This window comes from Meleagris gallopavo, chromosome 5 (assembly GCF_905368555.1).
Source record: "Meleagris gallopavo chromosome 5, MGAL_WU_HG_1.1, whole genome shotgun sequence".
NCBI classification, from domain to species: Eukaryota; Metazoa; Chordata; class Aves; order Galliformes; family Phasianidae; genus Meleagris; species Meleagris gallopavo.
Genome location: NC_139408.1, coordinates 12,080,633 through 12,205,561, shown reverse-complemented (window position 1 = coordinate 12,205,561; position 124,929 = coordinate 12,080,633). Strand labels below are relative to the sequence as shown.

The window sequence follows — 124,929 nt, the reverse complement described above, 5'->3', positions numbered from 1 at the left end:
GTTGATTTTTAAGGACAAGCTTGAAAACTGGGCCCACGTGAACCTAAAGAGGTTCAACAAGGCCAAATGCAAGGTGTTGCACTTGGGTCGAGGCAATCCTGGATGTGTATAGACAAGGAGAACTCACTGAGAGCAGCCCTGTGGAGAAGAAATTAGGGTTCCTGATGGGCAAAACATGAGCCAGAGATGTATCTTGCAGCCCAGGATATAGATGGCCTTTTGGGCTACACCAAGAGAGGAGTGGACAGGAGGGAGAGGGAGAGAGATGATTGTCCTCTCTACTCTCCTTTTATGAGGCCCCACGTGCAGTACTGCATTCAGGCCTGGTACAAGAAAGATGTGGAGCTATTGGAGCAGGTCCAGATTAGGCCATGAAGAAGAGGCCTAGAACAACTCTTCTGTGAAGACAGTCTAGGGGAGCTGAACCTGTTCAGCCTGGAACAGAGGAGGCTCCAGGGAAACCTCATCATGACTTTCCAGTACTTTAAAGGAGCTTATGATCAGGAGGAAGACTGACTTTTTACACAGTCAGATAGTGATAGTGCAAGAGAGAATGTCTTTTAGCTTAAAGAGGGAAGATCTTAGGTTAGATATTATGTGGAAATTCTTTACTCAAAGGACGGTGAGGCCAGAGAATTTGTGGGTGCCCCATCTCCGGAGATGCTTAAGACCATGCTGGATGGGGCACTGGGCAGCCTAATTTAATGGCCAGCAATTCTACCCACAGCAGGGGTTGAAACTGGATGGGCTAAAGGTCCCTTCCGACCGAAGCCATTCTGTGATTCTATGACTCTTGAATTTTGGTAGAGTTCTGATAGTGGATTCAAACCTGTGCGTGCACTTCTGTGGATCTGGTATTCTTAATGCTCCTATAAGAGTCTTAGGCAGAAAATGTAGTAATTTTGGTGCTTTCTGATTTTCATTAAATCCACTGAAAGAAATTATCCTTATTGCCCAAAGATGGGTTGCTGGGGAGAATATTACAACCACTTGTAGCTGCTTGTTCTGCTACGTGGGAGGCTGAGGTTTCATCAGAGCAGAGAATTTAATTCTCCATTTCACTGAGGTTAGATTTTTACAGAAATATAACTCTGTGCACCTTGTAGAATCTGCAGGAGAGCCGAGCTGATTTGTGTTGAGACAGATCTCCCACACGGCTGTGAAAACAAGTGCACAAATTCAGAGGAGCTAGATGTAAATCTGAAGTAACTGTCATGGAGATTGATATTCTCTCTAGGAGTTAATCTAGATTTACATCAGTGTAACTGTGACCAGAATCTCTCAGGGTTCATTTTTGCTAGCTTACTAAATTAATTGCTAATTAACTTCAGACAGTTGATTATAGTGGATGCTTCCCACATATTTCTTGTTTTACCATCATAGAACTTAAAGGCAAAGTTCCACTAGATCAGAGTAGATCCTGTATATTCTGAACTCCTGCTTGTCAAAAGCTGTTTCCTTTGGCTAAGTACTAACCTACAGATTGCAATAAAGAGATGTTTTGCCAAAGTACTGCAGCTCTCAGAATTTGCCTTGCATGTCTCTGGAGAATAAACATGAGAGACATCTTGTCTACGGTACTTAAAAGTGCAAGGAAGGGTTTAGAAGAGCTCCTGCAAGGCAATCCCAAACTGCCCTTGAAGGCTGGCCTGGCCAGCTTCCGCAGCAAAGAGGTGCAACGTGAGACTTCTTGCTGTAAATATAGTAGTTTTGAGTGGATTCACCACTGTGTTCTCTAAGAAACAGCCTGAACTACCTCCCCTGAAAGCACTGCTCCCCTTGTGTGTCAGAAAGGAGTTGGATATGTGTGATGATAATTTTATACGAAGTATCTCATAGTAAAATATTTTGCAGCATCCATAGCCATTGGGAGGGGAAGATAGAAGTGCTGCTCCTTTAAGGCCTAGCAGTATTGAGATGCTTGGAGATTCTGCTTCCCTCCTTTCCTCTTCAGATTTCATCCTTGTTATTAAAAGGGCACACCTTGTTGTATTTGTTACATATGGTGTAAGTAAAATTGGGATGCTGGAAGAATGAGATCTTTGTGAACCTACCACGTATCTTGTTGTAGTTTGGTCAAGGAGATCTTATGATAGCCTTACTTGAAAACTACATTCAGATCCTGCTTCAGCTTTGTACAGAATGGAAGCAGAAGAGGACAGTGAAAGCAAGCTAAGAACTTGTATTCCCCCTTAAGATGGTAAAAAGGCCTATGTTGATGTTGAAAGTAAAACTAAATTATTCTACTGTCCAAAGAAGGTCCTTATTCTGAAAATAAACACTTTGTTAGGTCCCACAAAAAATAAATGTCTAAGCAATGTAAATTTAAAATGCTGTTCTTGTCTTCACACTTACCAGCTTTCCAGACTTTGGGCTGTGCCTTGAAGTGGTATGTCTCCTGAAGTTTGTAACTTGAACTGTGAAGACCTGGTCATACCGAAGGATGAACATGCAATGAAGGTGTAAAAATACAGTGAACTGATGATCATCTTTCTTACCTGCATAAGAAGGAAAAGGCATTGTGCCAAGCAAATATGCGCATTAGATGACTAACAGAGCTCCCACACTGTCAGTGTAGGCAGGGAATATGCAATGCAGCCACATATGTGTCTCAGAACCATACTGAGTGCTTTTTATTCCTTATGTTTGGTTTTGTTTTTAAATATGATCTCCTATTCTTGAGCAGGATGTTTATCTCTGTGCACAGAAAACAATATTGCTCGTAGTTTTTAATGTGTAAGGAAGTTTTCTAAATCACCAGCTGATGCATCTATTACAAGTGATGTTAGAATTTCAAGAAATTGTTACAAATGCTCATTAGGATAGCCCTCTGTATCTTATGTAACTATCTGAGTTGATTGTTTTTTTAACTGCTGGAAGAACGCTTCTGCTTTTTCAGTGGGAAAACTTCGGAAAACTTAGTATTTAACTGTTCTTTTTGAGGTTTGATCTCTTTCTTTGATAAAATGTGAGATTTTGACAAAAATAGCATGCCGTAACAAAGGAATTGAATTTCATTTAATACTTGCTCACCCATGGTTTTAAAATACGCATGCTGATATGACTGAGCCAATTACACAGCCAATTCTATAAATCCTGATAAAGAAGATACATTTCCACATTGCATTTAAACTAAGGGCGAGCTTCCATTGAAAATGGTCCCGTTTGTTCCTCCAATGATGACTAATCCACACTCCAAATTAACTAGTTTTCCATCAATTTTGAAAGATGAAGCAATAGCCCTATTCCTGCACAGAAGATGAATGGAGGGATGCGATGCAGTGAAGGAGAGTGAGTGGGATGAAACATTTCTTTCTGCAGCAGTGTTAGGTTAGATCACTTAAGGTTTGTTTCATGTTGCATTTAAGTGCTGGTTGTTTGCGTGATAGTGGCATTTAAATTCCCCAGGGAATACTGAGGACACGATGAGCTAAGAACTCCACAAACGTACAACAAGAGACATCTCTGTAGTTAAATCTTTAAAATAAATAAAAATGTAGACATTCAAAGCCAGAGACAGAATTGAAAACCAAGTTCCAGTTCTGTGACCCGACAACCAAATGATCAAGTATTTGATGGAGAGATCTCGATTTGTTCCAAAAGTGAATGTTCTGCCTAGTTTTTATTATACTTTTCATTTATCCCATATGAATACACTGCTTGAGAAAGCAGGATTCTACTATTGTGGAAGCAGAGAAAAGCAGAAGTCTTTGCAGTTGATCCAAGACTTTCATTGACAGTGGCAAAATCTGTTACTATTCTTTTAGCTGTAAATAACTTTCCATCTGATGACAAACTAATTTCTATGAGTTAAAGACAGGTAATCAAGGAAGCCAGGTTTTACTTAAAGCTATTTAGTAGCCTGTGTAATAGTTTGGTCTTGGTTTTCTTGTCCACATTTTAAAAACCTTTTTCTTTTTTCTTAATCTCTATGAAAACTGGCATCTAGATCTCATACCAGCTCCTTCACTTCTACTCACAAAAATTGCTATTATTTGGTCTAGCAGTTACAAGTTGTTAGGAATGGCTGGAATGAGAGTCTGCAAGTAGTCTGCATCCTATAAACTGTGCAGTACACTTAGCTAGTTAATTAAACTTAGTTTTCTGGTCCCAAATCAACAAGTACTTATATGCATGCTTCATTTTAATATTACATGCCTGTTCATCTGTCCCAGGAGACTTGGCTCTTTGAGTTTGGTCTTTGAGTTTCTCCATTCTTGAGGTGGAGAAAGTGAATATAAGGACTAAAGATCAGAGAGTGTGTGACTTCATGTAGCTTTTTGGGAAACATCTTACACCTTTTAAAAAAACACTTGACTTTGTTGAGATATCTGTATGAAATAATAGTAATAAAAATGTTCTCTTATCTGATATGAGGTTGTAGATAAAGTAGTAAACTTACAACACAACATCACTAAAGATCTCCTGAATGATGAGTTTGTTGGAATAGATTCTGTCCTTTTCAGAACAAGGGAAAAAGTGAACAGTAGCAATAAACCATTACATCATTTTTTCCCATTCTCTGGATTTGTGTTTTGTGATGATGCTCCTGCACATCAGCCTTCTTTGCTGCTTTGTCAGTGCCCATGCAGTTATATACATGATATTTGCTTGTGTTTAGGCAGACTGTGGCAGTTTTCAGCAAAATTTAACGTGGTAGCTTAAAAACAGGGTATCTTGATGGTACAGAGTACAAAGACAGTCACTCCAGCTTCCTTGAAATAGTCTGAATGTGCTGCTGAGTGCTTGCTACCAGTAGTTCAGCAATTGCTTATCGGTTTTCCGTGACACATCCTCTAGAGATTTCACACAGAGCAAAATGATGCACTGAATTCTTCGTTTAACTCAAAGCCTGATTTTGCTGGCACTTATGCACATAAGTATGTGTTCCTGTGACTGCTTTTATCTGCTTGTGTCAGTGTAACAAAGGGCATGTAAGAGTTTTAAAAGCAAGGGTTTGGTTGTGCAGCTTACTGTTTCAGGTGACTAGCTGTCTGTAAAACTACTCAACCTTCAAGGTTTTCTCACAGCCATGGGCACATAGCAGAACATTTCACCTATATAACTGCAAAGTAGGTATTAAATGCTATCGGATCTAAGTATTGTTTTCACATCAGTTATGATGGTAACTACAAAATTTGCAAGGCATTTGAAAATAAGATGGTGTATGTTTTCAGAGATGAAACCAATTCCAAACCATCCTTGCTTTAGTAGTACTTTCTTCTGAGTGCTCACAGAATGATGGGGCGAGTTAGGCAATAGACGGGCTTATTTCTTTCAACAGTTTAAAAAGACACATGTTCCTAAGTTATGTGATAGGAGGAGAGGAAGCAGAAGATGAATGCTTCAATTCAGAGTCAGTGAAGAGAGAGGAATTAAGTGTGGATTCTGGCAAGGCGTCTTCACTGAAAGCTGACTATAACAGTTGCAGGTTGTTTAAGAACAGTGAACTCTTTCTAGAAGCTGCTTGGATCTAGAGGTATAGGCCTTGTGTCTGCATTTTCGATGTTAATTCTTCATTTGATCTCTCTGGAAATACAAAGGAAACATTTTTATACCAGCATTTGAAAACTGTGGTTAACTGCCAGCATTAGGGAAGGTCAAAGAACGGCATTTGGGACTGCTGCCATTGCAAACAGCCTTATGTTAAAAACTCAGATGTGTGTGTAAGTTGGCTCATGTCAGCTGAACCACAATGACTACACGTACATATTCTTAGTCTGCCTTTATAAAAGTGCTAAGCAATTTTTCTTGAATTTTAGCAAAATTATTCTGTTTGCAATGAACTGAGGGCATGCTGAATGCCCCTGCACTTAAATGAAGTAGTAACTTTCTATACTGGTTATAATAACTGTTCAGACAACAGGGCCCTTTGTGTCAAGACAGGATAACATAAAGAGAGCTGTGCAGAAAGGATTAGTGTTTTTCATTATATTTCTTTATAGAGTTTGAGGGTAAAATTTGGCCATCAGCAGTGAGTCATGAAATCCAGTTACTTGTTGGTAACTCACACGCAGGCTGTTGGATTGGAATGAGTGCATTTTACAGAAGGCAGACTGACTTTTTACCCTGTCTGATAGTGATATTCCAAGGCCTTAAACTAAAAGAGGGGAAAGCTAGGTTAGATGTTAGGAGGAAGTTCTTTACTCAGAGAGTGGTGAGATACTGAAACGTGTTGCCCAGAGAAGCTGTAGATGCCTCATCCTTGCAGGCTTCCAGGGCCAGTTTGCATGGGGCCGTGGATAGACTGATCTTGTGATTGGTAACCCTGTCTACAGCTGAGAGTTGGGCTTCCTACCCAAGCCATTCTAAGTGTGTTTTCAAGTGGACTGTGATTTACTAGTGTAGTCAGAACTAATCTTTTCAGTTTTGAGTAAGATAAACTGTGATTTCAGCAGGACTTCTGTATGACAGTTTAATTAGAGGATTTAGGCCCTTTTTATACTCTTGTACTTCAGGAGATATCCTGATTGGGCTTGTGATGCTGTGTGTTGGTATCAATAGAAAGAGTTGTATTGGTTTCTATGGGCTTTGTATGAAACTGGAGGAACTGTCCAATGTGCGTATTGCATGGATGTCCAACATTTTGCCTTGCCTGGGCCAAAGTCAGTGAAGAAGAGTTGCCTTGGGCTGCATACAAAGCATATAATATAGTTAATGTGTATAAATAAAAAAAAAAACCTTAATTTTTTTTTATTAAAATGTAAGAAAGAACAGAAACATAAAACTAGTGGGATATTTGATGTTTTTGTGAAACTAGTGCATCTGTCTGATTTGATGGAAGTGGATGCAAGTCTTAGTGAGTTCTCAAGGTGTTCATCAGAGATATTTGAAATATTACTCTTTCTGTGATTCATCCTTGAAAACAGCATAAGATGTTATTCTCTGTTAAGATAAGTCTTATAAAAGGATACTAAAGAGACATGATCAATTTTTTCTTTGAGTTGAATGTCTGGCTGATTTTTTTTTGAAATCTTGAAACCTACTCTTAAATTCCTTTATCAAAACTGAATGCAAAGCTGTATATTTTTTTAACATTTAATATTTGTTCACAAAATTGTGTGTAGTCAAAACATCAAAGTGCATGAAATTATTTGCCATAATGTGAGCTTGTCATAATTTAAGTTCCATTTTGAATGCTGTTATGGTTTGAAACATAGCACAATAAATTGATTTTTGCCTTCACGGCGCATGTTTAACTTATTTAAATATGAGTGCCCAAATCCACCAAAAATGCTAAATCAGTGAGCCATTTTTCATCTTCAGGTTCTGGAATAATTTTTCCTTTTGATTTTTATAAATGACTTGGTTTCATTTTACAAATCATAAAAACTTTTTAGCATTTTACCCTGACTTAGCCACCTTCCTTCAGAAGAGTAAATGATGTCCCCATAATCAGTTTTAAAGAACTTCTGGAACTGCCAATGATTCAGTCTGTTGGACTTCATGAAATTCACATCTTTGATGACACTTTGCATGGCATTATCCCCCTCTACTCTGCTCTCGTGAGGCCCATCTGGAGTACTGTGTCCAGGCCTGTGGCCTCCAGCACAAAAAAAGATGCAGAGCTCTTGGAAAAGGTCCAGAGAAGGGCCACTAAGATGATCAGAGGGCTAGAGCACCTCACTTATGGAGAAAGGTTGAGGGAACTTGGTCTTGTTTAGCTTGGAGAAGAGAAGGCTTTGGGGAGACCTCACTGTGGCCTTCGAGTACTTGAAGGCAGCATATAAACAGGAGAATGGGTGTTTTATGTGGATTGATAGTGATAGGACTAGGGGGAATGGTTTTAAACTAAGATGGGGAGATTTAGGTTGTATGTTAGGAGGAAGTTTTTCACACACACAGGGTGGTGACACACTGGAGCAGGTTGCCCAAGGAGGCTGTGGATGCCCCATCCCTGGAGGCACTCAAGGCCAGACTGGATGTGGCTCTGGGCAGCCTGGTCTGGTGGTTGGCGACCCTACACGTAGCAGGGGGTTGAAACTAGATGGTCATTGTGGTCCTTTTCAACCCAGGCCATTCTGTGATTCTGTGATTGTTGAAGCTTTCGCACATAAATGTTCTTGATGTACAATGCAGGGATATTTCATCAAATGTGAGATGCTAGTGGCAACTGCATCATGTTCTGTTAGTTTTATAAGTCCCTCTTTTTTTTTTTTTACCAGCATTGCTGGGGTGCCATTAGTAGCTATACAGGTATGTTGACAATGGTTTAAGAAAATTACTTCAATGTAATTTTTACTGCTTCATACAAATCAAGAGATGTAGTTATGTCTTTTAATGGCACCAAAGATGCTGTTTCTTCAGTGACAATATTTCATAATCAATGTCTCTAATCACAATAGCAAGCTGACCTATGTCTGTGGCAACAGTGCTTGCATCTATTACCAAAGCATAACATTTGAAATTACCAGCTTTGCTCTCCAAATTTATTTCAATAGATTTTCTTGTTTCTTCAGTTCACTTGGCTACAGTCAGGTGAGACAAACTGATTTTAGAAAAATCCATTTTTTTAAATCAGAACACATTATAGCTGCCACACTTTTCAAGCATCTCTTAATAAACTTGCCATCAGTAAATGGTTTTTGATTGTTTTGTAATCAGATTTGCTACCACATAACTAGCTTTTGTAACAGAGTCTGCTTGATTTTTAAGGTTTTCAAAAAGATTTTGTTGAGATGACAGATCTTTTTTCAGTTTCACTATTTTATCTTTACAAAGCACTCCTTGATATGAACCAAATTTGGCAGCATGTTTTTGCAGATAATGTCTTTTCAAATCGTAATCTTTGAAACTGACAGAGTTTCCTTACAAATTAACCATGGTTCCATATATTTGTTTTGACAAAAAAGTACTCATCTGTCCATTTTTCACTGAATGCTCTTCCTTCATCCAGGATCTTTTTGGATTCTCTTCTCTACTGAGATGCCATGAAGTAGGTTGAAATATTACTATTGGCAATCACTGCATTTTTCTCAACAAGCTGCACAAGCAGATGTCATGCATAATACACACGGAATTCAATGTGAGTGAACATGTGATGAGCACGAGAGGCAGAGTCTGCACTGCACAGCACCCTCCTCATGCCCTGATTCTAGCATGCACAGTGCTTATCACACATCAGTGGCTTGATTGTTGCTGAGCAATGGGTGTGTACCCAGGCAAAGCCATTGCCTCGATGACAGAGGGTAAGAGAGGGCCACATTGTGCACTGTGCTGGACTGCTTGCAGGCCATGGGTTGAACATGCATGGCATAGTGCTTTAGAAGTAAATGGCAAACTATATAAGCCTTAGAAGCGAAGCACTGTATCTTCCGAACAAAAAAAATATAACTCTGGCCATTCTCTTATTAGATCTTGTAAAGAAGGAAGAAGTCCTTGTAGTTTATTAGTGGTGAGTTTCTTACAACACACATATGTGATCCTGTTCACCCCTGTTTTTTGTTGTGCTTTGAGTGACAAATTGTGATATGAAGTCTCAGAGGCTATGATGGACTAAATTTTTTGTACAGTTAAGCCCAATTTGTGGCAAGAATGATACATGCAACAGTCCTTAACAGTTAAATAGTGAAGGTCTCAGTCTTTTACTCAGACCTTTAAGTACCCTGAGATTTTAGTGAAATCTGTCATTATTGTGGATGCCCCTCCCTGGAGGTGTTCAAGACCAAGCTGAACAGGGCTTTGAGCAGCGTGGTCCAGTGGGAGGTGTCCTTGCCTATACAGGGAGTTTGGAATCAGATGATCTTATGGGTCCTTTTCAACTCGAACCATTCTACGATTATGATTTCAAGAGAAGGTTTTAGGTGAATCTCAATTCCTATAAGCAAGTAATAAGTGAACAAAGATGGATCAACAATAACATGGGAGTATGCTTTATTTCGTTCTTGTGCTTCCCTTGATATCATCACTTGCAAAAAGCTAAGCTAGTCAGTAAAACTACAGTCAAAAGCCTGTTGAACATGCTTCCAGGCAGAGCTGCTTTTAGGCAGTACTTCTCACCTTAGGAGAGGTCAAAGTGCAGATGGATGAGCTTCCATCTCCAGCTGTTCAAGGGATTTGCAGTCTAGTGCCAGGCTGCTCTCCAGTAAGCTGTTCTATGCAGGGGCCTGGGCCTAAGAAATGATGATAAAAATGAACCATAAACACTGAAACAAACTAACAATGCTATCATAATATTAAACGTTTTTTCTTTTCATTGATGTAATTTCTTCTCCTGCTAGTTTCATATCAGTAGCTTGGTAGTGTATGGGTGAAAATTACATCATGGTACTTTAGAACTTCTTTTTGATTAACAGGCTGTGTTTAAAAACAAACAAACAAACAAACAAAAATAACCAAAAACTCTGATGATTCTTGAACATTTGGTAGTGTTAAAGCTCAGACTTTTCACTTATTTTTTTTAGGATTCTAAGAGCATAAAGGACATAAACAGTAATCTTAGAGGACTGTCTGTCCAGGAGCAGACACTGGAACTGAGATACTGTGTGACTAAAAGGACTGAGTGCATATCATATGGTAAATAAGGCAAGGAAGATCAGATTATATCATACTGTGACTTTAAAACAGAAAAAAAATGTTATACTCTTTCAGAACTTGTCCTAATCTTGGAGAACAAAGGGAACAAGAAACTCAAACCTTACTGCAAGTTGTAAATGACAAGACCCAGTTAGCATGAAAGATATGATTTTGCTACATCTTTTCATTATGGTAAATATTTATTTTAGTTTAGCTATGGATCTCATGTTATGCAAAGGTTCAATTTGTGATCTGTTCAAAGGCTACTTGATGGCTATGAACCTCATTTTAACAAGAATTTCTCAGGAAGACTAAAGGATTGAGCTTTTATTGGTGGTAAGCGTAAAGAAGTAGCTGCTGGATTGTTTTTTTGAAAGTGGTGTTAGAGCAGTGGTTGTCCAGTTATCATGGACTTAGTTCTAAGCATATTCTGTCCCTTAGCTAGAGTTTCCTTTCTACATAATAAAGGCTCTTTTACAAAGGCTGGACTTTCAGTCGGGAATTTGGTGCAGCTAAAACTTTATTTTTATTGGTTAGAAAGCTGTTCTATTTACCTTCTGGTTATAGCATAAGGACGCCTTAATGCTGTGTTGGTCCAACCTTCCATACCATCTTGTAAGTATGGATGTTTTGCAGATTATTGCCATCCACTGCTGTTTTTTATGGTACAGAAAGTAGTTCAGTTGGTGTGGGTGAGCCTTTCAAATCAACTCCATGCTGTGAAGGAGGGCCCAGCTTGTGGAAAGAAGATACTAGAAGCCCTTACTGGGAAGCATTTGGAGGGCAAAAACATGTTCTAGATGTGAATGGGTTAATTTTACTTACTACATGCTTTATTTCAAAAATGCTTCTTTATGAGCTGTGATCTATTCTTATTTTACGTAAGAATCACAAGAAGGTTTGGATAACCTGCAAACATTTCTGCTTTGTGTTCCCATTCTCTTTACAGATTAGATACTAGTAGTCAGCTTTGACTAGCTGATAATCAATGCTTGTTGTTTATTCGATAGCAGAAAGGATATGCTTTCCTTTCTGTAAGCTCAGAATCATGCTAGTGTCCTTTGCAGAATTTACGTTATGCAAATCTTGTTCAGGTCCTGTGAGGCCAAGTAAGTGGAAATCTCATTTTCTTAGGACTTGTTCACACATACAATAAATTGCAAACATGTACTTCTTGCCTAAAAGCACTTACTCTTGGCATCTGAGCATAATTAAAACATAATACTGCATGCTATCTCATCTTTAGAGACACTTTACATAAGCTTCAAAGCAAGATGTTAAAGCCATTCCGCTGGTTGTATGAAAAGTAGATTCAAAAATTACTTTATAGAGCTGATCAAATTTATTCTGAGCTAAGATTTGGAAAGTACATAGTTAAAACATGAGTGAATTTGATCCATCTGCCAACATAGACACCACAAAGTCTATTTTTTACTCCTATTACTAGCTAGCTTTCTTACTGGGTAGTAAAGGAGTGTATTTATGGTATAACGTTGGTATAAGTTACTTGAAGATCATAGAATCACAAAATGGCTTGGGTTGGAAGGAACATAAAAGATGATCTATTTCCAATCCCCCTGCCTTGTGTGGGGTTGCCACCCACCGTGTGAGGAATACAATTAAGATACTGACTATGTTCAGAGCACTTTAATAGTTCACTTCCTATTTGCTTTCCGTTGATATGTCTGCTCTGGGGAGAACATATGCAATGTTATGATATGGTAATGCTTTTCTTTACAAAGTTAATATGGAGCTTCACTTCTACCCCTTCTGCTTTTACTTAGGCTTTTGCATTGCCCTAAAAGAAGTTTTCCCCTCTTATTTTCTCTGAATGCTGTTTAGCATAAATAACATGTGTTTTTGCACGTAGCCTGCAAGTTTTTCATCAAAAGGATTATTAATTCAGTGGTTACCCTGGCTTCCTCTTTATATGTGGGCAATACAAAGGAAAGATTTTTTTCAACCTGAATTTTGTTTTCCTTACAGATTAAGGTGTGGGTAGTTCTGCCTTGCAGAAAAGCTTAGCCTGGAAAAACCTTATGTAGGATGGGAGAAAAAAGATTGACAGCTGCTTATTATATGACATGAAGGTGAACTTGTTCCAACAAGAAAAAGTCTAAACTCTGCAGCTTAATGTGAGCTGTAGGTCATGTATGTGCCTACGTGTTAATGTAATATTCTCAACCTTGAAGCATTGGTAAAGAACTGTGGGGGGGAAAAAAAAAAATTGGTTTGTGTAGGCTGCCTCTGGTACACATGTTTGCTGGAAGGGTTCCCTGAAGCTGTTTCAGAGGTGGCTGAGCACATGAGCTTTGGCACAAGAGGTAAAGACAGTGAGAAAGTATCAATGATAGCAATTTGAGTGACAGCTCAGAAAATGATGTATGAAATGCAAAGTGTCTTCAAAGTTGTCAGAAGAAGCTTTGAAATAAATGTTTTGAAGTTATTTTCTATGAATTGTCATAGGGCTATAGACTGACCTATGCTTCTGGTTTGGCAAAGAAATTGACATAATTTTGCTTGCTCACAAACATGCTAATAAACTTTCACACAATGCTGTCTAGAATGCAGCTGCAAGTTCTCAGTATGGAGTGGTTTAAGGAATAGTCATTTTGAGTGACTAGAAGGCTATTTATTTCACAGAACTGTCTCAATGCTTTATTTTGCAGCTCATATCTAACACTGCATGTTTTTTGCTTGATGCACTGAGTAAAATTGGATGGTGCTCCTGGAGACTTAAAAAGTTTTGCTGTATTGCCATGCTGTGGTACAGAGGGAAAAGAAAATGCAGATAAAAGGGATCTCATCAACCTATGGAAACAGGCAAAATTAAGCATCCTAACTTGGAAGGAGCATGCACTTAGGGTGGCAATTTGAAGCTGAGGTCATGGAGTTCAATCTTTTTTAAAGCAAGTTTCTTCTGCAGAACGTGTGCGAAACTCAATGTGGTAGAAAATGAAAGTGATGAAAATCTCTTTCCATCTCTGAGCAGCATCTCAGATTCAAAGAGATGATGAAAGCAAGACAGTTTGCAGTGCCAAGGTGCACTGTATCTAAAGGTTCACATATATAAGGGCACTAATTTCAACAGAGTTAAATTTAAAATTAGTCTATTCTTGACAAGTACCAATTTGGTAAATTACTATGTGCTAGTTTTAGTTATGTGGTCCTTATCAGTTCAGTACAGTTTATCTCAGTGTTATGTAAGGAGGTTTGCCTTCAAGGAGCTTCTCTTTGAGAAAGCTATAGACTTTCTGTGGTTTGTGAGAGCATAATTGTTGTTTCATGTGGGCTAGGTTGTAATCCATATTTCTTTTGTTGATGTGTTGCACTAATAATCCTGATGACTACAGAGAGATTTCTCACAAGAATAATGAAGAAGTGAATAAGGAAGCCTTAGTTTGACACTGTGTGGTTTATACTGCTTCTGTTTGAAAAGTAAAATATCATAATAGACTCTTAGGAGAAAGAATGCTCTCTTGGGAGCATAGTTGTTTTCCTTACTACATGATTGGACAAATACAAAGTTTAGAGACACTGTACAATTAAAATCGTGCTTTCATTAAATGAACATTCTGTGATCTTGTTGCATTTCTAAACAGTAGTCAGTATTTCTAATGAATACTTGATTCAGCAAGAGATTTATGGTTATTGTTTGCATAGTAATATGAACAGAGTTTTACTAACCATATGCAAATAGAAAGATGAAAAAAACACCCTATCTTTTTTTTTGTGCTAGGTTGTATTTCTTCCTGTTCTACTACAAATCACGAAGAAGCGCACAGAAGGTAAAAGGGTTGAAAATGCCACTTGTAACAAGGAGCACCAAAATAAGTTTAGCTATGGTTGGCAAGTTCAATGTTTACCAATTGTTTATTTGCATAAATTTCCACATCAAAATCATGCTTTTGTGAAGGTCTTGAAGCAAAGGTAGTATTTGAAAAACATCTATTGTGTCTTATCTTTATGAAGGGTTAGGCCGATTCTTAAGCTTTTGCTGGATAGGCGACAAGTGAACTGTCTTTAAGTTCTTCTTTCTTGTTCTGTTCCGTGTATCAAATTGTTTTCTGCTATATACCATGCAGGGTAACTAATATTCTGACACTTGTAATTTACTGAGACTTATGCCTGCTAAGACTCACTAGCCCAACAAAGCAGTCAGAATATCAGAGATATATTTTTGTTCAATACAAAGATAAAACTGTATTATTCAGGCTGGAATTTCCAGAGACATTGAAGGAAACTGATTATAGGAAATTGATTTGTTTTCTACTGGAGTTCTAATGGAAGTTGGCAGCCTTTGGCTATCTTTCAGGCATCCTGCATAAAACCATAAGCATCACCTTTCTGGTATGGTCTTGGATGACAAATTACTTTCTAAACCATTGTGGAAAGACACCAGTTTTCCTTGCATCACTAGAACCATGAGATGAAAACTAGAAATAGGATAGGTGGGCAAGAGTGATAAGTAAACAACTTTAGCAGGCTATCTTGAATAACAGTCTGAGAGGAGCTGTGAAGTTGGCTCTGGCAATTCCGAAAGCTTGGTATTGTTGCAGTATGCATTTTCAGTTTTGAATTTCTATTAAGGCTTATAATGAACTTCAAAAAAGCATAGTAGGCCGCATGAACTGGATGAGAAGATACAGATTTCTGTATAGGCAGTGGCTTATAGTAGTGTATGTGTTGTCATCTTCAGTGTAACATGCCAGGTAACAAGATAAAATGCACGCGCAGATTGATCCAACAAAGTGCTTTGGTGTAAAGCTCCAGCTTGTGATTTGGGTTTCCACAGCAAGATATCTTAACCACTCTGCTACTGCTACTTCTCCAGTAGCTGTGAGTTTTTCCTAGATTTCCACAAGGATATACATCTCTTTTCCTCCATGTGCTTTCCACCCTGCATTTTCCTTTCTCAGATAGCCTCCTATCCCAGAGGCAGAATGGTTTGGGTACTACTTCCAAATTGATGAGAAGATGGAAATGCCTCATTTGCTTGATGTTACTGTATTGTGCCTGCGATGAAAAATGATCAAGTAAAATGAAATACGTCAGAGTTAGTGTTGGTATATTCATATTCATTTGACCATACCAGTTACTTGTTTTATTTTCAGTCTTTAACATGAGAATGTTAATTGAAAGGTTAAATGTCTATCAAAAATCATGAACATATCTAAATAGGTATTGAAGCTTACTTAAGGGAGATCTTACTTGAGGAGATCATGTGGCATATACAGGACAACCAGGGGATCAGGCCTAGTCAACATCGATTCACAAAGGGCAGGTCCTGCTTGACCAATCTGATTTCCTTCTATGATGTAGTGACCCGTCTGGTGGATGAGGGAAAGGCCATTGATGTAGTCTACCTACACTTCAGCAAAGCCTTTGACACTGTCTCCCACAGTATTCTCCTGCAGAAGCTGGCAGCTTGTGGCTTGGACAAGTACACTCTTGGCTGGGTAAGGAGCTGGCTGGAGCAACAGGCCCAGAGAGTGGTGGTGAATGGAGCTAAATCCAGCTGGCAACCGGTCAGGAATGGTGTTCCCCAGGGATTGGTGCTGGGGCCTGTCCTCTTCAATATGTTTGTCAATGACCTGGATGAGGGCATTGAGTGCGCCCTCAATAAGTTTGCAGATGACACCAAGTTGACTGGAAGTGTCGATCTGCCTGGGGGTAGTGAGGCCCTATAGAGGGATCTGGACAGGTTGGATAGCTGGGCTGAAGCCAATGGGATGAGGTTCAACAAGGCCAAATGCTGGGTCCTGCACTTTGGCTACAACAACCCCAGGCAACGCTACAGGCTTGGGCAGAGTGTCTGGAAAACTATTTAGAGGAAATGGACCTGGGGATATTGATTGATGCTTGGCTGAACGTGAGCCAGCAGTGTGCCCAGGTGGCCAAGAAGACCAATAGCATCCTGGCTTGTGAGAACAGTGTTTTGCGAGCAGGAACAGGGAAGTGACTGTCCCCTGTACTCAGCTCTGGTGAGGCCGTACCTCGAGTACTGTGTCCAGTTTTGGGCCTCTCACTACAAGAAAGACATTGAGGCCCTGGAGCAGGTTCAAAGAAAGGTGACAAAGCTGGTGAGGGATCTGGAGCACAGGCCTTATGAGGAGCAGCTGAAGGAGCTGGGATTGTTCAGTCTGGAGAAGAGGAGGCTCAGGGGAGACCTTATTGCTCTCTATAACTACCTGAAGGGAGGTTGTAGTGAGCTGTAGTGAGCTCTTCTCTTGTGTAACTGATGACAGGACTAGAGGGAATGGTTTCAAGCTGTGCCAGGGGAGAGTTAGGCTGGACATTAGGAAATACTACTTCTCTGAAAGAGTGGTCAGGCACTGGAATGGGTTGTCCGGGGAGGTGGTGGAGTCACTGACCCTGAAGGTGTTCAAGGAACGTTTGGACATTAAAAATAATGATGAGGGACATGGTTTACTGAGAACTACTGGTGATAGGTGCATGGTTGGACTGGATGATCTTGTAGGTCTTTTCCAACCTTGGTGATTCTGTGATTAATAGGGCTTGAGCAGGAATGCTAGCAGAAATATTTCAAAGTCTGATCACAATTTGGGTGCTTTTAAAACAGACCCTGGCAGTCCTGAGAAAGATTGAGATCCTGAGTCCAAGGTAAAAGTAGATTCTATTGTGTTCTGTACAGTACTGCACAGGCAGGAAAATAGTATAATGACTGTAAACAACAGACTGTCACTCTCCTCCAGAGATTATTCAGGATATCCTGTCAATTCTTTCCTTTGCTGTTCATATTAGGATGATCTTCCATTCATGTGCTCTTGCCTCTCTGCATGTAGTGCTTATGTTTTAACCTTTGTCTTTCAGAACTGCAAAAGATATATTAGGCCATGTGCTTTATCTGTGTCAGAGTGAGGTTTGAGAGGCATCATCTTGAAGGAGGTAGGGTATATGGTCTTGAGAGAGATGTAGTAGCCTATATTTTCCAATGACAAAAACAACAGCAGACAGGACATAATGGGATATTCTCCGGAATGGTATTTCTTGGCCTGTCATGTATACCTGTGAAGTCATTTTCTACTTCAGTGGAAGCTTGTAGAACCAAGGTTCCCTATAGCCCTGGCTAGTACTATAAGACTTTCCCACTTAGAACTTTTCCTTATGAGGTCTGTGCCAAACCTAAACATTCCTGCAGTTTGCGGCCTGAATGCTGGGCTCCCAAACTGCCCAGTATGTAGACTCTGATGCTTTCATAGCTGTGCAAGATTACTTAATTGTCAGAGACACATGGACATGCATTTGTGTGCTGTATTTGCAGACAAACAATTCAAAAAAGCAAAAACATATGGTCATCAGTAGCTTGAAAAGCCTGCCAGCATTCATTGCAAGAGCAACTGTGCAGTCTTTTCTCATTGTCTTTCAGTGTGAATAGACTGAATGCTTTTAAGCTATTTTTGAAAAATGGAACTTAGGCCCTACTTTGAAAAGAGTTCAAATTGTGTGAGATCTTGTCTCAGCAGGACTAAGTACTATCTAGCTGAACCGAGGATTCTGGGAATTTTCTAGACCCATAGAAAATCTGGTTTATTGATGTTTTGAATAATTTGGGGGTGGTGTCAGTATCAGATTTCCCAGTCCAAAAAATAAATCAAGATCTACTGTTTCTACAGTTTTGCCTTTGAAAAATTCCATGAAGAGCTCACAGTAGCAATTGGGAAATGACAACCATAGAAAAAGCTGAACAAGATCATCTCATGCTTCAGAGTTTTGGTTCTAATCTGTAGATCAAGGGATTCCAGAAGAAAGGCAGGGAAGGCTCTCCTGTAACTCTGAGGTATTTAATCTCCAAAAGGAAAGAAGTTTTCAGTATACTGCTCCCCTTGCATATGCTGCCTTGTTTGATTTGAGCTACAGCCAGCTGCTGTTTTTAGTCTCCCCTCAGTCCTTCTGCCAGGCTTCAACACTTCTCCTCCTGTGGGCTTCTCTTCTATAGCCTTGTATTCATTTTCCCTTTCTCATCACATTCTCATTTCCATTATTCCCAAACACTGTCAGCCCTTCTTTGTCTGTACCTTCACCTTTATTTTATCTTTTTCTTTTTGCTGCTAGTCTGTTGTTTAGCTTGACTTTTGTCTTCTATGTCACCTGGTGGAGCATGTGTTTGCAGGACCTGGATTAACATCATAAACAGACGTTTTACAGGTCAAAAATACTAAAGTACCTGTTTCAGGAATCTGAGACCTAAAACAATGCAGCATTTATTGGATCTGGCATGTTATTACATATTAATTTTTTCACTACCTCACTGTTTGGGTTGTAGACTTGTCTGAAAGGCGGATTGGTCACTGATTGCATTAAGCCCACCTCATATGCAGATGAGATTCTGATTTATTGCAAAGTTGCACATTTGGATGCTATGTGGTCTTCCACAAAGATAGATCCTCCAGGATTTTTGCAAGCTAGCTAGATGTGCTAATTAACTACGTATTTTCAAGATGATCCTATATTCAAAGACAAGCTTACTTATTGCATTGTGAGTAAGAGTTCCTCTGCTTAATTACTTAATTATTTCAGCAGTTTCAAGGATGGTCATCCTGACTTAGATAAAATACGTACTTGCTATACATAAGGATAAATTTACAAAGGTTTGAACAAAGGTTAGTACTTAGTGACAGCAGATTCAGTGGTGAATGGGCAAATTAGTCGTATAACTATATCCCGAAATAAGCTGGAAGTCAACCTGGTAAAAAATTCTAGTCACTTTTGAGAACAGAATCCTGCTGATTTTTGAGGTGAAGCAAATCACTCTTTGCAAGTCTAATGTCTCATGTCATAGTATCTTAAACTTCTACTGCTGATTCATTTTAAGCAGTCAGAAGGCAGTTTGTAATCAAAGAAAGAGCATCCATTCTGCTTTTTGCCATCAGCTAACAAAGTCAGCTTTCTTTTGTCCCTTTAGAAACACTCAAATGTTGAAAAGCACAGTACTTTTGAAATCATGCTCTCTAGACTTCTGTCTTACCAGTTTGTAGATTGAGATTTCATGTCTTGCTTATGCTTGCTGGTAGCATTTCTATATTTAGCAGGGAGAAATGCAAGAAAATTCATTGAGAAGTTTTCTAATAGGGTTAACATATAAGAAGAGAGTGGGAAGGAAATACCATCTTCAAAAATCAGAGGTATTAATGATGGAATGATTTTTTTCATTGTGTCACAGCTCTCTCTCAAAAAAGAAACCTTGAGAGCCTGAGACTTGCTTTGTCTCTTTCGCATCTTCTTATCTCTTTCCTCCCACTTGTGATCTCTGATCTTTGTTAATCTTAACTTGCTTTATATGTTCACTGGGAGGGGAGGGACTGCAAGGACTAAAGTTAGTGTTGAGTGAGTGTTGAGTCATGCATCAACCCTCCAAAAGCAATGAGGAACAGTCTCCCAACCCTGCTGCCTGAGAAGTGTCGAAGTAGGGGTGATCATGGCATGATTTCACTTGGTTGGTAGGGATTTTCAGCCGCAGTAGATTTCCAGCTGTAGTACGACCTGTTTGAGACTTCAGTTGCGTTGGACCTGGAAGTTACCCATGGCTGTTTAACCACAGAATGTGCCTTCTGAGAGAGATCTGGTTGCTTTGTAAAAAGCATCTTATTCAAGCACATCACTGAGGGAATGAACAGGAAAGAGAGTCTGTCTTGGTGAGCTGTGGTTTAACTATGTGTATTTCCCATACTTTTTGCCTTGCATAAATCAACGGCACTTTAATTTCCCAAACAAAACTGCTAGCTTATGGAAATAGGAACCTAATAAACTAAGTTTCTTCTCATATGCCTTGCCATCTTAGCATTCTGATTGGCATCTAAGCTTTAAATGCACAATACTGTTCATGTTTTGTCTTGCGTTGTATTCTATATAATTTAATCTCTGAAATGGAACCCACAGCTACAAAATGTACTTGCATTGGGTTGTTAGACCATTTTCACTGTGGGATCTGAATGCCTCTGCACCCCACGCTGTGGTAGCAGGCTGCCTGGGTATAACTATGTTGTGATTCTTAGACTGCACCCACCAAAGAGTGTGAGCATTTATCAGGTGTCCTTAATAGCACAAATCTGACTTTGCTTTATTTTCAGCTGGTAAGCTAAAATAAACATGCTCTTTAAAAGATAAAGCAGTTTCACCTGAAAGCAAATGCCCACAAATAATTTTATTTAGTCCTTACAGCAGAGGCCATTTGCTGTTGATGATTGCCATCGTGGCACGCTTCAAGTGAGAACAAACATACTGCTTCCCTCCAGTACACACAGACCTTTTTCCTAACAGATTTATTCATTAAGCATATGCCTAAAGACTACAGCTATTGCCACATTTAAATAGAACAATTTTTTCATTGCTTTTCTTAGATACAGTGCCACAGTGCTATGAAAAATCCATTAACATTCTGGATTTAATTAACTAACAAATTCTATCAAAGCTCCTTTCTGTGCCAGAGTTTGTATTACAATAGACATATATATATATATAACACACACACACACACACACAAGACAGATAAATAGTGTGTGTTTGAGACTAATCTTCAAATAATGGTCCAAATTTGCTACTTTGCAAAGTCTTCAGGAGTTTGGGTGCCTTTTCTTCTCTATATGTATCTTTAAAAAAAAAAAAAAAAAAACCACCTCTGAGCCCAGAAACTGACTGAGGTGATAAGGCTGCAGGGCTTGATCCTGACTTCCTCGTGAAGGCAGTATTCTTGCTGAAATGGGTAAAAGGAACAGCAAAAGAAAAATCATCTAGCCAGTTTTGCTGCTGTCCTGAAGAAGGGTGATGCTCCTGAAAGACACTAAGTGACTTTCATTTTTCTTTGTTGTTATTGTGCAGGGGCTCTCAAAATTGCCTCCTTTAGCAATCTGTGCAGCCGTTTACTGCTGTGTTCTTTCTGACACTGTCATGCTCTGAATCTCCGTGGCCAGGACACAGGAGCCTGTGATATTTTCCATGGCTGCAAATGCTTGTGCAGCAGCTCTTAGATGAAGCTTCCTTTGTTCTTGAGATTTGTGCTACTATCTTGCTATTCCTAGTGGAGATGTGTGAATTTGGTGGTTTTATGGCTTTTCAATTGGCAAGATTATTTCAAGATCTGGAAAGATAAAAGGTGAGTACATGGACTGCAATTTTATAATTACATCAGCCCCCTCACTCCATTATCTTCCACCCCCCCTACCCCCCCCAAAAAAAAGGTAGAACTTGAGATCTTGACTAATCTTCTGTGTCCCCATTTATCGTATCTGCTGTAGGTCACAACACTTCTGCCTGAGCCAGTCTTAAAATCTTTCTTTAAGCTCTTTAAGGTTTCCTGTCCATTCTACATATGACGTTCCCAGCATAATTAATGCCATCTTCAGTAAAAGTGGTGGAAAAAAAGTGTGTTATGCATATTTGTTACCAGGAGTTGAGAGTTTCAAGGAGAAAAAAATAAAATAAAAAAATAAATCTTTGAGTAGAATCTAACCCTTGTGGAAAAAAAGAGATTGAGAAGGTGTGGAAAGTTCTGCATTTGTCCTCAAAGCTATGAATTCCAAGATTGTTTAGTACAGATTTTCTTCTACTTTTTGTAGAAGAAAAGTATGCATCTAAGTATGAGGAGAGACTTGGTATGAAGAGTCTGTCATCTGTTAATGCAAATGAAGTACTCTGGATAGAATAGCAGAAATATAGCGGTGTGGATGAGAGATATATTGACACATACCAGCAGCCACATTTCATTAAGTGTGCACTATGAAAGGTGACTGACTATATGTACTTCAAAATACATTAAATCTATGTTTTCAGGAACATCACAGAAAGCTGGCACAGCACTTTCAGCATTGGAACAAAACAGTGGGATGACTTCAACTCCATTAGGATATACTTGTTGCCTTTGTGATGACCTGTATCATAAATATTATGAAATCAGGAGCTCCTGAAAAAAACAAAAATGTTCTGATTAGGACATGATAAAGCAAAGTTTTTGAACAGCTCAAATTTGTGTTGCATAGATGAGGTGGTAAAATGACTTGTTCTTTCATCTTCAGAGTAGGGAATTGGTGTGAGACTTTTGATATCTGTAGCAATGTGAGATTTTAACAGCATACCTCCTTGATAGCTCTGCCTCTCACAAAAGCATCAGGTGTTTTGCCTGCTTTTGTGGAATATCAAATCACATTCAAATCGTCTTCAGAATAATCTTGGTCCAAGGTAACCAAGAGCATGTCCACACTGACTGCTGGTGTACGGAACAAAACTCTATAGGCTATCTGGTACCAGCTGGAAGCACACATGCAACATGATGCAAGACCAGATCCAAAATGGTGTCTTCACACAGCTTTGCTTACAACCTTGTGGACCTACTGGTTAATGTTAGGGGTTGCTAAGATAGGTTGGCATGAGGCAGTGACATGTAAGGGGCAGTCATCTTCTTGGATCAAACAAAACTTTGGCACCTGCAAGATTTTCACTGCTTTAATTTGTTTTGTAGAGGGAGTGAAGCTCTTGACTACAGACAAGTGCTGTAAAATTCTCCCAGAATAATTGCAAAACTTATCATAAGCATGTGCTTTTTTTCTCACCTACTCTGACATAGATCCATAACAACTTGTGCGTGTCTGTTTATATATCTAGACAAAACATTGCCCTGTGCACGTTTCTATCTCAGGGAAGAGGATGAAAAGGCAAACTGTTGGGGCTTTTTGTGGGTTTTTTTAGCTACTTAAAGCTGTGCATCTATGTTGATGAGCACTATATATATACATATACACACACACACGCTCTGGTAGATTGGACATAAATAAACACAGTGAACTACTACCTTCTTCTAGGAGTAGTCTTTGATTTTGTGCTGTTATGTGGTTCATTAGGAGAGGTTAATGGGACTGTTATGCATCTCACCGTGTCCCTAACTTGAAGATTCTGCAATTACAGGTGTAGGAGATTGTTATGGAACTGGAAGCAATAGCATTTGATTTTTGTAGGTTTTGCATTTGTGCCCATAATGAAGTAGCCTTGGGTGGTAATAGAGATAAAATTAAGTGTGGACATCCTGTTTCTAGCTGTTCACACTCTTAACTAACCAAGTGATTATTCTGGAGCATAAATGATAATATATAAATGATACAGTTATTTCTTGAGGAAGCTAACCAGTTCAAGCATAGCCTTTTAAAATTCATGAAAGAAAGTGAAATGCAGTAGTACCCTTGCAGTAGTACCCATGAGGCATATATAAGGTTTGTGACTGAAGATGATTGTTAAGACTCTTGATACAATTTACTTTGCCAGGGAAGAGTGTGTCATTGGAATAAATGTTGAATGTGATAGTGGCTTTCCTAAACGTTTTTGCTGAAGGCTCCAGGGCATAAGATTTTAGTCACTTAGTAAAGCAGGGCTATATCTAAATGAATGAAAAGTTAAAATCTTCATGTCTGAACTTGGCAGGAGGCCAGCATATTGCCCAACTGCTTCAAGGTGCAAGACCTGTCATACCCCAGAGCAGTAGATGGATATAAAACCTGTGGGACAGCAGGCTAGGAAGTAGCTCAAAAGAAATTAGAAATGCAAAGTGGTATTTGCATTACAGCTGTAGAAGTTCTTTGCATGCAAGAAGAAATATACTTTTTTGAGTAATAAAAGTCTGCTAATGCCAGTACAAATGACAGTATTAGCAAAATCAAATATTTTCAAAAGTGTGTGAAACCAGAATGCAAATGCACTTTTCTTTTAATTTTCTAATTGACTCTAGTACCACAGAGCTGTTTGACTGATATAAAATTATTGCAGCTGTTTTTGTTGGTATTTTGTTTGTTTTTGTATGCATTGAGCCCCTTTTAAGCATGTCCTGCAGTTCATGGGTGTTCTTATTAAAATTCTAAAAAAAAGAAAAAAAAAAAAAGAAAGAAAAAAAAAAAAAGAGCAACAGAAACATAAAACTGGTGGGATATTTGACCTTGTTTTTATGAATCTAATGCATAAATGTCTGATTGGATGGAAGTGGTAGCAATTCTTAGTGAGCTCATCAGAGATTTTTGATGAAATTTTACTCTTTTTGTACCTGACATGCAGAGATCAAACTCTATAGCCAGATTAAGGATATAGAGCAGGTATGTTTATTTCAGTGGTGCGCATACGCTGGGTGCAAGGGGGATAGATCCGCCTGACCTGCACACTGTGAGGAAAAAGTGTGTGAAAGATATAAGCTGAACTAATACATAATTGTTTCCAGGAATTTGGATACATATTCATTACATTTCTGAGAACATATTAGCATGCAGACTCTCCCCTTCCCACATGCGTAGTGAGTCGTGGGGGTCTCCTCCTGGTGGTCGTGGATGAAGAAACATAGTCTTCCTCGCGAAGGCTCGTAGTCTTCCTCACTGTAAACTTCTGACCCTGCAGGAGGGGCAGCCCCAGATCCAGTTCTAGCCTGCCTGAGGACATCTTATCACCTCCCTGCCAGGTGTCCTCGGGCTGTTCTCAAACTCTTAACTTTGTGTTCTCTACCCCCTCGTTGTCTCAGTGCCAGTGTCTGCAATCCCCATTCTTCTAACAACCTCTACATATTTGCTTTTGGAAGCTATCTCTAACTATCTCTATCCCCAGATCCTGTGAAGCACTTTTCTCATCTTTTACTATGGGGCCCTTCTCTCATCCTTCAATACTGCCGAAAAGCAATGACATGAATAAGAAGTGGTTGAGGCAGATGAGGGATGAGAAGATAAGGGGTATTTTTCTATTATAAAAGTCTGTTAAAGAGACATGATCAGATTTTTTTTTTTTAGTTGAACATCTGATTGCAACTATACATTCATTTCAAAAAAAGTATTGTCAACTTGAAACGGAGTTGCAAGTATACCAAAACTTTAACAATTTTTCTGACCATCTTGTAACCTGTTCTCAAATTCTTGAATCAAAACTGAAAACAAGGCTGCGTATTTTTTGCTGTTCACAGGACTGTGTTTAGCCAATGTATCAAAACATATAAAACTATTTGCCATAACCTGAGCTAGCACTTCACTGTGCCCTCCCCGTGTCCTGCTTTCAGCTCATCAGCAGTGCCAATTCCACATTTATGTTTGGTGTTGGTGAGCAATGGATGCATGCCCCAGGGCCGGGCCGAGCCACTCAATGGGGTAGAGCCGTCGCCATGATGGTCAGGTGAGTGCCCAGCCTCACTGTGGGCCGTGCTGGGCTGCATGTGGCCCATGGGCTGGACATGCCTGCTGTGGTAAAAGGCATGAAAGTGATCATTTGGATTTGAGCACAGAGAGTTGATTATCCTGCCTCGAAAGAAGATTAAACCCTGTGCAGCTAAATCTGCATTTTTTCTTGCACTGTTGACAGTTCTTCCCAGCTATGTTGCCCATGAGAGGCTGATCCATTAGCAGTCTAAGCGGTAGTTTTTCTTCAACTATAGAATTACAGAGCTGCTTTGTGCATTTCAATTTTTACTGTTAAATGGTGTTTTCTGACTAGGACACAAACTCTGCTGAAACTCAACTTGCAGTGTGCTTGTAAAAACTCAAGTACACGCCCCCCCCACTTTCCCCCTCAAAAAAAATTATTACCAGGCACTTGAAAAACTTTGAAGAAAGCACCATAACAAAGAAATGTTTTTTCATGCATGTTTCAAAAATGCAGTCAATTGTTAAGTAGTAATCAAAAAGAACTTCTGTAAAGGGGTTAATAGGAAAAAAGGAAAAAGCCTTGTACAGAAAATAAAAACCAACAAAAGAAGCTTTGAATAGAGTACTGATTGAAAAATAGCAAATGCTAATTACGTGTGGGTGTGATGGAAGTTAATATTCACCGCCCCTGCCCACCAAGGGTCTGCATTCACTTTTCAAGTGCAGTAATTTGACACTATTTAATATTTTAATTGTTTTGAACCAAACACTGCTCTAGGAGCCCTAACTGCCATGAGAAATAGTATATCTTTTAACTTGACAGGTTTCCCAGAAGAAAAGGACACTGCTTAACAACACATCCTTTCCTTAAGACCTGTGAGTATTAGTAGATCTTTCAGGAATAAACCTCTTGTGTATTTGATTTAATAGTGGGAGTAAGATTTATGTGAGGGCAAGGGCATAACTAACTTTCCATTAGAAATTCAGAGAAACTCCCCCACTATTAGTAGAAGCGTAGTGATTTATATACAGTATTGGAGGAAAAAGAGACCCGAGCAGATGGTACAGTAGCTATCATATACTTTCCATTTGGTTCCTCTATTTAACAATCTCTTATTTCTGATGGTTCCTAGTATTTCATCTTTGCTGAACTGAGAGGTCTATCCATCTAGAGCAAAGAGCTGATGATTTTACTTTCCTCTCAGTCCTGTGTAAGAAGGGCTTACACCTGAGCTAGACTCTTATCAGCAAAAGGTGTTGTGAGTTGATTTGCCCTTTCAACTTCAGTGTAAATAACTACAGACTAGAGATTGAGTGAGATGACCAAGAATTACCAGATGATAAATTTACCGTACTAGATGCTCTTGTTATATTAAGCAGCCAGTAGCATCATGCAGGGCTCTGTGTTTGGGAGGAGTGCTGTTTTGAGTATCTAGTTTTACCAAGGCAGGAAGAGTTTGGCAGCAGCCCAAACAAGGAGTCTCACCCTTCCAGCACAACAAAGTCTCTGATTAGAGGATGCATCCTTCCCTCTTCAGCAATGACTTCATAGACCAGAGAAACTCTTCAATTTATTTGGAACAACAGATTTACAGAGGCAAGGAACTTTGAGAACATTTTTGAGTTTTGCTTTTCACTTTTATGTAGTTCTTTTCCCCTCTGTCATATTTTTTCATGAACTATTTCTCAAACCAAACAATGAGCCCAAGAGATGAACTTAGGGAGGAGTTCATACAGAAAGGCATATTGAAACGATGTCACTAAGCTCTTCTCAGATTGGGAAGAAGAAGAACCAGAAGAATTACCACGAAAAGGGCACAAACATTTGCAAAGAAGAGACTTTCTCACAAGTGAAAAACAGTCTTGTTTTCTCAAGCGCTAGATCTGCCTTAGAAAATAAAATTATCTAGTTCTTAATTTTTCTACTGGGTAGGAGCAGTAACAGTAGTCTGAGAATCATAGAATTATATCTTAGAATGGCTTGGACTGGAAGGGACCTCAAAGGTTATCTAGTTCTAACACCTCTGCCATGGCCAGGGTTGCCTGCCACTAAATCAGGCGCTAGATCAGATTGCCCAGGGCGCCATCTAGCCTGGCCTTGGACACCTCCAGGAGTGGGACACCCACAGCCTCTCTGGGCAGTCTTTTTTCAGCACTTCACCTCTGTCTCCGTGAAAAATTTCCCCTGACATCTAATCTAAATCTCTTCTTCTGCAGTTTAAAACCATTTCGCCTTGTCATATCACTTTCTATCCTTGTAAAAAGTTGATTTCCTTCCTTTTTATAGCTCCCTTTAAATATTGAAAGGTTGAAATTGAGGTCTCCTTGAAACTTCTCTTCTCTAGAACAGAATAAACCAAGTTCCCTCAATCTGTCTTTATAGGAGAGGTGTTCCAGCTCTCTGATGATCACTGTGAGCTTCCTCTGGATCCTCTCCAAAACCTTGACATCTTTCCTGAGTTGTGGGTCTCCAAGCCTGGATGTAGTACTCCAGGTGGTGCTTCACAATTATCCTGGTTTAGTCTGAAAGTCAGTTTCAGAGGTGCTTTTTGGAACAACTTTTGAAACTGGGAATCTTCTGGGATATTTTTTTGTCTGTGTGACATCAAAAATTGCAGTGTTTAAAAATCCATTTAAATTAATATGGAAATAATATTTCTTTAAATGTATCTGTTCAGCTGTACTACCTAACTGTACTACCTAACATAGTACCCATACAGCTGTACCCACGATAGCAATGATAAACAGATATCTCGTCACTGGTAAGTCTCTTTTTCACACTGAAATTTATCAGATAGTAGAGTGGTGTTGACTTCTGTTGTAGCTTTCATAGAAATCAATCATAAAAAAGTGGCTAAGATTTTTTTTTTCATATTATTCAGTTTAAAGAAGAAATTGGAACTGATTGACATTTCCACTGCAGCAGCTCAGCTAAAGATAACCTTTGGGGATGGGATCTATCCAGAAGGTATTGGCACTTGTCATTGTGGCAGTTCACTGTGACAGCCAGGCAATTGCTTCACAGTGTCTGTTGAACCGTTGAGAAAAAAATCACAGCCATCTTGAAAAGTCAGAGAAAAGGAGGAAAGCCTTAAGTTTGATATGAAGCCCTAGATTAACAGAACAAGTCAGCAGGGGCATTTAATCAGTGTGTGATTGGGAATCAGATGAGATCTGCCATTTGTTCACTGACCAATCTCTTGTGGAAGAAGAAGAGAGGGAGACAGTTTATCTTGCAATCTGACGTTTCTTTTCTCCGTCCCTCTTTAGCAGCTAGCAGGCTTGCTCATGTACATGACCCTGCAGTATTGTAATAATGGTCCTGGGTGAACATTTTTTTCTTGCTTAACCTCTTTTTTTCTCCTCCCACCCATTCCAGATGAAGTGGCAGGTGGACTGAGTGGGAGCAGTGTGAAAATGAATGCAGAGAAAATGTGTGACTCAACAGTTCAGCAGGGAGCTGCTGAGTGGAAAGGCAGCTATTCTCCCTGCACACTCTGGTAGCAGATTCCTGTTCTTTCAGATATGAGAATAGACCATTTATGGATGGAGCTTTGCAGCTCACTAGCAGGGAAAAGGGATGCGTATTCTTTTAACAGAACTTATCTCAAGTAGAGAAGAAATTTGTCTAAAAGTCATTTAAAAAACTTTACCAGTGAAAGGGGAGAGGTAGTGGACTAGAAATACTCTGCTGCATTGCTTTTCTGTTTGACTTTTCTCCTTGTTTTCTTTTCTTTTGATGTGTCTCTGCGTTTTGGTAATCATTTTGCTTTAAGCAGCATTGTATTCTACCAACTGGCCTTGAAGTGTGCAAATCTCTTGTGCTTTACCTGAAAATAGCCATTTCCCTTTCTGCACTTCTGTCTCAAGAACTTCAGTGAGTATCTGCCTTTCTCAGAATGAAGGCTACTGGCTTTTAAATGCTCTAACTACCACTCACAGCAATCAAATGCAAAGGGAAAATTATGCTTTTTAGGGATTATCTGCTATTGTGTAATGGTAAACATTTTCCTCAGTGTTTGAGAGGGGCATTGCAGTGTATAAGGTTTGGGGTGTTTTTGGTTTTGTAATGATACAGAAAAGGGGGATATTTTATTATCAATTTCTGTGGTTTTCATTCAGAAGGAAGAACTGAAGCACAGTTCTTCACAGACTAAGCAATAAGAGATAGGCACTTTGTATCTGTGAACATACTCACTACAAGCTCGGTTTGAAATCTGTGGTTTGCATAGTCATCACAGCATTTTCCACAAACTTCTCTTCTAGTGTTTGATCTTTCAAAGAACGGATGAACTCTTTCATTTTCAGCTGATGCACATAATGTGTGCATGCACACACACGCACAGTCAGCCCAGCTTCATGGGGTGGTATTTTTTTGAATCTGTGGAGAACCTGAAACAGTGTCATTAAGAGCCCAGAGCAGCTTCCATCCTCTCGATGGGCATATCAACTTAGGAGCCAAACACACCAAATCAAATACCACTGCTCTTGGTAACTTCCAGTGTGATCATTCTAGCAAAAGTGTGCATCTTTCCCATGTAGAATCCCTTAATGTTACACGTTCTCAGTTGTTCCCCACTTATGTGTGAATGCCTACAGCTTGGCCCAGATAATTGTAATGGTACAGAGCAGATACGCTTAATGCAAACAAAAAGCATTGGAAATCAAAAGCTGAATTCTTGTGGCTACATAAGAGATTGAGTCCCAGTGAGCTTTCCATTCCTCTGTGTTCTGTCAGAGGTGGTAGCCACAGTTGTTTGGACCTTTTACTTGGATATGTCAGACTTACTTCCTCCATAGACTCTGTCACAGAAAAGAATGAAATATGAGATTGCAGTTTGCTCTCCTTGAAGTGTTAGATAAATCTAACCGCTTCCAGTTAGATGCAAAAGGATTTTTGGGGTTACCTGGGTGCCTTACAGAGTTAGACACATATGTGTATCTGTTAAAGTTAGTGTTTGAGTTAAGCTGCATAGTGTCTTCCAAAGTAGCACTCTATGTGGTTTTACACGACAAACATAAGATCTAGCAATAACGGTTTCATGGCAGCTAGAATTTGGCCTTTTTTCAGAGTGGAATTAGAAGTATTTATTTGAGTGACATTGTTGTAAATCCCTTCTAACTCCAGGAATGCAGTAGCAGGTAATTATAAGATGCTCTAGAGGTTGTTATTCTTTGCAGGTCTTAATTGGACTACTTTTAGGGACTACAAGCTGCTCTTCCAGTGATTTTTTAATTCTTTTATTATATTTTTATTTTTTATTATTTATTTGGAAAAGATAAGAGCATGAGGCAGTTGGAATCACAGCGGATCAGTGATCAAATAGAATTGAAGTATCATAGTGGACACGGTACAAAGAAAATCAATAATGGAGGAGGTAGAAAGAGATGCATTCTTAATATTACTACAGGAGTATGAAATAATATTCCCATTGATTTCAACACAGCTGATTGGATCTTGAGCGTAATTTTTATCATAACTTCTCAGATGAGTTAAGAATGCAGAGTAGGTGAAGAAAAAACAGCCTTTCCTGCATATGGTGAATTGTATCCATCTATAAAGAGTTATGACACCAGCCATTATGTTTATTTACTTAATGTGTGAGATTACCAGGTTGTAAAGAAGTTTAGTAAAAGTTTGAGTTGTAGGTTAGTGATCTCACAGCTGATTTCCTGTGGAGAGAGGAATGTGAGTACATAAGTTTTTTGCTATGTAAGTACAATACTTCTTCCTCGTATCTGCTTTCTCCCAGACCATTGTAGTGCAAAAGAAATGTTTGTTTCTTGATCCAGAAGCTTATTATTCTGTTTTCATCCTTCTCATACATCATTGTGTTGCAAGCAAAACAGAGAATGTCCTCTGAACTGGTATCTTTATCCTAGAGCTCTGTTTCCTGAGTGGATGAGTTGTTCTATTGTACTCCAGTGCAAGCTACATCATGTTCATGTGCACTCTGAAGCAGTTCATTTGTCTTAGAAGTGTCTTGACATTATCTGGATTTCCCTGCAATCAGTGTCTCATGACTTTCAGATTTAACAGGATCTATGAAGTGTATGCCAGGACTATGTCCTGCATATGCAATTTCAGTGCCTGTGAAAATGAGCTTCGCTGGCTCATCTCAGTAGAATGTGTTCATTTACTATTCTCTAATTGAAGGCAGGTCTCCCTAGCAGCTGGATGGAAATCTGAGACAATAATTTCAATAGATTATTGCATGTGGATACTTAAAGGTGGAGAAGCTATATGTAGACTTAGGTCTGTGATATAAAATGTTGATAATTTTGCTGACTATGAAGCATAGCCAGCACATTCATGATTATCAATGCTTCCTGATTCCAGAACCATTGTTCAATGTGAATTCTTGCCAAACTTAGCTGTCGTGAAGATGTAGGCAGGTTCGGAGGGATGTGGATCCTCCTCACACATAACACATGCATGGGACAGTGCACTTGAGCTGCTTACAGCTTGCTGACTGCTGGAGCTAGAGAGCTGGCAGTGTAGGTGAGGCCATTTCTTCTAGTTTGTGCATCTAGGACGTGACTCAACAGTTCATTGATTCCCTGCCTATTCCTATCCTGCCCAAAGATACTTGCCCTTAGAGTGGGACAGCACCCACACTAAGAAGTGAGCAGAGTGGATGGTCTTCCTTCTTTTTCTTGGTGGGATCTGCCCTGAAATAATGATTTTGTAATCATTATGAAGTATAGCCTAGAAACATGATCTTGGGATTTATTTTTGGCAACTTGTACTGATGGCTGTGTTTAGGAAAAGAATGCAAGATGGGTGCTTCGCTTTGGCTGAAAGATCAGGAGTGATGTTTAAGTTTATGGTGCTGTTCTCAAATTTTAAGTTGCTTTAATAAGCCATACGCTTGATATAGATGTCTGAGACATTTTAGTTCTTCCAATTGATATTTCTAGCAAATGTAGCCCTGTGTCAAAGGAGGAATATTGGTGGAACTTGAATCCGTATTTCCATAGTGTAGAAATTCATAAGGCTATCATGTGGATGTTGCAATTTGCTGTCAATCAAATCACTATCCAAGTAAGGCTTAATTGGTTCTGGATGGGGAATCATTCTTCTCAGCTGTCTCAAAACCTCCACGCTGACCGTTATTGATGTCTCACTCATATTACCTAATCTGTGCAGCGAAAGAAATTATAGCCTGCTAGGGAAAATAATGCAGCAATATAGGATTGTGATATAAAGTTTGATAATTGAAATATTATTTAAAGCTGATATAGTTAAATCAATACAAAATCTTAGGTAGGCATCATTACGTTTGTAAAAATCTTCTGTGATTTGGAATAGTAATGTTTTTTTTTAGTGAACTTCAATTAATCCAGCTTTAATTCTTTGTTTACTCAAGACAATAATCTTAATATGTATGTTTATCATAATATGTATGGATTCTGACATTTCTCCATTATTTGTGTTCTTGATGTGTCTGATTTTTATTTATTTATTTATTTATTTATTTATTTACTGTATTAGTGAAAGGAAACTGCTGGCAGCAGATAAACAATAACATTTCAGCAGAGCAGGAGTCCTTGGCTCTTAGGTTCATGGAGCAGATTTCTACCTCAGAGTAGAAATGATATGAAGGACAATAGATTACTTCTATTGGGCAGCCATAAGAACATGACTCCTACAATTGCGTATCTGTTGCTAGACAACACTGGAATTCTGGGAATTAAGCTTCTTGGCTCTGGAGAGGCATAAATCCCCATGGTTACAGATCCAGCACTCCCCTAACTTTGACGTCTTTGTTCCAAAAGGCGTGTGGTCAAGTGGCCTTATCATCGTCATTTAGCGTCAGGATTCTGTTTCCAACTTAGGCAGAAGTGGCCTTGTAAAATCTCAGGCTCTAACAGGTACGAAATGTAGAAATTTGATTTACCTGCATAACGAGGTGAATGAGCTTTTAGTCTGTTAAAAAAAAGTCTTTGAAATATTATGAGTTTATAGGAAAGAGTTGAAAGCTGAGCTTGGAATCTGTGTTCTCTGGTTGTCTTCCAAAAATATTTTATTTCTGCTTTGCAGATATTTTAGTGAAGCTTTTGGAAAGTGCATCCAACAAAAGCCATCACAAAGGTTTAGAAAAACAGTAAATTAATGGGTTTATCAGTCACTCTCAGGGACTGAGGTGCGTTATTTAATGTTGATGGAGGAAAAGTAGGAATTAAAACGTGTTTGGTAAAACAGAAGGTTAGAGACTTGAAGTCACAAGAAAGTATTTAGATAGACAATTCTGAATGTTTATCTCAGCCACATGTGAATGTCTTTCTACATGGATGGCAAAAATAATTTCTAACATCAATTTTCTGACCCCACTAAATTTCAACTTCTAGTTGCAAAACAGAACATGACCATTCCACAAACAAGCAAAACCAGAAAAAAACTGACAGACAGTAACAAGGATTTTCCCCTTTGTTCTTGTCAAAATCCAGTAAGGCATGAAGCAGTTTGCAAGCTTGGAAATTTGCAACAAACGTGTTATGGAACATGAAAACAGAGGTCAACATTGAAGCTGTTCAGGCAGAGATATGGCTGCTATGTTGTCATCTTGGCAATCTTTGAGTTTAGCTCTATGTGTCATGGTATCAGGAATGTTAAATGGGTGGTCAGTGTCTGTGGACAAAAAGGACTGTATCTGGGCTCTGTATGTTTCTTGAAGGGGTGTTGTCAGACTCTGTACGTTACTGGCTGGACCCTGAGGGATGGACCAGAGTTCCCTTGACCTCTTCAGCTGTATTCCACAAGCTGTCTGCTTTATATTAACAAGTGCCATTTTATAGTTCATGTCTTCCAGCATTTGAGGATGAAAGTGAACAGATGAAAGTGAAGAGAAATTTACCACTGTGAGAAATACAGGCTGGAATTGTTGTTGTCTATTTTTACCTTTTTAGTTTCATCTATTTCCATGTTTTATCAGCATATGTTTCATATGAAAAAGATGGTATTGGTGCTGATTGCTGTGCTGAGTCTTCCCTGGCTAATAGTCTATCAGTTAATTCCAGCATATACCTATGGTGTACAGCTTATGTAGCTGAGTGTGTCTATCTAGATGTGCATTTTCATGCTTCCTGAGAAATACCTGCAAAAAGAGGATGAAAATAACTACCCACAACCACTTAGACCCCTCATATCCTTCTTAGGCTATTCCCCATCACAAACTGAGTGGAGATAGTTTGAATATAAGAAACAAGTAACCTGATGTCTTGCATAAGTACTGGGTAGTCCTTTTTGGTTTGGGGCAGCTATGGGAATAGAGAGCATTGTAGGAATTCATTGATGATTCCCAAGTGCCTTGTTTATGCAGGGATGTCATAAGGTCTATTTCAGTGAAGAGAGAGAAAACAACCACAGAGTGGGAATAAGAAACTTTAGGAAATTAAAAGCCCATGTTCCTTTCTGCTGACATGATTTAGAGATTAAACATTGCATTTCCCTGAATCTTTGTCATACTGATGTCCAGACTGATGCCATGAATATTTAATTTGCCTAATTAGAGTTGTGCTTCATTTATAGATGCTTTTCTGACATAATAGCTATTCTGACACATTGAGGGAAATACCTGAAGGAAGCATTCGGTAGAAACCTCACCTCCACAAACCACAGGAAGGCCAACAATGTTGCCATTACCTGGAGCACTCATGGCTGGCTTTCGCTTAAGGATAATGTTGTGGATAGGCCAACCTTGGGGTTTTGCTCACATGGAAAGATGTAGATCACTACTACTTACTTCACATGGGTCTGATCTTTTATCTAATTATTATCATAATTATTGTCTACACATTATGTTTAAAATAGTGCTGCTGAGGGGTTCACCTCACCAGTGCATATGTCCATTGAATGAAATAGCATTACAATGTTATCAAGTAACTCCTAAATACAAATCCATCCAAAAATTAGGTTATTATAATTTGTCCTTTATTAGTGCCATAGGACACCTAGCCAAAATCCAGAGCTATGGAGACTGCATGTGAGCATGTCTCTATCTCAGAAATTTTTAATCACATTAGGCAAAGAGAAGTAATGGGAAAGGAAGAAACTGAGGCAGGGAGGAACAAAATGCCGTCATGTGGCTGGGACTAGGAAGTAGCATAGATGGTTACTTTAAAAGAGTAGAAAACAAAAAGGTACAGCAATGTAAATGAGAATGTATTAACAACAAAGCCTAGGATCTGCACCTCCGGAAAGAAAGAGGAAAATAATTTATCCACCCACACTCACTTTTTTCTGACGAAGGCAGGTGAATACAGCTACACTAATAGATTGTGACGCTCGCAACCCTGAGCTGCACTTACTGATGCAGAACTGAGAGGTAACCATCGTCTTTAGGAAAACAATAGCTCCTGCAGCATCCGCAGTGGCTGCAGGGTTATGTACTATTCATTCCCTGCACATGTTGTTTTCATGTGAAGGTCTTTCCAATCCAGCTGCGATGGAGTCAATGGGTGAAGCTCAAGGGCAACAAGAACAGCTGAACAGGAAGGAGCAGTCCCTGAAAACCACCCAGAAAACTGCGCTGCTTGCTTGGGCTGCCTGGTGGAATGGATTAATGACTGGAGACAGCATGTATCTGTTTGTCCTCTCTCAGATACTGGTAAGGAAGCTTGTTGTCGCTTTGAAATGATTGGGCACTTCTTATAAGCTTTCTTGGCTTTGGAGGATTCGTGGTAGACATAACAGTGGATTTAACTGTAGTTATCTTATTTCTGCAGCCACCTCCCACACCCTTGCTTTGCTAACAGCCCTTGCCTTTGGCTTTCCCAGTCTCTTGTCCCATTCTCTTCCCTTTTAAAAATCTTACCATCTCACAACAGATGAATCTTCTGCAACTCATCTATATGAGGGTAAATAGCAGTCTTGTTGAAAAATGATTTGAGTAGTGCATCCTTCTTAAAGTCCCCGTGTGCCTTTTGAGATAGGGCGTTCTGTGAGAGCATTAAATAAAATACTATTGCTTTTATTGTGTTAATTGTGTAGTATACGACAACCTTAAGTGATTGCAATGAAATGCTTCAGTATGTGTGTTTTTATAGGGATAAGTATTTGGACAAAGCTATTTGTGAAAGCTTTGCATAGTGTGAGATAGACATTTTAATAATATAAAAAGTTCACTGAATTCCAATTTTGATTTAAAAGTAGTAATTCTGAGAGTTCAGAAGTCAGAGGGATCATTGCTCTTTGAGGTACAGTCATTTTGCTAGCGTAGATCAGAGTAAGCTTTCTGTTCTCATTGATAAGCATCTAGATCATGCTGGCTGAGCATTTATCACTCAATCTTTCTATTTTTGTTAAGTTAGAGTCTGAAAAATACCTGAATTCTTAAAGCAACAATGATGATCAGCATAAAATCAATGACAAGTAAATTAGTTAATTATGCAGTCTTGAAATGAAAATAAATGTATAATGAGGAGAACTCATTATGCTTTTTTCTGATTGATTGCACAGCTTCTCTGCATGATGCTGTGGTACAGCACTTATGGGACCATCTCAGCAGCTCAGAATGCCTTTGACATGCTGTTTTACTTGCTTACCCCATTTGAACAGTCTTTGTCAGATCAAGGAGGGGTAAGTGTCTTTGCTCATCTCTCTGTTGGTATGGTTGATGTCAGTAGCCTTAGTTAATGCTTCCGTTATCTTTGCTTTGTGTGTGTGTGTGTGTGTTCTGAAATAGTGGAAAGTGTTTTCTGAAAATAGATCCATATTTTGTCTTCAAAAAACAGGGCCAGATTTTTGGCTATGATGTTAGATAAACATAGAAATTTTTTTCATACTGTGCAAATTATTGCAAATGAAACAAACCAATGAAAGATCAGCCTTATAATGCTTCATCTGCATGAAGGGAGAACATGGAACTCCTTTTATTAGGACAGATAGAAGCTTAAATTCTTGGAAGAAATGAATGAATCCACATAAAGGATGCAAACTGTGAAATGCTCAGTCACAAAATTCTGTTTTTATTCAGTTTCAAACATATCTGAACGTGTAAAAATATTTCAGGTATATTAGGAGTTCACGTACAATCACATCTACAAAGCTACCTCAGTAAAATTGCTTAGCTTCTCACCATGGCATAGTGACACAGATACCAGTATGATTCATTTGATTAATTACTGGGCTAATTATACCCAGTGCAGATTTTGCTACTGTGGACAGAGCATTAATTAAGTGGTGAGCAGCTACTGACAAAAATCAGATGAAATATAATTGCCCTCAGAATGTTTAGATTCATTGTATCTAATCTTTGTAAAGGAAGCTATGCAGTACAAGTAGGAAATCTTACTCAGTACCTCTTGTGGCTGAAGTACAGTGGAGACTGTTTTCTGTGTTCCCTTAAGAGCGTTTGAGCTGCATGTCACTTGCTCTTTTCTTTATTTAAAAGAAGCACTTTGTCCTTTCTCAGTTGCATTTACTATGATGCATAATCAAAGCTCTTTACAGAGCACTGCTTATTTCTTATTTTCAGTCTATCTATCATTAACAATTTTTTTTTTCTTGCATAAAATCACTGACTTATAGGACTTTGACTTAAAATGAATGTTCTGTGAGTTCAGCATGGAGGAAAGCGATTCGTAGAAAGCACCACAGGAGCACCCAAGTGTGCCTCTTTGCAGATGTTCATGTATATCTTTAAAAATTATTTATTATAGCACTACTCACCATATAAATTTAGACTTGAAAACAGTAAAGGCAAACAAATTTGACATTTAAATAAACAAGAGCTTTTAACTATTAATTTTCTCTAGCATTACTAGTAGATCAGAAATAGTAAATTTCCTTGCCCACTGAAGTTCATTAAAATCATATCTTGCACATAGTAATGAGAATAAGGATGAACTCTGATGTGCTTAAATATGACTCGAACTGTGGAGTGAATTTTACTGCAAGTAAAGTGCTGTGAATGAACCTGATGACAAAGTTCTCTGTGCCTGGGTTTTATGTAAGAACCTATAAACACAGAAGCAGTACTAAACATAGTTCAAAGCATTCTGCCAAAGAATAAAATTAAACTGAATGGGGCAATGTAACATGGATCCAGGCTGTAAAATTCAGCAGTGATTCCGAATCTCAATTTTGGGAATATATAAGGTGAGGACGTCTTCATTTTTCTGCAACAATCTTCACAGTGGAAACCACCTTAAGATGTGGTTTCAATTTTAATCTTCTTGAAAGCCTGGCATATTTCTGTTGGTGGTGTTGGCAGCTTTCACAGATATGATTAGTCTGCATGGAAAATCCAAGAATGGTAAATATCAAGAACATGTATGCAGATGTTATACCATGTCTTAAAGCATTTTATGATATCAATTCTATTGTTTTACAGAATCTAACCAGAATTGGGAATGTTGTGATATCGTATATCCTGCTGTCCTTAGTTTCTCTAGGACTGCTACTTGTTGGATCTCTGGTAAGTACAGTACTGTGCAAACTGTTTCATGCACTTTTTCAAGTGAGTTGTTATAAAATGTCTAGTTTACTGGAAGTTATTGATGTTATCCTCAGGATGATTTTAAAGCAACACCTTCGGGACTATTTCTATAAAATTATTGGCGTGCTTTACATAGAGGAATCATGAGTACATTTATCCTTACTCAATTTCTTGATTAATTGTGGATTACAGTGATGGTTTTTATTTTCTCCATCTACAGATGGGCTAAGTGTTTTCATTTAGAATAGAAAGCATGTGGTTCACTAAAGGAACCATCTAAAATTGCTGCCTTATACAGAGCATCTGTTGACTGAAGTGGTAGAAGGAGCTGTTGCAGAGCAACAGTATACTTACCAGAGTGATGATCTTGTAGATAGATATAGGCCAAGACCCCAGGTGCAGGACAAGATTAGTGGCATGACTACCATTAACCTAGTTAACTGACGACCACTGGGGAGCAGGAAGATTGCACTGCTTTTCTCCACTTTGTGTAAATGTCACAAAGGTGTTTATTAGATGGAAAAGCTGGGGAAAATTCTTTCATTTTAGGGAGCTATAACTTAATATGGCATTTCTTATCCCTCTACACTGTTCTGTTAGGGTGCAAATGCAGGTAGAAAATAATCACCTCCTGTCCTTATAGCAAAATATTTTCAGGCCACTCAGGAAGCTGAAGCCATGCAATGTGCATGCAGTTTGAGTGATATGCAATGTAATCAAGTATATCTTAGAATCACATGTTAGTTGGAGGGGACATTTGGAGTTGAGTTTGCCATCCAACATCTGGTTTTGAGGCAGGGCTGTTGCCGACACTTAGTAAGGTAGCCAAACATTTTTCTACATGGGTTTCAAAAACCTCCAGGGAAAGAGATGTATCACCTCTCTAATATCTATGCTTTAACGCATAGGGCACGCTTGGGGAAGAAGCTTATTTTAATGTCTGGTCTTAATTTCCCGTTCTGCAGCTTGTGGCCATCATACCTTGTGCTATCACCTATGTAGCTGCTCTTAAAATCGCAGTCATAACATTGGAACACAGTACACGTCCTGTGCAGTCAGAGCAATGGTCCATCTTTCCCAGTATCTTCTCTCTCATAGTGACATTAGGAGGAACTGTTCAGAGAGCATATGAACCTGGTCTCTTCCTGCTTATTACCTTGTCTCCTTCTCTTCGCAGGTCATGCTGAGTAGCAATTTGAGAATGTCTCTTTTTACCAGTGTTTAGGGAATAAGTGTAAAATAGTCATTAGCAGAACACTGAAAATGATGTAGTGATGTGCCTGAACAGGATTTCTGAAATACTAGCCTAGTAGACAACAGACAGTTGCACGAAGACTGTTTTCTTCTTTGTTTCAACTAAGGATTTTTTATTTCATTTTGCTTTTTGTTGTTGCTGTTTTTCCAGTGGTTTTTAAGTGATGTGCTGCCTAGAAGCCTCATTGAAGAAATGTTTTACATTGAAGAGTGCCGTTATAATTAAATATTTCATTCCCAAATGTACTCTTCTTTCTTTATAGATGGACCTGACCTACCTAGTCCCTCACTACCATGCATGCTAGATGGCATATCAATTAAAACACTTATGTATTTTCTTATTTAAGTAACTGTGGTCACTTACACTATAGCCTTAGTAGTTACCTGGGAAAGGGAGGAGAAATGCCTGTTTGTAGAGCTACTTTGTTGCCTTAATAAAAAGAGCAATAACTATTGGAACACCTAACCATGCAGAGAAAAGGATTTTCAGAAGAAATATGAAAAGAAGTGGGGCTCTGTCTTGTCTGTGCACGTGATAAAATTTAGTTCTTTTTTGCATCAGGCAATCTGTGACTACGATACACATGGAGAAAATTAAGTAGATCTCAGCTAAAGCTTGACGTGCTTTTTTGAGAATTTCCAGATACCAGAATGTGTTGGAAGTTTACTGGTCACAGTGAAAATAACAGGCTGGGTAGCATGCTTGAGGTTTGCGTTGGTGATGCTATCCGTTTTCTACATTATGTAGCAATCACGTTTCTCTTTGCTTTGTAATTGCTGCTTGCTCTGATCAACTGAAATAAAAGCATTTTGATTGCAATAACTGTTGACTGAATACTGCTTTTTTGTGAGAGTCTAATGATCTCTAAAACTCACTGTAGACAGAAATGAAAACTTACTTCACTTTTCGTTCTCTAGACTCAGAGAAATAAGAGTATGTGTGTGAAGACACATGGAAAAATTTCTGTTGAAAACCCTGTGCAAGCTAACAAATTTGACCTTTTTTGTTGGCACATTCTCTAAATTCAACTGCCCACTTAAAAGCCATTAAAGAAAAGTATAGAAGAGAACTTACTTTGGAAAATGCAACTCATTCTTCTTAGCTTCAAAAGGGTACATGTCTGCACAAGACACTTTTCATGATACTCAGACTGAATGATACTACTCCTGCTTCAATGCTGGAGGGATGAAATTGGCCTTCTGTTTCAGGTTTTGGAATTCAGAAGTGAACTTGACGTTTTTATCTGAGGTTTGTACGTAGGATTAAACACTCAAATGATAATATCTCAAAATCGTTTAGCCTACTACACATCCATGCAAAACAATATGGTAGAATATTTTCTTAGATATACGCCATTTCAAACCCCCAATTAATATATAATACAAAATTTTAATATCGCATTTGTCCTAGAATTTCACAGGATTTATTATTATATGACTATATCATGTTTAAATCTGACAATTACATTGCAAAACATGCTTCACTAATGGCTGAAAAATTATTTCGATGTTCTGAGACTCAAAACAAGTTGCATCAAACTTTAGACCTACAAAAAATGATTGGCTTATATGTGAATTTGTATTATTTGTATTTGCCAGATTATCAAAGATGCGCAGCTCAGGAAAATTGTGTTTACCTTAAATCAAGTGTATCTGCATTTTAGGTGGAAAAGAACATTAAGTGAGGAGAGGTAGATAGCATAGTACATTCTGATTTTGTAAACAAGTCTGTGAAAGGTAAGCAAGTGAACAAAAGGGCAGTGGTATCACGTTGGCTTGCATGTGATGGTCACAAGCACATTCTGCTTCCGCTGTGTTCCTGAGCCTGACCAGCTCTGTGGAAACCTCTGTGGCTGAAAGCAAATTTGAATCCTTGTAACACACTACAAAGCTATTCCTGCGTAGAACGTTCCTGTCCTCTTTGATACCATCCAATTCTGATACATCATAATGAATTGGGATGCTGTCCTTGTGACCCGTTCTCTAAGCTGTGTGCAAGGACTGGCAGCAACCAGAAAGGTTTTTTTTAAATGTTTATTTCCTCCAGTTTTGGCATCTGCTCAGAGCTCGTCCAGACCCCCCCTTTCCGCTACAGGAGGACAGACGCCAATCTGTGAGCCGGCAGCCTTCATTCACATACTCAGAGTGGACAGAAGATAAAAATGAGGATGACTTCCTAGACTTGGATCCTGTACCAGAGACCCCAGTCTTTGACTGTGTAATGGACATTAAAGTGGAGACAGACCCAGCTACTCTAACAGTTAAATCCGTGGGCTTGCAAGAAAGGTAGGGTAGATGTCCTGAATCAGGGGAGTGCTTGGTCCCAGATTTTCTGGCTTAGTTCTGTGCCTAGAAGTAAGCTTTATTAACCTCATGAATGTCATTTTCAAATGTGGTTTTGAAGCTGAGCCACTGCTTTATTACCTGTCTGTTTTCAGTCCATTCCTGAATATTAAGTATGTTAATCAAAAATCATGCAATTTCCTGATAGCACTCTACAGGTCTTATGCAGAAGTGTCACTTGTTTCCTTGGTAAGATACATTTGTTTGATCTGTCTCTTGCCATTTCCCAAGATGGCAACTGCATAGCATGAAATCCACTACAGAGCAGTGAGATCTTTTACGACTGAAAGATGGATTTTGTTAATTCTTCTTTTCTGCTACTTGTATTGAAGGATTGGTCTTTACTCCAAAAGCAAACCATAGTACAAACTATCTGCCCTAATTCTCCTATAAATGGGTTACTCAAAAAGTAAATGAATTGCTTTGAACTTAACCCAGTCATGGAATTTTAGGGTGATTTGATGTTTGCTTCTTAAACCAGAAAGCAACAGAGTTTCTCAGAGAGATTCACAACTGGGAAAGAACAGTTTTCAGACAAGAGGAAGACAGGAGTGATGCAGTATTGTTTTGTGTTGCATTTCTCCATCTTTGCTCATACATATTCCAGAAGGGTCACTGATTTAACGTGCCTGCCCTTTCTTATTCTGGGGACCACAGGAGAACTGAGTTTACACTGCTGGCAGCCTGTATTTTGTTTCTATGTTATGCTTTCAGTTGTCTTTGTGAAGCAGAATGAAGATATTTGGGATAGAAATCTCATACAGAAATTCTTCAAAGGTGATGTTATGAATATTTTACTGCAGGGTCCAAGATAGGAAAAAATATCACCTTTCTTTATTTTCAGTTCTTCCATCTTAATTGGAGTGCTAAACATAATTCTCATGTCTAGAATTTAAAAGACAGAACTTAAATGATTTAAAAACATATGATGAGTTTCCAAAGGTCCACGTGACACATTAAGAAAATGTTTTAGCAAAGGCTTTTAATTGTAGTGTAAGTTTAGAATGTTTTTCTCACACTTTATTTTTGTTTACATCGTTTGTCCTCAAATGTCTTACTTTTTGCATTCTTCTGATTTAAACATGATATTCCAATTTTGCTGTTCTTCTCTATGGCCAACATTGAAATGTAGCAGTCATTTGAGCTTTGAAGTATTCCTAATCCCTTTCCGTCCCTCTCTTTTTAAAAATGCTTACATTTCTTCTTGCGTGGCAGCTATTTTTCAAGAAAGATGCTCACTATTCCAAGAAAAGTAGTGAATATTAAAGTATTGAATTACATTAAAAATCAAGGAAGAGATGTGTAGTGGGATAGCAGTTTCTTGAAGCGCTCTCTCAGTAGGTAGAATGTGCACACTAAGATGTAAAATAAATTTTTTTTCAACGTATACAGGTGCTTGTGAAACCAGACATCATTTCAGGTTTGGGCTGTGCTCAGACAGATTTCATTTACATCAAGCATTGGTCCCTCTTCCCTTGTGGTAGTGCTGTGTTAAATTATCTACCTACCCCTCTTTTTTTTTTCTTGTTAATCCATCCTGCTTCTCCATCTTTCTTCCACCTCATTCTTAACCACCTACACCATTAAAAAGGGAATTAGTTACTAGCTGAGTTCAAAGAGCACTGAATGTTATTCTGGAAGAGTCAATCTCATTTCCTATGCTGAAGCAGTATTGATATCTTTGTGTGTAGCCTCTGCTACCTTAAAAGAACTGAAAGCATTTGTTATCAAATGCAGTTATTTCTGGGGAGGGATGTAGTTAGCTGTTTAACAGCACAGGGGAGGATAGGTCAAAATATTTTGAAAAGGGCCACTAAAAGTTCAGTGTTTACCACTAGTGGTCATGTTTCATCCATAATCATTTACCCATAACTGTGAATCTTAGCAGGAGGCTGGCTGCACATTCTTTTGGAAAAACTCCTGAATCTAGAAAAGGGCTGTGATCCAAGTAACAACTTCTACCCATTTCTCTGTGAGCTGGTCATCCTTGTGTGTGTACATGTTTTTTGAGCAGCTCCTGCAAACATCTCCCAAGTAGATTTTGCCAGGTGAGTGAGTCATCAAAAATAGGTCTACTGAGTGGATGTATAGAACATTAAATCCAGTAGTCATCGTACTGTGTGATGTTATTGTGTTAAAGATGTTTGAAAACAGATTCACTGATGGCATTTGTGTTTGTCTATGACATTAGATTGAGAGAAGCTCAGAAATGCTTTACAAATTTTCAATAAGCAGTGCTGGCATTTTAACCTTTTCGTTTTGTTGGGTAGCTAACTTGCATAAATGCCACTAAAAATTCTACATGTTATAAACAGAGATGCTCTTAATTGTTTAAATACTGGGACCGTCTTTTTACCCTTCTCATGAGATACTGTTGTGGCAAGAAAACTTTTTAGATAGAATAATTATCCAATGTTATGTCTAGCATCTTGTATATTTATTCATGTTGAACTGTAATGTTTATTCCAAAATCTTACCTTGCTGATAGTGTCTGAGATACTAAGAGATGGTTATTCAGTAGGATCTGGCCTGAAGAAAGCTAGTATATCACACGTGAAAATCTTGGTCCAAACTGTCAGTCTGTCTTTAGCTTTTCAAAAATATTGTGTGATTTATGCAAGTACGAAAACTTTCTGCAGTTGTCTTCTCAGTGCCTTTGACTAACAGGTTGCTTCTGTTTGGGTAATAAAATATAGTTGCCTTATTACAGATGATGCTTTGACAGTGTTGGCTTTTGACAGTACTGACCTTCACATGCCAGTGTACAAAATGATCTTCTATTCTTATCTATGCAAGAAGCATCACCAGTTTTTCAAAGTTACTTTTGTCAAAACTGTATCCATTGTTGATGTATACTGGCAGTGATAGGTCAGCCTATACTGTGGTAAGCAAACTGATTGCTCTGTTTTTCAGGAGGGGTTCCAATGTTTCACTCACAGCTAGATATGTGTACCCCAGGCTGTTCTGAGCAAGGTTTTGGCTATATCATGTCACCACGGGAACAGTCAGCACAAGAATATCTCCAGACAGCATCAAACATTCTTACTGAAGAAGAACTTCACAAGAAAGCTCTGGATTCATTCATACTCCAGGCAGAATTCTTTGTGAGTATCTGACTCTTCTAGGAGCATCCCAAAAATGGAATGTTGTGTGTTTTCCCTGAGCCTTGCAATTATTTTCTGCAGGACTAAAATTAATACATACAAATTCCACTTCCAGTGGAATCAGTGAAGCATTAAATGAAAACCTGAAATTCATCATCCATCAAAATGGTGATGCCTGAGAGCCTGAAGTGATCTTGTTACTTAAAAACTACAGAACTGATTCTGGAAACAACAGCAAAGTCTTATTTTCACCAGACTTTTTCCTTCTTTTCCTCAATATATTACTTTCTGGTGAAAAATCAAATTTTTTCACTATATAAGAAAAGCCTAGTTTGCTATAGATGTTGCTTCTTGAAATCTTGAGTCACCTTAGGCATTAAATTAGTCCAGATGCATGCTCTCTGCTGTTGAATGCTTTGCATGAAGCTTTGTTCTAACTAGCCTGAACATTCTCCAGATGACTGAAGCACAGAATGGCTAGGTCAGTCAGCTAGAGCCTTAAAAAGTAATTTTTCTGCAGAAGAAAAACAAGTATTTTACTAGCTGTAAATTGCACTGTTTTGCAATGGTTGCTCTTAGGATTCTGAAGTATGGATGTTTCCTTCTCTCACTCTATCCAATGCTTCTTGAGAGAAAGAACTCAGCCTTATTTGAGGGCAAAAAAATGTATGTAAGAGACAAAGCAAGGAGGTGCAAATTTGATTTCTACAATTAATTAATTAGGATGAAGACCAGATATATTTCAATGTAGTGAGCATGTTGGCTTTTTGGATCGTTGTATTCCATCTGCATCTCTTCTCTAATTGCTTCAGTCTCCATCAGAGTCATTGTTTGTAGATAACAAAAATAAATAAAGATGCTGCAGAGCCCAGGAGTGTTATGTCTACTAAGCAGGGTTGCACAAGATGGGAGGTAACCAGAAAGCAGTCTTTGCATGCTGGGGTATTTCAGAACATGGGATCAAGAGCTGCTGCAGCAACTTCTGCCTGCTCAAATATTCTCTTAAGCACAGAATCTCAGCAGAGTGGGAGGAAGATGATGTTTTGCAGTATAGCACCCCTTTCAGCCTGCCTCCTCTATGACTCTTCAAATGTCACCTGCCTTGAGACTCTGAGATGAGAGAGATTGAGCTGGTCTTTTAAAACAGGCTGACAGATATTTGTGGTGTATAACTTGCGTTGTGTGCTATGCAAGATGAAGAAAAGCAGCTTTTGGGTAGGCAACTCCTGATTCCTTTAAAGTAAAGTATGAAAGTATGTTTTACTTGTTCAAGGGAGGAAATACTTAGGAAGTGTATGAGTTGACTGCTGAAGAAATCCATGTGCAGTTTGATCAATCTCACTATGGATTTCAAGCAAAGAAAATGATGTTAGAAGTAGGAGAAATGTTTCTGTTCTTTGAAAGCTTTTGAATGCATTTTCCTTGTGTAGATAAAAATGCCATTTAATCATAACTTCATTTCTGTAAATAAAAATAAAAATCTAGTTTATATAACAGTTATCACCAGATCTGTTGGCATATGTTTTCAATCTATATCTAATCTGCTTGATTTTCAAAGTGTAGATCCATGACAAAGCAAGTAGCTGTGTTTTTTACTTTGGAAAAAAAGTCAGATTTGTTGTTTGCACAGCTAAGTCCTGAAATTCTTAAAACATTTGGAGTTCTTACTTACTCAGGCAAAGTTCCTTTGATTTTAACAAGAATTCAAGTTGTGAATGAATAAGTTCCAAAAAGAGACCATAGAGTTTGACTCAAGTAGATTTTTTTTGGTGGCTAAGTAACAAAGAAGGAAAATATAAAGACCTCATTCCCATGCAGCTCCTCAAATTGAGAAGAAACTATTTCCATCAGATGTTTTATCATTAATTGCTTCTCTTTAAGGCCAGCAAGTATGTTCAGTGCTATATGAGACAGAATACAGATACTCTTCTAAAGTTTCAGAATTTAACATCTCTGCTTATCTGAATTCCCAGACTTCACCACCAGTATGTTCAGTACTACTGGCCTCTCAAATCGTTTTCTGCAACTATGTTGTTCAGCTCTGCTTCCAAGCTCTGTGATCTACTTTTCTGTTGAGACTGACTTATGCACTCTATCTTATCACATGCCTGCTGTCACCAGCTGATGGAAAGTCTTGTTTGTCCCTGGCTGTCAGTGGCCACATAAGTGCAGGAAATGAGCACTGTAGAATAACAAACCCTCTATTTTTGTGTTTCCTTTAGAATGGCATTGTAGAGAGCAGGTAGTCCCTTAACACCTGTCCTTGCTCATGGAGCTGTAAAATGTAGTGGGCAAAAAAAAATATACACCCCTGCCTAGTTCCATAGCGTCAGGTCAGTACGCCTACCTGTCATAGTGTGTGTCATCTTTTGTTGCTCGTGAGTGTCACTGGCGGATTACTTCCTTCCACCTTCAGAGAGGAAAGAGTATGAGTCAGAAAGGGTGGAGTCTGAGGTCCATCACTTTTGGAATAAAGTATCTTACGTACCACGTTTAGCTTAGTTCTGTGCCTACACTTGCAATTCAGCTCTAATAATATTAAGAGCTAACATAATGCTGTCTCGCATATTACTTAATGAATTAGTCACTATGAGCATTTTCGTATTAAGGATTTTAGAAAAGAAAGCCAGTGACAGTGAAAGGAAACATCAATCATATTTTAGTGGTAAGTAGTTAGAATACCATATGTCCCAGTTGACTTCATCACTTTGCCTCCCTAACAGACAGGACGTAATGGTTTTTTTTTTTAATTCCTCTTGTGAATCTAATGACAGCATACTCTGTTTTTTTTGAGCAGGAAATTCCAATGAACTTTGTTGATCCAAAGGAATATGATATTCCAGGCCTGGTGCGGAAGAATCGCTACAAAACAATTCTTCCAAGTAAGTTTCTGCTTTTTTAAGACACTAAAACATGTTGGTCTATTCCATGTGCTGAAAGGTTTTGCAGTCTCCTTTCCAGAATACTTCAAGTGTGCTGTATTGTCCAAAGGCCACGTTTATGAAGCAGCACCATGTCTTCTAAGTGTAAATCAAGTTTCAAAGGACGTACAGAGCATGAACAACCTAAGATTGACAAAATATTATTAGCACTTAAGTTTTTAAGTTGTGAGGATTGCATCATTTAATGCTGTTTACAGTCTCTGTCCAAGAAATTGGCTTGTTTATTCAAATGCTACTTAGTGGTTTCTTTGATAAACTCCTGTAGGAGGACTATGTTCTATCAACATTATTTTCTTGAGCAATGTTTTTCTCAGACTCATGTTCTCACTTGGCATTTTGAAGTATCAGGGGTTGATCTGATGGCATTAAGATATTGAAGAAAATCCAACACTTTATTTTCTTTTACATTATTTTTATTTGTAGCCAAGAGTAGGAGTTCTGAGAATCATTCTGGTACAAAAATTTTTAAGAATCACGATTTTCCCTGGTGCGTTAGCTGAAGATGCAATTAGATGTCAACATATGTCATGCCTCATTTTGTTGTAAGCTGCTGTTAGAAAATGCCACCATTAGCCACAGTTACCTTTATTTGCAATGACCAAATTGTTCAGTGTCACATTAGTGAAGATCAGTTCAGAGAAGTGAAAAGTGTGTGTTTACCTATTGTTGTAGTCAATGAATCTGGATTGGAAAGAGTTCCAGAAAAAGTGACGGTGGGTTGGGTTTTTTTGTTTTGTTGTTGTTGTTGTTGTTGTTGTTTTTCACCCTGGATTTACAACTCCAGCCAACTGCAGCCCATGATTCTATGTATACTACCCTTCTGATGACTTTGTACTCCACCTTAGACCAGAAGTACGAAGCACCCAATTAGATATTTCATAATTTCTGTGCTAATGACTGAGATAAATAATTCAAGAATTAACATGCTGCTTCTGCTGGAAAGGGAAGATTGCAGAAGTTACTGGTGACTATGAATGTCCAAATATCTAGATTTTAAAGTGCTCTATATATTCTGAATTTGCTATCAAATGTGTACTTTGAGAGTTGGATCCACTTTAAATATTCTATATTGTATTTTTAAACTCAAAAAACATATTTACTACCATTTTTCACAGATTCTTCCAGAGATGTAAACAGATGCCAACATACTACCATATGTTTTTAAGAATGATCACTCCAGAGGTCAATTATTTGCTGGAAACTTCGTCTCAGCCTTATGGATAACTGTGGCAGACAATGCTGTTGCTTTGATCTCTCCATATAACTAGTTTCTACTTTACTGTACCTCCTAGAATTAATAAACTTATTCCATGCTCGTAATTTTTTTTCCTGAATTCAGTAACCATCAGTCAGTGTGCAGTGTTATGTTCCTGTCTATGACCAGGGGATGGCTTGTTGTATTTGAGGAGTGAAATGGGCTGACCATGTTCACTTTTATCCAACTACCTCCATTTTGAAAGATATACCAGTGCCACACATTTAAAAAAAAAATCCTGTTTATACTTCACAATTAAAAGCTGGTGATCCCAGTAATTTATTCACGCACAAGGCAGGAGAGGGAATTGGAGGCACAATGAGGGGGAAGTTCAGTGCTTTTCATATTTCAACCATCCACTGATTGGTTTCTGAGTAGCCTGAACCAAATGTAGCCTGCTCTGTCTTGCGTATCGACGTAGTGTTCCTCCAAGCTCTAGATGCAGGAACTACTGGCAGGAGCTGCTAAACGATCTGCAGCACAACGATCTTGAGGAACTGATTATCCTACGGAATAGCACATCCTTGATTATCAAACCAGATTCAAACCCCTAATTCAAAAACCTAAAAATAACTAAAATTCCTTTGCCAGCTACATATCTGGAGGCAATCTAGGCTGTTATCATTACAAGGTGAGCAGTCACTTATGACAATGATATGTTTCTTGCAACCCTCAAGTTAATTGTAGTAAGTGAGAGACATGATAATAGTCTTCATGTATCAATTAGATGTAATTCATCTAATTTATATTTATTTCATAGTAAATTCTTTTTGCAGATTCTCAAATCTCACAACTGGTAGTAAAATAGTTAGGATGACAGAAGGGTAGTTTTGGAAAAATGCCCAAGCTAAGAAGGATGATGTGGATATTTCATAAGTTCAAAGCTGCTTGTTAGCAGTTAGTCCTCTTCTGGGAAGAGCACTGTGTAATTTCCTTGAAAATTATAACTTTTCTCTAGGGTATTTGCAGGCACTTTTTGATTGAATAGAGAAGAGCCTTGTTACAGAATTTCAGAACTTGTGTTCTGTACCAGACTCATTTTATAAATCCTTTTGTAAGGATTTATAAATGTAATGTCTAGACCAACTTTTTGGTTTTCTTTTCTACACAGTCCTATTGCTTTTTTTGCATTGTAAGTTATGCAAAACATTTCAGTAACTTTAGCCTATTTTTCTAAAATGCCCAACATAGTATAGACACAAACAGTTCACAAAAGAGCTTGTGAGGAAAAATGAACTAACATGTCATATGGTTTCTTAGAGATACAGACTGGTACAGTTTGTGTTAGAGTTGTTTGCTTCTTTGTGTTTTGTAGGCATAATATCTTCTTGAGTGTGGCCTGTGCATTAGCTTTGCACAGGAATTAGTGTTCTTGTTAGGAGTGCAATTTGATTTAGCTTAAATCATAGAATGACTTGGCTTGGAAGGGACCTCAAGGATCATCAGCTTCCAATATGCCTGCAAAAGGCAGGGTTGCAGCCACAAGATCAAGTATTAGATCACATTGCACAGAGCCCCATCCAACCTGGCCTTAAACACTTCCAGGGACAGGGCGTCCACAACCTCTGGGCAAATGCCTCTTCATTGAAAATTTGAAATTCATGCCACAGATTCTCATGATACTAAAGTGTTATAACTTTTTTAAAAGCATGAGTTATTCCTGTTTAAATATTTCTTAGAATTGCAGTTCAGCTCAGTTATTTTCTCAAAACCACGCTAACTCTTTTATCAGTGATGCGCAAGTAGGCTTCTCTTAAATGAAACAGAACTGTTAATTAACATACTATTGTAAAATAAATACTACATTAACAGAAAAACCACAGGCTGAATATCATACTAAGCATTTACACCAAATAATAATATTGTAATATTCATGGATACAGCTGCAACAGTCCATGCTGAAAAGTAACGCAAGTTCTACTGTAGCTGAACACCAAAAGAAGCCCTCACTTAGAGGTCTGTGGCACTTGTTAATTTACTTGATAGAGTACTTTTATTTCTTCCTAGAGATCCACTATGTGCTGGACAACATATTGCTGTTCTTAGAAGGGGGAAAATCACGTAGTCATTACCCGAGCTTGAGCAGGCTCCATAAAACCCACACAAAGATACTTTATACAACACTCTTCACTACCTAGTCCAGTAAGATCTAAACATCTGGCAACTAGTGTTGCCTTTCAAAGGTGCAACTTGTTGTGGGCTTTCAGAATTAGTCATTAAAAAGCAGACCATCTCCTGTCTCACCATCTCCCCAGCACTAGGGAGGTGAACTGGGAAGGAACTGTATTTCAGTAGTTTCAGTACTTCCGTTTTATAAAACAATATCTCTGTTAATATATTTGTTTTGTAGATCACATAACACAGTAACTCTAATATTTTATAATAGATAATATGAATCAGATCTGTCTGAGGACAGTGTTTATACCAAGTGTGTTATAGTACAGTAGAAACACCCGTTGCTTGGTTCTTTTTACTTGACCCAATATCATACTATTTTTGCATAATTATTATTTTGTCCTGGTTTTTTTTAATGAAGATGTTATCTGTTGTTTGTTTTTGTATTCTCTTGGTGGTGCACTGTTGCTGTTTGCTAATTAGCACTGGTCAAGGGAATTGATACTGCTCTAGAGTCACTGTGATCACCGATTCTACAACAGGAGGAATTGAACAGGCTTCAGAGTGGGTAAAATTATCAGAGAAAGTTAAATGATCCCCAGTCACTCTTCACCTTGTTTTGCTTTAACATTTTAACAATGGATCTTTCCAAGGTCACTGACACCTGTTCTGATGACCATTAATGTGTGTAAATGTCTCTGTGTACAAGATTATCTTGTAACTCTCTTTCTCCTCTGTCAGCAAATGATAAACTATTGCTTATCTGTTTACACATTTCAGATCCTCACAGCAGAGTGTGCCTTACCTCAGCTGATCAGGACGACCCCCTTAGCTCTTACATCAATGCTAACTACATCAGGGTAAGAGCTCAGCAGTCTGTCTGCCTGGCCTCTATCAGCCAATATTAATGTAAACAGATTTGCAGCATCCACTTACTTTTAAAGGCATTTTATCTGATCTGATTGCTCTCTCCTTCTTACATTATCTGAAAACTAGATCTCTAAGTGCAATTTTACAGGTTCATACCAGACAAAAATACAATTCTGCCCTTCTTGATGCAAACTGCTTGTCAGTTGATCTGAATTGCATGCTGGAAGATAAGCCTCAGTGAGAGTGTTGACGTGGCTAGAGTTACTTCAATGCTCTGGACTCTCATTGCTGGAGCTATGACAACATAGTGCTTTTGCTCTACGTACGTATGTGCAGGAGAGAAGGGAAGAACTGATTTTACAGTGTCTTTATTCCAACCAGCTTTTAAAAATTGAACCTCCAAGACTGGGAGAGGACATCCCTATTAAAACTGATCTCTTGTCGTTTTCTTGGCAGGGCTATGGAGGAGAGGAAAAAGTGTATATTGCTACTCAGGGACCAATAGTTAACACTGTCAGTGATTTCTGGAGAATGGTGTGGCAGGAGCGTTCTCCCATCATTGTCATGATTACCAATATAGAGGAAATGAACGAGGTAATGGTATTACATGTAATATATATTTGTCTGTACTCTGGATGTATTTTGGCACAGATGCTAAGCAAATAAGTGAACTGAACTTAGTTCAGTGGCCTCAACAATCAGAACAAGAATTAAACTCTTTAGGACTAGAGAAAATGTGGGCTTCTCCTCTTTCAGTTTAATTTACTGAAAGTCTTGTTTTTGTCTCTGACTTAGCCTACTGCTGGTTTTGCCATTTGTCCTTTCCCAGATGACCTGAAGTCTTTCCAAACTGAACTCTATTTGCTCACTTGAAGTTTTCTTTAAAGGAATCAAAAAGGATTCTGATTTACCTCTGTTTGGTCTAGTCTTCAATCAACAGTGGTTTTTTTTCTTGCTTTTATTACGATTCAGTGTCTATAGCCACCTTATACACCTGTCCCTGACTTGTGGAAGATGGTATTTATAATAATCAACAACTAGTGCTGACTTGGACATGGAGGCCATTTTCCTGAACCGTGTCTAGGAAATACTGTTGAAATATAGAAATTAAGATACAGAAATGTTATATTTACTTGCAGAAAGTAAAGTGTCACAATATTTCTGGTAATACGCTTAACACAATTTTTATTTGCAGTTTAAAATGCTACTGACTTGCAACTGTTCATTACTAACATATCTACTAAAATATTTGGCCCATAGTAGAGTGTGAACAACCATATGTTTGGTCTTTAGTTCACAGTTAGATGACTGATCTTCAGCCACCTTCATTGCCAGCGCAGAATGTCAAACTAGGGTCTGGGTGTGTTGGACTTTGCATTTTCCTTCACCTCTGACAGTAAAATGTAGTGGAGAGATACAAATGGTATTTCTTAAACTGCAACAGCAGGGTTTGTCAAAGCTTGGCCCTGTAAACTCATTAGGAGTTTAGATGAAAGACTTTCTTTGGTGAAGATGCTTCAGACACTTAAAAGCCCAAGAATACAGACATACAGACAGCCTTAAGTGCAAGCTGAAAGCCTAGTGACAATCATTGTGCACAAACCTTTAACTTTCACCAGGTGTCGAGTAAATCACTTCAGCATGATTTTTAGGGGGGCGGGGGAGGGTATAGGTGTGAACAAGACAGATATAGAGTTAACATGCTTTGCAAGTTAAAAAGCATACTTATTTCAGCTGGTTGATTGGATGCATACTCTCAGGGAGCTACTGATCCAAAATACGCTATGTTGCTGTTCTGAATGTTTTGTTTTACTAACATTTTAAATGTACATCTGTTTCTACATGAAAGGTAGTGCTGAAGTAATAATTTGTTTATTGATCAGAGTTGCCAAGTTGTGGCAAATAAGATGTTGAAATGTTGTGATATAATGTACCAGAACTGCTTTTAGGTTTGAGAGGAAAAAAAAAAAGAGAGAGAGACAGAGGAAACTTTGTTCCTACATGATGTATTTGTTAAGAATTTCTTCCACTATAGTTTTCATAGCAAGATTGAATAGCAGGAATACAAATTTCCTCTTACCCATGCTGTGGAAAGCAGTGCAGTGCAGCACTGTTGCACTTCATATGAGGGGAGCTTGCTGCAGCCTATATATAGGAAGAGAGCTGTTGAATCTTTTCTGATAACTTTAGTGTCAAAAATTAAAAAGTGTCAGGAATCTCGGCCATAAATATAAGCTAAGTCATGTGAGTGTCTCCTATATTCACTTCCTTTTTTCCATAATGAATATTAATATAATAACAAGTTGCAAAAGTACAAAGATTCAGAACCAAAACCTCTGTTCTGCTATGGCTTTGTGTTCTGCTCTGTTCCATGGCTTTGCTAATGTACATGTGTGGAGTTCTGTATCTCAGCCCCCCGTCACATCTAATCAGAACTGACAGACAGCCCACAGAAATGAGTGGGCAATCTTACTCCATTCCTTTAAGCACAGCGATGTCTGTGCTATTGATAGCAGCTTGACAATTTTTACAATGGATTCTGCAGTTTGAGAGGAGAGGAAGTGAAAATGCAATCTGCGTAAATAATTTTACAGAAACACAGTGGGCCACGTTCCCAGTAGGTTATTAACTGATGTGCTATGTAGATGGAACAGCACTGTTTCTCCCACTCAAATTTTGACTCAGTAATGTAGCAAGATACTTTTCTGTTGTTAGTCTTTCTCCTGAAATGGAATTGTTTCTGATGGATGAGGGCAACGTGTGATTTAACTTCCTTCAAGATTTTATGCTGTCATGTAGGAGAGGAAGCTTACAACCATCCTCTTTAACTGGGTTTGTCCAGCAGCAGGTTCTCATTCTCCTGTGATAACAGGATGTTTCTTCTTCCTTTATCACAAGGGAGCTTTTTTCTTAGACCCTTCCTTGTTCATGTCATTTCTTATCCATGAAACAATCCCTACATCATGTTGAGGTGCTTGTCCCTTCTGCACATTGATTGCCTTAGAGAAGGCATGTAAAAAAAAGTATTTTTCAGTCCTTCCAGGATAAAAGTGTTTACAGATTCCCATCCACTTGTGTATATTATCAGTGCCACAATTCAGATTTGTAAATGAACCAAAGTTTCAGCTTCTCTAATTGTCACTTTTTTCTAGATGCATCTCTGGCTGTGTTTTAGCAAAAATCAAATGTAGCAGTCTAATATCTCACAGCTACTGCATCCTTTTGGTTACTTAGATCTGATGCAGAACTCTCAAAGTGTCTCAAATCATGTTCAACACTTAAGCGCACGATCACATTATATCAAGAGAGCAATGACCCTCCAACAAAAGTATGAAAGATGTATTTTGTATTTTCTTATCAATTTATGCACATCACAGAAGCATAGATGACAAGTCTTTATTGTATTGATCATTGTTATCTTAAGAAAATAATTAATCTAAAAACACAGGCTATAATAAATATAAGCAAATTGCTTCTGGTCTTTCTAGTGGAGCTTCAGAATGTTTATAAATTGCATAAATATAAGAGTATATATTTCAAAGTGGTTAGTTATTTGATTTGTGCATTTTATCAGGCTATCAAGCTGTTATGAATGCAGCAAAAATCACTAGAAATGTATTCCCTGTATAGAAATTGAAAACATGTACTTACTATAGAAACAACTATCATTCATATTCATCTATGCATGCACGAATCCAATTTCAGAGAGGTAAAAATGAGCCTCCCTTGATGTCTGCTTAACTAGATTTATTTTTTGATTGCACATAGAAATGCACAGAATATTGGCCAGAGGAACAGATCACCTATGAAGGAATAGAAATCATAGTTAACCAAGTCATACAAGCAGATGACTACCGTTTAAGGCTCATCACCCTAAAGGTAAATCACTCAAATGTATTTAAAATAACTCTGCTATCTAAACTCTTAAACAGGACTGTTAATAGAGGGCTGTATAGAAATCTTCTGCACAGTATACTAATGTACAAATCTCACTTCTAATTACTGCAGCTCTGCCCTGTTCCCCAAAGACTACAATAATGTAGGCAGTGCAAGATTTAGACTGCATATATACAATCTGAATACTGCCAGGCCAATTGTAGTGGTACAGACTTTGCTCAATGGAAGAAATTGGTGACTCATTCTGCCTGTGTCTTCTGCATTGTCTGATCACTTCTCTCATAACAGCAACAGGACCCAAAGGAACAGCATGAAGTTACATCAGGGGAGGGTCTGGTTGGAGATTTGGGAAAGATTCTTCATCGGAGTGTGGTAGGGCACTGGAACAGTTTACCCAGGGTAGTGATGACAGCATCAAGTTGCTAGAGTTCAAGAAGCATATGGATAACAGTCTCAGACACAGCGTTTGGATTTTGGGTGGTCCTCTGTGGAGCTAGGATTTGGACTTGATGATCCATGTGTGCCCCTAACAATTGAAGCTGTTCTGTGATTCTATAATTTTACAACTGGCCATTTGTAGTGATATGATGGACCACTGAGAACTTCTTACCAGCATTTGCAAGTCATGATACAGACAACACATGTGGATTAATCCCTGAACTCTTTGGTGATGCTCTGTGGAATTCAGAGGCTTGTATACTCTTTGGTCTGTGGACTTAGGCAAAGGGTTATTGATTACTAATAGGAAATTTATATTTGCGTAAGATTTTATAATTTTTGTAGCAGGAAACCCCTAGGAAACACTGACTGTATTTCTTTATGTGCATCATTAAGATGCTGGTGGATGCCCACCAGCTGTTTTTACCTAAAATGACTTCTGTGCTGCTGTCAGGAAGTGGGGGTGTTGAGAACTATAAAAAGATTTTTGTTGCCGTTGTTTCTTCAGCTTCCCTCAGTGGTAGAATTACTGACCTGCATAACATATGAGTAGTGTGGCAATAACTCCTGCTGTTCACCATGGCAGAACCCCCGTTAAAATCCTTGAAGATGTTTGAAGGGATCGTACCACTCTAAGATACAAAAACTGTCCATGACCTTTACAAACACTTTTCACTATAGCATTCTACATGCTTATTTTTCTAAGCATAGTATTTTTCCAATTATTCATGTAGTTTTACTTACCAGAAACAGTTCAGGTATCTTGTGGATAGAGAGGTTAAATGGAGATTTACTTGAGTGCTCAGATGCTGCTTAGACTGAAGTACCAGAGTCCTATTTTACAACTATTTTAATTGCTAGGTTTTAGAATCTCAACCTACGAGTTTTAATAACAACAGTGTATTTACATAACCTCTGTATATCCTTCATCTCGAAATCTACCCCTGACCTCAGTATAACAATGCAATTTCTTTCCAAACTGAAAAAATCTTCCTTTTCCAAACATTTTCAAGTCTCTTCAACCATATGCTACTAGGCAGAATGCCAGGATATGAAATCTCATGTTGGGACTGGGACTGTGGAAAATCTGTCACTCATGCAGCAAGGAGAAAATCATGCTTTCCAACAAACAGGAAGTAAATAATAGTTACAAGTGTGTTGCAAGTTGCAGACTTGCCCTGTCCTTAAATAGAAATTATCCCAAACACTCAGTGCAGCAACAAGAACAATATAGAGCTTAATTCTGCTGGAATGCTGATAACTCACAAAACTGGTCACATTTTAATTGTGTGTTACGCCAAAGGGGAAAGTTGATCCAATTGAAAAAGAAGATTTAATTAGATCACTTCTTCCCTAATCTAGTTTACAGTGAAGCTATGCAAAGTTTCTCCAACCCAGGAGAAGAGTGGCAGTCATGGAGCACTTTTGTCATCCATTGACTAATAGTCATAGGGAGTTTAGAGTCTAGATGACAAAAACTATTTCCAGTTCTCTGTGTCAAATTTACTCTTCTCCTCCCTCCCCACCCATCCTAAACTTACTTGGCCATGTGTTTGAGGAAAGGTCATGGAAACTAACACATAACTTTCTTGTTATGGCCTTGTGAAGCTATTTTGCATAGTCCTGTGCCAACTGGTTTATACAATGACTGAAAGAGCAAGACAAATTCCTTGAGCTGTATGTTACTGGTTGGCACCTTTAGAAATCAGGCAGAAGGACATCACTTTGAACACAAAATCAGAAGCACTGAGTGCTACTTGGCACTCAGGAAAGATAAAAGGCACATTTGCTATATTCATGTCCATGCTTGAAACACGGAGGGAGGGAATCAGAATTTGTATCTCATAAAAGCCCCGGACTGCATCTAGATATAATTCTCGCCTTCCAGTGAATCTGTCACCATGTCAAAGAGAGGAGTGTAAGTGACAGGAAACTGATAAGAGTCTGTCTGTCAGAAAAGAGAGAAAAATAATCTCCCATCTCTTATCCCTCATCTAGCTAGCTAGCTATCAAAGACAGAGATATGATTTCTGGCTCTCTGCCTGTCAAATATATTATGAAAGCAATTATGTCACAAGTACAGCTCCAGCTCTGCTGAATGAATCTGTCAAGAGGGAACAGACTGTTTTGCACACAGCTCTTGGCGCTAAAAGAGCAGAGTACTTTGGGGAAGGGATGGATTATTTTTTTCTTGAGGCAGTTTGCTGAAGTGTAGATGCAATCTTTGAAGTCCAGATTTTTGTGCTGTGTGGCTGTCATTTGCTTCTGTTGTTTCCTTTAGCATGGATTTACTCATCTCATTCTTAAAGATTAGTTTTCAGTATGACTTTAAAATTGGAATTTTTAAAAAAACTTTGTGATGTTTGTCTTAACTGCATTGCAGAAAGGAGAAGAAGTCAGAAACCTGAAACATTACTGGTACACGTCTTGGCCAGACCAGAAGACACCAGATCAAGCTCCTCCTCTGTTACAACTAGTACTGGAAGTGGAAGAGGCAATGCAGAGTGCAGAAGAGAAGAATGCTCCAGTGATTGTTCACTGCAGGTGAATAAGCACTGTATGCAAACTCTGAGGGCTGCTTTGCATACAGTGACTTGCTAGAGATGCCTTCATTGTTGAACCATTGGTCAGAGACATGCAAGAGATCTGGTCCAACTGCTTTAAATTTTCTTGGAACTTCTAAAATTTAATAACAACTTTCTGTTACGCACAGATACATATTGATCTGTAGACAGAAATTGTTGTTGTTGTTGGCTTAGTTGTAAGTTATAACAACCTTATTTTATTTGCTTTACCAGAAATATATGCATTTGATGATCTTAAAAGCGCTACCTTACCAAAACTAAACACACCGTGGGTGAAACTGAGTAGGAAGATGCATGCAAGCAGAAAAATGAGAACGTTTAACTTAAAATAATAATATATATTTTAAAGAGGGCTTTAAACAAGTCTTGTTTTGCTAGCATTTAGGAAGATTAAATGTGATTACTTGAATACCACAACTCAATCCTCAAAACAGTTATTGCAGTTAAGTAAAGGGAAGTCTGTTAAGGAATGTAGTAATGCTACCAGGATAATTTTCCACAATTTCAGTAAAAAGATATTTTGCCAAAAATGCCGTTGGAGTTTCTGTAAGGAATTTCACCTAACTTTGCATAACAATTTCTAGGAAATGTTAAATAGCTGTTATCTAAAAACCATGGTAAAGGGATTATTAACACCAGGAACGTGTTTTTTTAAAGAGACTCTAGCATGAATGGTTCATAGCCCAGTGTTTTCAAAGATCCACCTATAAGGAAATACAGAGAAATCATTAATAAAATGATCATATAATGCTGCCCTAAATAGTGTTGAATCAGATATTTTCAGGTCTTGATTGTTTGATGAATTTGATTACTTAGAATGTGCATTTTAGTGCAGCTCATAACAAGATCATACGTCCAGTATAAATAAATGGATGTTTTACTTAGGACTCTGATTTCCTGGAAAGAAGGCGTCTCAAAAAAAATGACTTGGAGATTGTATCAGTTGGTTATGTGGACTCTTTGTATAATGTTGAACCCAGGAGGTCAAATACAGTCTTTTAATCCAGAAAAGGAAAGTCAGTAAGGAATGTACGGTTATAATTTCCTCTATATGTACTGAAGTACTGTATCTACTTTTTCTGCTTGTGTTTTAAACAAATTTTGACAAATAGGGAAGAGTTCAGAGAAAAATAAGAAATGGTTTATAACAAGGTCCCTTTTGCAATGGAGTTCCCCAGTTCAAGAAAGACAGGGAACTTCTAGGGAGAGTCAAGTGGGGAGCTACAAAGATAAGGGGCCTGGATAATCTCCCTTATGAGAAAAGGTTGAGAGACCCAGGACTGTTCAGCCTGGAGAACAGAAAACTGAGAGGGAATCTTATAGATGCTTTTAAATATCCAAAGAGTGGGCATCAAGTCGGTGAGTTTTTGGTGGTGCCCTGAAGGACAAGGAGCAATGGGTACTAATGGAAACACTTGAAGTTCAGTTTGAACATAAGGAAAAACTTTACTTTGAGGGTGACAGAGCATTGGAACAAGCTACCCAGAGAGGCTATTGGACTCTCCTTCTCTGGGGATATTCAAAACCTATCTGGATGCTTTCCCGTGTAACTTAATGTAGGTAACCTTTTTTAGCAGGGAGGTTGGGCTAGATGATCTCTGGAGATCCCTTTCAACCCCTGCTATTCTATGATTGCATGATTCTGTGGAAATCTGTGATTCTTTAAGTGTTCATTTGAGAAATATGGTATTTGCTGCAGGTGAAGAGTCTGATCACCATGGCACTCTTGATTTGCATATTTGCCTTTTTCTCTTATATGGTGTCACGCCCATGAATCCATCGCAGTATGGGGAAAATAGGTCATTTTTATTTAAAATAGCCACAAAAAGATATGGTGATGAAACTATGAAGTATTTTGTGATAGCTGAGGACGAGAGCCATTTCAGATTATCCTCAGTTGCAGGTATTTTCCCTAGCAAGGAATTTAATATGTTGCCTCTAACTGAGAGTGGTATGTGCAAGTGTGCAAGCAAGTAATTGGATGAGGCTTGGATTCTGCACAGTACTTGCAACTTGCTCCTTTTGCTGCTTCTTATGTCTCAGTAGAACCATAATCATGGTGATTTTGCCTTTCAGTGATGTTAAAAACGATTCTGATCATGAAGAAATTCTTAAAAGCATCTTTATTAATAGTAGACTAGCAGTCCAGATAAAGTCCTGTGGATAATGTTGAAGTCTTGGAAGGATTATGACTTTGTCTCAGCCACTGTAACTTGGCCTGGGGCACGTGATGTCTCAATGCAGTTAGATTTCTATGAAGATGAGTGTTGTTCCCTTTCCTTGCAAGATACCGAGATCTACAGAAGGGAACCTTTATACAATCGGTATGTACTGTGCCTGTTTGATTATGGCACTCTGAAATGTTTGAAATTTTGATAAACAAATTAAAAAATATAGATAAGGGCATGAGGCACAGAGAGTTTCAGGGACAAAATCTTTAGATCAGGTAGATACCTCCATCACAGTTATTTGAAGGCTGAGATTGAGGACTAAGTTCATCCAGCAGATTTCCATTGAATTGCCTCAATCATTCTGTAATATAAGTTAAAACAATTCAAATGCATCTGATACTAGTGCAGGCTCCCTAACAAGTGTGAACACTGAATTTAAAGTATATACACTCAAAGAAAAACAGTATTAAGAATTTGCTAGCAGCAGCCATCCGTAGACTCCATTGTTGCTTGTACGTTTGTTACCAGTGTTTTTGTGTTGTGACCTGAGCACAATTTAAATGAAAGCAGGATTTCTTACAGATAATTACTTAACGTATAAAAGGGATTGTCAAAATTTGCTGTTTAGTTTTTTATAAGGTGATAAGAATTCACAGCTTTCATAGCACTGTGCCTTTCAGAATAAAATAAATTCTGGTCACTTAATAAAGACTGAATCAAATACGAAAGTGTTCAGAAAAGATGAATTTTGGTGAATTTGTTCTATCACTTTGCTAATTCAGAGAATTAATAGACTGCAGATTTGAGAGCAAATGTAATTGTACTTGTCATATTGCTGTTAGCTCCAATAATTTAAGCAAGAGTTTTTAACTGCACATATGAATGAAAGTAGTTTTCAAGAAGCTGTTAGGGTTAAGAATCTCAAAGCAAAGGTTGCCCTCAAAATAGTGGTTGCCTTCAAAGCACATCTAACCAAGAAATACTATGTAACTGTTTATTTTGACAAGTTCAATGACATTAGGTGAGACAGTACACATTACATTTTTATCTCTCTATGTGCAATACAAAAAGCTGAAGCCTTCTGGTGTGAGTGGCTCACAGTGTGAATTATGTTGTTCCATTGGAGCTATTGGAACCTTCAGATCCCTTCCAACCTGAATGATTCTATGATTCTATACTTTTCTAGTTAAGGAACTAAGGTTACCTAGTTACCTTCATATTCAAGAGCACCCATCCTTCAGAGTTTGGAGAGAGGAAAGAGATAATGGGGTTTGACTGTTGGTTTAAGGGCATTTGTTTAACAAGAAAGTTTCCAAAACTGTTCTAACATCTTTGCTGCCTCTCTCTCCTTTTTCCTCCCTTAGTGCAGGCATCGGGAGGACGGGCTGCTTTATTGCAACTAGTGTCTGTTGTAAACAGCTGAAGAGTGAGGGAATAGTTGACATATTGCGAACAACTTGCCAGTTACGGTTAGACAGGTAAGAAAACCTGTTTCCTTTCAGAAAAATAAAAAGAAAAATGTTAATCTTTCCCTTTGCTTAAGGAGGAACAAATGGGAAGTGGAGAGGAGCAAAGGCTAATGAAAACTTAGAACATTCCTGAAATGAAGTAGTCCTGTTCTAAGCAGCTTTATCTTGCTTATGTTATTAGAGCAGAAAACCTTAACAAATATCCTTAGCAACTGAGCTAGGTTCATGGTTGGCATCAAAATCTGCACAGCTGAGCAGACTTCAGTGCAGTAAGAGATGACCATTTTCACCAGCAGAGGAGTTGGCACAATGTTCATAGGGCTCAAATGGCTGTTGCTTTTGATTCAGAGTTGTAGAACAGCTCTTCACTCTCAGGAGTAAAGAAAACTGGCCTCACGTAATTGGAACTGTGGATGCTGTTGGCAGGGCATTGCTGCTTGAGACACTACGGGAAAGGGAAGAGTATACTTAGGTTGGAGTGTTTGCAGACATGTGAGAGGAGCTGTGAAAATCTCCAGAAATTCAGTGGCTTCCACTTAAGTATTTCTTAACACACCACCTTGAGTTTGATTATGAAGTAAACAGACTTGAATTTGCACCAGTGATGGTTTTTTTTTTTCCTCTCTCCCACTGGTTTCAAGTGCCATCAAAACATGTCTCAGTGTTCTCTTCTAATGATAATGATAAATGTAGTCAGGGGAAGAAATGTCACGAAAAACATACCAAACATTTTTCTGACCAAAAAAAACCCAAAAAACAAAACAAAAAAACAACCTCAAGCCCACACTGAACTTTATTTCAGATGAGAAACTGTGCTCGGTGGGAGGCAGAAAACAAATCACTCGCTGCCCTACTGAGGCTCTGATAGAGACCTGCAGGGGCTTGGAAATTTGGCTATTTCAGTGGATTTTAGACCGGACAAGGGAAGACTTCTTAAGAAAAAGAACACTAGAATGTGATTAAGTGAATGCTTGTTGTCCATGGTCCAGTGAAATATCTGGCAAGATCTAACATATCTTGTGTTCATTACTAATGGTACACAGGAAAACAGCCATACAATTGTCAAAGACACTTGTTTAAAAATATGCTTGGTGCAGAAAATGAATTAAAATTACTCATTTTTTTTCTAGGAGAAGGAATTGCCTGATATTTGTAGATACTGGATAAGGGAGATTATGCTTAAGGGATACCACAAAGCAAAAGGAAGCCTGCAGGTGCTTTTTGCTGCCATGCACCTCTCAGTAGACAGATGGGACATGAAAAAGCTATTTAATAACACGAGAGGAAATACTCATGATGGAAAGCAGACAAATCACCACCCTGCTGTAGGAAAGTGTGATTTCTTCAAATGGTGAAAAGTAGATCTTGAAGTCATATTGATATTCTCTGTCACAAAAGTTCTGGGTGACTTCGGGTGCAACACAAGATGAGCCAGCAGCTATGGGAAGGATCCTCTCCATCTCCTCCTATCTGGTGGAGGAGAAAGCACATGAGGAAAGCAGGTTGGATGGAGGGCAGAGCAGATGCTTAATTGAGAGTTCCTCACTGCTTTACAGCAGTAGTGATGTTGCCCTAGGAACCCACTTTTAGGATTCTTTTGAGGGGCAAAAAGGTCATGTTTTATTCCCTTCATTCCCTCACAGATTCCCTTTGCAAAAAATCTGTGCAGCGGGCATTGCACCTCTGGTCAATAGCTGGTCCTAAAGTTACCTGGTGTGATTAAGGAGAAGTGATCATTCCTGCATCCTTACCCTCAGGGCTGAGACACGTTTGCTGTTCTTTCCCACAGTACAACAAAAATTTGAAAGGCTTATGCTTCATGCAGAAGTGAAAGTATGTTATCTCTGTTCTGTGCCAGAGACTGGACACAAGAACCTGCTGTGTCTATGCTGTATGCATAGGTGGGAAAGGGAGGAAGCTACCCTATAGCAAGGATCTCAGTGGCCACGCTAGTGCTTCTGTTGCTTCAACTTCAGTGTGCAACCTCACTGTTAATAGGATTGCATAGGGAATTATTCCCAGATATAACTTAACGTTCCTTGTTTGTCATGGACTGGCATAAATATATTTAAATGCTTTGCATGACCTGGAATGACTCAGTTTGCCTATCTGTATTAAGTAGAGCAGATAGAGAGGATTTCCTAAGAAACAGTTTCTTTAAAAATGCAGTTTGTGTTTCCCACCTTTGCTTATTGATGGGAGGCTGGAGCACATTTTCTACTCATTCTGATTCCTATGAACTTTCAAAGATAATAGAGAGTTATGATAAGCTCATCTTGGCTGGCAGTGAAAACCTCACAGTCCCTCACTGACTTCCCCAGACGCACTCTTGAGGGCAGGGAAGAGAATGAAAAGAGTAAAGTGAAGTCATTGATGAATAGGAAAAAATAAACAACCAAAAGAAAAGTGGGATAATAAAGAGGGAAAACAAAAAGAAAGAAAGTGATGCAAAATCTCTTACCTCCTCTCATGAGCAGAGAAATGCCTAGCAAGTCCCCCTGTAAAAAATAAAAATTAAAATTAAGAAAAAAGCCTAGTAATCTAACTCTACTCTCTCCTCTGTTTTGTTGCTGAGCAAGGTGTTAAATGGTGTCCTTGGTCAGTTCTGATTATCTGCCTGATTATCTTCCCACTCAACTTCTTGCACATCCCTAGTCTATTCAGTGGATGGAAGAGTGAGAATCAGAAAAGTTCTGACACTTTGCAAGCACTGTTCAGCAACAGTCACAATATTAGTGCATTGTCAACATTGCTTTGATCACAACTCTAAAACCTATCATCATTTGAGGTGCTACAAAGAGAACTGCATCCCAGTCAGACCCACACGAGTGAGCATTCCTATGACTTTGTCTGGCTTTCTCAGCACTCTTGGACCCAGGGCTTCATCTCCATCCATTGCTGGTTGTTCTCCTCCACTGCTTAAAACAGTCCCTTAACAAAATAACTGCAAAAGGTCGAAGGAGGAGGCTATTTTATTACTTCATCTTACTTCTGGCAACATTACACAATTGTTAAGCTGAGCTCCATAGAAGAGGGCAGTCCCCAAGGAGGTGCTGCCAGTCTGCTATCCATTTGGCTCAGAGGACCCAATTGTTCTTTCATTTCCTCTGGTGGGAATTTCTAAGGCATATGCCTTTTCTCAACCTGATACAGTCTGGTTGGTGCTGGCCACCCATGGGTTCCCACATCCTCAACGCCACTCATCATTTCAGACTTCTTTTGACACTGCATTCCCCAGATCTGTGCACCAGCACTAATGCTGGCACAATTTTGCATAAACCTTTGAATATGAGCCACAGGTTTTTATTTGTTTTTCAGAATAGATAATCAAAAGATTGTATCATTATTGATGTGCTACTCTTAGCAGAATTAGGTGGTGTTCTCTTTATTCATGTTTATCTCCTGTTGTAGTACTTGTGTTCATTAGTATGCTATTTGCAGAAATACAAGGGCTAATGGTATGTGGAAAAGGAAAATTGTTTTTCTTTTCAGGTCTTTTCAGGTTTGCAGGTTTAAAGAGAACAGTAAAAGCTGAGCCAAAACAGACTTCTGTGCTTGGAATCTCTTACTAGTCAAGATGTGCACGGCAGTTAATTCAGTTACTAGTTTAAGTTGTCCTTTGTCAAGATTTCAATGTCTGGTCCACAATCCTGCTGTGCATTACCTGGTTCCCTGGTAATCTTTCAAGAGCACAGCCTTGGATGGTGCAGAAGAATGATCCCTCTTTGCAGAGTGGGGGAGTTATGTGTTGCACAGATTTTCTGAGCTGGCCTGGCCTGGCCCTCTATAGCCCTGAATTTGCTCTTGCATCAGGCCGTAGTGTCGCTTTAAAGACTTAGAGAAACTGCTTCACCTCTTTATTCTCTCTTTTTTACACCTGCCTTTTTAGGGCTTTGGGATATGAGTTGCTTTTCACCATGAGACTTAAGTGAAATCAGTCATTATTGTGGATGCCTCCTCCCTGGAGACTTTCAAGGCCAGGCTTGATGGGGCTTGAGCTACCTGCTCTAGTGGGAGGTGTCCCTGCCTATTGCAGGGGGTTGGAACTAGACGATCTCAAAGGTCCCTTCCAACCTAAACCATTCTATGATTATGATTATGTTAAATGGTGCTTAGTGTACAGGTGCTATAGTAACACAAATGCAACAAATAATGGTGGTGTTGCCTTACTGGCTGAGTGCCTCTGCTGTTCTCATTCTGACTACCTTCTGTTACTTGTTAGCAGAGACGTTCAGAATAGAGCTCAAGGTCAAACTGCAAGCTGGTTGCAGTTCACAGGCACTTTCTCATTTGTTTGAGTAGGCTTTCGAATAGAACTGTTGTATTTAACACCAGCTTCATACTAGTTGTGCCATTTCCTAGGATGTTATTTGTGTGTAAAAAGGTTGCTGTTTCCCTCCCCTTTTTTTTCTTTCCTTTTCAGGGGAGGAATGATCCAGACTTGTGAACAGTATCAATTTGTCCATCATGTCATGAGCTTGTACGGAAAACAGCTTTCTAGAGCAGCAGAAGAATAAGTGTTCATGATATTCCTAAAGGCTAAAACCAAGAGAACTTTTGACTGCATTCAGATATATTTCAGATCTAATAAGAGACACGTGGTAACCTGGCTGTCTTAGCTGGAGAAAAAGATATATTTTACTCTGATTTTGCTTTTATGCTCTTGTTTGCATTGACATTTAAGAGCTGAAGTACACCTTGTCTTAAACATATGTGACAGGACATAATCTTCACCAAAAAAGGCTTATTTATTTTGTAAATAAGAACAGTAGCTTCATTTGTTACAAAATCAAAAAAAAGAAAAAGAAAAAAAGAGCACTGTCTTCAGTTTGCTGTTTTTAAAACATAATTGCTATTATATCAAAATACAGTGTGAAACTTTTTGAATTGTCATGCTGAAATATGTGCCGTATGTTGACTAAGCTTGAAAGTAACTTTTTGCCTCTTTCTGATTGTTTTTACATATAAAATTACCGAATACTGTGTATATCACAAACCTTCTGAGCCTCTACATTGAAAGACTCAAGTAGATTCATATTGAAATAAGGATTCACACATCACGTTTGCTTGGTTTTATTTTTTTAAGGCAGTCCGTCTCTGATGTTGTCAGAACTATAGGGAAAAAAGAATTTCACTGATGTGAGACAAATTCTTGCCTCTAGTTCTTACCAGCAATGTTACCCTGCTATCATGACAACTTGGATGAATTTGTGGTGGATAGGGGAGAAGTTGAAATAATATTAATTCTTCAGCTTTCTTTTCTCAATATGTTGACATCTGACTCTGTAATCAGATTTGATTTTTGAAAGTGTTTTGTCTTTTTATGTAGTCAGACAACAATCCCAATAGTTTCGTCAGAAATCTGCGGTGAGGAATTTCTTTTTACTTGAATACATCTTTATTTAAAATGTAATAATAAAATCACCCGTATTTTGAATTTAAACCTGTTCTAAAGCTTTAAAGGAAACCAAATAGCCAGTGTCCATTAAAATTAATATGACTAGAAATGCAAATCCCATAAGCAGCTTAAAAAAGAAAAAATGATCACGCAATGTGTGGCTGCTTCTTGATAAATTTCCCCTCAAACTAAGTTTTGATAATTTTATCCCTTTGTAATCTCTAGCCAGAGCAGTAGTATTTCCTTTTAAATAATACAGAACTACTTCCCATGCTTTTGTTTTTAGACCTTAGTCTGGCAATGAAGGCTTCAGTTGGTGTGTTCAATGCTTAGAGGTAAGCACATATTGAAGTTCTTTGAGCAGTGAAAAATGGAGATACATGGGACCCTTTACATCAAAGTTGAGTGTTTTGTGAATGGAAGCTGTAATCATTTACTAGAAATATTTTTGCTTCTCTATTTGTAACAATAACCAAAACTCACTGCTTTTGTTAGTGAAGATGATTCTGTGGATTTACTTCGCCTCTTCATCAGGAGAAGGTAAAGCAGCTCTCAGAACAATTAGGGCTGATCCTGCTCCTATTGAGGTTTTGTCATTGACATCAGCAGATGCAGGGTAGGGCCTGAAATGTTATGCCTACAACTTCATCACTGTGGGGAAAGTTTCCCATTATTTTAGTACACATCCTTTGTGTTTATTCTGTATCCATGAACCTGTAAAAATCCTATCAGCAGGGTTTGCATGACTATGTGGCAAAATGTGTTATCTTGAACTACTTGATTTTATTGCTGTATTTAAAATATTTCCTTCAGTGAGAAGCTAGCAGGAAGAACTGGCAATCTTTTTAAAAATACTGGCAGTAGTCATTAAATAGAGCAATAAACTTAAGCTTTTGAGCATAACATGACTGTTAGTTTTATGTAAACCTTGCTAGCTATATTCTTCCTATTGCTACTGATTCCTTTGACGGGGCAACACTATTCCATCTAAATACTCCTTAGAAATAACAGAAGTACCACTAATGTTTTGAGTAGTGTTTTAAGCGGAACTCCTGATAATGTTTTCAGCTGTTCAGTGCCCTACAGTGTCAAAATTAATTCAGTTAATAAAGTAACTTGCTCTATCATCAGTTTGCTGTTCACCTAATAAAGAATATGTTGATGGTAGGATAGGATTGTGCAAACAGGAGAGAATTTTGCTGCATAAATTGCCTTGCATACAAAGAAGCTTTCTAAAAGATAATTGTTTTATGGCAAACAAGGTATGATAGTCTCTTACATACTGACTTTGAGGTGAGTGCAGAGTTCTTCAGCATATATTAGTCAGTGGTGGTTCACTGACTTAAGTAGAAGTAAACAATTTATACTGCTGAGAGAAATCTAACCTGCTGTCCGCTTCCGTTCTGCATACATGGAATGTTTTGAGAGTGTGGTCACTGGTAAAGTCAGGCTGCTTTGCATCAGTTCAAAGCAAGTATCATCCTACTTTAACTGGATAAAGACGAGACATTTGCCATCTTGCACTAGGCAAGTGCACTCAGTCAAGATCAAAATATTCAAATGCATCTTAAAGTGTTATTCTGTCTAGCAGTGGGAGTTAATTCTCCTATTTCTACTACAGCTTTGTTGTAATTAATATAATTAACATATTTCTCTTTTTTTTTAAATAGAATTTGAGGTCTGAAGGACCTTATATCAGCTGTTCTGATCTCTTCTGATGGCAGAGGTAGACTTAAGAGGCATTTAGGACTAGCAGAAAGGAACTCTGGCCTTACAGTAGCACTTGAGATGAGTGAAACTGCCTCTTCTGCTACTCAGGAGGTTTGAAACTGAGTTGACAATAGAGACTGTGCTAAACTGTGCATCTTACCAGGCTTCTCTTTTTACTGGACACTCTCTAAGAAAAGGAATAATTTCTAAAACATTCTACCTGCCCTCTCTATCTCTCTACCCAGTCTATTTGTACCTGTAACAGCAGTACTAATACCTACAACACAGTTGTTTCCCAGAGGACTGAATTCCTCTCTCCCGGTATGTTAGCTTATAATAACCTGAGATGATTTTATTTAGAACCAACTGTATGCCTCCCCTGTCTATTTCATATGGCTTTTCACACTTAATGAACATGGCAGAACCTAGCCCAATTTCTTGTTTGTCAGTCATTGGCCATGACATTTATACAATTATCCTCTTCCTCTCATGCTAACAGATCAGTGATGCTTTGTCCTTTTGTTGGTACTCTGAGATAGGCATATCTACAGGTTTACATAGAATTAAAGACTAAAATCACAGAAGAGAATGCGGCTAAGTTTAATACAGTAGAGCTTCTCAAGTTTGTCCTCCATATAATTCCCAATAGCGCAGCTGGCAAGATTTATTTCATTCATAATAAAGCTGAACAGAGAGGCTAAATGATTTACTCAGAATTAAAAGTCATATTGGCACCGTAACTGGTAATATGTCTCAGAGCATCTAAACAGGATGAAGTTGGTGAAGTATTCAGGTATTGTAATTCCTACTTCTCCTTTCTCTACTATGGACCATGCTAATCAATTTCTGTTTCATATTTCTTCTTTCTCTCTGCCTGTTGCTTCTTAGGCTTAGAATACAGTAAATAATTCACTGCATTGTACTAGTTTTAATCCAAAATGTTGATAACCAGTGTTTTCAAGGGAGCATCCCTTCCCTTGAGAGAGTCTGTGTTGCCAGAGACCCTTCCAAAGGCTTAGCATCTTCTGGCCACCTTTTGATCTCAATACATCTCAGAATTTTGTGGACGAAAACATCTGCAGTGGATTAGGCAAAAGACATTTCTGCTTTGGGAAATGGTGGTTTTTCCTTGAGTTGGATATTTGTACTCCCGATGCCAGTATCTGCTTTCCTCTATAAAGGCTAAGGCAACACTTTTCTCCAGGGATCAGAGAGAAAAGTTCCTGCGTAGATCCTTTTGCTCTGATCTTTCTCCTTTGCATACTTAGCTTATATGTGTCTGAAGTGGATGGAAGGAAAGCTGTCAGAATTTAAGTCAAAATTAATAAGGCATCACAGAACACAGAAACCTCCCTCTGCTTTTGGGTCAAAAGAAGGAAAACCAAGTAGGATTGGTTTTACTACGCCCACTATCATCTTGGTCTTCAGGCTTTTGGGAGAAATAGAGAGAGCAGACACTGAGCCATCACAAAGGTCAGGGTTACAAAGAGATGCGGTCACTCCTTCTCTTCTTAAGCTCCATGTCTGGCTGTGTAGCCAGATTTATCAATCCAAACTGCGAGATCTCATTCATATGCATTGTTTTTCCTCCTACAGCAATATGCACGTATGTGTATTCACATGCCCACTCTGTGCCAGAGTAGCTGATCTAAGAACAGAAGTGTGAGGGAGGACTCATCAACACTGAGAAATGAACATGGAAAGAGACTGCCTGTGGCTTTTGAGTCTATTTGGAATGGTGGGCGGAATTGGTTTGGGTTGTCAGTTGTTTTGTTTTTGTTGGGGAAAGTTTAACTTTCAGCCCAGATTTTTCTGTGTCTAAGTTGGGCTCTTGTTGGGCTCTTGTTCCTGAATTATGTTGTTGAAGGGGTAAGTGAAAGTTGGTTCCTTGATACATTTATTAGACACACCGTTCGTGATACCTTATGCACTTTACATCTCATTTCCAGTCTTCTGATTTGATAAGTGCATTTCTGTTAACAACAACTCAAATTTCAAGAGAAGGGATCACAGAGCCTCTATCATGCTGGAATCCCTCTTTAGTCTGTGAACCACAACATGTGATTATTTTTGTATGCAATGTTTTCAGCTCATTGAAAAAGATGACAATGTTTCAGCCTTTGCACATTTTTTCTTGATTTTTGTTTGTTTTAAATTTTTCTTTCTTTTCTCGACCAGTAATCTAACATCGTCAGTAAAAGTGATGTATTACCTGGGATTATGCCATTGTTTTGTGTGGAGTTTACCCTTAGAATTACTTCTGTCAGCCTCTGGAAATTGGCAAAATTTTCACATTCTTTGATTTTCTAAATTCCTGTGTTTTGTAAAGTGTAAGTGGATTATTACTCTAGTGCATTCTGTAGTAGACTCCCTACTTGTTTGAATTTAGCCTAAATACAGAACACATAGCACTAGTCTGTTCTAAATAGAGATCAAATGCATAGCACTAGTCTGTTCTAAACACAGATCAAATGCAGTCAGAGAAGAGAAGCAATTTATTGCCAGTAGTTCACCATCTGTCACAAGCAAGATATGTAATTTTTGTCCTTCAGAATGGATAGGTCTGGACTGATGTAAACTGGCTTATTTTTTTAACAGAGCACTTACTGGCCATAAAGTAGTCAGATGGAAGGATAATAAAAGTAGTAGCCTAGCATTTAAGAAAGAAAAAAACATTCTGATCAGTCATTTCTACTATATAGCTGGGACAAGCTGCTTGATCTTAAACTGTACAGTTTTCATGTTCAGAAAATCTAAGGTCAAAGATGAAAGCTTTCATGAAGTAAAAGAAATAGAAGTAAAGGGAATTCCATTTGAAGGTGAAAGGCGGAGCTATTTGAATGGTAATTTGGTGGGTGGTTTTTAAACAATGTCACTGTGAGTTTTAAAGGATTTGAAAATCCAAATGCATCCAAAAATAGGCAAAGGATTGGGCAGTAGATCAGATGAGTAATGGAACGTGCTGTGTGCCTTCTCACTTTATCATTTGATAGCTGCTGATAGGGAATTGTCTCATAGTGGCTGAGGGCAAAATACACTTCTTATAAGAATGTTTGGGATTGTAGAATAACATCTCTCATCTTTTCCTAACCAGCCCCATTCATTCCTGTCATCTGCATTACTGACCATTTGGATGCAAGAGAAGAGTGAGAACAGAACAGCGAAAGTGAGGGCAGTAAGCAGAAGAGGATAAAACCCCATTGGGGCAGGACCAGGCAAAAGTAAGACTGATCTCTCTCCTGGATTCAAAAATCATATTGCTATGAGAAAAATTCTTGAGCAGAAGAGGAATGACAGCAGTGTCTAGAGATGCGTGATATCCCTTTATATTTTTTTAGAAGATATAATGAGATACGTAGGCTATGTCAGAGACTCTGTAATTGTTTTCTGTAAATAAGGAGTCAGAGAACATTCATCTCTTACGCAGGCCAACTGGAGACAAAGGCCAGCTCCAGAAGAATACCAAACTGTATGTATTATGACAAGGAATAGGATCTCCTTGGGTAAATGCCAAAAGAGAGCGCTCTTGCTAAAGCTGTAATTTCTCCTGGCAACAAAGCAAAGTCTGGAGGTCACATGGTCTTACCATTGTCCTCTTAGTTGATTGTGTCTTCTAGATTGCAGCTCATAACTACAAACTTTATCAGAGTTGAACCCTGTGCCCCTAACTTTGGGGAAGGTTGCGTTTTGGGTTGCCTTCCTTCTGCCCAAAGATCCTTCAGTGGGAACATAACTGTGTCAAAGTTTCACTTTTATCTGCCTTGTCAAGGAACACTTTCTAAAACTAGGGGTTCTCTATTTCTAGATGACTAGCACCTATAACTCAAAGACTAGAATTGAGTAGTTTCTCTACTCCAAACAGTCTTTCATACTGAGACTAGTCTTGGCACAGCAATAGGTAGCAGACACCCTCCTGGAAATGGGTGATATGCTTCCTGAAATTTCTCCAGTTAGCATAGATGGATAATCTTCTCAAGTGGTACATACCAAGCTAGTTGTTGCCTTTAGGTGTAAAATGGTATGGGAGTTGAGAATTTGTCTAAATGAAGGGCAAAGTAGGGCTTAGTAAAATTTAGGAGGATAGAGTAAATCCTAATATTTCTTTTGATGCATCTAGTTTTGACACCTTTCTTGAACGTTTAACATCAGAGCATCAAAGCATCTTGTAGCACCACTATGCAAGCAAGGTAGCCCAGTTTTTCCATTATGCAGATGACACAGCTGGGACACAGGGAGAGCAAATTACTTGCCCAAAGTCTCACAGGAAGACTGGAAAAAAATAAGGAATTGATCAGCACTCCCTATGAAAAGTCAGCACAGTACTTGCTGCAAAATCCTTTATGTGTAGGGTTTTAACTGACCAGGCAATTGTTTATTTATTTGTTGTATTCCAGGGCTTCTTGTTGTATCCTTACTTTCCTGTTTCTGGTAAATAAATCTTTCAAACAACATCTCTCTGTTCAACTTGATTAACATGTTTTTTCCCAACCTAAGAGGTTGTTTTTAGGAAGTCTGTGCCATGTAGGAGCATTTTAGTATGGTGACATGCTCCTTTGAGATCCTTGCTGGAGAAAATATTTTTAAATTTGTGGAAAAGCCTTGTCCACTGACAACACCCAAGGGTGAGTAACAATTATTTCTGGTGAAAGCCAGTTCTCTATCTAGTGTATGACAATAGCTGACTGCATTTTCAGGTGCTCCCAGATACATTCACCCACTATGTGCAAGTAAACATGGTCCATCATGTTTTACATATGGAGGAAGCGGTTTTAAAAAAAAAAAAAAAAAAAAAAAGAGCAAATCCTATCACTCATCCTTACAGTTTCTAGGGATTTGTGCTGGACCAGTGGAAAAGGCACAGTTCATTTTATCTGCTGGAAAGCAGTCTTTACTGATATAAATTCAGGAGATCCTGTTTAAGCAAAGTCGTGATCAGATAATTTGGGCTGAAAGAATGTGACCTTGAAAGACTAAGTAAATAAGCTTTCCCATCATGTTCACATACGACAGATCCATAACTATATGATGTAACAGAAAGATTACATTAGCCTTGATTATGAATCACAAAAAAAAAAATTACAAATGATTCCTGTCAGTCTGCAGAGTACTTCTAAAGAACAAATTTAATTCCCAGAGTAGTGTTTGTGATGTATGTGAAGCTGTATTAAGTACAGTAAGTAAAGTAAAGCAAGGTTAATCTAAACTCTGTAAAACAGATGTTAAAAATAAACCCAGAGTAACAGGTCCTTTTTCCACTTCACTCATTCATTAATTAGTTCCAATATTTCTTCCTGAATTTTCAGGGCCATTCAGAGCTGAAGTGATTAGTAAACCAAATCCTAAGGTAACATGGAAAGGAGAAAGTAGGTACCAGTAGAGGGACCCAGAGTGTTGTTCACAGTATCACTAGGGAATATTGGTAACACTTTTTGCTTTATTTATTTGTTTCCACAATAAAACTTTAAATAAGAAAAAGTTAATCACTATAATATTTATCAATAGCTAAGAAAATGTCCCAGGTTGCAGTAGTCCTACTGCAGTACTGCTACTTGCCAATACTGTTAAATGTTTCTAGGGCATTGTTTCCAATCAGCAGCAAACAACAGTAGGGTAAGAACTGCTATTTTTGTTACTTGGTTATGCATTTATTGTAGTGGGGCACTAATGCCCCTTGTGTACCATTCAGGCAAAAATAAAAAAAAAAACAACAGTGCTAAACCTCAATAATTTGTAATATTATTCAGGACTTTCCAATGTGACTCTGGAGGCTTGCCAGTGTGATTCCCATCTACAAGAGTCTAAGGAGGATCTGGGAAACTACAGACCCATCAGCCTGACATCGATGCCAGGAAAGACTATGGAACAGATCGTCTTGAGGGAGATCACTGGTATTTGCTGGACAACTGGGGAATCAGGCCCAGGTAGCATGGGTTCATGAAAGGAAGGACCTGCTTGACCCACCTGATCTTCTTTTATGCATTGTTAGCATTTCAGCAAACTCCCAGTAGATGGCCTGGCAGAAAAGGTGGTGGGAAGGATTTCTGTAATCTGTTTTCCCAGTAATGACCATCTGATGGGGGAGCATTGAGATCTCTATCTGTGTTCTCTAATACTATGAAAACTTGTTTGGAACTGCATGAATCCCTCTTCCAAGAGAGGTCTAGATATCTCGAATGTTATAACATGACAGTTGCTTGTTTAGTTGGAAAAGAAGCATGAATTTCTTGTGAAGTGCTATGTGCAGGAGACCTCCAGCTTTGAAGAACATGAAGAAGTTGGTGGTTGAGGAGATCATCCTTAAGAATCTGGAGAATTTAGAGAAGGCCTGTGTGAACTTCTCTCATTTCTCAAGAAATTGAAAGAGATGAAGAAAGAAGTGGAGGTTGAAGTTAGTATCACAGTACCCCAAGACTCTTGACAGAGTCAAAAAAAAAAAAAGGGCATGCATCCAAAGAGATAACTGTGATGGAAGACAGTTACACATCCCAGATGGAATAAATACCTACATTTTTTTGCAGCTGGACAAAAGCTGGATATTCAAAGAAATGTGAAGAAATTGTGTCAAATCCTGACAAGGTAAAAAATCTTTTCAGAATCTCTCTTCAGTTAATGTCTTTAGGAAGATCTCTCACTGGAGATGAAATCCATATCAGATCAGATTTATGGTGTTAATGTAGCATCCTAATAGACTAGCAAAGATCTGCAATCCAGTATTCCTTTAGGATAAGGCATACTGGATGCCTTGGACAAACAGTGTTGGGCTAGTCCCTGCCCAGGAGTTCTACAGTCCAAATGAGATGTATAAAGGACATAGTAATGTTTCTATTCTGACAAGGAACAGTTGGTAGAAAAATCCAAGAAGATTATCCCAGATTCCATGGCTGTGCCAGATAGTGAACCAAATCTCTCAAGTCCCTAATGTAATTCTTCAGTTACTTAACAGCAGAATTTCTGAAATATCTGGAAAGCAGGTAAAATGTTTGCTTTTGAATACCAAAGATGGCAAGGAAGCTGAATATAGGAAATGTGGGGAAAAAAAAGGAAAAATCATAGAATGGTTTGGGTTGGAAGGAATCTTAGAGATCATCTAGTTCCAACCCCAGTGCTGTGGGCAGGATTGCTACCCTCTCAGAGAGGCTGCCCAGGGCCCCATCCAATCTGGCCTTGAAGCAGATGAGTAAGAAATAGACACTGTGCATCACCAACATAAATGAAAAAGAGCTGGGTGCCTACAGAATTTTTGTGAGAGTCATAGGTGATGTTGGTTGCAGAATTATGGAGGTTCTGTGTATGAAAACAATATCTAAAGAAAAAAAAAATGAGAGTCAAAGCTATGATTTTGTAGTTTTGTAGATTTTTGTATCAAAAAGTAGGCCAAACTATGATCTGCTTTCTTATTTTTTAAATGTCTTTGTAACATTTATGTTACTGATGTTTTAGACTCAAACATAAATCTAACATTCAAGTCATAGACCAACCCACAATTACCAGAGCATTCGTGTGAAAACACCTTTTATGAGATAGCACATCTCAGTTTGAAGCCTGCTTATTACACATAATAAGCTAGGCTGACGTCAGTGTGGCAGGAATGTGAGTCACTACTGAACTTGGACCAGTTTTAGAGGAAAAATGGGAATGATAGACTGTACCTCGGCACTTGATAAAAATGATGCTGCCCACCTACCTTACTTCTACTGCAATAAGACCATCTCTTAAAAATAAGCTTTGCCAGAAGTACCATTCTTTAAGCGTACTACTTATATGTGCTAGAACTACTAACAAATTTTATTTGGTAGAATTACTTAAGCCAAATAGCAATCCTTGCCAGGCACAGCAGCGCTCTTAACAGATAACACAGAAGGATATCAGTCCTCTTTCTGCTTCCCAGTCAGTTCCAGATATGCCAAATAGTTCCAAGTATCTCATCAGCAACTGCCTGATATCATGTCCTTTACAATAACCCAGAGTCAGGAGAGGGGAAAAAACAAAACTAAGGCAGAAGAACTGAACAGAAAGCAGCGTGTGTTTTGGTGGTTGGTATTGTAAGATTGCATGCAACTTCTATTGAGTATTTTGAACTAGTTAGCTTAATTTCTGCTGAAGTTGAAGGAATTAATTGATCTTTCTGCTATCACTCAAGAAAGAAATCAAAATGACTTCACTGTAGTCTCGTTATTTAGTGTAGGAAATCAGAGATTGGAAACTAAGCAAAACAAAAAATTGTCTTTTCGGTATTCTAACAGGTTAGCCTGTAACATTCCTGATAGAAACAAAACCACTGAAAATGACAAAAAAAAAAATTGCTAGCTGCGGTGTTTGAAATGGGCCTGCTAAGGAAAATGCTGAACTTCACGGGAAGTTCAATGGGCAAGTGTGGAAGCAGGACAATAAGTATGAGGTCATTGCATCTGATGATTGTATTGGCCCACACTTAGGATATCCAGTCCTGTGAATTTCAGAACTCAGTGCTGAAACTGGAGACATAGTGCGGAAAGCTCCATTCTTCATTGATCACAGGTAAATCAATGTGAGCTTCTTCAGGTGGTAAGTAAATCAAATGTATTATAGAGGATTTGAGCTGAAAATTCATAGAGCTTAAGTGCAAATCCCCTAAGTCTTGAGCCTGCGTTGTATCCTGAAAAAGCAAAACTGCCTTGTTTGATTTATAAATGCTTGCTGATTTGTGCCATTTCTTTTTGCTGCTCCTGTCCCCTTTCTAAGAGGTTCCAGTTCAATTCATCAGCAAACCTGAGAATACCCAAAAGAAAGAGGGAAAATCCTGTCTGGAATGTGTGCTGATTTTGGAAGATGTCGCTCTGAAAGAGATGAGGAATTGGTGGGTGATTGAAAGATTTCAAGTACACCAGGAATCATGAAGGGAACAGACCAGAGCTTATCGTAATGTTGATGAGCCAAGTGACTCAGGAACTTGTATAGGCATTGCTGTGTAAGACAGTGAACCTAACGACTGCTACAGCAGCTCCAGTGTAACTGGGAAGGTATGTATGATTGGTCCAAGGAAGGAAAAGGAACGGTAGCAGCCTTTGTACTGTTCTTCATTGCAGAGCAGTAGTGTTGCTTTGTTATTACAGCTACGAAACTGATCTGAGATAATGCTGATCTGAAGTCTATTTATTGTTTAATATGGAATAAGCCATTAGTCTGTGCTTTGTTTTGGTATTGTGAAGATAATAATTAAGGACATCCCTTTGCTGTAGATTTAGAAGCATAAAGCAGTAAATCTTCCATCTAAGTCCTTGTTCGTACCACCTACAGCAGCCTAGTAAAGTATAGTGGTTTTTATTTTAACCAGTATTGTTTGAATGAATTCTTATTCTTTAAGGTGACCCATGGGATGTTTGAATGCTGAGGACCAGGGGCACAACATGAGACTCTTGGTGTAGTAAATATTTAATATCATGTTTATATTTTTAATTAATTTTGCAGTAACATCATTGGTGCTATAAATTTGTACCTAAGATCTCTGTAGAAAGACACAAGGCTGCTAGGAGGGGAAGGCTGGCAAAAAATCTTTGTGCTCTCATCATGGGCTGGAGAAGAATTTCAGTGTTCTTCCTCACAGAGTGTGGATTTTAGTAGCTTTTAGTATCTGTGATAACTTCTGTTTATTGTGGACAAGCTTTGAGTATGCCCAGATGCCTTCCATGAGAAGCGTATCATTTAAGACCATTTTAAAACAAAGTGATTGGAAACAGGAAACAATCATATTAGCATATCCTTTGCAGGTTCAAGAACAACAGAATATTTAGTTGGTAAGATGATATGAAGGAAACCCCAGGGACCAAGAGGAGCTTAGCTGTGAGGTCAGGCAGATTTTAGGCGGTTCTGCTCCCCACCCTGACAGCTGTTTCTGAGTCTGGTTTCTCTCTAATAGCTTTGTGTTTTCTGCATCAGATGATGTTCCCACAAACTCTGGTTTGAGTTGATGCACAGACTTGGGTGGAAGTCACCCTATTAGCAGCATTTTGTCCCAAAACAGGACAGATGAAAGGAGCAGTTTCCCAATGGCAGCCCTTGTCTTTCCAGGCATGCAGACCTATGAGGAGTCCATGGCCAAGATTGAGATTAGCTGGCAGTGAGCATGGAAACCCCAACTTTTGGAGGATGAGTACCGGTCCTAGAATGTGAATGTGGCAGTGTAGGGACTTTGCGGGGGTAAGGAGATTCTCTGACCTTTCCTCCAGTGAAGAAACAATTTATGTGTTACAGGTAACCTGGAAAGCCACGGATGAGCTGCCTCTCCCATGCAGAGGTCCAAAAGGCTCATACCAGATCCTACACACAATGGAATTGCAGTCTGATATCTTATTTATAGACTCATATTTCCTTATGTGGAGTTCATGTTCAGATACAAACGTTGCAGAAATGTTTATCTGGTTTGAAAGTTCTTTTGGACCACCTGGGGATCTAGAATAGTGCAAGAGGCTTCTTCTCTGCTTCAACTTTTGGGTTCCTTGAGCTGCTTTCCTTGTAGTGGAAATACACCCTTGAAGAAGGATAACAGCTATGTAAGAACAGGCTCTTTTTACCCCCATTTCTTCCCCTGATGTGCCGTTTACCACGCAGAGATAATAGCTTTCATCCTAAAGGGTTTTTGACTAAGGATAAGCAGGTGGACAGATCAGACAAGGACTGATCTAATCCTTCCCAGTCTTCCACAGTCTCAGCCTTACTAAGTTTCTACTTTAATTCTTCACTTTTTCAAATTTTTTCTTCCTGGTCTCCTGTGAAAGTGCTGATATGATTTCACATTTGTTAACATATTTTCTCACCCTGTAGACTCACATTCATTCCCACAAGGTTGGCTTCTCACCATCCTCCCTTCTCTCTCACTCACTCTCAGATTTTCAGAGTAATTAGTAAATGTATCCTTTGCATGCTAATACATACCCTTCATTACATGCCATGCAGCTTTTCTAGGCAAATGCATAGATCACTCTGCCCACGGAATTCATTCTGTCCATAAATCACAGAACATTGTGCTAGATAAGGTCTTGGAAATCCTGATTTCTTGGTCATCTTAGAGCAGGAAATTCTGAGGTTCAGGGATAGGGTCAAAGAAGGTGTTTGTTGCAATGTGTATTGTTTTGTGCCTCAACCTTCTTGTCAGATTATAGCCATGAAAGGAATCTGGTTACTGTAGTAGGAAGCAAACTCATCAACAGTTTAAAAGAGGAGCAAGAGAGAGGCACGTGTTCAGCCAAGGGGACGGGACAAAGCAAGACACTACGGGTAGCTAAGCCATCTCCTTATTGTTGTTAACACTAACACTTGCAGAATCTGTGCTTCATCAGGTCCCTTCAGCTGGGGCTGTGCCATTTTTAGGCTTATCTGTCTGTGTGAGCAAAACTTTTCTGCTCCATTGTCTCCATAGCCAAGGGGAGAAAATTGAGCAGTCATACCAATTGATTTTTAAGTGACAAAATACAGGTTTCCATGTTTATAAGTCTGTGATCAAGAATGTTGGCCTTAACCTTTACTTGAAATGTTGTCATGAGCAACGAGAAAAACACCTTTTCTGAAATTATACATAATGTAAACATGTGTATTACTCAGCTCTTGGCAGCCAGATGGCGCCAGATGGACTTTCAGAATCATCTGCAGCATGGAAATGAGCCTCTTCTCCAAATAAAGGCGAGAGGGATGGATACTGCTGCCAAGACGGTGGGACAAATGGAGCAGTAAGGATGCTGTGGCTGCAACATCAAATATAGATTTATAGAACCTGTGTGCAGTAAAAACACATCCACAGCAAAGCCTTGGTACAGGGAATGATTTTCCTGCTGCCAGAAATATTGACTGCATTGTTATGACTAATTTCAGCAGGTTGTCCTTTGTAATCATATACCTGACAAAAGGAAAAACACAAATATTTAGGAACTTGGTTATTATTCTTTATTGTGCACAGGATATCCTTATCATTTTCCCATATACTCTAACAACTGATGGAATGTTTTGTTTACAAGCAGTAAAATTTGATTTCATCATCTTTGTTGTGATTATGGCTAATCCAAATGTGGTCTTAGGAACAAATAGCACAGAGGGTTTCCTCTTTTGCCTTCAAAACTTAAAAACTGCCTGGAAATAAATCTCAAGGACCTAGAGAATTGGCAATTGCTATTTCTTAGAACTCCCTCCTTTTCTGCTGAGCTGAACAACTGAAGGAAATCAGCCAGGTTCTTGTTCAAGAAACAGAACTATATTGCCTGAATGAAAACACACTGAAGATTTTTCATGTCCTTGAAGATTTTCATGAAATATAGAATTCTTATATATTAAAAAAAAAAAAAAAAAAAAAAAAACCATCAAAGAGTATTACAAGGGGCCCAACTCTGGACTACCTTTGGGAACTAACAGACACAGGAAAAATGGTAGGGTGTATTTGCAGCTGCACCTTTCAATTGTTTTCTTTTCAGATTCTCCTGTTACTGAAGCTTTTAGCTGCACATAGTGTAAGTATGAAGAATGAGCATACTGAAAGTGCCCTTTAAGGCATAGGCATTGTGTAAAGTCATGTTTCTGACATGGTTTTAAATGGCAGAGAAAGAGGTGATGGAGAAAACCAGTGACTGTGTTACAAGCAAACACTGTGCAAGAGAAGACAATGGAGTTGTTAATGCTGAATCTCAGAAAATAACTGGCTCAGCTTTGGACAGTCTTTACCTCAGCATTGTTGGTAGGGCCTCATATTAATCATTTTATAGCAGGCATGTCACTGGTAGACATGTTGGGCTGCAAACACTCTAATTCAGATTTTCTCTTTAAAAAAAAAAAGAACAAAAAAAAATAAAACCTTGCAGTGGGACTGACTCTTACCAAATTGAGTGATTCAACTCCAGTTTTGCTGTAATTAATAGAACTACCTTGATTTACACTGTGGAAGGATATGACCCTCTAAGTAATGGCCCTCCATGTCATTCTAGTCAGCTGTTCACACTGCAAACAATCCAAAACCCCCACAGGGGAAAGCAGAGTTCCTGGAACACACAGAGAATATGCATTGTAATGAAATGGAAAGCACCCAAAGGCAATGGAGGAAAACTGGTAACTTGCTTCACATTGAAAGGAGAATGGCTGGGGAAAATATCTTGGATCAAAGTAGGGGTGGTAGAAAGTAACTTTGGTATGGAGAAGGTGGAGAAAAGAAAAGCATACTAATTCAATATACGTGTTATCAACTCTGAGGGCCTCTGTATCCCCTGGAAACAGAAGAGCAGAAATTATTGCCAGATGACCTATTGGGTAAGCATGTGAAGATCTTAGACCAGCTGTTTTTAATGTAGTTTCACTGTCCTGCTTCCCATTGTTTTTGTCCTCTTCCTTCTTGCCAGTTCCCAAAGAACACTGTCCTCATGCTTCAGGGGACAAATTAGAAGGACAGGAGCTTAGACACTATTTTGTGCTTGGACTAAAACCAGGACCAAACAAATAGCAATCCTTTCACTACCAGTGTTTGCAGACTCAGAAACTCCACAACACAGACTGTCCATGAAAGAGGACTGACTAACACTCTCTTCTAGTGTCAGTTACATAAGCTTAGTAGAATATGGCAGAAATGAGGTGTCTTTCTCTGGAAAATATTGTGGAGGAGGAGAGAAGATAATTTAAAAGGGAATGCTTAAAAACATTTTGTTTTGCAGCCAAGAAAGAAAATATGTCAGCCAAAACCTAAGTTAGTTAAAAAACACTGCTGAACTACGTTCTGGGACTTATAGTTTGGGTACCTCTTGTGCTCATTTTTCCATTATGGACTGGGATCCCTAGAGAAGCTGTGCGTCCTGCCATTTGTAGCTCTCTTTTTCCCAGGATCAAAGTGTATCACAGAAGACAGTGTAGACAGTGTGTCTGGCCTGTTGAAGCATTTCAGAAGTAAAATTTTCAAACTGAAGTAATATATGTCAGTTCTCACCTAAAGTGTTGCAATTTTCCATTTTATCCAAACTTCCTATGAATTAACGAAAGTGTTTCTGTGCAGCTCTGTAGCATACTGCAGAAAGAGCTCATTTTTGGAATAAATGCAAGCATTTAAATGTTTCAACCTTTAAAGTGATAAAGGGAAGTAGCTGGCAAAGTAAGAAGGTGTAAAAAGGAAAAAAAAAAAACCACACTGTAGCCATGAAACAAGTAAACATGCAAGTTATCCTTGACTTCTTGCTGTAGGTATATATGTATACATATGTGCGCATACACGCACACAATTTGAAATCCATGAATTCTGTTTGTACTGTGCTAAACCGAATTTTTTCTCTGTGTGGAGTCTCTTGAACAGAGCCTTAAGGGGTAAATGTCGGGAAAGAAGCTGTCACCATCACTAGGATCTCCTCAGTCCAGGTTGGAGGTTCCCCAGCGCTAGGCTATGTCACAGAAAGAAGGAAAAAGAAGGTAGCAATCTTTGAGTCCTAGGCTAAAAAGATCCAGTCTAAGGTCAGATCAAGACTATTGTATGTTTTATATAGCCACATTAAAAGCAAAATGAGCTTTGAATAAAAAGCTGAACACTGTTGATTGATCAAGGAAATGGCATCTAGCAAGATATGTATTTTGACGTGCTGTTCAAAGTGAGATCCGCTTTTCAACCCTCAAAGACATCTGGACGCCCACATACAACAGTAGCACAGCAGAACACCCAGTATCTCAGAAAGTCACCCATGGATTTGGTTGTCTAATTTCAAGCACTCGTGTTTTGTATTTCTCCCTCCTTAAGTTTGATTGCCTTTCCCTGACTTAGACCAGAAATGAATTAAGCAAGTGACTGATTGTGTTGTATCCATCAGATAGCAACCATATGATCAATGCTTAATACAGCTTGCGTAACACATGGGAATGTTCCTGTCAGCAGCAGCATTTGACTAACAAGACTTTTGCTTTTCCTTTTCTGCTAATATTTTAGCTCTTGGATTCTTCCCTCTGTCTCAGTCAACACGTTGCATTTCCATGCTAATTAAGTTACAATCAATCACACTATCCAAAAATATCCCCTTTGAAATACCAACATTACTCGTGGTATATGATGGAAGCAGTTTTTACAGAAAAATATTCAGTTCCCTGAAATTTTTTGCTTTTTTAAATGGAACGGAGGTTTAACCTTGCTTGAAGGCTGGACTGTGAGAGACTTGGCCACTCTGTTGAATTTCTTACTTAAATGGGAAGTCCCACTGAAGTCAGTGGGGGCAAAATAATGAAGATAGTTTTCTCCAGCATGTAAGATTACACCAAGATACAGTTCATAAGTTAGTGATAAACATTTTAGTGGCAAATTATGCCTCTTCTTCATATTACATTCAAAGGAATTCTGCTTCCTTCTTCTGGACCTTAGTGAAAGATGTGATAGTGGACTACTGGAGATGTGAAGTCTAGATTTAATTAAGGGGCCCACTTAACCCCTAAGTTTGTGCTGTTCTCCAGGTGTCTGTGAGCTGACAATACCTCTTGGTTTATGTCAGTCCAAAAGCAATTTAGAAAACTAGTGGCCAGGTAGATTCACTATTAAAGGTAATTAGAGTTGTGTAATTGCAACATTTGTCTTTCCAGGTTCCTGAAGCATGATAGAATGCATGTTCAGCCATGCAGGGCCTGGATTTCCCAGCACACCTTTAACCACTTGTTGCAAAGGATCCCATCAGTATATATCTTCAACTATTGAATGTCCAGTTTTTCTAAACATGTATGCTATGACAAGATCTATGCATTTATGACCGAAGTCTGAAGCAGTGTGGCAAACTTCATCCTGACTCAGTGTAAGAATTGCATTGTGTTTGCAGTTTAATTAATGAAGGCCTTAATACTTCTGTCTGTAAGTGTAATTACAAGTGCCTGAAAGTGTGATTCACTTAAAATGTGTAATTGTTAAGATAAGGACATAAGAAGGAATTCTCACCAGGAACAGCTGTGTATATGCAAAAATCAAACAGATCAACATGATAGAGATGCTGTAAGGTGGAGATAACTTTAACACTTGATGTTTGTGTACAGTTTGCCTAATATACAACAAAGAAAATAATCTTTTGTAATATTTCTAACATCCCTCTGCGGCTTTCATCAGTTGCCCATCACCTTTTTTAAAAGTTGTGGGATTTGTGTTCTTTTTCTCCCTTAAGACTGGATTTGTAGTAGGAAAAGTTGGTGCCTAATTTCGGGCTGATTGAAATCAGAGACTCTAAAGAATTGTGGCGCTTCACAGATGCTGAACTGGGCCAATTTTACTTTGTTATGTAGAATTCTTACTTTATTTGACTGTATAACTAAAGCACTTGAAAAACAAGTTTGTTAGAGGCCACCAATAAATGGCTTTAACTATCATTAGCTAAACTATCAGTATGGGAGTGGTCCTCTGTTGGTGCACATAATTTAGGGGGGAAAATAAACAACTCCTGAAATGTAGAAGCTAATATAACAACAACAAAAGGAAAAAAAAAAAAGAAAAGAAAGAAAAAAGAAAGAGAATTCTATGCTCAGAGAGCCTTGAGGTTAAATAGTTACTCAAAAGGAAAAGCGTTCTGGTTCCTTTACATCAGAAGACAACACAAAAACAGTTTAAAGCCTGAAGCCATGATTCTTCTCCTATTTGACTACTTGCATTATTCCGCATTAAGCCTAGGAGAATATGCACCATATTCCTTTATGACCCTTTATGCTCATAAGAGTATTCTGTAAAAGCCATTAGCACTGGGTTTGGCACAGCATGCTGCACTTGGGCTGCAAATTGACTTGGGCTAGAAGGATAGTCTTAGTTATTTTTGTTTATTTTTTAATGCATTTTGTCTGAGATTGTCAAAGGAGAACAGGAATTTGGACTATTCATTTGATTCAAAACATGCAGATAATTTTTAATATCACACCCTTCACTCTTTTTATTTAGTATGGCAATCTAACTAGATAGCTATGAGGTAAATGAGCTACAAGGTAGACTAATGAGCAAAAAGCAAGATCTGTATTTTCAAAAGTGACTTAATTTGAGTACTATGATCTTTGGCACATAAATTTGAAGAACATTAACAGAATCTTGAAAGCCAGTTAATGAATTCATTTGTCCAAGCAGTCCGGATAGTGCCAAACCACTTGACTCAAAACTATAAGAGAGATTTTTAATAAAAGAATAGACATACAGCTCTCAAAACCGTAAGAACAGCTTAGAGGAAATGTGTTTACACACACCAGTCTGTCAGTTAGGAAGAGACAGAAGCGATGCATAGAATTTTAATGCATAGATACCTCTCCAAAGCACTCATGGAAATGAGTGGTGGTCAGTGCTCACAGAAGATGCCCTTTCCAGAATGATTTCAGTTGGGCCCTTTGCAAACATTGTGAGGTCTTTACACTTAAATGGCCTGCCTCAGAACAGGGTTTATATGTGTATATGTTCATTTTAGAAACTGCAGTGTCTCAGTGGACAGAATTTGCTGTGTTTACCAAGGTTCCTTTTATCCTAAAACCTTGCAGATTTGACATCTTGAAAAAAGAACACTTCTATCTTCACATATGCAAGCATAGACCTGCCGGTAAAGTAGTATGTCACAGTCCTCCTGAGCCTGCAGAAGTCCTGACAGTCCTCTACCTGGTGGATTTTTCCAGCTCCGACATTTTTTCAGCCTGGCAGGAACCAAACAATGAAGCTGTGCCATCAGGATACATACTAGAGGATATAAGCAGAGAACACCAAGAATGGACCAAGTGCACCAAGATCCCTATCTTTAGTACCACTTAACACTGCAGGAGGCTTGCAGGACAGTGTGGGAAAAGCAATGGAGTTACAGGTAAGACTTGCAATATCCATCTAGCTGGAATTCCCATCTCTTACTGTCCTTTCTTCTTAAATATACATAATTTTTTTAAAGGGTGATCAAATTCATGTTGCACAAAGGAATGTTTAGTATCAGAGCTCTACTTCTTCTTGCTGTGTTTTCAGAGGTGCTGGGAGAAAATACAGGCCAGCACAAGCTGTGCAGTTCTTTAGTCAAATTAAAGGATTCTGCCATCCTTCTGGCTAGTACTGAGCTGTTCCCTGAACAGGTATCTTAGGTACAATCATAACTGTTACTTCCACCACTGATGTTTCTCAAGTATTTCATTACACAAGTCTAGGTTGGAATATTCTCTGATTTCCATCAAGGATGCTGTAGTCTGAGTATGGGTTAGGTGGGTAAGTATTATAGCAAATAAACTATCATAATTATGAAATGCTTGTTTCAAATACAGTGGTACTGAGACAGAATTATAGTTCTTTCAGGTGGCTGGTTTGAATGAGATGAGCAATCAGGTGTCAGCAAGCCAAAGTTTAAATAATATTATCAAAGGTCATGCTTCAAAGACACTAATTAAGTCTTGAGAATTAAAGTATTATGTCATGCTAAGAAATCCCTAGCCAGCTCACTATTCAAGGTAAAGGACTACTTCAATCATCATTGTTTAGGATTTAGGAGTTCTTGATTATTAATTATGCAATTAGACTTTTTATGCCAAAGATACTCTCGGGTGACAAAGCATGATGCTGACTGTCCTAAGCAGCAGTAAGTCATGTTACATAATACTGATTTCTGCAGAGTAGACGGATGTTCAAGCTTGATTGAGGGAAATCTCAGAAGATGACACAGTGACCAATAACAAACAGGTTGTTTCTACTCTCAGTCTCCACTTTGGAACTACATAACCAATCTGTGCTTTGATACCATATTTCCAAACAGAGGAACACCAAAAAATCCCAGAGGGAATGCAGGCTCCAGATAAACTTATCTAGTATAGAATGGCAATGTGCAGTACAGTAATGAAAAGTAGAAGTCATACTAGAAACAGACATAGAAAATTGTTTGTGGCAAAGAGGATGGGCATCATCTAATAAGGCATTAGATCTGCCTCTTCTTTTTCTTTGTTCTTACTCACTTTTTACATGAACTATTCTTAAATGGTCCTGTGTTCACCCCTTCTCACCTGAAATTGGTGTGAACAGGTGCTCATCGCTAAGCTGTTGATTGCTAAGGTATTATTGTTTTTTTTTCATGTGGTATAGGTATTACGAAAATAGCTGGCATTGTTCCTCTTAACCAACTACAACCCTAGTTGTAGAAAGTTTCTTCCTCCAGTCTCCATTGTTCACTTCTTCAGGCTTGACTCAACAGACTGAAGAATGACTTCTTTTTCCGATGCAGTCTCTCATTATTTTAATTTTTTTATTTCTCTTTCTGTCTTGTTTTTCTTCTATCCTTCATAGGTTTGACCTGACTGTGAGACTGAAGAGCCACATGGTGCTTCGTGCTGGAACAGCACAGTGCATTCATACATCTTTGTCCATACAAACTTGCTTGCTCCTAGGAGAAATTTTCATTACTGTAATGATCTGCTGGGAGTGGGAGGTTTAGAGATCTTTGCGTTGTATTTTGTACATTGTCTCTTCAGAGTGCTTTTTAAAACTAGCAACCATATTTTTTCATCAGAAAGGAATTACGTACAGCAAGCTGCTAATCAGGTTCCTCAAGCCAGAAGAAATCAAGGAGAAAGTACTTTAATTAAACACATAAAGACTCTGGAAGGGAGGAGCTGAAGTGAAAGAATTTTGTCCCAGAAAAGAACACAGGGATCATTCCAAACAGGAGAAATCAATACTTAAATCTGCAAATTAATTCTTCGATTTCCTCTGATCAACTACTAATCTCAGCTGGCTTGAGAAAGTCCCAGAAACTGTGACACTAAAATAGAATTACAGCCAAGATGAAGAAGAGAACTAGCAGACATATTATGATATCCTGAAAGATGATATCAGTACTGCCACACAGTTCACACAGCCACAGAAAAATCTACAGCAATAAGTACACCATCACAGGCCTGCTTCCAGGAAGGAAATACTTTTTCTGAGTCATTGCCCACAATAACACTGGGGACATTGACCCTTTGGATTCAAAGAAGCTGCAGTACATCTCCAAAGACAAAGGTAAGCATAAAAATTCATGTTAGTGCTGAGGAAAAAGGGTGCTTTTGTGCACTAGACTGCAGACTAAGGTCAGGCTTCCTCTTTGGCTTTGAGCATATCGCTAACATGTTCTCCACCTCAGCTCCCCACCTAGGCAATGAGCACAGGAATTCCTTTTTTGCTGTTGCATCTATTTGATTGCAATTTTCTCAGCTCCAAGCTGCCTTCAACAATATGCACATGTAGGACATTATGTAGCAGGTTCTACAGATGTTGATTAAAATTTAAGATAGTAGAGCCTGTCCGAGGCTCATAGCTTATCATGTCTTGATGAAACAGACTACTGGCTTTACAAATCATTGTCTGGTAGTGTATTTCCCATCCAACTGGGATTTGTTTCCTAAATGAGAAGGATTCATTCAGAAAAACCAATCTGTCATGTTTAGGATACTGCATGACAGTCTTGTTGGGCAAGAAACAATAGAAGATTCCTAGAAGTACATTAGGTGTGCCTTTAGCACACTCGTGGGTACTGTGTCAGGTAAATGTGTTATCTTTTGTTCAGTGGTTCTCTGCTCAGGCCTTATGAGTAATAAGGATATCTCATTAGCAGTAGTCCCAGGCAAAACTGAACAGGCCCCAGTTCATGAAATCAAAACAATAAATGATCTTTCTGCCTGGGCTGGGGGAAAGCAGAATATAGTTACTTGGATTTGTGATAACCAAGCCCAATTTTTCAGCCTGGCTTATTAATACATATATTTTGTTTATTATTAAAACAGAAATATAAAACAAGGAAACTATATGTTAATATATATTACCAGGCTATGCATATATTTCTTCAAAAGCTATTCACATGCTTCTACTGGTCTAATTCCATCAAGAGCAGTGGGAATTACATTAAAGTAGTAGAATAAGTAATACATTAAAATAAGTAATTGGGTATCAGATTGCTTATTTTTATTTAATGATCAGCCTTTCTTGATCCATGTCACTAAACCATAGGTATGTTTCTTCTGTTATATGTGCTCCTGGAAGGAACATATCCAGTTTGGTGGTTGTAGTCATCTTCTTGTGCAGAAGTGCTGTAGGCCTGGGTCTTGTTCTAGGCCTGAACAACTTAAGAAACTTCTGCGTATGTAACCAAGCATAAAGGGTAGTAAATGGAGGTTGTGTCTTAGGGTACATTCCCTTGGTAACAACCTGCTTGTCTTCAGGGAGGACAGCAGGACACAAGCAGATGTGAACTGATTTCCCATTCTTCATTCTAAATGGCAAGCCATTGGGTTTGTTTGCAGAAGCTTGAGACGTGGTAGAAAAATCTTTGAGGAATAAGGAAGAAATAGAGTTGTTTCCCAAGAATGGGGTCTACTAGGAGAATTTTACCCTACAGTGCTATATTTAGGACCAAGAAACTTACCTGATGGGGTCTCATTCTAATGCAAAAGAAGATAATAAAGACTTCAGAAAATGTGTTTAGGTACAGGCTGAAAATAGAAGATTTACAATGGACACTGGAAATTAAACTGCATATGCAGTTCCCCATGATTCCCCCTAGAGCATTCTGTTGACTATTAATGCCTCAGAGCAATATCCCTTCCTTTCCAAGATCACCTGGTTTGGTTTATAATTGGGTGTAATTTAATCATGCATTTCTAAAGCACCATGGGAGCCAAATATCCCAAAGCACATTACAACTTAATGGCATTAACAAGAGAAAGCATCAATATATCCCCATGGAGCAAAAACCTGATACCTTATTTACAGACTGAGAAGCACAAAAATTAATTGCTTGCCTACCATCAGCTTGATGGGAGACTGAGGTTTCTGAGTCTTCCTTCTCTTGTTTTTCATTTTGTATTTGTTTACATGGGGAATAGATACACTGGTCCAATGCTGAGGGTAATGTAGTGTATTGTTCATTCTTCCTCCCTGAGTGGGGAAAGAAGACCCAGGGCATGAACTGTCATATCTAAGCTCTTTGGATTTGTACTTACGCAGGAGAAGACTCCCTGTCCTGATGGTGCTGGCTACATGTGTGTGTATGTCTGCATTTCTGTGTGCAACAGACAGTGTGGTATAAAGCAGTCCACAGCATCTCTATTTCCTTAGCATGGTGCTTTGATCTCAAGATGAAGGAGTGTCCTAGCAAGGACTAGCACTGTGCTCCTCACCAACAAACCATAGCATGAGTCACAGCAACGACTGCATCATGAACTGTGCTTCCACTAACAACCCCCATGCGGGAGTTACCCCATACAAGGGCAATATTAGTATCATGTTCAAGTTCAAGCTGTGGTTTAGCTGTGGCAACAGGTGGCATCTGCCTGCTTACGATCCTAACAACCTACAGCTGTAAGATGACCATAAGTAAGTCAGATCCACAGCTGCTGTGCTTCAGATTGTGTAGCTAAAGTAGATTTTATGTATCTGAGTATAGTTTTGTTATTTTTCAAGGCAAATGTTCTTACTGTGACTGGCAGTGTGGATCACACTTCTTTGGATCATTTTGGTTCTTCTGCCTGCATATAAAGGAAGCAGTTGCCCAGTTCTGCAGATAAAGGTCCAAGGACGACAGTGTTTCTAAGAACTTATCTTCAAATCCAAAAAGCAGCCTGTCTCTGGCGTTGTCTTCCTCTGAAATCATTAAGATTTGCCTTCAGTTGTTTGAAAACAATATTAGATTCCTTAAAATGGCATATTTGGGCTAGCAGTCTTATAAATACCCCCAGGTGACTCGAAACCAAATGTGGCCTTTTCTCAGTCCCTAACTAGGCCTATCCTACACATTTCCAAGCAGTCCAAGCTCTAACAACAGCTTTCTGCTTTTTTCACAAATACTAAAGACCTCACTGGTTAAATCTTCTCATCCTCTGTGAAACGCCAGGATTTTGCCAACGTTTGCCAACATTTTTACCAGTAAAAATTTCCGAGGCAAAAAGTTAAATAAATAAATAAGTTAAAAAATCAGATAATGATATCCTCCCTTCGCTTCCCTGCTTTTCTTCATGCCAGAAGTTCCCACCCAGTGAACCTTAAGTCAGGTTGTAGCACAGCAGCAGTGTTCCAGTTAGCTCAGACTGGTCACATGCATCTGAACATTTATAAGTGCGTGGGGTGATGTTTTACTAACAGTAATGCACAAGCCGCACGTAGTTTTCCTGTGTCACAGTACTCAAACTTACAGCTTGCAGACTGTTCTTAGTACAGCCATGCCTGGAAACTTGTGTATCCTCTGAGTTTCAGCAACCCATATTATGCTCACCCAACTTATGGATAACCAGGGATCGAAGTTAAACATTGGAGAATAAGAAATCTCCATCCTTTTGTCTGACATGAAACTCTTTCTCCCATTTTACTTTCTAGAGAAAAGGCCCTTGTACCTCTGGACCTGTTGTTATTCTTTACAGGGAATAAGAGAGAGACATTGCCAGACACAGCTTGAAATGAAACTGATACAGCACCAATAATGATGAGCTATATTTGGAAAGATCTTTTAGGGTTATTTTTGTCTGTGATCGCTGCTTCTGGACTGCCTGCTGGCGACTGCTGAGGCCCCATTCTGGAGGGTTCCATCTCTCTGCCAGTGGGGAAGTAGCTCGATGAGGGTCAGTGGAGGGAAAGGATGTGTGTGTGCTGTGTTTCCTGCTCTGATTTTTGAGTACTCATTTGTCTGTTTGTGTAGGATATATATGACACTTTTTTCACTGAAGCCAGCCACTACGCACCTATAACACCAAAAGCAGTTCTTTGCTCTTTTTTAGGATGATCTGGTATTAGTGGGTCTTATGCTTCCCAGGTTCACTGATGCACTCCTCCCTGAAGCCACAGCTTCAAGCCACATCCTACAGCTGGAGGACAGTTTCCTAGTTCCCAAAAGCAGTGGAATCTCTCCCTGGCCTGACATCACTATCAGCCAAGCTGATGCAAGAAGAACTTTGGCAGTGCTGTTCACCAGCGCTAAGGAAAGACAGGCAGACTCGAGGGGCAAAACAGCTTTCTATAGCTTTGGAGATCTGATTGCTGGAAAGGACAAACCTTCTGCCTTCCCACACAAACCTTGTTGTGGTAAAAAACTGTTACAATAGGAACACGCCTCTCCAAAGCTATGCAAAGCAACCTGTTTGTAAGCGGTAGCTGTGGAGCAAAGCTTGCTGTGTGGGTGAGGTGCTAATTTATATTTGGATTTTTAAATGGCCCTTTGGGTGGAGGTGGGGGGTGGGGAAACTGATATATCAGATGCTGTAATATTTATTTCCAGGACCTCCTGAGACTCCTCCTTGTCCTCCTTGACTTACTTGGGCAGACCCTTGGGAGATTCTCTAACCTGCTAGGGGTTTTTTCAGCTGAGTGAGGTGGGGAGAGCAGATGTCAGAATAAAAATAAAGGACTGAAAAGCTGTCTTCAGAAGAGGAGGACTTCACTTAAAATTTAACTTAATTGTAGGTTTATTTTAGAACTGCAGAACTATATTCTTGCTGATTTTCGTTCTGGAAGAGTGGTAGTTACTGCCTGCGGCTGGCTGCTGTCAGCTGGAGGACAGCATAACTTGCTGTGGGTACTTTAGCTGTGAAAGCACTTTGTTAGACTGGGAGCTCCTTCAGCCCATGAGGGCATTTTTTAGGGGTTCCAAAGTCTTTTTGTAGTGACAGGTGGCCCGAAAGTGAAGGGAGTAAGGAATGATCTAAGAGATGTGCAAATGGGTTCCAAACACCTGTGCTGGAATCTCTGCTGCTGATTTCTCTGCTGATTCCACAGGAGCTAAACCTCTGTTTGTCTCCTTTCAGTTTTAGCCTTTTTCACAGTATTTGCAAAAACAGCGCATTGCTCCACCTCTGTGACACAGAGCAGCAGCATCTTAGAGCTCTGAAGGGCTGAATCTCATTTTCTGTGGCACAGTGCTAAGGTCACAATGCCTATTAGACAAAGTGACTTTTTCAGAACAGTGTTGAACTGAATAAAGGGAAATGAGAATGAAAATGAGATTTCTCAGAACTTGAAGTATCATTTCCTATGAAAGTTGCAATCAATTGTTTTTGCAAGTTATTACGAGTTGTTTAGGAAAGCTTTTAAATAGTTCTATGAAGTCACATCGTTAGTGCTTTGTGAGACTTCCACTCAATATGGGTTGGATGTGGTGATTGCAGCACTTCTCACTTTCTCTTTTCTTAAGAAAAACGTGATAAAACCCTCTTGGGCACAGTGACAGAAAGTTTGCAGAAGTCTAAACACAGGATGTAATTAGTAGGACCTGCCCTGCTTGGTCCAACATGCAGAACACATTGCTGTGGCTGCATTGTTTGTTTTTGCTTGTGTGGCTCAAAATGTAGGAGTGCTTGGCTTCTGTAATGGTCAGTTAAACTAAGTAGTAGAGAGTGGGGCTCCTGATCAACAGAGCCAATTCTGATTCCGTATTGTTTCCATATTTCCTCTCTCTAAAGTGGTTTCAGGCAGAACACGAACGATGACATTTCTAATTCATTTCTGCTAACGAATCTTAACAGTAATAAAAGGTGCCAAATACTGCTGTTTTCCCTTCTACTTATCAGTTTGCTTCATTGGTCAATGAGAATTTTGCTTCTGAGTTCAGGAGAGAGCTGGATTCTGTTTCCTTATTTGCCATGTCCCCAGATAGCTCAGCAGGACCTTTGTGATGATGAAAGCTTCATTATGTCAGGCTGTGTATAAACATACCATAAGTCATAAATCTGAAGTACTTAAGACCTTGAAATTCCAAAAAAGTAAATACAGTACTGCAGCTTTGCAAGTCACCGTGTGAAAGAGCTGGTTGCATAAGGCAAACTCGAAATCCAGAATGGTCCAGTAACCTCATTGCTGGTGGGTAGGACTAAGGAATTAGAACATGTCTCTGAACCACTGAAGGATTGACGTAGTCAGATAAATTTATATATATATTACTGTTGTTCTTTTAGTTTATAGTGATTTCTTCCTGGAGCTTTTCTGGTATAAAAGCTTAATGTGGTCAGCCACACACACATGCTTAGTCCAAGAATACTTTGCCACTTGTGTTCCACCTGCAACAAGGAAGGAAGTGTGTGGGTACAGAATGCTCCTCCCATGGAGCTTCTAAGTTTTTGAAATGAATTGTAAGAGACAAAGAAGTAGGAAAGAAACACCTGATTTCCCTCGCTTCCCTTTGGGCTGTTTTGAAACTTGGCAGTGGTTCTGCCTCGTTTGATTCATTCTCACATCAGGAATCACTGCACTGAAAAGGGGACGTGGAAGGATCTATGTTAAGCCTGTGAGCAGATCCATTTAATGGACTGGGAGCGCTTGCTCTGCATTTCTATGCTATGGATCCTTGAAACCTGTTCCACTGGTGACAGATGGCGTGGTTCAGGATTAATGAAACCAAATATCTGTGCCACTGCATCAAACACAGCTGAGGAAACTGGCAGATTGGCAGATCCTCAATCAGAGAAAGATGTCCATATTAACCTATTTCTCCCCTGGAAATTTCTGCTTAGGAGAGGAGAAAAAAGAGAATTGGCCATTTGTGTGGGACTTCTGGGTAACCTTGGTGAGCAAACTTCTTGGATAATCATTTGCAACAAGCTGCCTTCTCCCTGGAAGTGTGGACAAATGACCATTGTAAGTGGGACTGGCAGTTGCAGCAAGGAGCCAGTGTCCTTCGGGCTCTGCACCCTGGGACACTTGGGACATGTTGTAACACAAGCCAGTTGCCATCAGCACAGTGGTGCCTCATTCATCTGTGCTGGATGTGCTCTGTGGGGTGCCTGTGGGTGTGTTTCAGGGGTTCTCCAGATGGGAATACTGTGTCTGGCTGCGACAGCACCTTTCTGCTTCAGTGCAGCTCTGGGTAGCTTCAGGGCAGAGCCACATCACTGAGGGACAGAAGTGGTACAGCATTGCCTGCTACAGAGCTTCAGTAGGCTGCTGTCAGAGAAACAGAAAATTAGCAAACAGATGTTACATCTGCACAATAAATATACCCAGTAAATTAATATTTTTAATTGTTGTTACACACAGAAGAAATGAGAAAAAAAAAATACATTCCAAACAAAGAATTAAAACAGTAAAATCAGCATAAAAATATGTTAAGAAAAGATCCCAGATCAAGTAGCCGTACTGCTTGTGGTGACCTTTACAATCATGGTAAAGGAAGTAAGTGCTGGAGACTTTCACACAGGGCAAAATGCTGACTCCTTGGGGAGAGCAGCTGCTTCGGTCACATCTTTCAGCACACACTGTCTGGAACACATGGGAGAGGGGCTGGAGTAAGAGGCTTACATGGTACAAGACATGGACTTAGTATTCAGGACAGACCAGTCACTCCTGTGGTCTCAGTAAGGCAGAACTGCTGCTTACCCAATGGCATCTGTGTTCTTGTTTTGGTTTCTGGTTTGTTTGTTGTTGTTGTTTGTTGTTGTTATTGGTTGATGGGGTGGTTCCTTTGTTTTCAAATGTATTCTTTTTTAATAGTTCCTGCTGGCCTGGCCCTGCCCACGCAGTAGGCTTGGAGCAAGATATCCCTGCTGAATTGGGAATGAGTTTTGGTCCAGCAGAAGCCTACAAGAGTAATGTCTAAGTCCATGTGTTTGTACTGACTTGGTGCTCTCGTGCAATGGGCTGGATTTAATTTCTTGATTTTTGGCTGTCAGGAAAAGATTTTTTCTATTTCCTGATGTTGTCTGTCCCCAAATGGGACCAGTCATTGCTCCCACTGCAATCTTGGCAGCTTGGTCCCTGCATCCCTCTGACATGAGACTGATTGTGGGAGTCTGCAGTGGGTCTTATGCTTCAGCCTTCCTTTTGAGCCTCATACCACTCCAGTGGCTCATCTTACAGCAGCATAGTGTCACCACAAAAAAACAGTACAAGCCACAGAAATTTTGGCATTCCTGCCAACTGGCCACCTTTTTTAATTTGTGATCTATTTAGAGTCATACATTTTTATTTTTTACAGTAAGAGCAAAAATAAAATAACATTAAGAAAATTTCCTCCAAACTAAGAAAACTAAAATCCATCATACGCTGTAAAGAAACAATGAAAATTTGCATTGTGTTTGCTTCTGAGTTCATATTAAGATAAGATTTTACTGCAGCTGCTTCAAAATTATGGTCCATTTCACATGTACACAGTTCACATTCCTGGGTAACATCTCACTTCCATTTGTGTTATACAGCAACTAGTGCTACCAGAACCAAGTCATTTCTAGCTGTAGTCCAGATCTGAATCCAGTGAACTGTGGCATTTCTATAGTCATTGAGTACATGGTGATGGTTTAGAGCTGTATTTCTAGATGTATTTCTGTTCTGGGCTCTCGGATTGATGGTGCAAGTACTTCCTTCACTATAGAACCTGCTACTACTTTGTTTCAGGTTAAAAGGAAATAATTCAATGAGGATGTGTCGACCTTATTGATTCTACCAAGGCCTTCCCTCTCTGCTGATATTAAAGCCAGTAAATTTAGAATCACAGAATTAAACATCCCTTTTTAAGTTGTCTCCTAAAACCTAGCTGACCTTCTGCAGGATGAATGTTGAACAGAGTGACTTCTGTTCCAATCTTCTCAACAGCCATTGCAGTCTGTAAGAGCACTGTGTTTTGGCTGGATTAGATTCATTCTAGATAACAGATAGGGTTGAGACTGGACTGCAAAATTTGAATGCACAGTCACATCTAAGAATTTGGTTGAGGCTTTTAGATAAACTAAAATCCATTTGCAAAACTGAGATTAGAGTTCAGACTTTTAAGCTAAAACCTCCACAGAGTTCAAGTGTAGCTGAGCCTATGCTGTTTGACAGTATGAATAAATATGTTTCGTTTGCTTAATGCAAATCAAAAAGGCAGTAATACATTCCATGCTTCTGCAGATGCCTAGAAGTACTTTTATCACTACAGTACATTAATATTTGAGACATGTAGCACTTTACATCTTCTGAGTGCTGTATAAGCATTAATCCTTACAGCATCTTTGTGAGGTAGGTAAGTGCTAATACCACAATTTTCAAAATGGGATGAGAACAGACACAGAGGTCCTGGTCCTGGCTGTTACAACCTGGCAGAGCGCTGGCCCTCCTACACTCATGCCTACTTACATCAGATGAGGATCTGGCTGCAAAAAAACCTGTGACTTACCCAAGGCCACAACAGGAGCAAGCATGGATAAAAGGCAGGAGAAGTACCTGGGAGGAACATGATTATGCTGCTGTCGAGTAAAAGAGTCCATTTGTATACAGAACACAATCAGTGAGAACAAGGCACCTGCCACTAAGCTTTGCACTTGCTGTTTGTGTTGATGTGCTTCTTCCAGACCAGCTCCCAACATTAGCATGGCAGTAAGATGAAAACTAACAGGTGACACTGCCAAACTGTGGCACAGAAAAAACTTGGGAGAATCACTAAATAGAATCTGCAAAGTTTGTCTCGGGAGTTCTAAATACATATATAGAAATAAATATATTATCTGCATGATTACAGTATGAAAGCAATCTATTTAAAAGCTGTGTTAGAGTAATTGTTAAAACAATCAGTCTTACAGTTGCCTCAGTATGAAGGAATAAGAAGCCAAGTATTAAGCATGAGTATGTAGGCAGCAGAGGAGTAAAGCTGTTTATATCCTCTGGCTTTGTTCTTCTCAACCTGCCATTTCTAAATTAGCTTCACCCTGTTGACGTCAGTGCAACTTTCACAGCCCAATATGTTATTAGCATTTAAAACTCCATTCCAATAGGAATGCTTCTTCAGCTTCAGTGGGAGTTCTGTGTGAGCAAGGACAAAGGAGGATCTACCACCAGGAAGAGAAGTTCAGCTTCTCTCAGTATTTTCCATATATCCAATTAAAGACCTAAGGATAACTATGATCTAATACAGGAGAACAAGAGTAATTGTACCATGTGCATAGCCACAAGCAGCCTTAGATGGGAACTGCAGAGGAACCTTTGAGAACAGCATTGTGTAAAGAAACACCTCTGAACTTAAGCCCTGGAGCTGATACTACTGGGGCCACCAGGTATGCTGCACCATTGGGGTGCTTCACTCCCCCTGTAGTGTCCCTGGGGTGAAGAGTGGGTGTTTTTTAAACACTGCACTCCTGATAAGAAGAATGGCTCAATGCAGTTTTACAGTGCAACGAGACAACAAGAAGACACACAAATGACTGGTAGTGTCATAGATAATCATGTGCTTCCCACTTTCTGTTTGCTCCCTTTCATAATGAAGACTCCCCTTGCTTGGGTTAAGAGAAGAGTTTTAATCCCAAGAAAAGGTATTCAGCAGAATGCAAGCAATTGTTTAGTGTTCCTCAGGGTTTCAGAAACTCTGAAAACTGGGTCAAGTAAGTGTCCTCATCAGGTGGTCCCTTCCTAGCAGGAAGGACACCTTCCAGGAAAATGGTCTCATTCAAGTAATAAGGATGAAAAGTAGAGAATGCAAAGCAGGAGAGAGATTTTGGAGATTAAGTGCCTTTGCTGGCTCTTAGTCAGGTAGGACTCTTCTGAATTTTGTAAGCTGAGGGCTCTACCTCATGTTCCTGGACAAGCCAATGCTGATGCTTCAAAGGCTGCATCCCACCAGCCACTGGCAGTAAAGGGACAACGGCCCACTTGGGTGACACGTGTTTCTGCCGTCCTAATTAAAGCCACCCACAGACCTCTGTATCCAGAAACTGCACTTTGACAGCCAGAGGAGAAGAGAGAGCAGGTCTCCAACTTACACTTAAAAGGTCCTTTTTTTTGCAAGTGTACAGGGCCTGAAAGTAGAGCAGGATGGCAAAGAAAGCCAAGAAGAAAAAGCATGCAGAAATGCAAATCAGCGGTCTTCAGTAAATTGAAGATTGCTCATTTCTAAAGGGAAAGAAAGAGATAATGGTTAGGGTTGAAATTCTAACCTTTAAATCAAAGAATCACAGAATGACTGAGGTTGGAAGAGACCGCTTGAGGTCATCTGGGAAGCTCAGGGTGCAGGGAGTTTCTCTGAAGAACTGCCAGAATAAGGATTGAGTGTATTGAACTGACCCAGGCTGAAACATGCTCTTATGTGCTGAGAGAATGGTGGGGTTCACCCCAAATGCTTACATTTCCTCTTAGTTGGGTCAGTCTTTTGCAGAAAGAGATTTGCAAGCAGTTAAGCTTAGTAACAGCAGCTGACATCTGCAAAGAGCTACACTGCAGGGTTCAAGCTGCGGCCAGGAAATAAGCAATGCTGATGAATGAAGATGTTTTATGGTTCTAAATTCCCTTAGCAGTTTACTCCAGGCAGACCCCAGCACAGTGGTGAATGAATACTGACAGTATTACACAACAGCATTAAAGGGAAGAGATTAAATGGACTGTGCTATTTAGAATTCTTTCCCTCTCAACAACGCAGCTGACCTTTCTGATCTCTCTGAAAAGCAGTAGATGATTCCATGGGGTCAGGATGGTTAACCTAGATTTTTGTAATACTGGTGGCATTGGCACTGATGCCCCAACTGTGGGGAGGCGACATCTGTTCTACGCCCAGTCCCAACACAGAAGGCTGGAGAGGAACAGGAGAGCCACTTAACACCTCTCAGCACCAATAGAAAAGCTAAGGATGTTTCCTCAGCTGCCCCTGACCCCAGCTGCCCTCCTTGGAAAGAGGAATTCCTGCTCTGTTGATGGTGCCAGGGACTCAGTGACAGGCTTTCGCCTGGAATGGTCTGAGCATGTGAGGTATGGCAACCGTGGTGGTTTTCAACCCACGAGGACAATTTGGAAGGCTGCCCCTCCTGTTCATTCTGCCACACAAAAGTATGCAAGGGTTTATTAGGTCCTGCATGGATTTGGGTCATCCCTTTTTGGCCACGGGTTGAAGATGTGCAGGAAACTTAGAAACTTTCTTTGCAGCTGGATGAGCTTGTTGTGTCTTTAAAACAACTAGGAGAGCATCTCCGCCCATAGTAACAACCTTAGGATGGACAGAGGGAAAGAGCACGTTGGAGAGAGATTCAAATGGAAATGTAGCTTGCTGTCAGATGTCCTAAATAAGAGGAGAAAATAAATACATAATCACAAATCAGTCGTGTTTAGGAAAAAAAAAAAAAAAACAGGGCAACATCTTTCTCATCTTTTTAAGAGAGTGAAGTCAGAAGTAATCTTGCTTCAGCAGATGGGCAGAAAAACCAAGTAAAGAATTTGGGTCAGAATTAAACAGGCTTTCCCACATTCTCGCTGTGAGTTCAAGAAGGAAGCGGCAGGCACTTTGAACACAGAGAACTGTGCTTTTCAGGATGCTCTGCTGAAAAGGGGTTTCCAAACACAAGTGCTGCAAAGCTGAACATCTGCCACCAGCTGGTAAAACACGACAACAATCTACAGTCAAAATCAGGGCCCTGACTAATCGGTTCAGACATGGGAAATGCTCACACATTCAGAAAAGGTGCTGCAAGCAGCAGGACAGTAAAGTTTCACGAGTATATGGAATGTTATTTGTTAGAATACTGAGAAAGAAAGGTGTAAATGTTAGATTCCTATCTGCTGTACCACAGACAAATAGGACACCCATTAGTAACACACACCCTCCAACTCCTGCTACAGAAACCAAAGATCCTCGTGTGTCCACGCTGTCACTGGTGGCTGCTGACACTGTGTGATTGTACACATGTAGCAGAGGAGAATGCACTGGTTTGTCTACCTGGATGACCCTAAAAGCCCACCAAGCTACTACATCTGCTGCACATGGCAATGCTGGCAGGTGTCCATAGATCTGCTCTAGAGCTTTGATCAGCAGTTATCAAGGCACACAGCACTTCATCTCTGTGAACCTCATGCTGGGCTCTCTGCTTGGTGTTCGGCTCTCATTTGGGTTCTGCTAGGGGCTGCCCAACATGCTGCTGTTGACTCCAAAGCTCAGTCCTCATCTGAATGTGATGTTTTTACTATAGCTACAGGCTTCCTTTCAGCAGAGGCTCAAATAGCTCCAGTTTGTGTATTGAATTTGTAATGTACAAGAACAGGCTAACTTAAACACTGGTTAAACTCATTTTTACCTATGGCTTTAGCAGAGGTCTGTGCCTGTCTGCCTACTAGTGAAAGCAAGTCTCCTAGCACAGTGTGTGGCCAGACTTGTTCATTGGGCCTCCTATTCCCAGACATTCAGCATCAGTTTCAAGACTAATAAAGTGCAGTAGTACAGCACTTCCAAGGTGGAAAAATTGAATGAGTAGCTACTGCAGGGACAATCTTAAACTTTCCCACATGGACTCCACACTGAAGTAAGCTATATTCAGAGAAAGCCATTGAAAATAAAGCCCTAAGGGTAATGCTTCAAAGAAGCAAAATCAACATCACCAATATGCCTAGAGAAATGGAGATCTCTCTCAGGGGTGAATGCAGCTACAGCACCTGAGATATAACATTGTTCACAGACTGTCGGCACTCCACCTAGCTCCTCTTTTTGAAGTCCTCTTCATCTCTGCTCTCTACAGCTGACAGTGCAATAAGCATTTGAGCTGCATAGTAAGTAGCCATGATGATAACACGCGAGTAGGGTACGGGAAAGCAGAACTTGTTAACTGCGATGGTCAGATCTGACACCATGAAAAGCATTGCTCCAATGCAGGCCGAGAGCTTGGTCCACGTCCAGAGGTCATTGCACAGCTGCATGCCAGCGACCGCTCGCCAGCCCATGAAGCCAATCAAGGCGATGTAGACAGCTACCAGGTAGGTGAATGGGCCTGAGAGGTAGGAGTACAGGAAGGCATAACAGGAACTGGAAATGAGGCCCATCATCAAGCCGGCTTTCAGGTCCAAAGGCTTCATGCCAAAGGCTGAGGAGTACAGGATGTGTGTGATGGCGAACATCAGCAGACCTGGAAAGAGGCATTGACAGTGACTGGCAGTCAGAAGCAAAAGAAAACATGGATACATTGGATTTGAAACATACAGAAGCTACTCCAGGTATAGATGTCCTTGTTGTGTTACAACCCTCATTTGAGTTAATCAGGCACCCCACTGAGCACTTGGGACCATTTTAATATAAAAAAGTTTGCACAGGAGATTGACTTCAGCACTAGGTTCCTGCCCTAAGAAAGTCTCAGTACTTCTACAGCTGCAGCTGAGTATGACTCTGTTGTGATGCACAACTTTTTGCCAAGAGGCCAGGTAAGCGAAGCTGCTGCAGAAAGAACAAAGCCTGTTTCTCAGATGATTCCTTCACTGCTTTGGACAGAAAGGTGGGGGCAAGGCAGAGCAAAAATAATCCCCTCCAATTATCTATCATCTGAACCATTTCACTCCTAGGTCAAGTGGAACAGGAACGTTGGAATCAGAGCCATGTCAGAACAAAATGTGATAAGATAGTGATCCTTCTCAGTCTAGATAGAAAATCTAACCATAGTTAGCCCCAAACCCAAAAGAACTCAGGGACTGCATCTGGCTTTTCCTCCATTTCTTCTCATAGCTAGGGGAAACCTAAGCAGCTGATATATTTCAGGGACTACACCAATAAGATCTGCCAACAATGTTATGGCTATTTGCAAGATTCATATGAACCTTAGCTGGAATCAATCAGTGAAAATAAAATGCTGGCTTCCCTTTGAAGTGCAACACGCCTGAGAAATCCCAGATGGAAGGTACTGCCCTTGTGTTAATCACTTGGCACTCACCCATTTGACAAAAAATGTCACCATGTTTTGGTACAGTTGCTGGCTACTACTTGCACATAGTAGGCCCCAAACCCATGTTCGGTGCAGCTGAAGGCTGTTCTGCTTTACCTGGGCAGGGTTAATTACAGTGCCTGAATGTTTCCATGCAGCTCTAATGTACAGAATGGAGAAAATGATCTGGGAAGCTAAGTCCTCCAGCAGGACACCTGTTTGCATTTTAAAGCCCAGCGCTGCGGTACAAAGGGTAACTGCTAAATCCTGCTGCTGGTAGACATCTCCTCGTCCCAGTACTCTCTGAGGCAGATAACAGGAGAAGCATCTCCCAGCCTTTGGGATCAACATCCACTCAGCCATCATGGCATGAGAGGGGAACATACAGGAGGGAGAGGGCTAGTGGGGATTTAGTCTGCAAGGGGAGGAAATGGACAGTGGGAAGGAGAAGAAATTGCAAAGAAGGGCAACAAGAAGTTGATATTTCACAGTTTTCATGAGTGCAGCACTGAGAGAGGAGGGATTTAGGATGAGAAGAGTTTATAATGCAGGAAAGGCATTTGCCATGGAGTGGTCAGGAGAAGAAGGTTACTTTGTCCTAGCCATGAGGAGTGGTTACTCCTTCAGTAGCATGTGTGGAAAGTGCTGGAATGGGGAACTGAAGAATGAGTTGTCCTTCATGTAGGCAGCCAGCAGCAAGGCAGAGGAAAGGAGGACAAGATGCAGCAGCCAAGCAGAAGCTCAGAAAGGCAGGAGGAGTTGTGATATATGGTGAGGTCACAAGAGAGTCAGCTCTGAGGTTTGCTCATTCAGTGCCCACAAATAAAGCCAAGAACCAGGGAAACCTGTCAGAGATGTGCATGGAGCAGGGTGCAATTTTTCTGCATTTCTCAGCCTTTGGCTCAGCCCTCCAGTCACATCAGGCAGACCAGCCTTTTCTGTCTATCTGCTTCCTTCCACTCTCTGCCTTATTCTGGGCCAGTTAGATGGAATCAGGGTGCCCAAGCTTCCTTCCCACTTCCCCTGCCCTGGAGTTTCTGCTCTGTCCTTTCTGTTAGCCTCCATCTTCTTTACTGAATGCATAATTGTTTCTGTGCTCCCACTATCAAAAGACATGGGTGTTAACACTGTAAAGTATCTTCCACATGCAGGAAGACACTAGTCAGAAAATAGCTTGCTATTTGTAGACTGAAACAGCAAAAATGAAAAGTGAAGTGTGCCTGGAGTTGGTTCTTAGGCTCTCACCTCTCTGTAAAATAATGAACAAATGTCTTTTTATAAACTCATTGTCTCAAAAGTTATTCAACTCAACTCAGATCTCAAGCTTTTTTTCTGCCTGAAAGCCATAGAAATTGAAGAGAAAGTACATTATTCTCTAGTAATTCCTTTTATTCCCCTGAAATTTGAAATTCCCACAAGGGATGATGTCAAAAGTTTGAATGTTGTCAGTTGGCAACAACAGCAGCTTGCTGTGTTTAGGAGAAAATACGTTCTGCAGGAAAGATGATAGGATAAGTGGGGTGGTGCACTTTATTTGCTGACAGCTGAAATGCAAGTGTTAACACTTCACTACAGAAGGCAGTAACTCATATTAATACAGACTGAGGCAGACAAGAGAATGCCAAAGATCAGGCTGAGGTTCTTAAAATGCTCCAAGAGAGCTAAGCAAGCATTCTCCTTAAGTCAGGAAGAAAAATTAGTCAAAACCCGCAAACTGGGTAAAAATTCCAGCTGATTTGCAGATTAAAACACTTGAACTCAATACTGCATTGCTGTGACAGGTTGACTTTCCTCTATCATTAAATCAAAGAAGTGACTCAGAGATATCCCAACTACGTGGGAATGGGGAACTTATGCACAGTCCATGTACAAAAACGGTCACGGTGAGAATCAGGTCTTGAATGTTTTCCAAGCCACAGCTCAAGAAGCAATGACAGGAGGCAAAACAGAAGCACGGGCAGCTGGGCCAGGGTAACTTGTGCCGAGCCATGCATTCCTGTTAAGAGGAGGCCTGTCAGTGGGAACGCCAACACTCAGCACAGAGCGGATGGCAACCCAAGAGATAGTTGGAGCTTCTCAGCAACATGCCCACAGTTCAGCCAAACAGATCCAGTCCCCAGGGCCTAATCTACACCCCACCAAAATCTTCAGAGTTTTTACAGGAAATTTTAATGAGATTTGGATAAACCCTTGGGAAGCAGGATTAAAACCAGATTCAAAGCATTTGGCTTTTCATATCTAGCATTTCACATACTTTCCTCTCATAAAGAAAGCAGAGCTTGTGGGAATTCCAGAATAGAACTAAATACTGACTTCATACAAGGAGTAAAAAAAAAAGCCTTTGACATTCATGGAAGTCAGAAAATTTCCCCCATCTCATCACGTTTTCCAGTGGGACAGTCACAGCAGCCAGCTAATGGTGGGTGTTAAATGAAATCCCTCTGCTGGTGAAGTTGACTTCACAAACGCCACCAATGCAGTGAAGTGAAAGACTTAACTGCTGCTGATTTCTTATGACAGTCTAAGGCCATGTCGAGTGTTGCTGCAGGCAGACTCAATGTGGCTTTAGATCATTAATCTAAGTCATTATCTTCTAGTTTGCAAAACAGTGAAATAAAATCAGTTTGTTTTGCTCTGAGACATGTAGATCTTTCTGTAGAGATGACAAGGTGTCATGGTAGGGTTTGCCCTTGATTCCCCATTATTTATATGTCCTGCAAAACCAGCTCCCATGTTTTTACAACAGGCTGCATGATTCATGCTGATGAACCTGAAAGTAGGACAGGATTTCCGATGATTTGCTTTCTGACATCCATTTAAACACCTCCCCCTGGCTGTAGGCTTGTCTTCTGCAACTTAAGGATCCTCTCTACCTTCTCTCCACTGAGGGCCTTGGCATTGTGTGTGTTATTTCTGCATCCTTGCAGAGGAGGACTGACAGATCTCCCCGCAGAGAGACAGGAGGTAGATACTTCCTGCAGCTTCATGGGAGAAGCTGAGTGCTGTGAGTTTCCTCCCCCTCCCGGGACATTTTGCCCATTCCACTTTCCCAGCTCCAACCAGATGAGACACTGCAAACACGTGCCAAGGAACCAAACCTGTCTTAATGACCTCTCTGACTTCAGGACACCTCAAGAGAAGCTCAGGAGTCTCATCCATGATATGACTCCTCTAACTGCAATGGATCTTAGTCTAGAGATGACTGTCTCACACTACAAGGCGTTTAAGCTGTACATGAGTAAACAAAACGTGTGGCAAGCAACTCACTATTAAATAAACAGAGTAACAGCTGGGCACTGCGGTAACCCTTCAGGACTCACACCATACTCACCATGAATGAAGTAGCCCTGCTCCTGCCAGATGAGAAAGGCATCTCCCACTGCTGAGAATATCAGTCCTGCTAGGATGCGGCTGGCGCTCCGGTGTGCCACTAAAAAGTTAATTCCATGAGCCAGAAGGAAAACCCACAGGCAGAAGATGGGCAAACATTTGATGAGGGCACTGAACCAGGAAGGGCTGGAAGTTGGCAGCCAGAGGACAAAATAGACACAAGTTGCTTTAAAGAAGGGCACAAGTTTGGGGCCTTCACTCTTCACCTAAAGAAACAAACATCGAAAAAAGAGAAATTAACAGGACCATCAGAAGCATCAATGGACTAACCTGCAACTGTCTCCTCTGCTCTGAAAGCTTTTCTTTCTTAGACAGTCAGCTAGCAGCATTGCTACCCCAGAAAAAGGCTGCTTGAACTTAATCATCATCTTCAACCTAGATCTTTGTAAACCTCTTCTGAAAACACCTCTTGGCTGCCAGAAAGGAGATGGAGGGAATTTTAGATACTTTTTATCAATTCTATTTAAAACATTTAGTCAAACCCCATTAGTGGTCTTTGTACCTCTCTTGTGTTTAGGCTAACCCATTTTATACATGGCTTTTCCTATAGCTGAGAATATCCTGCACTCCTCAGGAGTACCACAACAGCAAGCAAGCCAAATAAAAGCACTGATCTTCCCTCCAAAGTTGGTATATCCTCTTGTTTAGCTAGCTGCAGATCACCTTGAGGATACAAACTCTCTTCTAACCCATTCTCTCTCCTGCCCTGTAGGCTCATGCCTGGAGCTTGCTATCACCATGTGACTTCAAAACCCACCACATCAACCTCCAAGGTGAGGATATCACTTCCTTAGCTGACTAATATAACAGCATCAATCACATGTTGCTTTGTTCAAGCATTACACTAATAATACACTGTCCATATTGCAGGAAATGCTTTGACTCAGGGGCCTGTTGCGTAAGTACAGACAGAAAAATGCAGCATGAGCACTGGGCTACTCACAACAAAGCCACAGCAGAGATGGGATAGAGAGCCACACAGTCTGCAGGCTGGGCCTGCTCTTACCATACACTCGTCTGGGACCATTCTGAACAGCTATAAGATATATATTGTGTTCAGAGTCCCTCCTGTGGCACTTCTGCATTTCAGTGCAGGTGTGGACAATCTCAGGTGAGAAACAAAGCTACTATTTTATTTTCTCCTGTGGCTAATGGTTAAAGCAAGGAGCAAAGGAAGAGACAGTGACTGTCTGGTGCACCTATAGTGTTGATGAGCTATGTCCAGGGAAGTCTGCAACTAAGGCAGTGCAAACTCCAGAGAACCTCTTCAAGCACACTCGATCTTCTCATTTCTTTAGTCAAGCAAGATTTAGCCACTTAGTATCACAGCAGCTTCCCACTACTCATGGCCACAAAGCATGAAGGCCTTATACAGTGAAAGAGGACATGGGGAAAAATTTAGAGGATCAGAGCTGAGTTTACACTGCAAAAGTCCATCCACGTGTGCAGTGCTGCAGTTGCTTATTTCAAGCAAGGACCCCATGCTCCAGAAACATGAAAAAGAATTGCTGGTCTATTTTTTTTTTCCAAATCACCCGGCCCTACTTCTGCTTCCTGTACCGTGAAACATCCTTGCTGTGACACAAAAACAGTGCTCATCTTCCTTCGGCAAATTATGTTTTGGTGCAGATACCTGGAACGACTGGAGGCTATAGAGCAAATATCTCCACGCTTACAGTGCTCAGTTAAAAAAGCATATACTCATCAAAATTCAGGAGGTCTTACAGCCATAAGCAAAGGGAATAGAGTGAAATTGGAAGACAGACAGAAGCAGTGGAGGGCATCTTTACATATGGTATCTAAAAGGGAATGCTATCTCCCTTTAGTCTTACAGCAAGACTATAAATAAAGGGTATCCCAAGAAGACAGAGCTTTCAAAATCATTCTCACATCCGATGGAAAGTTCCCCAGCATATCAGCAGTTTCTTAACAGTAAGGTATTTTATTGTTCCTGCATACATTATTCATAGGCTATTGCCAACACAATTTTTAAACGCTCCATTAAACAACCGGGCTACACAATTCACTCAAAAAGGACATCAGAAAGCCGCTAAGTTTCTTGTATTACATTGTGAGCCCTCTACTTATGTTGTCTAAATTCGTCACCATTTACCTCCCCTTGTTGGATTCCTTGGAAGAACTGTGGCAGCAGATAACTGAGCTAGGAATAAAAGTCACAAAATCCCACATAGTCTGGGGGTGGGACTGGGTGCACTAGGAACTAGCGAGTTACGCGGGGGGAGTGGAGCCACACTTCCTCCTCCTCTTCTGAAGTGATGCATCACATTGTCCTCAGCCACCTCCAAAGCTGCTGCTTGGCTCCAGCTCTGTCCTCTCCCCTTCTGTAAAACTCTCTTGTTAAAAACATAGTTGACCACACTCTCTCTCGCAATTGCAGACATGGAAGCACCTCTGGCAGGATCCCCACCTCTGTCCTGCCAGCCATGAAGGATCCCCACTACACCATAGCCAGCCTGAGACCTTCAGGATGGACAACTGACTGCTTCCAAAAATAGAAAGGATTTGCAGCATCCACAGTGCTGCAGGTCCCTGTAACAGTCCCAGCTAAGGTAAGTAATATCTTCTATCTATGAAGATAGAAGTCTGTGCTGAAAGGTGTCATTCAAGTTCAGCCTTGTTTGCAAAACACAGCAGCACCTTAGAAGCATACAGGAGAATATTTGGGTTAATAAACACAGGAAGTTTCATTTAATACCCCATGTTAAAATAAAAACACCTGCAGTTTGAGCAGTTACCATTATAATCACAGCTTGCCCTCCCCTGTGTGCACACATGATGAGACAGGTTTTAATTACATTTGTCATTTTCCCCAGGAACCTTGCCTTACTGAATGTGAGATATGCAGTTGTGCAGAAAGATTATGTTTGCTTGGTAACCTTGAAATTATCATTTTCTACTATCTGAATTTGAATTTTCCAAGCCCAACCAGCATTATTTTAAAATAATTGTTTGCATTATTTCCACCCTGGGAACAACTGAGGAATTCTTCAGGCATAAGGGGTGAGATTCCAGTCTCAGTTTCTCACCCATAACTCTGGAATTTAGGAGTTAGAGTCCTCACATAAGAAAAACCTCATAGACCTAGAAGGCTTCTCATCATTAACTCTTTATTCCCTTGCACCTTTTCTACAAGTATACTTCAAATGAGTTATTTCAAAACATGCCCTTGCCTATCACTCTGTGCTGTGGCTCAGCTGAGCTCCTATGCTGGCTCTGACCAAAAGGAGTGCTCCATGAGGGACACTTCACAGAGACAGAGGTTCCCACATAGCTGAGATCCAGGCACCCATCCTGCTGGGATGGTGTGGCACCAGATATGTTTGGGAGAAACACTGCAAGAAAGGCTAAAGCAACAGAAGGATGAGGCTGGGGATTTCCCTCTGTTTGGACAGGTGACTAGGACCTAGGTAGAGAAGGTGGGACAACTTGCCATCCAGAGGACAAGTCATGGCTGGTATTGGGAAACTGTGTACCAACATGAGCGGAGGCTGTGGCTCGAGGAAAGCCAAACACATAATGCATGACTGAGCTTGCCTGTACTTTAGGGAAGGAAATACTGCTTGGCTGGATGGGTAAATTGCATCAAACCAACCATCTCCTTTGCACTTGTGTCTCAAAGACAGAACTTGAGATGTGGCTGTGCCATAGCATTGGAAAATGAAATATTTGCTGCAGGTGACAAGATCTTCTCTGTTAATGTATGATTTTTTTATGGCTTTAAGCTGGGTTTTGCCATTTTATTAAAATGCCTGTTGAATTTTACTCTCACTTCTTTTCTTTTTCCACTCTATTTTTCCATTCACTCTAGCTGACACACAGTACAGAAAACATCTTCAGCATATTACAAAACATTTGCAAGCTCAGAATTTTAAACTGAGCATAATTCAGGGCATTTTTTCATTTCCTATGTTTACCAAGTCATTTAGAGTCTTTAAAAAATAGTTCAAGTTGCTGTAAAGACACTATGTCTGTATTTGTGGAATTCCAGTGGAAATATGTGTATTTGTTAAATTATCTGCATTCAGACAGAGCCAATGAAACCCTCCAGAGCTTAGAGAGACCATGGGGAAGTTGTGTCCTGGCTCTCACCAAGAGATGTACACCCATTATCTTTAAGCAGAACCTGGTACTGACACACAGAGCTCCTTGGAGGCTCATAGCTTGGGTATCCACCTGCCTGCTAGGGATTCGTAGGTGTACAGTATTCCTTTTTGTTTTGTCTGTTCTTGTTCTGCTCCAGCTTGGAATATTGCTCACTTCCTTGTTGTTGTTGTTGTTCAGCAGTGACAGATGATGCTATCACACAAGTACTCCAACCACGCTGTGGTTTGGTATTGGTGTAAGACTTCTTGAGAGGTCAGGCTTGCTCCTGAGGAAACACAGCTACAGGAGGAGAAGTAATGCAGGCCAGTAAAGACCAATAGACAAAATATATGCCGGACCTAGCATGCAGAAATAACTAAAAGCTTCATACTACAGCCCCTAAGCTATATCCTCAAATTAGTTATTGATGACTAGCCAAGAGCCCAGAGGTCTCTAATGACCCCAGGAAGCAACGTGGGATATCAAGTACTGTTTTTCTCTTCACAAGTCCCCTAAATCAGCCCACACAGAAAATGAGCATGCAACCTCATCTGCACAACAGCTGTGTGCCAGCTTGCTATGGGGCTATGGTTCACACCCATCGGGTTGTAAAATGCTGTTTCCACGAGAAGTGTTTTAAAAATAAAACCCCAGCTATTCCACTGAGCAACACTTGAGCACAACTGTGCACGCTGGCCAAAAAAAGCTGGGCTGCTGTCCTCCACCCATCCCTCCCGTCAACCTTGGCTGCCTGAGTACAGTTTTGTGTATCAGTGGCTGAGCTCTTTCTCCTGGATTTTGGCATCATTCACTGTGGATCCTACCTTGGTTCTGCCTTACTATGATAATAGCTCCCACCCAAGTTGTGCACCAATAAGTATTTGTGTGGCTTTCTTGCCATGTATCATGATGCCACTGCTCGTTTTTTTCATTACCTAGCAGATATGGCTCTTTATGAGGCACTGAAAATACTCTGCTGTTCAAGCCATGGAGGGGTGGACCACTTCAGACCTGCTTCAGCTCGGAGATGGACCACAGTTAGGACATGCAACAGACTGTCCTCTGCGGAGCAACTGGGAACCAACATGATTCCCCATCAGGCGATGCATACAAAAAAAACCATCTTTATGTGTAATCAAAATGAGTAGACTCTAAGACGAGAAGTCCACATGTTCACAAGCCAGTTTTTCCCAATTTTCACTACTCATCAGCTTTTGCTAAACTAAGAACAAACACAGCAGCGCTGAGCAACTCCTGGCACAAACTCAGGAAAAGTCACCAACCTCCTGGCCTTGCTGCACTCCCATCCTTTCTCAGATAGAGCAACATCAAGCCTTCTGCATAGGTGCATGCTGAAACCATTATAAAAGAGGAATTTTTTTAATGCAGGGGGTCAGATGTGCGTGCAATAGGAAGTCTGAGCTGCTGGGTACTGGCACCATTTACGTCATCCCTTTCCAAGGCAAATGTCAGGGCCCTCACTGGGCCACAGAGCAAAGGCTGGCAGTCACTTGGGATGCTCACCTCTGCATCCTTCCTGCATGGATCGCAGAGGTATGAGAAGAGAAGGTTGAGATGAAAAGGGGCCAGCCAGTACTTCATATTCCACGGATCGTTGAAACATTAGGGCTGGCTGGGATGCGGATGGCCCCAGGTAGGTGAGAGCACAGTGCTTTGCCTCCAACTCTGCTCTCCCACAGGAGCAAACCAGCTCCTGGGGAGTCGCTTGCCTTTCATCAAGGAAGGAGTTGGCTTGTACATGTACCAAGCTGCTCCTGAATGAAATTCCAAGAAAAAGTGTTTGTTTACCGAGTGGCAGAGTTACTGAACCAGCCAATCAACCTGCCTGAAGTACTGTGTTAGTGCAACGTACTTGTGCAAGCCAGGTATTAATAAGAGGGCTTACATTTCTGTTGGATGTGCCATGAATCAAGCATCCAATGCAGATGGCTCCTAAACAAACTCCACGTGCTGCAGGAAAAATTGATAAATCCTTCTCCCCTCAGGTGGAGACAAGACTTACATCATGCCTAATAAATCTCCTAGGAGAGGGTGGTCCATAATTCACCTTTGGAAGGTTGTATGTGCTGATGATGGACTGTTTGGCTCCATTGGGCATCATGCTCAGGCCCTGCGGCGTTTTATTGCAGCTGCTGGCACCCCTCAGCACTCAGGGCCTCTGTTTCTCTGACAGGGTGGTACAGTCACACTCTTCTTGTGCTTGGCTGTCCAGCCAGACCAGTTTGCAAATAGTCAAAAAAACAGGTTTTGTCTGACAGGAGATCCTCTGTTCAACACAAGCCAGAAGTAGCTAGCAGAGGTTGGCCTGAAAGCTTCCTGCTGCAAAAGGATAGTCCTCCCAGCTCAGCCATTTGCAGCAGGGGCAGCCACTCCACCCGGGGAAAAAGCAGTCTCTTCAGCCTCTCCTGCAAAGCAGAGCTGTTTTTCTGGCTTCTCTCATACCTTCCTGCACTCCAGCAGCCTCAGTACCATCCTCATCCCCATGGCTAAACTGCATCACACTCTCCCTTATGCAAAGTAAGCTCCAGCCACAACTTGGCTGCACAATTGAGAGCTAGAAGTACCTCTCTTCTTTATCTTTCTTTCCTTTTTTTTTTTTTTAAAAGAACAAGCTGTGGCTACTTGCCATAAAAATACAATTAAAATTTTGGCACAGGCCCTAGCAGTCCTTGGGTGGTGAATTCAGATATATTACTGCACAAGTTCTTGGCATCGGAAGAGTCACCCTTTGGTGAGAGACACAGGGTAGCAGGCAGCAGATGAGGATTAATCAAACTGGCATCTCAAAAGGGCACCTCTGTGGGGCTGGGCTGCCCCACACGCAGCTGCATGCAGAAATGTGAACTGCAATAAAAAGTTTCATTTCCAAGCCAAGATCCTGCCTGACTTGCAGTCACAAAATTCAGCCTAATCACCAGATTAACCCAGGAATGGAAACCTGTTGGCATTGAGAATAAAACCTTCCATACAAGTGCTTTTTCCCCCCAGTGCAGTGAGAAGGGAACTAATGTGGAGCAGCAGTCTGGTCCCCCAGCATTTGCCAGCACCTCTGCCTGCCAGGATTTGCTTGCAGCATCAGCCTCTCAGGGCAGACTGCAGCTCCATGCCTGCGGGCAGCAGTACAGCGGGGGCACTGCAAGGCCACCCAGCTGCATGGCAGCACACGAGCATGCAGCACAGGATGTTTTGCATCAAGCCGCTGGCAAGCATGTGAGCAAGGCTCACCATGTCCCAGGAGTGCTGGCATGTGAGATTGCAAGCGTAGCTCTCTGTCTCTTTCCCAATGAGTGCTCTCCAGGTGGGATTTCTCCACTTTAGGCTGCTGTCTGTCCCTAGCACAGGGCACTGCTCAAGTCTGCTCAATCCAATGCTTTACTTTGGCCGTGTTGTGATGGGAGTAGGTTACAGAAGACTGCACAGGGCACATAACCTATGAAGGATATTTAAATAAATGGCTTGAGAAGGTAAAAGAGATGAGGAGCTCTATACAAGCTCTATGGTGTTTTCCAGAGGACAGGAAAAGCGCTACAACCATGAGTCCTTATCCAGCTGCCAGGGAGGGGGGACCAGCAGGGCCAGGAAGAGCTTCCAGGCAGCCTTCTCTCCTGCCCCTTCCCAAGGCAGGGCAGGATACACCCAACTGCCACTTACACAGAAACAGCAATGCCCATGTGCATGCAATACAAGGACAACAGCAGCTCCACCTTGTCTTCAATTCTTTAATGAAGAAATTAAAAGATGCTGGATGCTGAGCAGTTGCACTGGCCGTGCTCACCAGACTGCTTTCAAGGTCAATTTGGCTCAGCACCAGATGTGACCCAGGAGCTCTTGGATATTGTAGCAGTGTGCTGTCACAACTATACCTTAAAAAAAGCATCTGCAGACACTTGCAAAAAAGCAAGGAGGAAAGTCTCAAAAAGGAAAACAGAGCCTCACTTTCAACAAACTCCTACAGGCAGATTTACACAGGGAACAGTCCCGTAGCAGCCTACAGCAGGGGCAGATGGTTCCAGGGCCAAGGAAATCCTCCTCACTGTGTTAGGGCATTGTGTGCCACATAGTCACAGGGGTGTCTGCTCCAAGGAGCCCTCAAGATGCTGAAGCCTTTCTTTAGCAGACGCTAACTCACAAGATGAAAATATAGACAAACACACTTCACCCTGAACTTAAAGCTTGGCTCAGATACATACGTTTTTGTTAGGACTTGTTTTATTTGGGTTAGTTTTGCTTTTCTCCTTTACCAAGCATCATCTGTTCTGTCTGCTGGGCTGGCACAGGATCACAAGCAGGGCTATTTTAACAAACTTTGTTTAATCAGAAGTAGAAATGATTGACTCCCATCTGTAGCCATTCTATAGCTATCAGCAGTTCTAGAGATTGCTTTTGGAGTGCAGTCAGCAATGTACCACCGCCAGTGACCAACAGAATCACCAGTCAGTTCAGATGTCTCTGCAGGGGCCAAGAGAGCTGTCACAGACCCATGCTTTTAGGGCAGCCCGTTGGCTCTCAGAAGTGAAAACAAACAAAAAAAAAAAATTGCATTTGCCTGCCAGCATCTTATCTCAGAGCAAGGATTGCTTTTCCCTCCTGGGATTCCAGATCTTCCCTTTTGTGTAACAGAAAGCAAGCCCCTCTAAGCGTTTCCTTCGCTGCCACTCTCACAAAAGAAACCCTTGCAGATGTTTCAAAATCCAAGCCATAATGGATCTGTCTTTTCTCCTCACCCATCGGAGCTGCAGTGCTGTCACTGCAGGGGCACACACCCTTCCTGGGTACGTGAGGTCAGCTGGGGCCGCATCCCCAGCACTGCTGGGCCCTTGGCACGTGGCTGTGAAGCTGCACGGAGCTTCAGCACACAGCCAGCTCACTGGGCAGCCCTCAGGATGGGGCAGGGCGGTTATTTGGCCTCTCACACTAAAATCCAGATAAGATATTTCCTCTGTGTATGACTTACCACAAGTCATAGAATCATAGAATGGCCTGGGTTGAAAAGGACCATAATGACCACCTAGTTTCAACCCCCCTTGCCACGGGCAGGGTCATCCTGGGGGTGTTTCCCAGGCAGAAATCTGGGAAATACACAGTGTTGTGCCGAGAAATCCAGGAGGGATAGCTCAGCTCCTCTTGTGCCTAGTGCAAACCTGAATGAAATGCTCCACATGCGTAACATCTCCTGAGGGCTGAATGCTTGTGAAACATTGTTGTTAAAATTAGAAGGGAAAACAGCGGCATATTTAGAAAGTTGCCACTCTGTTACCTGATTAAAAGCTGGTAGCCCTCCTATTTTGTAACTGGACCAATATGTTTTAAGAGAATGAAGGATGTCAGGTCAAAGTATGACAGTTGGGTCACAGATTTTAATTCCAGTATCCAGAATTAAAAGTTCTCGTGCCAAGATGTGATCTGGACAAGCCAGCATCAGATACAGATTAGATGAAGATTAATTGGACTTTCCCACCCAGTTTCAACAAGAAGGGGCAGCCAGGGTTGCAGATGCAAACATCAACCTATACTATCACTAACCCACACACTCCCAGGATTCACACTAACTTCACTTGCAAAACCCCTGCTGCAATCACCACACATATACAAATGAAGACCATGCTCACAAATAAGCATGCACCTGCATACCAGGGTAATGCCCTTTACACTGAGTGAGAGAGCAGGTCCATGCATGCATGAGCCAATAAATAATCTGGAAAACTTCAGACGCATCAGTTAAATGATAAGTGTGGTCACACTCCTTTTATATCAGGGTTGCAAGGAAAAGCCATGCAACAGGCTCTCTCTTGCAATAGAACACAAGCCAGCATTGTTATGCAGGCACCCTGGTTGGCTCTGACTAACGCCACAACAAAACCAGAAGACACGAGCTGTGGGTTCAGGCTCTCAGCCAGCACAAGCCCACTCCTGCTGAAACCATAGCAGACACAGTGACTCACATAAGGCTGAGGATCTTCCCCATGTGTCTAGCACGTGCTGGAAAACGTGCAGCTGGCTTAGCTTCAAACCTACCCTCAATCTGAAGCAGTAACACAATCAGAGACTACTTGCTGCTAGTGTAAATGGACTTGTTTTGATACAGAATCGTAAATTCAATGCCTGATACTAACTGGTGCCATGTTGGTCTCCAAAGATGTTATCTGGTGAGAGGCAAAAAACAAAAGCCTAACAAAAAGTCTGAAGGCTGTTTCAGTAACATGGCTTACCTAATCTCCTCTTAGAAGTACATGTGTTGCAGTAACTTAACTTGGAGAAGTTAACCTTTCGGAGAAAGTGTAGCCTGCTGCAGAAACCAGGTGTTTTCATTAGCTCACCACTAGGTGAACCAAAACAGCCACCACCCTCGTTAGCAAGCACATTAGCACCTGCAACATTAAAACCAACACAAGCAACACAAGTTGCACTTAACCAGAGAGCAACTGCATCCTGTGCAAGGGTGGATCAGTCCACAGCATAAGCCCTGGGTTCTCTGCACATGTCTGAAATCCATCCCACAACAGTATGCTCGGCATGGATCCATAAATCATGCCAGGCAGGAAGGCTCCCGCGCAGCCCACCCACCACCTCTCATCTCTGGGGGCATGCAGTCCTCTCCTACACTCAGCCTTCTGCTCCTTGTTACCTGGATACCCATTCACATTCAGCATTACTTGGAGGGAAGCTTCGCACTGGCACATTTGTCATACAGAAACCTGCTGTTAGCCCATTAGCTCAAATGCTATTTAGATGATAGCGGTATAAGCAATGAATATAGGAAGGGCAGAAGACACAGTAACCATCTCCTTCATTTTGGGCACACTGCAGTAAGCAAAATCTCCATCGTGATCACAGATCTACTGGTCATTTGTGTGACATGAAGGGCAGTGGAAAAATGAAGCCTCCACAAGGGAAGGGAATTACAGAGCTGATCATCTCCTCGTAGCTCAAAAGTTTCCACATGGTGCCAGATGCCAATTTTTTCCTCAGAGCCTCATTTCATTGAAGTTATTGGTTCCTCAGTATTATACAGCTACCCACAGAGAAAGATAACTTTGGCTCTTCGTTACACTGGGTGTGTTCTGGATGGAGATACTTGAAAAGGAAAAGAGAATGACAGAAATATATCTCTGTCCACTGAGAGGAATTATGTATAAGTACAGGCTTCTGAGCCGGACCCATAACCTTAATACACAAAGCACACTTGGAACAACAGCCGCGTGCGACTCGAGCGATACACTCGAGTTAATGAAGACTTTAATCTACGGCACCGCCTGCAGCAGCCATCAGCTCTAGCTGCTTAATGCAGCCACACTGGGACTGGGAAAAGCATGAGACAAGTCTGCACTTTGTAGCTCTGCTTTCACTACAACAACAAAGGATGAGAATGGCAGTGCAAGAATGCCTAAGTTCAGCCTTAAAAAAAAAATAAAAAAATCATGGTACAATACTACACACCTGGACACTTACTTGCCTAAATCAGCACAGGTTGTCCGGCCAAAGCTTTAAGGCTCTTCCTGAAAGAAGTGACTGACATAAATGCTGCTAGGATCCTGCTGAGCTTACCTGAGGTGATGCCTCCCTCCCTTATTTCAATGAGTTCAGAGATCTCATCTATAACTCATTCAAATTGGCTTGGTTTATATACAAGCACCGTATTTTCATAATCATCAGTATGGTTTGTAAATGTGCATGTTTGAAGCCTCCTGTGTAATAACATTCCAGTTTATGATGTATTTTAGTAGCTGGAAAACTATAATGAAAGCAACAATGCTGGGTATAAGCAAAGAGAACAATTAAAATAAACCTCTCTACCATTATAGTTAGTTCTTCGATGGCTGCTAATACTTTATTCCTTTGTGCAGAATTAACACATTCTCTACTTAAGAAAAGGTTCAAGGTGGAATGTGGCTTTTTTCAGTTTGAGGATCATGGAGCATACTTTCTATCAGCAAACCTTTAAAACTATGCTTACACCTACTACTGCTGCAATTGTGCATAGCACACAGGGTCCTTAGGCAGCGTGGTTTATGTCAGCTTTCTATATTCAACTGGATCAGATATCCACCCCATATCCAGCCATATCCTGTATTTGTTACTTTCATATCATACATTTCTCTCTTTTTCTTAGCCCAGTTTTTGTAAACGACTTTCTTGTTCCCAGACAGTGACACCCTGCTTCTACCCAAGGGTGACGAAGGCTGTTCCCAGCAGGGCACCTTGCAGGAGAAGGCACCAAGGCCTCGACTTGCTTGATGCAGCCAAAGCAACGCCTTCTCCAGTCCAGCAGTCTCCATCTAAAGATGCAGGTATGTTAGAGGACGAAAGGGAAGGGATGGGGACTGTTCATATATGGCTTCTGGGCAAAATCAAACAGGGCTGTGCTAGACCAAGTAAGAGCTAGGTGTGGAGAGAGCGTGTTATAGGAATGAGAGCATCACTTAATGTCTTTATATGTCCCATTCCGTTTCCCCAAGGTGATGTGTGAAGCCCTATGCTTAGTTTAGCCCTAACTTCATTTAAGGGGAAAGGAGTGTCTGTCTCAGCCTGTAGTATCACATAAGTGCCAGAGTAGCTGCACATCTCCAGGCTCACCTGATCTGCATCTGCAACCCCTATGTAGTCATGGAACCTGAGGAGAGAAGTCCTTAGGGCAAGGGAATCTCCCACAGCTTACCACTAGCAACTGCTTACCCACTAAGGAGAAAAAAAATCTAGAATAAAAATTACTAATGAAGCAGACTCAGGAAGAACTTTTATTAAGATATGACCAGTGATGAGTGAACAAGATGAGAATTAAACCTCACATATCTGTAATGCAAATGTGCTGCTTGCTAAAACTGCCCTCCAACCTCAAGCTTTCAGCCCACTCACCTTTAGGCAGAAAAAAAGCAGCTCCTAACCAGAGGAATATCAGCCATAACAATTTTTAAGCAGGATGCTCCTGCTTGCCTAGCAGAATAAGCAGAAGCTTTCCTCCAAGGTGACTTCCAACCAGAGCAAGCACTGCTCACCAGCTGGAGCAGGACCGGCAGACACGCACATTTTCACTGCCACAGCCCAACTCTGTCCAAGTCTGGACTCCAGCACCACCAGGACCCTGAAACACTACCCCACTGAGTACCTGGCACAATACATTAGAAGGTGTTTGGGCCACAGACTTCTGTATTTGTGGGCACACTTCCCCCTTGGCACATCTGCATTGTGCAGCAACAGAGATGACAGCTCTGCACAATGCTGCAGACATGCCAAACCCCCAGGGCCATGGTGCACACCTGGCAGCCAGCACTAACAGCAGTCCTACCCGCCGTATCTCCCAGCCTCCTCCCCGTGGTTCATACCTCCATGCACGATTTCTTCCAGTTGTCAGCTGTGCAGCAGACCTGGAACTCAGTGTTTTAAGTAAACCGTCACGTTTCTTGTAAGAGGGTCTTAGTGGGGGTGATGCAGGAGATCAGGTTGTAGGTTGTACCTAAGAAGTCCGGGCCATCTGCTGTAATTATGCACAAAGGCCATAGCTTTGAAAACTGGAAAGAAAACCATGTCACTCTTGGCTATGTTCTTCTAGTATCTTCCCTGTTCAGGCTGATGCTGCAGAACATTGGGAGAGAACATGCGCTGTAGACAAATCAATTCACCTGGCTAATTTGATTATGCCTTGAGTACTGCCCCTTAGACAGTGCCCCTGTCAGGAGCAGCAGAGATAGTCACACTGTCTCCAAACACCTGATCCATCTATGCAGCAAAAGGCAGGGCAGCACAGATAAGACCTGGGCCCCAAGGATAGCACCTCACCGTGGCCAGACTGACTGCCTACTGCTGTTCCCTTTAGCACCCAACTGGCTGAAGAAAGTCCACCGGCTCTACAGCCCACGCTCAGTCCTTCTCACACCATATGCAGCTCCACTTGCAGCCGTGCAGTGGTCATGCCATGCTCCCAGGCAGCAGAGAACACTATTCCAAGCTGCCCATTGTGGCTGCAGCACAGCCAACGCCAGAGCCATCCCGCAGCTCCTTCAGGAGAAGAGCTATGTGAAAACGCACCAAAGGCAACGTGCAAAGAACTGCTCCTTAACACACTGAAGGATATCAGCTCTGTGCTGCGATCTCTCTGGAGGATCAGACCAGCGCCTGCCAAAGCCCTCCCACATCTATAGCTGTGATAAACAGCTGCAGCTCCGGTCACAGCTCCTGGTGTCATCATCTCTCCAGCAATCTGCAGCCTCACGCCTGCGTTAGCTGCCTTTGGTGAAGCAAAGGGTCGGTATGTCAAGGATGAAGCCAGAGCAGAAGCGTGTTGTTACATGACGAAAGAGCAAGAAAACACTGTTTTCATGTACCACCCTGAGTTACCTTCTGAAAGCGTAGTTCCTGGTATAGGTAAAGCCTTCTTTAATTACAGCCTTCCCAGTGCATGTGGTAATCACTTGCCCTTTGCTGCAAGACCACCCCGATTAACCAGCCCTGAGAGCCAAGTACTGTCACCTTTCAATTACAAAACAAACTGCCAGTTTTCAGGCATTCCAGCATTGTCCCAGAGAAAGATTTCATTTCTGCAGTACAAGTACACAACTCACTGTAACCAAAGCATTACTTCGATGAATTTAGCTTATGGCACAGCAGCACTAAGAACCAGGCCTCTCAGTTATTTCTGAAAGGCACAAGGAAAAAATAAGTCGTTTGGCCTTAGAATAGTGTAATTTACAGGCTACTTCCCTCTGTCTCTAAAGATAAAAGTCATCCCTAGGCTGCTGATGAACTTACCAGGTATACGCTAATGACTGGGGGAAAATTCATCTGAGCAATCAGACAACGTGAGCTGTTGTGCAGCACTGGCAAGGGAACGTAAAAGTTTCGAACCTTGGCTCTGAGAGTTAAAGACGGGGGGGAAAACCGGACCGCTACCTTTCTATCTATGAGAGTAAACATGGAGGGGTGGCGGGGATCTGGATAGCCAGCAGCCACAACTTTTCACATCAGGATGATGACAGTCACACAAGGATACGGGATACCAACCACAGGAGTTTGGTGCCAGGCAACTCTACTGACAGACAGCTCTTCTTACCGCACCTGCTGCTGCTGCTGCATTCAGCCAAATCCCTTGCTTTCTAGAAACAGGAGCATGCAAAGCAGCGTGTGACAGCACAGCTTCTCCGCCGTTCTGCTGAGCGCTTTGTCTTCTTCCAGCATCCCCTCCACCCGCGAGGTCGGGACCCGGTACCACGCGTCCTCCACGAAGGGCAGCACCGAGCTGCTGCTCACTGCCGGTTAGGCACTAATTAAGCCTCACTGACTCCCCGTGGGACAGGCAGGTGACACCATCCCCGCCTCACCTCGCCGCTCCCGGGGCAGACCCGAGCCGACGGCAAAGCGGCGTCCGGCTCCGCGTGCGGCGCCGGCCGAGCCGCCAGCTGAGCACGTCCGGGCGCGAGGGGGAGAAGGCACGGCGGGCACGGGGCTCCACGAGAGCCCGGGGCAGCGGCCACACGGAGAGCAGCCAGGCCTCGGGGCAGGTGGGCGAGCCCAGGAGGACGTAAACATCAGCGCTCCGAGCAGATGCATCGCACACAACGCAGATCTACCGTACAGATGTTTACAAAAATAACAGGAGGAAGAGGTGAGAAGCCGCCGAAGCCGCGCTGCCGGAGCACAGCCACGGCCGAACCGGCGGGGAGCAGCTCTCCGCGGGCAGCGGGTATGGGGGCAGCGGCGGGGGAAGGGTCGGAGGCAGACGGCCGTGCGAGGGCGCGGGTCCCGCTCCCCCCGCCCGCCGCGCCGGCCGCACGGCCCGCACTCACCACGGTGACGGGGGACACCATATCGGCGGCGGGGCGCGTCCTGCCGAGCCGTGCCGAGCCGAGCCGTGCCGCCGGCCCTGTCGCTCCCCGCCTGCCTGCCGGGCTGTTTTTTTAGACAGCCGTGACGTCAGCGGAGGGGGGGCCCGGGCCCTGCCCCCGGGAGGCGGAGAGGGGCGGGCGGGCCTCCCCGCGGTGTGCGCCGCGATCCCGGCCCCGGCTGCGGGCGGCGCTGATCCCGCCCGGTGCCGTCCCGCCGCCTTTTCGGGTACGGCCCCTGTGGGCTTCGCCCTGCCTGCCCCGCTCCGTTCCTCGCCGCCCTCCGCGCGGGGCTCAGGCTGGTTGGGGTGACCCTGGGACTCCCTTCGGTCTATATTTACGTGAGGATTAATATTGAAGGATGCAGGAAACCACTTGGCGTGTAACACGATCTTGCTCAAAAGTTTTGCTTCATAACAAAACAAACAGGTACTTAAATAGTAGATGATTAAGTAA

At 40.4% G+C, this 124,929-nt stretch overlaps 2 protein-coding genes across 5 annotated transcripts; one reads left to right on the top strand and one right to left on the bottom strand.

The window, feature by feature from the left end:
* Positions 1 to 25,617: 25,617 nt before the first annotated feature.
* Positions 25,618 to 121,020, top strand: PTPN5 (protein tyrosine phosphatase non-receptor type 5). Its single transcript, XM_085224262.1, is given in 25 exon segments — positions 25,618 to 25,659; positions 26,452 to 26,504; positions 36,057 to 36,238; positions 37,090 to 37,209; positions 38,966 to 39,049; positions 42,372 to 42,610; positions 45,581 to 45,605; positions 45,607 to 45,771; positions 48,569 to 48,653; positions 52,864 to 52,943; positions 53,410 to 53,547; positions 56,722 to 56,832; positions 59,672 to 59,832; positions 63,409 to 63,522; positions 67,937 to 69,246; positions 73,716 to 75,243; positions 76,366 to 77,197; positions 78,865 to 79,138; positions 79,343 to 79,620; positions 86,174 to 86,379; positions 88,082 to 88,395; positions 89,847 to 90,563; positions 109,248 to 109,308; positions 109,406 to 111,105; positions 120,804 to 121,020. Coding segments are annotated over 15 exon segments (1,662 nt in total). The 5' UTR covers positions 25,618 to 25,648; the 3' UTR covers positions 68,031 to 69,246; positions 73,716 to 75,243; positions 76,366 to 77,197; positions 78,865 to 79,138; positions 79,343 to 79,620; positions 86,174 to 86,379; positions 88,082 to 88,395; positions 89,847 to 90,563; positions 109,248 to 109,308; positions 109,406 to 111,105; positions 120,804 to 121,020.
* TMEM86A (transmembrane protein 86A) lies at positions 97,514 to 124,654 on the bottom strand. 4 transcript variants are annotated; one of them, XM_085224268.1, is made up of 4 exons: positions 123,973 to 124,654; positions 123,710 to 123,900; positions 108,477 to 108,741; positions 97,514 to 104,359 (listed from the first exon to the last, which is right to left on the bottom strand). In XM_085224268.1, exons 2-4 carry the CDS (start codon positions 123,725 to 123,727, stop codon positions 103,932 to 103,934), a joined length of 711 nt encoding a protein of 236 aa, XP_085080394.1. In that variant the 5' UTR covers positions 123,728 to 123,900; positions 123,973 to 124,654; the 3' UTR covers positions 97,514 to 103,931. The 4 variants fall into 4 exon arrangements, with proteins under 4 accessions (XP_085080394.1, XP_085080393.1, XP_085080395.1 ...); XM_085224267.1 differs by having other exon boundaries at positions 123,710 to 124,217; positions 124,438 to 124,654; XM_085224269.1 differs by having other exon boundaries at positions 124,438 to 124,654.
* Positions 124,655 to 124,929: the final 275 nt, after the last annotated feature.

What these genes read in the sequence shown, in the direction of transcription:
- TMEM86A (XM_085224266.1), bottom strand. Translation starts at nt 124,458, where the DNA reads ATGGTGTCCCCCGTCACCGTG. An exon ending in TGGTGTCCCCCGTCACCGTG is followed by an intron (nt 108,742 to 124,437) that starts GTGAGTGCGGGC and finishes TTGTTTCTTTAG; the next exon opens with GTGAAGAGTGAAGGCCCCAA. An exon ending in GCAGGGCTACTTCATTCATG is followed by an intron (nt 104,360 to 108,476) that starts GTGAGTATGGTG and finishes GCCTCTTTCCAG; the next exon opens with GTCTGCTGATGTTCGCCATC.